The 144,179-nt window shown below is 38.3% G+C and overlaps 1 protein-coding gene across 1 annotated transcript; it reads left to right on the top strand.

The window, feature by feature from the left end:
* The first annotated feature begins 30,881 nt into the window (after positions 1–30,881).
* On the top strand, positions 30,882–128,433 carry TFEC (transcription factor EC). The gene is made up of 8 exons (XM_050906228.1): positions 30,882–31,082; positions 89,324–89,575; positions 91,866–91,961; positions 112,703–112,817; positions 113,685–113,741; positions 118,754–118,829; positions 126,980–127,127; positions 128,053–128,433. Exons 1-8 carry the CDS (start codon positions 30,882–30,884, stop codon positions 128,431–128,433), a joined length of 1,326 nt encoding a protein of 441 aa, XP_050762185.1.
* The last annotated feature ends 15,746 nt before the right edge of the window (positions 128,434–144,179 follow it).

The raw sequence follows: 144,179 nt of genomic DNA, 5'->3' as shown, positions 1-144,179 counted from the left end.
ATGTGCCGTGAAACCACTGGAGGTTGTGGCCCCCCAGTCAGTGTTTGCCATTGTTCCAGGGATGCATGTGAGCTGCAGAGTAAAAGGTCACTCAGAGTACTTGCTTTGGGTTTTTTTTCTCTCTGGGACAGGAACTGCTCATCTACACAGCACTAATGTTTTACCTGATGCCCTGAGAGTCAGAAACATGCTGCTAGAGTGTTTCCAGTTGGAGACCCACTGGCACCTTTTAGAAAGCCTTATTGCGTCCCTGAAAGCAAGAGACACACAGCCCTCCACTGCACTGCTCTGCTGTGGCAGCGCGTACAGATGAGTGAGTGTAAAACCGGAAAGCTTCACAGAGCTTACTGCATTTTCAAAAAAGCCAAAGTATTGCAAGATTAGTTCTAGCTCAGCTTACCTGCTTTAAGAGTCTAATATGCCAGCGTTGTTTCCAGCCTTCGATGCTTTGTTGCAGGGGCCATTTTGGGGAGGTGGGAAAGGCTTAAAATGATATTTGTGATCATTCCAGATTTTGCTCTCATCTTACTTTAAAGATCCATTAAAGCTCAAATTAAGCAAGACTCCCACTGTTAGCTCAGTCAACTGTGAATGGGTCTGTACAACTGTTACACATCCTTTGAAAGTAATAGAGTAACAGGAAAAAAACCTGCTAAGGCTTCCCTTTTGATATAGAAGGATTTTTACTGCAAGGATTTTCGTTTGTTTTAAGGCTTTGATTGCTTAAATATTTTCAGAGAAGAAAGCGTACATGATTCTTAATTGCTTCCTAAATTGGGAAGCTGCTATATCTTAACCAGAGAATTAAATTATTGTGTTCTTCTTGAGGATCTGTGTCTTGCTAATCTTCCAGATAAAATGAACTCTGGAGTGAAAGTCATTAATCATGATATCTTAATAACATACACTTCAAAAGAAGTATATACGCTTTCAGATTTCCAAGATACCATCAGTGACAGCAAAACGTAATGTGACATGCTGGGGACATCTAGTGGACAAAAAGTAAAATACTAAAAATACACAACAGGAATGCTGCCTGCTGCTACAGTAAAATCAAAATGAGGACTCGCACGACTGAACCAAGGCTCACTCTATTTAAAAGATAAATTAAATGTTTCTGGACAAAAGAAAACTGTTTTCTATTTCTAGAAGAGCCAACTATGCCTTTGGAGTTGCCTTTAAATAATACATTATAATTAATTTAATTTCATTTTGGATGTGGGAGTTTATTTCATGTTTTTTCTGTAGTTTTATTTATTTGGCAAGTAAATTGTTTACATTTATTTCAGATTCCTTGCCTGCAATAAAACAAAGATAATACTAAATAATAGTTGCCAACTATTTTATTAATTTTGAGATGTTTGGGTGGAAGATGTTAAAAGTGGTCCATACAGGTAGTGCAAATATTCCTTTCTTGACAGAATTAAAGCTGTCAATGAAGTTGATTTGTACCACTAATATTACCAGTGTTATTACATTTCATCTTTGACATTTTATATACGACCTTACAAGTCAACTTGGTTTTGGAGCTGTACTGTCATATTAGGGAGCAAAATGCTTACTTTGACTACCCTCACCACAGGTTCAGAATCCTGAGTCCTTGTCAGGAATAATTTCAAATCTCCAGGAAGTGACATATGGACTTGCATGGGCTCCAGTGAGACCGGTATACCTTGAGATAGGTCAATTGAAGGAGCCTGCATGTTTTAGAAACTACTTGGAAGTAGTATCAAAACAATTACTGACCTGCCATTATGATTACAGACAGGCCAAATAATATTTAATACACACAGTAACCATCTTCCCATCTATCTCACTTCACTTGCATACCCAATTCACTTACAAACAAACAAACCCACACAGGTATGTACATGCAGGCTTGTAATATGCCAAATCGCTGCTTATGGGAGCAGCCTAAGACTGATTTCAGGAGCCAAAGCCAAAGAGAACCACCTAGTCCCGAGCAAGGCTTCAGACTAGAAAGCATGGGAGGGCAGGTGTTACAGTATAGTCATAGAATTACAGAATCGTTTGGGTTGGAAGGGACCTTTAAAGATCATCTAGTTCCAACTCCCCTGCTGCGGGCAGGGACATAATGCTGGAGTATAGCTAAACGGAGCTATGCCAAGACCCTGTACGGAAGTAGGACACCAACGATACATGTTGATTTACATTTTTGTTGGTGAAAGGCAGTTACATTTTTGGGCCAACAGCAGCAGCATTTTAAGACAGGGACATCGAGTAGTGCCTCTGTAAAGAAGCAGAGAAGTATAGCTTGTGTAACAACCACCTTAAGGAAGAACTGGGTTACTTTGGATCTGAAACTTGAGAGAACGAGGAAACAGCAGTTCCTCAGAAGTATTGTTCAAGCTATTCTACTTAGTTTATACTATATTATTCTCAGCACATCAAGAGATCTTTGGATAAAGGAAATGGTGCCATGGCTTTTTATTTTAGCGTAGAGGTTTTGAGGTAGTTCTTCAGAATGGCAAAATCTACAATTACTGTTAAAGGGCAAAAGTCAAATAAATGTACATGAGCCCTGAGCCTTCCCCATTGGGAGTTATTATAAAAAGCAGTAATCAGGAAGGCAGGTAGGTTGAGGAAGAGTTATCTGTAAGCAGAGGTAAAATTTGCTGCCTTAATTCCCCAAAACGGTGGCCTTCCTCTCTCCAGATAAACGCCATGGTAATCCTCTCTCCCACAAAATGGGTTACATGAGCCAGGTTCTCACCAGTCCTGACTACTGTTTTCCAGAGACTTGTGAGAAAAATGTGTGATCAGGCACTATGACTATGGAGTTCTACTGTGAGATCAGTCAATGAAGAGACTCAATATATGATAAAAATTTTCAGGTATTGGAATCTATGGGACTGTGATAAACTGTTACTTTATCTGCTGTTTGTTTACAGGAATTGTCCTCAGAAATCTTCCCTTCTGCATCTTGCATTTTATAAGGGTCGAGGGGATAGTAAAAGCCTCTTCAGATGAAGAATCAGTAGTGAAAGTCTGGCAGTTATTTAAGTAAAATTTTAAGCTTAAGAGAAATGTAAGATTTGCCAAGATTATGCAGCATATAGCTAAGTCACACAGTATTGAAGTCCAACTCTTACTCCAGTAAGAACCAGTCCATTAGGGTCTCTAAGTAGCTAAATGAAGTGAACTATATTTTTGGGGTGTTTTTCAGATATTTCTCACTAAGACAGTTCACACTATAGTTCTGATGAAACTATGTTTGAACAGGAAATAATTTGGACCTAGTGGTATGTGCACAGTGGATTATGAAAAAAAAATCAGCCTCTGTTAGACCAAATGGCACCAGAGATTTTTTCCCTGCTGTAAGCAGAGTCCCTCTTGGATCAGTTGACCTCTTTAATAGAAGGACAGTCTGTCCTTCCATTAAATCAAAGGGAACAGAAATCAGTCCTGTAAGCAGGTGGTTGTCTCTGGGTGATGACCAAGGTCAGACTTTCTAACTCTTATGTGAGTTACTGGGGAAACTGCCCATGAAATTGGAGACATTGTGAAGGTAGAGGCTAAACAAGCTGTTCAGTCTATAGCACTCCTCTGCTAGTGTTACTGGGACTCAACAGTAATGGGTCTTCGTGAAAACAGAAAGGCTTAAATTCTCACTCTAGGACTGATGAGATTTTAGACAAGCTGCATGGTGCGTTCTTCCTTATGGAAGAATGTTACTTAAGTGTTATTGCCCTCTAAACTCAGTTTCAGAATCTGGTGAACCAGCTCATTGAGGAGAATGAAGGTATTTGCCCAACAATATATTAATAGCATCTTATTTCTATCTGAGCAAAAATAAAGTATGTTCCCTGGGATAAGGGTGGGTTGGATCACCTTCAAGATAAGGTACTGACTGCAAAAACTGAAAAATATAAAGTGGGATTATTAGGACTGGTTTATGAAAAAGTGCCACACAGTCATATGAAGCCACATGTAGCATAGGCGGGACCTGCTGAGGGTTGGTACCGACCTCAAGAGCATGCCTGGTCCCTTTTAAAACATTGGACTTGTATGGGAGATCTGTGCCCTGTTCAAATTTTGTTGGCCTAGGTAATAAAAAAGCTAACATTTTCTGAATTCATTAATGTGAAAAGTCTTTGCATGGCACTTAGAGTAGCACAACATAAAAATCCAGGTCTGGTAAGTACAGATTTTGACTAAACCTCCAGGAACTTCTCAGTCACAGATTTGTCAAAGTACTGTGCTGATGCAGAGTACTGCTAGGGCAGGAAGATAACCAGTTCTGTACTTGGGAAAATAAGAAAATCTTGCTTGCCAAGAAAATTACTTGTAACTGTTGAAAAAGAGGGCCCTGAAATTTTTGATTCTTTAAAAGATGGCACTAATCTTTTGCCCTCTGTTCTGTTTAAAACCCTCCTAGTATTTTAGCTGCTTCATTTGAAAAAGCTGGCCATGGTTACTGCAAATTTCTTCATGTTTTTCATGTCATAAAGTGGTTTTGGAGATGCTGAAAAGGTTTTGGAAGAATAAATGAAACAGCAGTCCAGTGAAATCTTGACATAATAGAGTCAAGGCAGGGTAATTAGTACAGGACAATACTGGGGAGATTGACCAGGTAGTGTGTTGGGGATTTTTCAACCCTGTCATTCTGTTCATCAAACCTGCTCCTAAAAACCTCCAAGGATGTTTTCCAAGTAGCCTATTCAAATACTTAACTATCTTCATCCTTAAAAGGTTCTTATTGGTAGCAAACCATAATCCTTTTAGTTTTCATCAAATCTGCAGAGGGCATAAAGAACAGTGGGTGTCATACTAGCTATAAAATCCTTTCATGTATTGAAAGAATATTCCCAAGCTTCCTCTAAATGTTTTCTTTTTTTTTTTGGATTAAAACAGAACATTTCTTTTAACATACCTTGCAGATCATATTTTCTAAATCTCTTAATTCTTATTACCTGATGGGCTGTCTCCCAAAGGAGAAGTAATCTCTGTGTTACGTTGCAGTGCCCAAAAATGAACACTGCACTCTAGGTGACATCTCTCCTATGCTGAACAACTCTCATGTCTTGTAGATGATGCTCCTCAAAATACGTCCTAGAATGTCCTTTTGCAATAGTATCACATTCTTGACTTAAATTAAATGTCTGATTAGTTGAAAGCCCAGAGCCTTTTTTTCAGTATTGTTGACTAGTCAGCTATTCCCCTGTTGTATTTATGCATTTGAATGTTCCTTACTAAGCACTTTACTTAGACTTTATTGAATTTCATCATGTTGATTTCAAGCCATGCTTTTCATTTATTAACATTACTTAAAATTTAAATCCTATTCTGCTGAGCATTTGCAACCTGTTCCAGTTTGAACTTCTCTGCAAATGTTACAAATATGCTCTCTAGTCAGTCATCCAAGGCGTAGAGAAATGTACCGAATGCAGCCTATAATGGATGTCTGCACCCTGTCGCTTGATATCTTCTGACATACAGGCAGATAGTTTTTGATAGCTACCTTGTGAGTGCTTTCTTTTTCCTGGGTAGTTACACACCTATTTCATGATGTTTATCTATATATACTCTGTATTTGTGTGTTTTGCTAGCAAGAATGGTATTTAAAACAGTGTCAGTAGCCTTACTAAGTGCAGTGTATATCAAATATCTGATCAAATCTCACCCTTTGTGAGTGCTGCAGCAAAGATGATACTAACTTTTCAGCCTTTACTATCTGCTGTTTTCTTTCCATCCTTGTTAAGCAACAGGCATTCTTTTCCTTGCCGTCTCCCCATTTCTAAAATATTTTTCTTGTTGCATCTTATGTTTCTTGTTAGATGAAACTCATATTCACTTTGATCTATGATGCATCTTATTCTTTTATAGTCTCTTTTACATCTATACCTGTCGGTCCTTGTTCCTACTTTTGTATTTATATTTATATTTTTCTGCTTTCCTTTTTCTTTTACCAGCCCTTAAAGAGCTTTTGATGGAGCCATGTTGGTCTCTTACTATGCTCCGTATGTTTCCTTTGCATCATGACAGTTTGCCATTGTATCTTTAATATAGTCTCTTTCAGTAACTGCGAACTCTCTTGCAGTCTTTTTTTCCTTAGAATATCTTCCCAAGAGACCCTACCTTCCAGTTCCCTCAGTTTGATGAAGACTGCTTTTTTGAACTCCATTGTCCTTATTCTGCTGCTCTCATTCCTCCCTTTCTTTAGATTTGTGAACTCTATAGTTTTGTAATCACTTTAACCGAAATTACCTTCTACCTCCAGCTTCTCAACCAGATCCTCCCTATTAGTCAGAATCAATTCTAAAACAGCTGCAAGCTTCTCAGTACCTTCTTCCATCTTCCTAAAAGAAAGTTGTCCTCAACACGTCCTGAAAGCTTACTGGACTTTCTTCACCCTGACATTATTTTCCAGCACATACCTGTGTATAATTCAAGTCTCCCATTACTACAAGTAAGAGGGCACCCTTTGGATGCTTCTATTAGTTGCAAAAAAACTCACCCAAAAAAGCACCAAACCCCACTCTTCTATGTCCTTCTGATGAGGTTATTTCTAACAGGTCCTTATTATGACATTGCCTTTATTTTTTTCCTTTTTACCTTTTTCTTGAGATGCTCAATGCACCTCTCACCTCTTGCAGCAGTTGAGCAAGGATCTACATTTTTGATGTACAGTGTGGTATCTTCTTCTTTTTCCCCAGAGCATCTCTTTCATAAACAAAGTGTACTCCTTTATCCCAGCAGTTAGAGGAAATAGCATGGAAACATGACCATTACACAGCAGTCATAGACAGCTGCTTAGTCTAACTGGGACTGTTTCTGTCTCACATTCAATTGCTACCTTAGTTCTAGGCAATCAGAAGACTTCAGAAACTTCCTTGGTTTTGTCATACCCTTATCTGTGATTTTCATCTAAATAATAAAAGGTTTTAACAAGTTTGAGGCTTAGTAAAGTTGGAAAATTAGTTTATTGAGCAAAATACCTTTAACGATTTACACCATACAAAATCGTGGTGAAAATTCCTACCTTAAATCTAGAGCTAACTGGTATTAACTGGCCAGAAGATCATATAATAGAGGTTGTAATATAAACACCAGATTTTAGGAGAGGGAGACAGGGTAATTTTCCAGCAGAGCAGGGTTGATTTTTTTTTTTTTCCCGCTTTCAAAATTCCAGCCTGTTCCTGCTGCAGTAGGCTCTCTTTAGCTGTGAGTAAATTTATTTGCAAGGCTACAGAAATCTTTATAAAATTGATGTACCTCTCTAACCTAGTAGTGGATACTTGGATTACCTGGGCTATGAACAAGTCACACCAGTCCACTGATATCACCCTTCCCAACACTGAAAGAGTTTTTTATGTTTTCATGATGGAAAATACAGCCTCTCTCTGTCTGGTAAATAGTTTTAATTCAAACAGCAAGTGATGCCACCTACAGGGCTGCCCTAGGATTATTCCATGATTATGGAAACTCATTCAGAACATTTATCATTGTCCCAGAAGTTGTTCCTGGTGTCTTTGATTCACCTGCACTGAAGAAACACAGAATCACTGAATGGTTGAACATGAAGGACCTCTAGGGATCACCTAGTCCACCTTCCCTGCTCTGAACAGGGTCAGCTACAGCACTTTGCCCATGGCCACATCCAGTTGGCTTTTGACTGTCTCCAAGGATGGTGACTCCACAACCTCCCCAGGCAACCCGCTCCAGTATTTGAACAGTAAAAAAGTTTCTTCTTATGTTTAATTGGAATTTCCTGTATTTCAGTTTGTGCCCACTGTCTCTTTGGCCTGTCCCTGGGCACCACTGAGAAGAGGCTGGCTCTATCTTTACTGCCCGCCATCAGGCATTTAGTCTTCTCCAGGCTGACCAGTCCCAGCCCTCTCAGCCTCATCACATAGCTCATATGCTCCAATCCCTTCATCATCTTCATGGTCTTCTGCTGTACTCCCTCCAGTATGCCTGTGTCTCTCTAGCACTGAGGAGCCCAGGACTGGACTCAGCACTCCAACAGTGGCCTTCCCAGTGCTGAAGAGATCATACCCTTGAGTTGCAGGCAACGCGATTCTGTTCCTGATGCAGCCCAGGAGAGGCTGTTAGCCTTCCTTGCTGTAAGGGCTCATTGCTGCCTCATTGTCTACCAGGGCCTTCTCTGCAAAGCTCGTTCCCTGCCAGTCGTGCCCCAGCCTGTACTAGCGGATGCGGTTTTTCTCCCCAGGGCTATTTAGCTTTACTTGAACTTCTTGAGATTCTTGTCGGCCCATTTCTCCAGGGTGCCATGGTCCCTCTGAAAGGCAGCACAACCATCTAGTGTATCAACCACTACTCTCAGTTTTGTATCTTCTTCAGTCTTGCTAAGGGTGCAGCCTGTCCCATTGTCTAGGTCGTTAACAAAGAAGTTAAACTATATTGGACCCAGTATTGACCCCTGGGGGACACTGCTAATGATTGGCCTCCAGCTGGACTTCGTGCCACTTTGAGTCCAGCATTTCAGACAGTCTTTAGTCCACCTCACTGTGCGCTTGTCTAGTCTGAACTTCATCCTTTTGTCTATGAGTAAGCTATGGCAGACGCTTTTGAAAGCCTTACTGAAGTTGAGATAGGCATCCACTGTTCTCCCCTTGTTCACCAAGGTAGTCATATCACTGTAGAAGGCTATCAGGTTGGTCAGACATGATTTCCTCTTTGTAAATCTGTGATGACTACTCCCAGTCACCTTCCTGTGCTTAACTTCTTTGTAAATGGCTTCCAGAAGGATTTGCTCCATCAGCTTCACAGGGATTGAGGTGAGGCTGACTGGTCTGTTTTCCCTGTATCCTCCTTCTCACCCTTCTTGAAGGTAGTAGCGACATTTTCTTTCTTCCAGGAAAGATAATCAAGAGTGGCCTCACAATGACATGCTATTAAGTCACATGCACTTATTTATGTCCAGTTTTTTAAATGTTCCCTCATCTGATCGTTTTCCAACAAGAGGAAGTCTTGTTGCTCCAGAAAAAAGCCATAACAAGAGTTGCCAGAGTGCGATGGGGTGACCAGTCTAATGGTATACAGCCCATTTTCAGTTGGAAATGTGTTCACAAAACAGTCTTTTTTTGGCTAGAGTTCACTTTAATGGAGGCTATATTATTTATTTCAGCCTCAATTTTAAAAATCAAACAGAAATACCGCACCATAAAATCCAATCCAATGATCTTTCTCTTCCTTATGAAAAACATAAGCCCAGTCAAAGTCAAATGCATAAATCATATCCTCTAACAAAGCTTGTTTAGTCATATGAAGATAGGAGGAGTCATATTATAATATGAAATTGTCTCCTGAGGAATATGGTAGAAGAACACCAACTTCCTTCTGAACAAGACTAAATAAAACATTGTTCTTTGTGTAGAAATATGGAACAAGACATATTAACAAAAGAGTACTCAATGACCATTCACTGATCCATATATGTACACAGGATATTTTAAAATAAGTAGGGATGTTGTGAATATAATTCTGCCTACTTATTTGGAATACTGAAAAAATATAATTGGTATTTATGTGTCTGTTCCTCTTAGAATGCAAGTTAGAAAGTTTTCTTATAAATTTAAGATTATTTGGATTTGAAAAATTTACACCAAGGGTAATGCAAGAGTTGTCTGACAACTTTTTTTTTTTTTACTGTGCCCATTTGAGAAACTCTCTGCAGCCCAAGAAATCAGAATGAAACTTAAAAAAAAATCTTCTAGATTGGAACATCATATCCTAGATCCAGGAGTTTCCTTGCTTTGTAGAATAAATGGCAGCAACCAGGAATGGTTAACTGTCTGTGGCTTCATTTTCTCCGGATAACAGAGTGGTTCATACTTCTGGAAAATATTCAGTACAATATTAAACAAATGAGTGAGATATTTCCTCAGCCTCAGTTCTCCTACCTGGTTCTGCAGGTAAATAGCCGTCACTGGGAGCAGGTAAATAGCCATCACTGGGAGCTATGGATACAGGGAATGCTGCTTCTGTGTCATTGCAGTCCTTTCCATCATTCCCAGAGCCCATGACTACCCTGAATAGTTTGGACCCCAGAGTTCTGGAAACAGAGATAGCCAGGGTGGGAGAGCAAGAATGGAGATTCATAGCAGACTTCCCTCAAGAAGGGCGGATATCTTTTCAGATGCCCATACATAGTGCTCTGGTGGCAGCATACTGGCAGGCCCCGGGGACAGGAGGTCTGCTCAGGCGTGGGGTGGCTCCTGCCGGACATGTGCCCACAGAAGGCACAGGAGCGCAGGAAGGCATTCTGCTGGGCAAGGAATTTCCCATCTTGTGGCTATCCCTGGGCTCATGAGTCAGAACACTGAGCTTTTCTCCCCTTAAAAGACAAGATTTAGTACTTTCTTTCCAAGAGGTCCCTGTCTGCCCTCTCTCCTTACTAGAAAAGCCTGAGAGAGGGTAAAAGAAGTGCTGACTTCATTACTTGGACCAAAATCAATGGGAGCAGAACCAGGCTCTCCATGGGTTTAGATAGGTTTGGATTTACAAAATGTATACTTTGTACACAAAGTATACATTGCTGATTAAAATGTATTGATTGAAAATGAAATACAAGTAATAATGCCAGCATTTTTTATTCAGTAGCTGTCTGAAAAAAACCACACTCGGTTGTAATGCAAATATGCCAACCCATACAGCCTTTCTTTCCAGGTATATGCCTTATGTATTAAAATAATGCCCTTACAGTACCTTCTAACAATTTGCATATACTGAATCCACTATGTAGAGCAAAAAATATGACTTGCATAATGAATCGCACACACACGAAAAAGAAGGTATGCAAAATAAACACATCAACTAGCTGAATACTAATTACCTATAAGCAAAATCTGGAGACACTCAATATGCAGAACCAATCAGTTATTGCAGTGAACACCTATAACTAATTTCCTCCAGGAAGAAAATTTTCCATTAGCTTTAGTGAATTTATACCCATTATAGAAAGGTTGTAGCTAAATAAATATTATTTTAGTTTAATTGGATTAAAAATTAGAAATGCAAATTCTGGTGCACCATGTTTCTAAGTCCTTGTCTCCCTTTTTATGGTAATACCCTTCTAATGGTTTAAGCCTATGAAGAAAAAACACTGAAGATTTTAACTAGCAGCTCTGCAGGGGGGCAGAAAGGAGCAAAGAAGATTTAGTGGTGAAAAGAGCAAATAAATAGGTGCTCCAAGATTAAAAAGAGGGTAGAAGTGCATGCTGAGCTGTTGAAAGACCTCTCTGTGTTTAAAGAAAAATATTGTTTGGTTCTTTCACCAGTGCATGATCAAAATAAGAGGTACAAATTAGTTCATGGCTGCTGAAGCTACAAAACATCATGCAGAGAGCTGTCTTTGGGAACGTTTTAATGAGCAGAAGAGGTCATCAGACTGTGACATTGCTTTTCAGAATTCTTCAAGAACAACACAGACTTCCTGTTCCAAATGTGGTAAAGAATAAAACAACCTTAGTAGTAATCGTACAACTTTTGAACCGTGTTCCTTGGAAATACTGTACCGTGCTCATTTTGTAGCTTTAGTTAGCTATCTCAAAGGAACTCTTCCATATTTTCCATGTGCCCTTATTTCAAAAGTACAGTGAAATGGTAGAGCTTCAACAAGGATTATATTTATAAAATAAAGTTTTATTCAGTCTTCTAAAGAGATTTTAATGTTTTCATTGCTCTAGGTGAAATGGTACACTGTGGCTCTGTTCATTAACATTTAGCATCAGTGCAAAAATCAAGGATTACCACATACAGTTTGAAAGGACATCCAAAATGACTTTGAAATTAAATTCACTACAATCTTAGTTTTGCAGCATTTCAAACGTGATTTTAAAATGTATAAGTTAAGTTAATGGCATTCCAGGTCAAATATCCCCAGCCCAATAACAAGTCCCACATAGAATGTCATTATTTAAATTTGTGGCATATTGTATATGCTGACTAGGATCGAAGAAGTCCGCTGTAAATTTAATAAATAAGATGTATACTACAGTGCAGTTATTGGAAAAAAGCTTCCTTAGGATATTTAAAAAGACTATTAGCAGAGAGAAGATACTTGTAAATCAAATAATTATTCTAAGTTATGGGCGTCATTAGAAGAAATCTCACAACTGGAATGGCTTCAGGATTGCCAATAATTATAAAAATGCCAGTAACTAGCATTTGACAGTGGTTTTTACTCCTGATAAACAATTGCTCCTGTGAAAGAAATAGGTATCAAAATCATGATTTCTAAACCTCTTTTTCAAAGGTTTCTAACAGTAAGAAAGAATACAAATGTATGTCAAATAACGTTCATGAACCAGGTGCTATAGTTAATAATTTGGCTAAAAATTGACTTACTTATCTGTTCATTAAAATACAAAAAGCTGTATTACAAACCAGCCCTTTTTCATTTTAGAATAGTTGTAATAAAATTTCATTTGGAAAAGCATCAACAACAATGATACAAAGCTGGTGTAGATGGACTATTGCTCACGCCATAAAAATTCTGTTGTAATTCTTTCATTGCATATTCTTTTAAATTATAGTCACTATGTTAAGAGAAGAAAGGATAACATAAACCATACTGTATGCCACCTGTCTCTTCCTTTTCCACCAAATAAAGGGAGAAAATACATTTGGTAACTGTCTTCTGTAATCAGAAAGGAAATCTCTGTCATAATGGTTTCACTCAGCTTTTTTCAGGTGTAAAGAACACTGGCAACTGTCCGCCATCTGAAGTATGTAATTCTAACCTGAATATTGAAAGTCTACAAAAGAAACATATATGTATTTGTTAACAAAGGCATGCTCTCATTGACAAATACATTTCAGTAATAAATATTTATTTTTATGACATTAATCTTACAACTTTAAATATTAATGATTACCAGGTCATTGCACCCTGCAACATTCTTCCATGAATCAGTTTACTTAAGCATTTACACTGATTTTATATTCTGTGGTATAATTTTCTTCTCTTTCACCTTTTTAGAGGTACTAAATAGGCATTTGGAAATATTTCAGTTGTCTGTTTCACCTCTAAAAAAATCCCAGTGCAAATTTTTCCCACAAAGGCTAACAAGTTTGTTGGTTTTCAGTTTAAACCTTTAATCCTGTTTGAATGGATTGATGTCTTTTTCCTTGATTTACCAGATTCTTCTGTCAGTGATTAGGGCCTGGGAGTTTGGGCTAATCTGAGATTTCTCCTCTTCTTGTATTGTCATTCTAGTGCCCATTATTCTTCTCTTTTTTTTCCTTTCCAAGAATACCACTGTATTCTATTCAATAACCATTGCTTGCTGAAAGAAGATATCTTAGATAGCCAATTAGCTGTTATGCATAGAGTTTTTAGCCAGCATGGTAGCAGTATTTGTTACAGGACTGTAAGCAAAGCATTGAAAAGTAAATGTTAAAAAAGAGAGAGGAAGGAAAAGGAGATTCTGAAATTCTGAATTTTGCTTTCAATTATCCCAAACTACATCTACAGGCAGTAATGACAAGTGTAAGTTTTGCGAATCAACATGATAGGAGAAAAGAATCTTTGATTCAGTGGATAAGCTGTGATGTAGAAATCCTGGAGCAGTTTTACTAGTAAGTATGCTTTTATAATTAGAGTATCAATGATTCTCTGTCTAATGCAAAAGTGTTGTAGGGTCCTTTGATAGCAAATGTGGGCAGCTCTTGGAAACTTTTATATAGCTGTTATAAAACAAGACACTACAGAATATTCCTGAATTCAATGCCATTAAATCCAATGAATGACTTCACTGACTGCAACAGATTTCTACTGATGTAAACAAAATCAAAAACTGCTCTTTGATACATAAAGATATAAGTTTTGAAAAAAACCCCACAATTACAGACAGCCATAAAATAACTGAGTATAATCTAGGAAAAAAATGTATATATGTGTTGGCTGTAATCAGAGTTTAAACTACCAGTCTTCTGTGAAAATCTTTTCCGGGTAAAGAAAACAAACAAATTCCATAACAGCACCCAAAAACATTATTTTAATTTTTTCATCAACATGAAGTGATGTTCTTCATTAAATGGCAAACATATATCCTCAAAATAGAATGATAAATAAACTATCTGTCAGATTGTATAAACATCATGGTATATGCATATAACTAACAGTATGTATTATTATTAGTTGAGTATTTATTTGTATTACTATTAGTGATTTGCTATCTATTAATAAGTTTATGGTTTTCATGCATATATTTTACCTTTTTAATCAAAACATATGTCTTCAGTGTCTTCAAAAATATTTGATATTCTTTCATTTGACAAGTGACTTAAGATGTGCTTAGATAAGCATTTTGTTTAAAAGTTTTAGAAGTATTTTGTATAACTCTTCTGAAGTTTTACCAAATATCAATTGTACAGAAAAATCATTGACAGTTGTATCAAAACTATTTTTGCAGCTTCGTTTCATCCAGTTTTGGTTTTCAGTGTGAATTTCTTTTTTTTTTTAGTAAAAAAAAGTCTGCAATATTTTTGAAACAGACTTATGTGCCATTTTGGGCAAAGTATTACAGCAGATCTTGAAAAAGGAAGGTCAATCCCTGTAATACAGAAAAAGTTTCTTGGGAACTTTCTATTCTAGAACACGACGTTTTAAACACAGCATTTTCTATGAAGATGCCACTCTAAATGTCTACTGGTACTAAAGGAAATGTCTGTTGGTATCAAAGTAACTGCACCCATGTTTTAATATTGCTGGATTAAATCCAGTATACCCCATGTCTTGGATTGTTCCTTAAAATTTTAACTCAGTGAAAACAGACCATTCCAGTGAACTACACCTGAGTGGTGCTTTGCAAGCAGATGTATACATCTATGTATATTACTGTGCATTGCATAAAATAGCATACTGCGTTATCATGCCATGCATGCTTTATGATCTTGTCAGGACTTACGAAAGGTATTGTATGAACATGAGACATACAGAAGGACAGTCTAGGTGCTGCATGCTGCTATGGAAGTGATTTAGCAAATGGTTAGTTCATTATGTTAAGAAAGTACCGGTGTTACCATAGAGAGCTGTGAGATACTATGCATTGCTGAGTTATTGTTTGGATGAAACATAAACCTAAGATGGGGTTTCATTGCAATTGCCACAGGTTACATGGTAGTTTTAGCAGGAGTAGGAATGCTGAGCCCTGTACCCTAACCAAACTCCAGATGAATTGGTTAGATTCTACTATTGCAAGAAAATACATCCATGGGGTTTCTCACTTCGTAACCTATTGCACAGTGCTGCTTTTCTCTGTAAAAAGCTGTTACGTGTCACAGGTTGCAACCCTCTTAGAAGGCAGTGCTTTTTACGCAAATGGGAGAGACAATTTCTAAAATGTGTTTCCACAAAGAACCAGTTAGTGATGGGTATCTTGAGACAAGCGAACAGGGAGGATCCTAAATCATAGCATTCTGTAAAAGGTAGCAGCTGTAATTAATACAGAATAAATCTTAAGACCTCAGTAACTGGTGTTTCTTCTACTCGTGTTTATTTTTATATATATATTTAAACCTTGATTTTTTTTATAGTACAAAAGTGTATGTGTAATCAGTTACTTAATTAGGTCCAAGGTTTCTAGAGTGCCAAGACAGGAGCACTGATCTCCACTTCCATCAGCAGAGAGCAGTTGGGTGGCATTTCGTCTTCTCTCAAGAGTAATTCTTCTTGTCCTCGGGACCCTCTGCACATTCCTTCCATGCAGCCCTGCGGGTTCATGCTCAACGACTGAAAGGTGAAAGAGAAGAGGATAAAATCTTTCAGAAATCTAACAGAAGCAACCTAATAGACAGTCAAAGTGCAGTGAGGCAAGGGCAGTACAGTGCTTGAAGGGGCCCTGATACACGAAGGTAAATGGCCTTCTAGTCTGTCGTAACATCCAGTAATTTAGGAGGCCAAACTTCCATTTTGTGGCAGTCATGGGAAAATAAACTGTATCCCAGAAGAAGAACAAGAAGGAAAATCTCCGAGTAAAAAGTATCGGCCTGTTATCCCTGTCAGTCCAGCACGGAGGAATATTACTCGGGGAGAATAATAAGAGAGAAGAGCTAGACCCAGAGGGAAGGCAAATAGCGAGACATATAACGAATGTACAAGATCCTCATAACTGATGTTATTAGCCTGATGCTGCCAATTTCATACTCAAACTGGTAGCTTAAACGTTGTAACTATGCATCAGTGATGGCATTTATTAAACGCTCATCACTAAGATATAAAATTCTGGTCTTAGGACTCATTTAAACGGTTATAACTGTGGCTAGGCAGAGGCTTTGATCCTCTTCTCTAGCACTTTGAGTCTCACTCCATGGCTGATTGCTGGTGAGTTGAGAGAGAAGTTCTACCTGGTGCCATGCACATACCATATCAACATCACCCAGTATGAGAAGTTAGGTGGCATTTACTTATATTTCTTTCCAATCTACTGCAGGACACTTGTCCTACCTATATTAAATAAAAGTTTCAGACATTTTTCTGTTTCTCTTTTTCTCAGACTTGCAGACAGGTATCCTAGTTTTAAAATTGGGATGTGTGCCCTGCATGTAAACCCTCGTTCACTTTCTAAGCTTTGAATATGAGTAATGAGAAACTGTGTATAGTATCCACAATCCCTAAGTCTTTTCAGCTGCCTGGGGAGATGCTTTTCTATTCCTACGCCATGACTCTTTAGAGTTGAGAAGGCAAAAAAGAAGCATGTGTAACAAGAGGAGGGTAAAACCATCAGTTTTTTGTTCCTCTAAAGCAGTTTACTGTATTCACAAAATGATATTTATAATCTTGTCCAGGTTAAAGTTTGACAGTTTTTGCAGATGTTATAACTTTCTAGCAAGGAAGCTGCAAAATTGCATATATCATTTTTACAACATCATAGATCGGAGTAGAATTATGAGAGGTCAAGTGTCCTGAGAAGTGAGCTCGGAATGCAGGAAGTATATATCAGCATTTACTCCATAACATAACTCAGCACTGAGTCTATCCATCCACCTTCCTTGTCATACCAGCACCTACCACGAGGGAAAAGAGATCTCAAGCAAGCAAGCAAGACACCACAAATAAATATATTTGTCAGGATAGGGCACCCTTAGAGAGTGATATTGCACTCAATGCCTGAAGTTGTTATGTTAGAATAGAGATTATCCTGAAACTTACAGGAGGAAATACTTGGGCTGTGTTAAGTTTTTTTAAAATATCTGTCTATTCTGGTGAACCTGACAGCAGCATCTATTGTTTAGATTGTTTAAAATTGTTAGCCATGTGATTGTTTCTTAACTATTAACTGTTTGTGTTGAAATGTTCTCATTCCTGGACATGGCCCCAGGCAAATTTCTGTGTGCATGTTTCTGTAGAAAAAGCACCATCATTTCTGAGAGCAAGGTTACAGAGAAAATACATTAGGCCAATGTTAAAACCTCTTATAGCTCTCTATTTGAAAAGCAGTTGTGCTACCATGAGGTGGAGATGGTACTTTACATTTGCCCAGCAGGCTATTGAGGATCAGAAAGCTCTCATATGTGTAAAAAACCCCATAATAATAAAAAATAAAAATCCCAGATTATTAGATTCAATAGTTGTAGGTTGCATATAATCTCTTGGGGTTTGTTGAACTATAGCAACAAAACTCTTGTATCTCTTTGAGCATTGCTCCAGCATATAGTTGCAGAGACTAAGGAACAACTTTTGCACAGATGATCTTTTGCCTGCTGGATGTCACAAAAAGAAGATCAAAGAAAGAGATGCTTCAGCTTCATTTCCAGGACTCCCCTTGGTACAGAGACAGGGAGATGGAGAAGAACATAGAAGCAGGAAAGTCAGCTATTGAAAAGTTGAGAAATGTCAGGAACTTAAAACTGGCCAGCAGGTATTCACACTGTGTAGTTTAGGCTGTCTGCTGGAGGAATTTTTGTGCGCTTCATCTTATTTAATATGTAGTAACTGTGCTTCTGGTAGCAGGTCTGCTGCACACTTTGTTACAGATTTCTCAGCGAAAATGTAAGAATGACAGGATTCTGCCTTGCTCTCAATTTCTGTGGTTGGCTGCTGCCAGGCTAGCCCATGGTCTAGAGCATGTTGATGTGTTATTTTTTTCCTATATAAAAGTCACTCCTAATGTATTAGAGTGCAAGGCCTCTTTGGGACATCATGGCATAACTATTCATGTCATTGGCAGCTTTTACCAACTGTATATGCCCGTTTATTAAATGTGTTACTTCCTCTTCCCCTCCTCCCTCAATATTTGGCCTTAAAAAGTTTAATACTTGGTGTAAAAATACAACCAGATGTATTCTTCAGAGAAGCAGCCCCTAACAAGTAGTGTGATTGTACATACAACTAAGGTATTTTTGTTAGTATTATGCTCTTTTCTGTTTTTCTTAATGCCTCACTCCCTCAAGTTATGTGAATACAATAGTCTCTCACACATTCTCTCTTCCAAAAAAAGCTTTTGGCTCTTCCAAGACTGGAAAAAATCTGAAGAGTTAAGAAGTTTAAACCCAAACTCTGTTTTTTTCAAAATTTATTTCATGAAATAGCATGGTTTTTTGTACAGTTATTGAACTCAATGGATTCATAACACTGTTTTAGATATACTTTGGATAAGGAGAGACTGTCAAACTTATCTAATCTGAATTTGTACTCTGTACTGGATACAGTGTATTTTCATTAGAGGATCCATGAAACTTGAATTTGTTCTTCATTCATCTGAAAGACCCTTATTCTAACACAGATAATGGAGAACATAGCATTGCATTGCCTAGGAGGTCCTAAGGCCTGTACTGAAGGGACACCCAAGGGACTGCAGGAGGCCCAGTTCAGATCAGGAAGCAGCCTGTCCCTGTCCCTGTGGTGCTGAGGCATCCACACCAACATAAGGGCGACTGCTTCTGGGTGGAAGTGGGAACTCTGGAGGGTACCACATGTTGCGCCTTTTGATTTTAATGAGATGCTTCTGTGCTAGTGTGTCCCTGTGCTTGCAGTGTGGTGGTGTCCATTGTCTGGCCATGGGAGGGCTGGGAAGGTCATACATGGTCGGCTTGGGCAGCGAAGCAGCCCCTGGAGGGGTCCAGAATCAGAGTTTCTGGCAATACACCTAGTTTTGATCAGCATGCATGCAGACTGTCAGCAAAGGTGGACTATCTTGTGAGGTAAGCTCTGGGAACAAAGATGGAGAGGGCTGTGTGGAGCCTTCCTCACCATCTCTAGGCCATATATAGCCCCAGGCATTTAATGTGAACTAATCCTGCTGCTTCGCTGAATCAGGGACTTCATGATGTGGTGCCACAAATCAAGAAAGAGAGGTTACTTCTTCCATCTGTTTGGGTTGGACAGGACACTTTTGTCTTGACAGTATCAAGTATATCAATCAAAGGACTGTGTGTTTATTACTTTATTGTTGGTGGTGGAGAGCATTAATTTCTTTTATGGAGTTATACAGTTCTTTAAGCATGTATCCTTATAGGCTGTATTATTAATGTGAATGCTTTTATATTTTCAAATATAACTAGCTGTATTGATTGGTGAGTTATATAAATGGAAGAAAATAATAAACTAAATTGAAGAGCTACATTATTCATCTCTGGACTCTAGATTGCTGGTGAAATTTGCTTCCTTCAAATAGCCCTAAGGACTCCCTTCCCAAAGGCTGAACCATGCCCAGCACCATGGGATCATCTTGTCCCCAGCAGCCCTCACACAGAAGAGTTGCCATTGTACTGGTAATTACCAGATCTTTTGGTTTTGGCTCTGTGGGCTGGAACCTAAATCTCAGCATACAAACAGATTCCTCCCAAGCTAAAAAGAAACTTTTCAAATCAAACTATACATTCAATGTCAATATCTAGACTGATCATTTACAACAGCTATAATATTTTTAAAGAGAAACCTATACATAATATTCAGAGTCCCTAAAGTTTTCATTAACAAAGTTGACAGTACTAATCAGCATTTTAATATACTAATTAGCCATGTGCTGTCCTCATTTCCACTTTGAGTGCTGTAAGGCAGTGTTTCTCAGTTATGACCTGTGGTTTGTTGCTAGTCTGTAAGATATCAAGGAGTGATTCATTAAATTATTGCAAAAACACCATATATGCAGATGTACAATTAAAGAAAATAGAGAAAATAAGTTTAAAAAAAAAAGAGAACATTGCCATTTTAGCATGTTTTTCAGGCTAAGAGATTAGATGGTCTTTGATTTAAAAAAACCAGAAAATACTCTTTTTTTTTTTGGTAGTCCAGAGAACGGATGAATATCAAGGACTCAGGGACAAATACTCTAAGGAACTAAAACTTCTGGGAGGTTCTGAACACCCTCCACACTGGCAAGCACTGTGACAGCTAAGGGCATCCAGAGCTGGTGATTCGAGGTTCTCTATTAATCATATTATAGTCTCTGATGTCTGTTATTGTGTTAAAATATTCCTTTGAATAAATTATTGGGATTTTATGTCCTGTAATCTTGAATCTACCATTGATGCTGAAGGCAGGAAGAGGCACTGATGTGGAATTTTCAAACCCCCTTGCTGATTGAGGAGCACATGCCCTACCGAAAGGCAGCGGGACTTCTCTTATGGAAACACTCTCCTTAGAATTACACCACAAGATTTTGTTAGCTAATAAATGTAGTTTAGATTGTAAACCAGTGGTGGCTCCGATGCATTTTAGCTTGAGCGGAAAATGTGCATGTATTTACATGAATGTGCATGTACACATTCAAAAACCACAAGAAAAGTTGAAGAGAACTATATCATAGAATACAAGGGGGTATAGGCTATTCCTTATTAAGATAATGCTGATAAGGTGACAATATCTAGTTGTTATACATTGGAAAATAGAAAAAATAGCTGTTACCTTGCAAAAGACTTTGTGACTTTATCCTATGTACTCCTTTCCATGTTCAGCCCAAGCTGCCACATCTTTGTCTCTGCAAGATCGGGGTTAGCCAGTAAAATCCCCCAGAGGCTACTCTGCAGGTTTGCAAATACACAAGAACTTTGCAATGCCTTTAAGCATTATTTAAAAAAAAATAAAAATTATGAAAACCTACTGTGTATTGTAACATGTTATAACTTGTTACGAGCTGCTTTCATTGTTTCATGTTACCTCTTCCTTGCATGCTATTTCCTTTGGGTTATGCTGCTACTGCATGTCATTAATAGTGACATGCAGTAGCTATGACAAGAGGACAAAGAAAGATTTCAGTGAGGTTATTAAGTTCTGGTAGGGATGGACCCCATTATCGTCAATATAAAAGCCACCCTTACTGAATCCCCCAAAATAAAATAATTTTGGAAGCATTTAAAGATGTCCTCTTGAGCTGAAATGCCTATTAGTCTTCTGATGTGTTTGCTGTTTGTTGCTAACCATTAATGCCAGAAGTCAAGAAACACATTTATTTTTAACCTCTCTGTGCTTCAGTGACTCCTGTGCAACAATTTTTCTGGCCTTTGAAAGCTATATGTCAAAGCCAATTCTATCCTCTTTTTATGGCACGGAGAACGTGGGAGCTGCATGGCTTGATAAGGATCTTCAGGTATGAAAAAAAAATTCTTTCTGGAAGAGAAGCCAAATGATTTTCTTGTCCTACTGGTCACATTAAAGCTTAGTGAAATTTATGGCAACTGGGTGCCTGAAGGATTTTCAGTGGCTGTTAGGATATATGAATACCTTTTTTAAGGCTAGTACTGTTCTGGTGCAGCGGGGCCTTATACAGTTGGCTGATTGTTAAAGGTATTGATGAAGTACACTGCACAGGAAACAACCCCATCTCCCCATAGATGCTCTTCTCTGTTTCCTCGTAAGAATGTAATAATTGACCATAGTGGATCACATCAAACATCTTTCTGGCTCAGTACCCAGTCTTCAGCAGTCAGTAGTAGTATAAGCCTAGATAAGAGTCAAAGGACATCTCCAGAAAGCAATCATACTCCTCCAGGAAACAATCCCAGCTTCAAGCAACCTGTGGCTCAGGTAATTCCAGAGATATGGTATCTTTGTAATTTATAGCCCTTGATGTTGTCCCATTAGTTAACCCAGTGACTTTTCAAACCTATGTAACTTTTTCTTCTTTACATAATCCTCTGGCAAAAAGTACCACAGTTTAGACATAAGTGAAAATGTTTTCCTTTTGTTTGTTCTGAGCGTGTCCTGTGGTCATTTCATCGTGGACATGACGGTCCTACTTCTTAACTAATGAAAAGTATGAAGTGTTTTCTCTTTGCCTTCTTCACTCCAAGCATGTTTTACACATACCTGTATCCTATCTTGCCTGAGGTGTCTTTTCTCCAGGATGGAGAATTTTGTCTGTTTACTTGATCCTCATGAAGAAGTCATGGTATATCTTCAACCACCTTTGCTGTTCTTTTTAGCACCTTTCGATTTCTGCAGTGTTATTTTTACACAGATAGACAAGAAGGACAAAATATTTGAGGTATGAATACACTGAATTTAATCCATGACATTACATTTTTTTCTGGGTAGTTTGTTTCTAATATTGTGTCTGCTAGTTTGACTGCCACTGACCATTGGATTTGCCATCTTAGAAAACTTTTTAGCTTCAAATCCCTTTCCTAAGTGGTAACAACTAGCTCCATAAGAGCCTCTGCCAATAGTGTGTAAAGTTAGAAATGTGTTCTCCGAAGTACATCACATAATTTTTGCTGACATTGAATTTCATCTGCCATTTTTTAACTGTTCAGTCAATGTCATAAGACCCTTCAGTTATACTACCTTCAATAACCAGCAAATTTTGTTACTTTCCTCTCTACAGTTTTTAGAGACTTTTTCTGAACATTTGGAGCATCCAGTGATACCTCTGGGATTTTGCTGATGACAAAAAGGGATCTAGATAGATTGGAGCATTGGACAATGATTAATGGGATGAAATTTAAGTCCAATGCCAGATTCTGCACCTAGGACAGAGTAATGCTGGGCACAAGGATAAATTGGGAGAGGAGTGGCTGGCAAGCAGCCCTGCAGAAAGGGATCTGGGGGTGCTGGTTGACAGCAGGCTCAATATGAGTCAGCAGTGTGCCCTGGCAGCCAAGAGGGCAAACCACATCCTTGGGTACGTCAAACACAGCATAACCAGCCAGTCAAAAGAGATGATTATCCTGCTGTATTCAGCATTGGTGCGGCCTCGCCTTGAATACTGTGTGCAGTTCTGGGCCCCACAATTTAAGAAGGATGTGAAGGTCCTTGAATGCGTCCAGGGGAGGGCAACAAAGCTGGTGAAATGGCTGGAAGGAATGTCCTATGAGGAGCAGCTAAGGACTTCGGGCTTGTCTAGTTTGGAGAAAAGGAGGCTGAGGGGCGACCTCATTGCTCTCTGTAGCTTCCTGAGGAGGGGAAGTGGAGAGGGAGGTGCTGATCTCTTCTCCCTGGTATCCAGTGATAGGACGTGTGGGAATGGTTTAAAGCTGCGCCAGGGGAGGTTTAGACTGGACGTTAGGAAGCATTTCTTTACCAAGAGGGTGGTCAAAGACTGGAAGAGTTTTCCTAGAGAGGTGGTTGATGCCCCAAATCTATCAATGTTTAAGAGGCGTTTGAACAATGCCCTTAATAACATGCTTTAGCTTTTGGTCAGCCCTGAAGTGGTCAGGCCATTGGACTAGATGATTGCTGTACGTCCATTCCAACTGAAATATTCTATTCTATTCTATTCTAGTCTAGTCTAGTCTAGTCTAGTCTAGTCTAATTTCAATGAGAAAACTGACCATTTATCCCTACTTTTTATTTCCTGTTTTTCAGCCTGATATCAGTCCTGGTGAGGAGCTCTCTTATTCTGCGCTGTAGTCCTCTTTGGCCACCTTTGGTGAGGGAACTTTCTAAAAGCCTTTTGAAAGTCCCAGTGAACTGTGCAATCTGCCTCCAGTTTTTCGACATGCTCAGTGACTGTCTCAAAGAAATTTAAAGAGATTGTAAGGCAGGGTTTTTTTCAGCAAAAACCTCATCAGCTCTATCTCCTTACATTGTTACAGGTATTGTATGTGTCTAACAGTCTCTCCCTTTTATAACTCTAACAGTCTGTCTGGCATGAACATCGGATCCGCACATGCAGTCAGTTCAAGAAAGAACTAACACTAATCTTTCCCTCAGATGAAACTGGCAGCAAATCCTGGCTTTCTCCTCAGCTTCAGAAGGAGGGAAGATAGGGTGGCTACAAGCACAGCCACCTCCACTTCTGTAGGTTATCGGCTGGAGGCTTACTGATGCTGCCCTTTCTCTGTGTCTTTTTACACTTGTGCTTTAGGCCAACCACTTCTACACAAGGTCAGCAAGACACACAGCCTTAATGGTGGTGTAGGCAGTAATATTTAGTTGTCCTATGCACTTGCTGTTAGGCTGACACCCAATGCATTTAAACACACTTCTGATACGGAGTGGAGGTAGGAAACCCTCAGTGAAATCTAGGGCTGATGGTCAGACTCTATGGTCACAACAGTCCTAGGCATTACAGACCTTTACAACCAGTAGTTGCTGTCCTATCTCACCATCTCCTGCCTTCATAACAAGAAACTCTAATTGTCATCAGGATATTGAATTTTCCAGAACATCTTCAAATGAAATAGCTGTCTTTGGTTCTAGGTTATTTCTCAAACTTTACTTTCTAACACAGTCAATTGTTAAAGAAAGACTGGAAACAGCATAGATGGGCAGCAACGAAGCTTTTGGTAGGAGTTTTTCTTCAAAAACTTGACTCTATGTGAATGGTAATCAAGAAAAAAAAAAGTTTGTACATGAAGTCCTGCAACTGCCTTACCTTTGAGACCTGCATTTTCAAAAAGTTGATGGCAGGGGACTATACATTTTCTTTTGCTGCTACTCCAGTCTGATCCCTCTGCAGTAGTGACCTCTACACTTATTTTGCCTTTCAATGTCTTAAAATTTAGTTTTCTGTGCAGTCATTCACACTGAACCCTGAAAAGAAGATACATATATATTTATAACAATAAAAGAGAAAGAATTTCTTGACTGTTATGGGCTTCTGATATTTTATTAGTCAAGTCTACATTCACCCTCGCCCTTACGGGTCTCCCTGTGGTAGCTCTGAGCTCTGCTGATCTCGTAGACAAATAATGGAAACATATGACTTAGAGCCTTTTAGAATCAAAGAAGACTGAGAGGCAAAAGACCTGCTAGGTCATTTTGTCCATCCCCTGCCAATACAGGATCATAACCTACTGTACAATAACTTCACTAATGTTTTGCCAAGTCTCAATTTAAACGAATCAAATGATGGGGATTATACCACTTTCTTTGGGACAATGTATCCCTGCTGCTTCATATTCTCTATGAAGAACTGTTATGATATTCTACTTAATATTCTTAATATCACCATAATTACAGGGATAACTTATTTTCTTCTTGTAAGAATTGTTTCTTTCTTGGTGTTCGTATTTTTCATATATATCATGTTAAAAGCGCTGTATTTGTCATGTAATTCTTTCCAGCTTTCTTCATAACTCAGCTCCTAAGTCCCTTATCAATGATTGCTGTTTACCTTCATTTAATTTCCTTCCACTTTATTCATCTTTCTTGTATAGGCTGCTTTAAAAGATATGTATTGCTCATTAGATTATTCTAGATGTGATTCTCAGGTGTTAATGTTCTACGGCAAGACTTTTGCCTGAGTAATAACGTGATGTGTCTGGGTATGTAATTCCAAATCTCCTGGATGTCCGTCCTCCTTTATACCTTAATGCAGCTCTCTGACCAGTTCTCATTCTTGTCTTTTATTGCACCAATATACCTTTTACACGCTACTGAAATTCTATTTTAGTGAATCATCCTTCCAATTCTCAAGTAAGCCCACTTGTTCATTATCTTCATCATTTAATACTCTAACTCATCCTACTTATTTCCCTATGCCCTTTTGTAAAATGTAAAACTTTTTTTTTGCAGAATTTCTGTATCTTATGTTTTACTCAAACTGGAAATAAAAAAAAGCCAGACTGAGTTACAAAAACTGTATTGAATTTTTAAAAAACAATTTAATCTTTTCTGGAGCCTCAAACACTAAACTGCTGTCAACATAAATATACATTTATTGCTCGGCATTGCTACAGATCAGACTTAAGGTTCTTCGGATAAACTCACTGGGTATTTCCAAATCAATATATATTTACCTTTCATTTAAACATAACCTTCATGCAAAATTCTTGAGTTTTTTTTACTCTTAAATAACTCATATGTGCTTTTAATTTTAACACAGCTTTCAAATTTTTTTGTTTCCATTGGAATTCTTTGACTTGTTGAACTGACTAGAAAATTTTTAAAGCCTCAAACTATCAACAAAAATAAAAATATGAAAAAGATATTACATGATTTCTTTTTGGTGCTACTTCTTGATCAATTCTGAAGAAAGCAGCATGGGAAGAGGCAAATTATATTTTAAATGACTGCAGAAATTAAGTAGGATTAACTTTGTTTCGCTATTTGTAAGCTATTGTGCAAATCATATAAGTTAAGTTGGATTTCAATTTCAAAATATTAATTTAACTTACTATTTACTTTTTTAATTGCAAAATTGCTGAGATAAATGAAACTTTTATAAATGGAAATATACTTGAAGTTTCTGTATGTCTTTTACACATAACATTTGTATATGTGACTGTCCTCCTCCTCCCCCACTAGTATAACTAAGGGATCCTGAGTACGCATTCCTTAATGAACACAGATTCCTTCACTGTCAAAAGTTGCTCCAGGCAAAAAGTTGGCAAGTGAAAAGTTAACAAAAAGGTCAATGAAATGTGAAGAAATCTGGTCCTCAATGTGTACAAAAATAATATTTGTGGGTTTAGATGTCTTTTATCTTTCTATTGATCAAAAATAGATTTTTTTTTTGATTGAACATTTTCAGCCTTCCATTGACTGAAATAGATGACCGCCTTAGGGCATTTTTGAAGGGGAAAACTAAAAGAAAAATGACTAAATTCCTTTGTTCAGAACTGCTGCTCTGCATATCCAGTAAATTTTTTAATACAAAGACATACTAGTCAATGGGGAGTTTTACTTGCAAAAGGTCTGCAAGATTAGGTTCTTAGTATGCAAGTGTGACTACCAAATAGGCACGATAGGACTGCAGTGACCAGGAAGGGGCAGTTACAGCCATCGTCTCAGTTTTCATATTTCAGAACTTTGCAGGTATTCACATTGGAGTAGTTTGGCCAAAACAGGAGAGAGGGCCAGTGAGGGAAGGAAGAGAAACCAGTCACACTGCAGAACAGCTAGGGAGCAACACTAGCTAGTCCCATGGTTGAGGCAGCCTGGTGCTCAGACGCAAGAACAAGGTGACCTTCTGGGAACATGGGAAGACTTCGGTTTTTGCTGAGCTTTAGTATGGAGCTGACTGCACATACCTGCAAAGCAGCTAATTAATCCAGGCACAATGGATCAAAGGCTGTGTACAAAAGGACTAACCATTTACTCTTTGTGGCTAAGGAGCAACATTAGCAGTTAGGAGATATAGCACATTTCTGTTCTTACTTTATTTTTGAATCAGCACAGATGAGTTAGCTAAACCATTCCTCAGCTTTCCCTCTTGCTTGTATCTACTAAAAGAGGCTGCTGTGAGAAGCAGTGCTGTAGTTTTTGTGATGTATTTACATCAGAGCCTCAGTTGAAGACACTCTGAAAGAATAAAGCCAGATCCTTGTCCTGACATTTATTCTGGACACTCAAGCAGTGCTCTATGCAGAATTGCAGGGGTCAACATTACTGGAATAAGTTTTAGAAGTGATGTTTATTTTGTAAGCAAAAAGAAGAGAGGACGTTGGAGTGTTAAAACTTACATTTTTATTCAATTACAGTTATCCTCTCTTTAGTGTATATTAGCCAGTAAGACATACATTGAAAAAGCCTTGATCAAAAGGAAAAATCTACTAAGCCTTCTTTTTCTCCGCTGCTGCTGCTGGCACTACCAAAAATGTTCTACATAATGTTTTAAAATTTTTGTTATGTTCTTGGATATGTATTGACATCTTAGCTCATAACAGCTACTTAATGGCTATTATAGTTTAAAACATTCATAAATGCATTTTTAAAAAGACCCTAAGCAGGCATTTACATAACAGGGGAAGGAATTCTAAGTGTCAGAAACATAAAACACATTTTAAAAGGTCCTGTTGATATACATTGAAACATTCACTAAATTAATAAATTCCATTTTGTGAGAATAGAATAGAATAGAATAGAATAGAATAGAATAGTTCAGTTGGGAGGGACCTACAACGATCATCTAGTCCAACTGCCTGACCACTTCAGGGCTGAAGGCGGTTGGGTTATTTTGTGGCGTTGAATCTGGAGACGAGCATGAATGGCATCATGCAGGGTTTCTACAGGTAGATCAACAGCAAAATGCAGACTAAGGAAAAAACAAAATCATGCTTCATCAACCTGATAGGCTTCGACAGTGAGATGACGAGCTCAGTAGACAACGGGAGAGCAGTGGACATTGTTTAACATGACTTTAATACGGCCTTCGAAGCTATCTCCTGTAGCATCATCATAGACAAACCGATGAATTACTGACTAGACAGTAGATGGTGAAGTATATTGAAAATTGGCTGAACTGCTGAGCTCAAAGTGTTGTGCTCAACATCACAAAGACTATCTGGAGACCAGTAACTAGTGGTGTCCCTCAGGGGTCAACACTGGGTCCAATATTGCTTAAAATCTACATTCATAACCTAGATGATGGGGCAGAGTGCAAGTTTGCAGACAACAGAGAATCAGGAGGACTGGTTGCTATACCAGATGATTGTGCTGCTTTTCAGAGGGACAATCTGGAGAAATGAGGTGACATGAATCTCAAGAAATTCAACAAATGGAAATGCCAAGTCCTGCACCCAGGGAGGAATAACTGCATGCACTAGTGCAGGCGGGGACTGACCATCTGGGAAGCAGCTTTGCAGAGAAGGTCCTGGGGGTCCTGGTGGACCATGACCCAGCAACGCACCCTTTCAACAAGGAAGCCCAACACCCTCTCCTTGGGTGCATCAGGAACAGCACTGCATCACCTGCAAGTTAAGGGTGTGATCCTTCCCCTCTCCTCAGCACTGGGGAGGCTACAGCTGGAGTGCTGGGTCCAGTTCTGGGCTACCTGGTATGAGAGGGACATGCATGTACTGGAGTGAGTCCAGCAAAAGGCCACAAAGATGCTGAAGGGCTTGGAGCATGTGAGTTACATGGTGAGGGTGAGAGAGCTAGCATTGTTCAGCCTGGAGAAGAGAAGGCTCAGGAGGATTTTCTTCATGTGTATGAATACCTGATGGGGGGGAAGTAAAAAAGGTGGAGCCAAGCTGTTCTGCGTGGTGCCCAAGGACAGGCCAAGAGGCAATAGGCACAAACTGAAATGGGGGAAATTTCAATTCCCCCATAAGAAAAAACTTCTTTTATTGTGAGGGTGATCAAACACTGGAATAGGTTGCTTGGGGAGGTTGTGGAGTCTCCGTCCTTGGAGATATTTAGAACCCAACATGGCCCTGAGCAATGTGCTACGGCTGACCCTGCTTTGAGCAGGGCAGTTGGACTAGACGATCTCCAGAGGTCCTTTCCAGCCTCACCCAGGATGGGATTCTGTGGTTCAGACAGTTCATCGTAATATACTCTGTTGTGGTCATTAGAGATTTTGGAAAACTTCTTTACACCTCTTTTGTTTTTTTCCCCGAGAAAATCATGTCATCAATAAACAAAAGGTGGCTCACACCATGGTGTACCACTTCCCTTGTTTTGCTTTCTGTTTATCTGATAGTGCTTTCTGCCAGGGCCTGGGCCAAGGAACAGAAGATCTAATGTCTCATTCTGTTCATACTACAAAAAATGTTCATACTGGAGTGAATTAGTGAAGGTGTTCAAGCCTCACTGTGTTTCCTGGGGGCAAAGGCAGTATACACCAGTATAAACGTGCTTTTATTTTAAAGGATTGGAGGCTGATCCTACAAACCCTTTCTAGCGTGAGTAATTCTGATATAAAGTTTTCTTCCCCAGAGCTATTCACTTTTGAAAGGGTTACTTTTCGCAGGAACCAATCCTTGTGTTGTATGTGGCAGTTTAGAAACTGGACTGCGAAAATATTTCTTCTTCTGAACATAGAATGATAATGTGGATGGTTGTTAGCAACACAATTCCTCCAGCAAACGGGAATGGTTACTGCATACAGAATCAGTTTTACCTTCATTACTTTTCAAGAGGTTGCTTAAATATATATCATATCTGCTATAGAGCAAGTAGGAAACAGAATGTGGAAAAATGAAGGCTTCTCATATCAATTGTGGTCCTTTTTTTTTTAACTGGCAGTTGTTCCTATTTTCAAGTGTTTGTTTCTACTTTAATGAGGATACCAACTTTCATCCGGTGAGATGTGTGGGTCACTTTGTTAGCGCACTTGCACACACCAAGGCAATACACCAGCTGGAAATTTTGACTTTTAGCTGAATTATTTTTCCCCAGCAAATGGCTTTCCTTTTGACATATTTTAATGTACTTGCACACTGAGAGGAAGAGTGGGTGAACAGAAAACAGACTGTTTTATTAACCCAGCAGTCACCTTTGAGATTCATACATGTCCACTTTTTTCTTGCCTTTGTACCTAATCCCAAGAGACTGGTACCTGGCTTCCCTTGGAATAACAAAGTCAGTCACAAACCTCCAAACATGATTGTTAACTGAATGCCAACTGTTTCTTCTCATCTTTTTTTTTTCTTTTTCCCCCAGTAGTATGTTAGGGATTGTGTCCTTATGGGTGCCCTATAACCATAATATATTTAAGGATTTTTTTTTTTTCAATAGTAGAGGTATGTTGGGCAAGAAATTAAATTGCTCTTTCTATTTTGTGTGTGTGTTTTATAGTGATTTTTTCAGCTCTGCTAATAGTGGAAAGGGAAGAAATAAAGCAATGCTGCAGGCACTGACTGGACTACAGTTTCAGCTCAGAGGAAGGCTACAGGATCAAGAGTGGACAGACAAGCACCCTCGAGAAGAAGCCCATGCACATTATTCACAGTGTCATATGCCAGTTTCACAGTATCCTGGGTTCAATGGATTTTTTCCAGTGGGAACACCCTTTTCATCAGACAAAGCTCCAGCAATCTCAGAGGTACCTATATTACCAACAGATATTTACAAAGCAGATTTCTGAATGCTGTGTTATCTGCAGAAAGCTATTCTTAATTGTAACATAATTAGCTCATTTTGAAGTGCACCTGAATGAAATCCAGGAGGAAGGTGAGGGGTGAAGCTGTTGGAATTAACATGTTCTAAAAAATACGCAGAGCTCAAGCAAGCAAATGCCGGGGTATTAACTAGCTAGGTCTTGTCCCCATGCTGCCTCAAAACATGCTCCTTGAATCATTAATCTTAGGATCAACTCTCTAATGATCTAGGGCTGACAACTTACACTCCATCTTCCCTTTGGATAGTGGAATGTCTCTGGAGTTTTCTTTCCACGTCATGCCGTATTTCCAGGCAGCAGACAGGCTGAGATCCAGCCGGGGGGGGGAAGTGGGAACAGGGCCCAGTAGCTCCATGTTTGCTTCCTTGCCCCATGGCGGAGCAGGCAACTTCTCATGACATGGGGAGAGAGGATGCTGCCTCCTGGTAAATCTGTGTCTGGCAGATGTGTTTTTGGCATCAGCCATTTGGGAATACATTTATTTCATGCACTGCTGTTGACAGCCGGGGACGGTCCTGGACTGTGGGCTGGTCTCCCAGCTCCAAGGACGAGCGATGGGGAAGAGGTCTGGTACAGTAGCCGTGGTGTCAGGGGCAATATCACACAGGCTGCCGACTCCTCGGCCTTAGCAGGGCATGTGCAGGGGTGCAGAACTGCCGCACGTCAGCCACGTCATCTCTTGCGAGCTGTGCCTTACAGAAAGGATACTTAAAAACCATCACTGAACAGATCAGATGATGCCACCATATTTCTCTCTATTTGAATGGGAAGTAACTGTGGTATTTCAGATACCACATGGTGGCAGCTGTTGATAAAGGCTGATATTAGTTTGTTTTTCATTTTTAAAACTGAGGAATGATTAATTGCAGTGAGCGGAGCAGCCAGGTAGCCATTTCAGAGATGTTACATCAGGAATGTTCTGAGAGCTTGGTATCTGATGTACTGACCCTTTCTTTCTCATTTAGCAGTGGGAAGGAAAATAAAAAGATAAGTAGAGATTCAGCTACTATCCAAACTCTGAATCCAACAATGAATATTTTAAACCTTTCTTTGACTGCTAATAAACTTTCCCTCCCCTTCTTGCCACTCCCTTTCTCTTCTGGGCTCCCTCCGCTCTCCTGTTCCTCCAGTATTCCTCATCGTAGCCTGGGGAAAAGAAGTTTAAGAAAAATAATAAAGTTTTTATTTATTCCTTAGAGCTTTTCTGCCCCTGTGGGCATTTGTCTGCCTGTCTGGCTAATGTGCTGTAATGAATCTGCTCTCTGCCATACACACACGTATCATCCTATCAATCAGTGAGAGGAAATGCTGAGTATGGTGAGCGCTAACAAGCACTCAGAGGGGTCAGTACACCAGTGCACTACAGTGGCATGCTACTTTCCCTACAGGCTGCTTTAATTGGGGGAACATAAATAAGGCGGCGTGTGGCTGGCACCATGTCTTCTTGCCAGTCTCTCCACTTTGGCAAACTGACCCTCTCTGCTTCAACTTTCAGGGCAGCACTAACCCTCCTCTGGCTCCTGCTGGAAGGCAAGTCCCTCTTGACCCCTTTGGAGTCTCTGGGTTAACTGGGGCAGGTGGAGCTGCTGGAGGAGCTCGCTTGCAGAGACTAGCAGGTGATCAAAGGGTGCTGAAGAGCCTGTGGGGATAGCACTTCTTTGCAGGCTGGAAATCACAAAGAAAAGAGAAGTGGGTAAAGGTGGAGAAAAAGTAAGGAGGAGGCTGAGGAAAAGCAAAGCAAGGGGGGGAAAGGAGAGGGAAATGGTGAAAGAAATAGGAGATAGGGACACTGGAAGGACTGAGGAAAAATGGCGAGAAACCAAGTAAAAGGAGAGAAAAAAAATAAAGAAGTAATGACAAAAAAGATGTGGAAAGTCATCTATTACTAGAGAGGAATACTAGAAGTAGAAAAAAAAATAGAGAAAACTAAAAATATTCCTGTGCAGAAGTCAGGGTGGACAGGAAGCAACATCTCCAAAAGGTCTCAAAGAAGGTCAGGTCACCAGAGGAATTTTTCAAAGGCAGGTGTCAGGTTTTAGACAAGAAATCATGCCCAATCCATAATTAAGTAGCAGTGTTTTAAGTTATATTCCTATAGACAGGTTGACTTCTAGACATGATTTCTTTTCACCCATTTGTGGGCTGCCAGCATGCCATTAAGGATTCACTGTCTTTGCTCTGTAGCAAGACTTATGATTGAGTAAATTTTCTACCGGAGGCTTCACAGCAAAGCCAGTCTGTCCTTTATTGGCTGTCTGGAGGGTGAAAAGGGATTTGTTGGGAAGAATAGAGGAATTATAAATCTCTGAGGAGTTATAAAGTCCAAGGTGGGAACTTGGGGCTAACAGCATGAAAGGACAGACCATTATACCTTTCTGAAAGTCCCACATTTTCTTTGCATACAAAGAAATTCTGGTGTTGATAGGTGTAGCACATTTGCATGGTAGTCAAATGATAAAAAATCTTAAAGCAGTTTTTCATTGTCCAGAGCGAGCACTAGTGAGGAATCCATCTTGAGTGAAGATTTACCATAAAATACCATTGAGAACACTGTCTTTGAGATCAAGGATTTGGAAAGGTAGCAAGGAAGGGTTAATCTGGTATTTTAGAAAAACAGTAGCAAAGGCCTAAGAAAGAGACTTCGAAGTCTGAGGCCTCAAGCTGAGGCCTCTTTTTGTGACACAAAATCTGGATCCAGATTAATTTCCGTGTTGGTCAAGGAGAGTCACCTATACTCTCCAGGAAGGCAGGTTAACCTATAGAAATACCAGAGGCAGTAATGAGCTACCAGATTTTCTCCTGCAGTATTTGTAAGCCCTATAAACTAAGAAACTTTAGCTTTAGCAAACATCTGGATTGGACATTTTGAAAGAAAATCCAGAGGAAAGTAGGATGCCATTTGTGACTCAAAAAGTGTGACTTCTGCTCTTGAATGAATGCCTGATGAGGTGAAGGGCAACGTGTAGTGAGAAATGCCATCCTCCAGTCAGTGGGCAAAGGCCAGGTTCCTGCTCTCCATGTTTACACCCTGCTGCCCTTTTCTCAGGAGTGTTCCAGTATCTTAGTCAAAGTTCAGCTTAGATAATGACTAGGAACACCCTTTGAAGGAAAATTTATTTTCTTTAGGAATAGCTTTTATCAAATATTGGTTTTGGTGGAAATTTTAGTGTCTTTTACTCTCCAAGCAATCAATCAAAGCAAACTAATTATTTAGCATTTCAGGTTACCACTTATCTTCTTCCCTCTCTCATTCTTTAATGGATATATTTGAGTGGAGGTTAAATTATTTAATTAATATATCTATTCCTTCTCCAGCCTCTCCCTTCTCCATGGCATGTCTGTTTGTTGTCAGTGATAGACCATGTGTTCACAAGTTCAGGATTGTGCATGTCATTTGTAAAGATCATTGGCAACTTTTAAGTAAAAAGAACAATATGATATTATAGTAATTGTCATTGCTAAAAACAGAAATAATCATTAAAATACAAACATTCAAAACAAGATATAATCCCTGGTGAGAAGGTGTCATGACTGGAAGAACTCTATTGTTATGGCAGTATTTTAAAAGAGTTAACAGGTTATTCATCACAAATAGCAAAAGAATGGCTGATATGGGACTTGCTTAACGAAGAATGAAAGAGAGATAATGTGGCTTATGGAAAAATGATTTTGTCAAACTAACTTTGTATCTGTTTTGAGCCAATTTCAAGTTTGGTTGATAGAGGTAAGATTGTTAATATAATATACTCAGACTTCTTCAAGGTGTTTGATTAGTACCCGTGGCAAATTAACTTTCCATGCAATAATTGGATTAATAAACTAAATAACTGACAGATGTGAAAATGGATTTGGAAATGGGGGATCATTGCTGATTTCGATGTAGTCCTTTGGATTAGCACAAGAATGAGTTCTTGGCCCAGTGCTACGTAAATATATTATCAACTACTGAAAACAGTTTACATGTGTAAGTGACTTCTTTGCTGAAGGAGTGGAAAAGAGTGCAGAAAAATGCCACTGGTATAGAATAGCATGGGCTTTTCAAACTGTCAAACTGTGTGCACAACTAAATAATGTGTACTTTAATAAGAAGTACAAAAACTGCACCTCCAGAAAATGAAAAGCTCTACCAGGCCATAACAAGATGGGGGACTTTATCCTGGGAACCTGTAACTTTGTCAAACACTTGGGAGTCAGACACCTTGATCAACTGGAAACGAGCTGCCAGAGGAGCATTGCAGCAAAATAATTAATCAAATTTGTATATCTAAAAATATATATAAATAAATAAATAATCCTTGAATAGGACCAGGGATACTGGCTTACCTGTGTATTTGGGGCTGGTCTGACCATTACTGGATGCTGTGTCAATTCAGATCTCGCCAGATCCAGCAGGAAACTGATAAGAAGGTAAGGACTAGATGAAGAGTCCAGCAAATTATTGAAGTGTAAAAAAAATCTAAATTATCGTGAAAGATTTGGGGAGCACCATCTGTTTATCTAGTGTAAAATGAAGTTTAAAGGTGACCTGCAGAAAATCCACCAACAGCTGTAGAAATACCAAAACATTGAGAACAGGCTCTCCAACATACACAGCAAAGGTATGCAGGGGACAGTGGTTGGAAGCTGAAGCTGGAGTTCCTGGATAAGAATCTTTTCACCAGATTTCAGGCACCTACAAGGTAGGTATTTGATAAATACTTTCCCATAGCTCCCAGTGAGGCCAGAGTGATGCTTGCCTGCATATACTGGCAAAAACTCTGCAGAAGGGTCTCTTTGTTAACCAGTTTAAAATCCACACCCTACTACGATCTTCTGTATGAGTGGCTAGGGAGAATTACAGTGACCTGGGACACCAAGGAAGCTTGGAGGTGAGCTTCTCACAAACATGTCTGTAAATGGCTACATTTCTTTTGGAAATAGTTGTTTTAAAGCTGCTGGAGCTTAATTTTAATACTTACTCTTTTAGAACCTTTCTGCAGGCAAATTTTATATTTAAAAACAGAACAGGTCCAGTCCAGACATCGCTAGGAGGGAAGTCATGGCTTTTTTAAAGTATTCTGAAAGTCACAAATATCTGTTATACTTAAAAGTCCTGTGCTGCCTGCCTTATATTTCCCATGTAGGGAGTCTCATTTACCCAGTGTTTGCTACACTGACATCTTTCCAGTTCCTTTTCTGATGTCCTCTGTTGGTTGCAGTGACTCCCACATTTCATACAACAATGCAAACACTTCCTAAAGTTGATTTGTTTTTTTGGTGGATAGGCACAAAATTTGATAGTTTTTTGACAGATTAGGAGGCAGTATAAAAGGGAGAACAGAATGGCAGTGTCTCACTACTCCCACAAAAATATATCATTTGAAAGCATGAAGATGCACTATATATCCAAGAAGATCCTTTTTGGATCCAAGTACATATCTCATCTGCCTCTGTAGGCTCTGTAATACCATCTTAGGTCTTTGCTCCAGGCCACAACTCCTGTGTAAATGACGTATTAGCAGCATACAGGATCATAAGATTACTTAAGCTAAATAGATCAGCCGTCCATATAGCTCAATAATCTGTTTCAGAATGCCTTCCTTGGGATCTCCCCATCTCTGAAACAAGTGTCTAAATCTGAACTAGATACCTTAGTGACTTTTTGTAGGCAATGGGGCAAGCAGGCCCTTTTAAGATCCAATTTATTTGGCTTATCTTAGGCATTTGCTTTCAAGTAAGATGGATTGCACCCTCAAAGTGCCTTTTTTCTCCCAGTTGACTGAAAAAGTCTCTAGATAATTAGCTTGGATGTAGGCATCTTCATTTTCTGATACACACAAAGTCAAATGAATTCCACCTCTATGTCTTTTGCTTCAGAGAAAGGATAGAAGTCTCAAAACTTCTTGATTCCCCTTCAAAATTAGCTTATGAGCTGATGCTTGAGGGTTAAAATTTAATTTTATGTCAAATTACCACAAGTAAAGAAACTGAGTTTATTACGCTTTTTAAGTCTTCCTGAACTGTTTGCTGAAACAGTTTCTAGCAGCACAGCTGTCTGTGTGTTCGCTGAATTCACATAGATTGTTTCATGGCAGTCATTTGAGATACATTACTTTCTAGTTCTATAATGTTATTATTTTTTAATGTAATACATTTATTGATATTAATAAAATCCTTATATTTGGTATTGATATGTATATCATGAGAAAGAGTATATAGAGAAGAGGAAAGGTGGAAATGAGGTGAAGGGCTTCAGAAATAAGAGGGAAAAGGGAAATGGGAAGGAGAGTAAAAAACGTTTTGGAAGATCTGGAAAGAGGAGGAGCAGAATGGAGACCAAAAGATACGGGTAAGTGGGAAATAAATAGAGAGATCTGTGTAGGATCCTCAGGCTCACTCATTATTTTGTAGACTTTTATAATACCTCTTCTTTTCTTCTCCTTTTCAAACTTCACAGACTTCATCTTTTTAACCTTATAGTGTGTAAAGTCCACAGTCTCCATTCTTCCTCCCATATACCTCATCATTTTTTTGTCATTTTTTAAACCTTTTTATTTTTGCTATGTCTATTCTTGCACACACCTCTTCACATCTGAGCACAGCTGTTGACCTACTTCTGTGTGATAATTCCCGTAGCATGGAAATCACTGATGTCGCTGCTACTGAGCCAGTAAGTTCAGCAGGTCCATCACCTTTATCAGTTGAAGAAAGCATTAATGCTGGATCGAAATTTGATTTTTGACTCAAAATTAGAATCACAGGTAACAGTTGTCTAAGGACTTGAAGCTGTCTACTGTTAGGATGGTTCAGTGTAAAGAGTATTTTGATTCTTTGTATGAAGGAGGCCAAGAAGTGTGGAAGACAGGTCGAAGAAGAAAAATAGTCATGCTTTAATCACAGGATCTCCTGATTTCTTCCCATATATTCTCAGCTCAGAATCCTGAGCAGCAGTGAGCTGTCTGTCCACACTTGCACATTTCAGTATGTCCAGGACATGTCCAGGCAGGCATCCTCTCAGCAACTCTTAGAAGAGTTCTTGGCATAGTTTTGGCCTATGCTAACTAGTGCTCTCCTTCAGTGAGGTTTGGAAGTTACAAGGTCCTGGGAGAGTTCATGATTGATTGGCATTTTGCAAATAGTTGTGTTCTTGTAGTTGGTAAGGGATTTACTGGCAAAAATATGGGCTCTTCAATGACTTCTGGGCTCAGTGCCCACCGCCATTCCCAAGCATATCAATTTTATGAATAAAATTATAGCTTGAGGTGGTCCTGTAAAAATTCTCTTTTGACAGCCATGTGCTGTTCAGTGTATATTTCAAAATGGGTGGTGCAAATAGGGGCAGAACCCATTTGCAAGAAGGGATAAGCAATTTTTAATTTTTTTTTTTCCATGGGGAATATTAACAGGTCCCAACTATAATTAAAAAGGTTTTGTAATTATAAAGTAGAGAACAATAATGCAAACACTGCTGGCCCTACCTTGAGGATGTGCAGGCTTTTCCAGTGTTAATGAAAGGAGGCTCAGTTTCTTGTCACCTGAAACACAGAAAATGAATCAGCTCCACAGACTCGCAAAGCAGATCAGCATTTTTTGAAATGCTGGCCTAGGTTTAAGAGCATAACAGGACTCCCAGCTTCCTGTTGACTTCAGTGGAAAGGTGAGAACCATGATGGGAGTTAGGAGTCTGATACAAGTCTATACTTGACTTGACAGTCATACTATTGCTGAACTGACAAATGGCAGCCAAGCAAGAAGTAGTCAAGCTGAAGGGTCACTAGGGAAAAAAGAGCTTTGAAACAGCAGTGCTAGTCTCTATGACAAGGACTATAGTAATTGAATTTTGAAGAGGCCTGACTGTTGAGATATTAAGTATTATACACTGCATTAGTAGTTACATAACAGATGATATTAATGATTCTTATGCAAGTGTTTGTTAAACCTGTAATTCAGATTTAATGAATAACCAATGGCCTTTGTTATAAGAAGGAAACGCACTCTTCATTTGTGAGATTAATCTTATTTAAAGCAAAAATTCTCCTCTGAATAGCTGGTGGTATTCAGCCTAAATTAGCATCTGCTGAAGTGAGCAGTTGAGCTTCGTCTGACATTTATTAGGACAAATACATAAAGGCTGTGCTGTGGCAATACCATTTAATTGTCAGGGCAATTAGTTGCCACTTTGGATATCAGAATTGTCACTGAGTTAAAAAAAAAAAAAATTAAGGGAAGAAGCTGTTGGTTGTTATGAAGACCCAGCAGAAATGGTTTCCTTTTTAACTGGAAATGGTGTCTGAATTTTATATTGCTCATAAAAGTGAGAATCTGATGGCATAGACCGGACCCAGGCATAACAGGAAAAAAGTAATCATTTTAACAGTGGTTGGTCTACTTCTTGTGGCTTCAAACCAGCTCTGACTTTTATAAAAAATATGTAAATCACTGGATGCTAGGGGCAAAATCCCTGTAGTGTTTATGGTTCTCTTACCTCCCTAGAAAAATCAGGATTATTTGTTGTCTTTTCAACTGTATTAATATATTAAAAATAAAAAACCCTTGTGTCTTCATGCATTATTCTGTAAGCTTTAGTTCATTTGCTCTGCAGTTTGTGTAGATCTCCTTAAGCAAATCAGATGTGCAAGTTGTCCAACAGTTTGACTCTTATCTCTTACTATAAGAGCTTTCTTATTTTGAAAAATATTCATATGGTTATATTCTTCCAATATACAAGTAAACTGGCCATTGCATGAGAGACTCCTCTTCAACTGCCCTCATTTATTGCTTTTTTTGTTCCCAAATATTTTCTAAAGATCTTTGCAATCAATGTTGCTTATCTGCCATGTAAAGTTAACACAGCAGAGCCAGAAAAAGATCCGGCATAGTCCGGAGACCATTTAGCTCAAGGCTCTGATCACAAGTGGAGTGTCTGGAAGCCTATACTCTGGCAGCTTGTACAATGGCTGGCCTTTGGATTAATATAGGAATGCAGAACTACAAGTCCCTTAATCTTCATAAAGAATGACAACCATCTCTAAATGGCTGGGGTCTCTGTGTTTTGTGTTCATCCTGTCCTACTCCCCTCCTCACCAAAGTGGGATTTATCGGTTCCAGATCTGTCCAGATCAACTTCTACAGCCTGTCTTTTTCATGTGTTGGTCACTTCTGTAGCTGGACAGATCGGAGAAGGTGATTAGGTGATTCTCTGCTTTATAAAGGGGGAATTTTAAATCAAACTCTAGAAAGAAGATAGTGAGATTTTTATTTTGGATATGCTGGAGATCTCTGGGCTATGTTGTGATCCAGCTGTGTACAGGGAGAATTTTGCTATCTATCTATCATCTCAGCTGTGATTTACTAGCTCTGCAACAGAGGTAATGCATCTCATACATTCATTCAAAGCTACTTCCAACCATCCCCAAAAGTTCAGTATGTTTTTACCATGAGGCAGATGATCGTGTCTAATTAAGTGGCCTGTCTACTTTCCGAGCAGTGCCAGATAGGGTTAGGTTCATTTAAAGCTATATTATAATTGAATTATTAGCTTCTGTACATTATTTTCTGAGCAAAGAACTAGGACCTGTGGAGGACAGCACTTCAAAACTTGGGAAAGTAATACTTTTTCAAAGGCAGGACCTTGAAAATGTTTGCTACAAAAACCAGACTTAATCCTTGCAATTTATAGATCAATTGATTTCAGGTTAACTTCTTTTGTTGGAGTGAGAGGCAAAGAGATTGAAATGAATGGAAAGTCCAGATAGCCTCTACAGGTAGTCGAAATCAAACTGAAATATGATTGAAATAGTGTCAAGATGTCATGATTTGTCTGTGATTACCTGCAGTCCAGCAAAACAACAGAGTCTGAAGCCAATCTGATTCAAGAGATTGCACACTTTTTCCTTATTTTGAAGGGTTGGAGCTGAATAGACCATTTTCTTGGTACTCTGGAGTGCTGCAATTGGTAGCTCATAAGTGTTGAGGTATGTCTCTGTATCTCCATCATGGTGTTTCTGCTCCTTTTGTTGCCAACCCTGTTTCTTCTAAACCCTTGTTGATCTCCAGCATGTTGTGATCTTGACTACACCGTCTTTCCTCATACTGATTGCTGTTATACCTACTCCCATAAAAACTGTTTATTAGTGAACTTAAATACAAAGCAGTCTTTAACAACCCTCCTGGGTAATCAGCTTTACCCATGAAAGTACTACTCTTTCTTTTCTTTTGTGGAGTTGTTATCATCTGTCATAATATTAGGGTCAGATTTTGGAAATACGCAACCACGGATGCTCATTTCCAAATCTCTGTAGCATCTTCTTGTACTATTTTGAAAAAGGACATTTAGTCATTCTCTGGCATTTCCTGAAGTGCATTTTTCCAGAAATGAAGCACATGGTTACTGTCAACAGAAACTTGTGCCCAGTCTTGGGCTTGATTCTCCACTAGTTGGAAGGAAATAAAAAAAACTAAGTGTGTCACTTCCATCTGTCCTGACTCACAGCTGGTTCTGGATCTCTTTAGCTACACTTCAAATGTCCTGCTATATGAGCTTTTGATGAGTAAAACATGATGTAAATCTTTCATATTTGCCTCTGAGAAAAGGATACAAACAGCCTTTTATAACTGAGGTCAAGCAATTTTTGATTTGACAGCGAATTTTAGGACATTCCAATTTTATCTCAGAAGTCAAATGTACTCCCTAAAACAGAAAGCATCTTCAGTTTGGGGCGTTGTATCATACGCTGCAGAGGCAGATACTCAAAATACAGTGAAAATGAAGTGATTCATTGCCCATCAAATGCAAATACAAAATAAACCACAAACAGCTCAGCATGGGTAAAGTAACACAAGAATTCTCTTCCAAAAATTCAGTTGCCTGCTGTTCAAATCTGTAGTATAGAAATCTAGCTTTGGTCCCCATGACACTTTTCACCTATAAACGGGCATATTTATCCTTTCTCAGGAGACAGCTATTTGAATGCAATAATTTGCATCTATGGGATTGCTTAAATTTCGCAAAGCTGAGAACCATACAAATTTGGTAATGGAGAAAAGTGTAACAGACAGAAATGGCTTTGGTGCTCTTCAAAGGGGAATACCTATTGTGAATGGCAGCAACTTTTTCTAGTGTCCATAAACCTAAAGGAAGAAAAAGTACTGTTATTCTACAGCCATGATCGTTTTCAAAGCAATGCAACTTGCAGAGGTTGTCAAGAAAGCAAAAAACCCACAATAACCCCCACACGTCTAGCATTCCACATTCCACTTATTTCACCCAGGGCTGCATATTTGTTTTGAGATTAATTTGGTACATGTAGTGTACATTTGCCAAGGTTTTTCTTCCTATTTAAATCTTCAGTTCCAAAGCTATGTTTTAATCCTATTACTGCTAATTGAGTGAAGTCTGCAGTCTTTCTGAGTTAGGTGAAGTTCAAGTTGTAATTGGTATCAAAGAAAGGCACAATGCAAGAACTGAATATTAATATTTAACTCTTGCCATTTTATTATTTCCACTTGAAAATCACAGCAGTGGTTAAAAGACCTTTTTATGAGTTCATGAGGGTAGTAAATTGGAGACTATGGGATGAGATTTTTCATTCATGCAGCAAGATTAACAAAAATTGCTTTGTAAGAAGTGTAAATGAAATATTGTACTGGTGCCCAGTAGTACTGGTTATAGCTACAGGTCTCTCAGTATTCCCATTATGATATTTTGCCTGTAGGTTAAGTAGCTGCACTGTAAAATTTTGCTCAAGGCTAATATAGCATATAAGATTCTAACCCAGGAGCTATTTTGTTTCAAATCTTCCATTTAGCCTTTTGCAGATAACTGGAAAGTGTGACAGTTTTGGATGCTGTTTTGATTTTGAGTACTTTTTAAATGACTGTGATTTTAAAGCAAAACCTCTCATAAGATATGCACACAATGGTGGATTAATTGCTTATGACTGAAAATAAGGACAAAGACCACCCAGGACAAAGACCACCACTTTGATTTCAGATCCCTAAACAAGTACATTTGTTTGCCTAAAATAAGTTGTTCAAAACCACAAATGGTTAATTGGTTCAAAGGTCAAAGAAATTAAAAGAAAAATGGCCATTGACTTAGTGGCTTTGGAAGTAATTTTTACCCCCTGATTAAAGAATATTTGGAAAACCAGTTAACAAAGGATTTCTCTAAGTTAGTTTTATTTTCTCTATTATTCTAATTTTTTTCATTGGGATTTACAGGCTCTTGCTTTAATCATACCTATAGTGCATATTCACCATTATACCCTTGGGGCTGCTATAATCAATGATTTGAGATCAAACTGGATAGAGACCGCAACACAAGAATCATTCTAGCAGCATAGTAGTAGCATCTATATTTCTCAGAACTGTATGTTGTTGAAATATCACGAATATGAGGAAAAAAAAAAAAAAGGTGCCTGAGAGGAAGAAAAATGATAAGAAGTAATGCTGGAAGTCAGAGTAAACAAGCAAAGAGATCAAAACATAGAAAGGAAGCAAAGAAGAGATGAAAAATTAGGCAGAGAGAAAAACATCGAAAACAGCAGAGCAAAAAGGACACAGCTGGAAATACTGTATCTCCACCATTCACTTTACATTAAATGTGATAAAATGTGATAACCATTGCTTATTTTTCCTATTGAAATTGTTGTCCATCACATGAACATTGCAGATAGTCTAAACAAGTCATTTGGCCAGAATGTATAACCAGCAATGGTAGCAAAGCTGGTTCCAGAGTGAGATATTTGATTCTAAACACTTGCTCTGTGTGCTGTGATTTCAGACCAATGTACAGATAATCAAAGCTTTGTCTATTTATACACCAATCTTTCCATTAATATTTTATGTTAATTTACTGCAGAGTTTGTTGCATTGAAAGACGTTGCAAGGTTGGACCAAAACTGGAGTCCATGCAGGTCTAGTAACTTTGTGCAGTGCATTAATATGACTGTAGTCATAGATAATTCCTTATGCAGAACAGATCTGAATTGCTTTCTAAAGCAAATGGGAAGGTTTGGGTTTTGGTTTTTTTTTTTTGACAAAAGATTATGAAACTAAAACAGGATTGGAACCACATGATAAATATAAGCTTGTAACTTTCATTAGTGCTGTTATGAATCATGGACATATTTCTCAAGAAGAACAGACTCTACATTTCCTTCATATCTAAACCATAAATAATTGAACTATGTCCTGCCTTTTTAATATCAAAAGAGACAGATTACAGTTACAGGCCAAAGGGTGTGAATAATTAAAAATAGGTTGCATTAGGTCTTGAGATAAGCTATGGTATCTAACACATAGAGAATGAAAAACAATTGAATGTTGCTACAACAACCTCCAACAGACTTAGTGAGAATTTTGCCTTGAAAAATTCAGTGGGACTGAATACAAACAAGCAATGTCATCCACTTTGTGCTACCAAAAATGTGGATTTTGTGGCTTAAGTGATATCATTAATAGTTAAAAGACATTTCATACAGAGTGCTTGAAGTATTATCCGGTTCATTCAAACTCCAAACTTAGTCCTGTCTCTAGATTTTTCCTTTAGTTAGTAAAAACACCAACAACATTAGAATACAAACATTCAGTTCATACCTTTTGGGGGTTGGGGCTCATTGCCTCCAGCATCCTTTTCTATCTATTTATGTTAAGCAATTTTCTGGCCCCCACTGACATTTTGACAAAATCATATAAATTTTAAAGTTTCACCCCCTGTGGTCTCACTGTAAGGAAGGTGTCACATTTTACAGGTGAAAATTTAAGATGCAGAGACACAAATTCAGCTCCTCATAGTATAAGGCTTAGCTTACACAAATACCTCAATGGATTCAGCTTTTTAGTCATGTAAATAATAGGTGTCTAATTAAAGTCAGTTGCCCAAGTCTCCCTCTGTGATGAATGGTAAGAAATAGGCACCTCCAGAGGAATAAAAAAAAAAATTCCTGCCTTTATACAAAGTCTCTCAGAGGTATCCGAAAATGATTCACTTTCTGGAGGTCCTTTCTCTTGCTATTGTCCAAAAGACAGACTTTTTCTTAACTTAGACTAGAAAACTATCTCTTAGAGATGAATGTCACTTGTGATGAATGCTCAAAATTATCGAGGGACCCATGTTCAAGTAGGAAATTGCACCAGACTCTTTGAAGTCTTTGTGTAGCAGGTAACCACTGAGCCATTCTTGCAACCCAGATGATCTTCCTCCAGAGACTCAGTCCACTTCTCTTTTACATCCAAGTGAAGCACAAAGACTTTTCTCCCCTTCAAGTTAGTAATATGTACTTCATTCTTTCACAGCAGGATCAGCACCTATTACAACAAATACTGCTCCACAAATGACTATGGGATGCTAAAGCTCATATTTTAGGATAGTGATATGGACAGCTTTATGATCTGCCTGACAGTATGCTCGTCTTACAGCCTTCTGCTCCTCTGGTGCTGACCACTAGTAGAAGTAGCACAAGACGAACTGGTAAATGTGATGTCTTCTAATATCTAACACAAAGTATTTCATGTTAGATGTTGTGTGTTAATTATGTGGAGTATTCACAATGTAAAATTCTTCTACAGTAGTTCTGCGATAAAACAAATGTAGCTTCCCTGCAGGCTGGCTAAGGATTGCCATCTGCAAACTGAAAGACCTGGGACCAATTCCAAAGCCCACTGAAAACAATTTGATTTTATTGAGCTTTACTTTCAGTCTACAAAAGCAGCATTTTTAGGGTTACAAGAAGAATCATTCTGTGTTCAAAAAGAAAAATAACTCTGAAAACGTTTTGAAAGTATTCCAGCCAGTGATACTTCCAAGAGACTTGGTCTGATCAGACGCTCTGCTGATTTGTATTTAAATCATTATTAGAAAAACATGCTATGGAAGGTATTATTTTGGATCATAGGTAACAAAACTTAAGGGGAATCCAGCTCTTTAAAGCCCCATGCCTGTGTGAATAGAATTGAACACACATAAAAGGAAAAAAACCCAAACAAATCCACAAATCTTTTCTGTATTCTTATTTGAAATCTTTATACCAAGTCAGGCCTCCATGTGTACAGGGCTATTTTAAGCACACTTTCTACCAAAAGAAGTGCTGATGACATTTCAGAAGTGATTCCCTCACTCCTGTGCTACAGTTAATGGGCCACTTTTGTGATAACAGCAGTATTGCTTCTAAAAATGTAATGATCCTCTGCAGATAGAAACCTCTTTCTCTGCATTATGCCCATCGATTCAAAAAACAATACTAAAACACTTCTCTGTGGAACATGGATTTGGAAGAAATGAGGCTTAACTGGAGTTTATTCTCAAAAATGACAAAAGAATAAAAAGAGAATCTGCTAGAAGAGGTAGGCTCTTGCCAATCATTTTTTCTCCTTACTATTTGGTATTACCTAATATACAAATATATATATCACCCCATCCATGCACACATATATCTGCTTAACATGTCTTCTATATGTGTGTGTGGAAGTGTATATAAAAGTCAAAAGCTGTGAGGAGTGGCCCGTTGTCACTCCATTGTATAAGACACCGTAAATATGCATATGAGCAGTCAGTTAGGGCCCCCAAATGTCTGCTACCTAGGACTCTAATCTCTCGCTATTCCTAATGGATCAACAACAGTTTCATTACAGAAATAAGGATTCCCTCACACATAGCACCTGGTAGTCAAGCAATAACATATAATTGCTGTTAAGGTGGTTGCGATACAGTATTTACTACCTTCACACTTTTATTTAAAAAAAGAAAGCTAGTGGCTAGAATTGACCCACTGGTTATTGTTGCAGAGGACAGACATTCAAAATTAAACTAGACAAGATGTGCCTAAATCAGATGCTTAGATGAGGCACATTAAGCTGAGATTCTCAAAAATGCCTACGTGACTTAGAAATGCAGTCTCCATGACTTCAGTTAATTAATGAGTGCCAAATTATGCAGCAAACAGGTGAATATATAATTTTCTTCATTCAACAGTAATACCTAAATCTCTCAGATGTGTCAACAACATTCATGTAGTTAACCTGAACTACACTACGAATTATTTTTTTCTACATTTATTTCCTTCACAGCTGGAAGGTGAAAGTGGATTTTCTTTATGGCTCTACGATGTTCCTCTAAATATAAGCATATTATTAGTCTTTTATGCAGTTTCCTTGCTGCCATTGTTGGCCGTATACAGCCATTTGGTTCACTGGCTTTCTTTGCAGCTCTTAAGTTCATCATGCATGTTAGTTCTTTCAGAAAGTATTTCTGAAATACTCACTGAAAAGGGAATTTTCCCAGGTGAATTATTAAATGGTGTTCTTCAAGACTTCAACAAATCTAATATACATCTTTAATGCAATGTGTTTCAGTAAGCAAGTCACTATAATTTCAATTATTGGATAACAGTCAGCAACTAGATCTTATGAGACACTTACAGTATGTTTGAACAAATCCTAATGCTTCAGAAACTTAATAGAAAGTTTTGAGCTTCTGTATACCAGCTTGAAAATCCAGTTTAGTGTAGATTGATTAATATCTGATTTTCAAGGGGTTTTTGTTCTTCTCCCCCTCCAGTATTTTTAATATCAGTGGTTTACTGTGTCAGATTTTTTCTCCTATACATGCCCTTGCCTAAAACTTTTTCTACCTTTTCTGACTGCTATTTGCTACATATTAAAAACACTGAAGTTACATTCTCAATCATATCCTTACCTTTCAGTTAATGTCAATGTTAGAGAGTTGTTCCACAAGAATTCTTCACATTATGAGATAATGCAATGGTTTTTCAAAATAATAATATTTGCTTAAAAAGTATTGTCACTTCTGTATTGTCTTATCTTCATATCATTGTAGGTATGTGGTCCTGTAGCTTGTAGCTTTTCTGGGATTCAAAGGATACCACAGTGACTTCGTAACATCTCTGAAATCATTTGAGAGTTTTGTATTTTGGGTAGAAACCCCTAAAATTTCTATAGAATCGGATTCAATAAATAGATTTGATGTTTTGTTTTTGTAAGGAAGTATACTATAGAACTCCGGTTTTTCTTCTGTTATCTCCCATGGGCATAAAGTCTGTGGTGCTTCTTCAGGTTGTGTTGTATTAAATAAATAAGAGACTTTTGAATATGCCTCATAAGGAAGCAGTGTTCCAGGAGGCTCAGTTTCAAAGTGGCATCTATCAATTTCCCAAGGCAGCAATATTTGATCATTGTTAGCACAGCTTCCTAAAGATATGTGGCATTTTTTGATGGCAGTTGCCATCTGTTTGCTCGTCATCAACCTTTCTTTCCTTCCATCTCAATAGTTATTGAACCTGCAGGCCAACTTCAACAGAAGCACCTTGAGGTGTCATGGAAATCCACAGGCGGGTAGGGAAAAAAGCATAAATTGTACCACAGGGAAGGAAAGCTCTTAATGGATCTGTAGGGTCATGAGCAAGGGCAGCTGGTGTGCGTGGGCTCTTGGGCTTACGTGGGGCTCTGGCTCAGGAGCCCGTGTGCTGCAAGCTCCCTTCCCAGGCAGCAGATGTGATTAGCCCTTGGAAGGTGCAGTGCAGTGATCATGAGAAACAATCCAAAATAGGGTAACGGGGAGTCCTGGGAAAGAAAGCCTTAAAGGAAATATAACAGAAATCCATAGGAAACAGCACTGTATCAGTTTCACTATTCATGGACCAGCTTGTTAATACGCAACATTCAAATTGTATTGTGTGTATGTAACATTGTCATGAAAAGAGGGACAACTGCTACTTTTTATTTATCATATTTCTTCAGCTCACACTCATTTTGAGGCTGATCGTCTGTGTCTATTTTTGTATTGCAGGTTGTTAAGGTAGTGTAACAAATCAATGCTTTTGACTGATGTGCTGAATTTCGAATCGGGTTTTGTATTTAGTTGCTATGCTTACAATGTTCCACATGTGAAAACAGACATCCTTTTCCTCTGAAAACTTTAAGTGCCTCATTTACTTCATCAGAGTCCTGTGCAGTGCAGAAAGCTCATGGAAAATGTATAAAAATAATAATAATAATAACACCTGTAATTATTATTCAGGCAAAGTTCCTAACAAATGGCAATAATTTAAAAGCAGAATGGTAGGCTTTTGCCACTGTTTAAATAAGATATACTGCATATTAGCTAAGAGAGATGATCTAAAAATAAGATACAATTGCCAGGGAAAAAGCTCAATCTCTGAATTGCGTTACTGAAAGAAGAAAGATGCATTAATGTGACTAGTTTCACAATAATATAATATTCTTGCTGTATTTAGCAGACAGCTAACTTTGGACTGCAACATTTTAAATAAATTTAATGAGAAGGTTGATATAATCCTTAATGTATCTTATTTGTTGTATTACTGAGAAGATATTTAATTTGCTTCCACTTTGGAAAAACAGGCAATTTTAGCCTAATGATGCTCAGTTCATACAAGGTTCAGATACTCAGGCTTAAGTCCACCAGGGCAACATAATTTACATACAGGTAAGAATCCAGTTGAGAATAACTTGGACTTTTTCGCCGAGCAATTTTCTTGCTGTTTGTGCTTTTCTTCAAGTTCAAATCAATTGCTCTTGTAGGGAATCAACCCCTATTTCTGTTCTCTGCTGTATTCCATATCTAGTGCAAGTTCAGCTTATGTCATGGCTCTTGGAGGTCCTTTATTAAAGTGTTCCGATTTAGGAGTTAAATATTAATCTGTAAGCTGTAATAAGCCTACTCACATATGAATTTCTGTTCTTCCTGATTACTCAGGGAGGAAATAATTTATGTTTCATACTGCTTTATTTATAGAGAAAGGAGTCTAGAAGGCTTCCAAACTTAGCTACCACACATGAGGTGGGACTTCTGAAAGACCTCTGCCCTGGGCTGCTTCTGTGGAAGTTGTAAGGAACTGCTATTGACCTCAGCAACAGAGCACTTTCAGAAGCCTCAGCCGTGACTGAAAGAGCTCGTAGTCAGAACTTATTGGATAATTCTGGTTTCTTCAACCAGATCAGTGCCCCAGTGTGCAAAGCATTATACAGACATAGTGAACCACTTCCTTAAGGACCTTACAGCTAAAAAGGACTTTATTGACAGAAAGCACATCTTAGACTTCTAAAGTCTCAATGTCAAATCCAGCAATACAGAAAAAAGTGGAGAGGATAGCAGTAATCATACAATGCAGATACTTAAGTTGTATGTTTGTTTAAGTGCTGTTGGCAATGTCTTACTTTTCTACATTAAAAAAGTAGTTGGAGCTATATCCAAAATAAAGAACTGTTCTGTGAAATAAAGAGCTATTCTTAGCTCTGGGGCTCACTTCAAGGAGTGGGGCTAGGGATTCTGGAAAGTCCTGAAGTATTTCTGTAACAATGAAATCTTCCTTAAAAACTAGGGCTCTGTGCAAAGTATTTTTTATTTGATCCTTCAGTATAGAAAAGCAATATTTAGAATTTTAGAAAACTGATGGATAGAAATTATCTGGTGCACAGAGTCTGCAAATTCTCCACTGTCTTGCCCCAGAGTGGGTTATTTCATCCCTGCTTTAAATGTTGTGACGTGGTTCAGGAGAGTGGGGCATCAGCCTGTGTGGTCGGATGCCCCAGCAGCTGAGGGTTGTGTGATATTGCCTTAGTTTAGCAGCAATGTAAGTAGTCATGCCAGCTGTGTTTTTCAAGTGAGAGAGGAGAAACTAGTGGGAGAAAGCAGTCACATGCTGAGCTATGGATAGTCTTCTGTGAGTAGCTCTCTGAGGTCAGATCCTGGAGGACCAGAGCTCCTCCTAACCGCCTCTACCCAGCGAAGATGTTCCTCAGCACAGCTGTTGATAACACAATGTATGGTGTCTCCCCCTCTTATGTGATACATTCAGCATTGCCAAGGGATTCAGAAATCGGAGGCTAGATTTTCCGAAACCATTTTTAGCAGTTTATGGATTTGGCATAAATCTCTATCTCTTTTAAGGAATAATTCTTTGGGAATATTTTAGCCTTTTGAATTTTTAACTTTATAGTATCACAAGCCCAACTCTGCACCATTGACTCAAGGTACTCTTCTGCTTTAGAGTTAGAAAACATTCTCCTATTTCTATAAAATATCTTCATTTTTAGATATTAAAAAATTAGTGTTCTTTGAAGAGAAATGACTTGATATCTGGTTTACCTGAATTACATATTAATGAGACAGAAACCTTATGTTTGGTCTATCTAATGAGGAAAAAGTCAAGTCATGGACTGTGAAAGATCTATATTTTATGCATGGACACAACTATGTAAAAATAAATTACTTCACAGAGCTCTTTTTTTTTTAGTTTTGATGCTAACGTAGCTTATGGAACCAAGTTTGAAACTGAATGCTTAATAAGTATGAATTCATGGATGATGAGTTTTGCATTAGTCCAGTCAACAGGTCAGTCTAAGAAGTGAGGTCAGAGATAGTATTTTGTTTAGACTAACAGAAATATTTTGCACTTCATTCACCTGAAGATGGAGCTTGAGTGGTTCTGAATATATATGCAAAATATAACTCGTTTCACAGAACTGTGATTAATAACTTTGTGTTTGGACTTTGTATAGGGAAAGAAGCAGCATCTTAAGCTTATTTAGATTCTTGTGGCAGAAAAATGAAATCTATAAACAAACTTTCTTTCTTTAATCTTCCTCAACTACCCTATGCTCCTGGGTGTTTTACAGATTCTTATATAAGACTCCTGTAATTATTGAACGGTTCTTTTGACCTGGTTGCTTGAAGGATATTGGATTTCTGTTATCTGCAAATGGAGATTAGCAGTCAGATCACCTGAAGTGCTAAAACACTGCTAATTTTTTTAAACAGATTTATTACAAAATCTTTTTTTTCCCCTACCTTGGACTTCAGTATTCACATTTAACTCATTGTAATATCTGTTCAGTGTAATTCGAGGATGACATTTCCTGGGTAAAACTTTACTAAGCACTCTGATGTCTGCAGTACAATCTTATAAACTAACTGGTACCTCTGAAAAACAATAATTACATAGTTGGATAATTAGGTACCTAATATTATGATTTAAAATAATTAGAGCATGTTCTCTGTGGCTGCTGTTTTCTGTTTATTTCAGTGACCACTTTCTTAAAGGACCTCTTGTCTCTGCATACTGAATCTCAGAGTACTCTCTGAGGACCCAGTTTTACTTCTTTTCTTTAGTTTCCAGCTTTTCAGGTAAAGCCGTCAATTTCACAGTTCCCAGCCACATGGCAGTGACTATGAGGACCTGAAATTACTGACATTGCCTGCAGCGGAACTACTTAAAAAGTAGGGTATACCTAATCGTGAATAGGCTTGGTCCTAATTGTGCCCCTTCTGATTTGTGCCCCCAAACTATTGTCCCAAATTCCTAATTTTCTAGGGTTGTAGGAGCAGGAATGTGGGTATCTGTGGCAGCAGAATAACAAACATGGAATTAGTGGCCAAACCCAGGAAACAGACATCTTCTCTCCCATTTTGGGTGAAAATGATGAGAGTCCTAAGTGAGCTTTTTCTGGAATTGGAAGCCCACTAACAGTTACTGAGTTTGCGAACAGGAGCCTAGGCTTTGACCTCACAGAACAGAAAGTTTTTATTTCCCTTTTTTGTATTCTCATGATTACAGTTTATTCCTTTTTTGTTATGAAATTTTGGACGTGGAAGTATTCCTAGCACTAATATCAACAAAGAAATGTGATATTTTCCTTTTGTTAACTACAAGACTATTCCTAGAAATTGTCTCTTAAGACATACAGAGATATCTACCTCTCAATTCAACAAAGATCCTTTCTGACAAAAATGAAGAGTGGGGAGGGGCAGTGAGAGGAAAAAAGAAATATTGTAAAATAATTGTCATTTCTACATATGCAATAAAAGTACTAGACACTATGCTTGTAAATAAAGAGACAAGTGTGTGGGGAGGAAAACAGGGTTGCTAAGGCCAGTGACCTCCACAAAGAATGAAGAAGACAATTGGAAAACATTATCTATCCAGTTCACAAATCTTCTTCAGCCTCTGTTGTACAAGCCTGAGTGAAAACATTTTAGGCAAAGCTTTAAAAGAACCTGGAGGACTGTACAAAAATGCCAAGAATTGGATTAATTGGCATAATACAAGGTGGCTGGGCACAGTTGGGGAAAGTGTCAGTGTAGGGAGAATCCCCACCAAGTAAGACTGTCTGTGCAATTAGCTATCTGAACTCTAACCCTTCCAGAATAATTAATGAATAACAGAGGGGATCAAGACAAAGACACAAAGTGATTTGGTGGGTGCTAGCAAGTAATACATCAAAGAATGCTGGTAATTGGCCCTGTGGCTTTCATTCTTTGCCCTATTTCTTTCAATTCATTGACTCAAAATAATGGGTTCAGGTTCATTATCAACAGGTTTTAGCTGCAAGAGCACAACACTTCAACAAAGCTATGATTGTAGCAGTGCTGGTGGCTAAGTAAAAAGTTGTAGACTGTAGCACACTCCCTTGAAAGGGAAAGTAGCAGCATAGTCATAGGCTTTGTCTTACATGAAACGGTTCGTATTCACGAATTTGCTCTGAGTTTTCTAAGACTTGGTGTTCACTGAGGTTACAATGCTGGAATACAGTTGGTATGGGCAGGTATGTATAACTCCACTTCAAACCCTATTATAGCAGCAGCATCTATATTCTCTTCCTTCAGCTGTAAGAATTGAAATAGAATTCTTGACATCATGTGTCACATGTACATGACATTATTTGCATACTAATGGAGACAGTTTAGAGGCTTTTTTCCCCCCGTTTTGGCAGCATTGCAGTGAAAGGAAAATTAATTATTTTTAACCCATAAAAATATCTTCCTGATCCGCAAAATTTTACTTGGGGGTTTAAGGGTTTTTTTGGCCAAAATCAGAAATGGAATCTCCACTGTTCTGTTTTGTTTCTAGTGTAAATGCTGTTGTAAGATGTTGATTTAGCCGATGAGGAGGTATTTAATTAATTAGAATAGCTTTTCATAAAGAATAGAAGAAGCAGCAGAATATTAAAGCAGTCATCTTCAATGAGTGAATAATGTGTATTATTGCTCTGCTGTTTCATTTTGCCATGATTGTTTCTCCCTATTTACAGGCTATGGCATATGTTGTTTGTTATTTTATTACCATCACATTAAATACAATTGCATTTACAGTCAAAACCGGTATGGCACTATGGTTAAAAACTGCCCTTTTGGTTTAGTATTTGAGAAATTTGACAAGTAGTTTAGATTTTAGAAGCATGCTTATGAGCACAAATGGATGTAAAATTATTTTTCTTTTAAATTAAGAGACATTATTTTGAATTCGGATTCATAGCAAATACGCAAAATGCCGTAAATGTTTTAAACACCAAATTGTGCTCCGTATTCTTATGGACAACAATCTAAAAACTTACCATTACCTCTGACAAGTCTGTTAGGAGGTAGCTGCTGGTGCAACTATTGGCTGCCTAAGTGTTACAGGTCAGATTCTGATCTCCATTATATCACTGTCTTTTTGAAATAACTTGAATAAAATTTATGCAGAATTTCATTTCAAGAGGACCGTATTTTGTAATTGTGAAATCATAAAGTAGAATCTTGAATAATAATAAAGTTAGATAAAAAGTTTCTGATACAACTTGTGGTATTTCATTTTGATCTTAGTCATGTTTCTGAGAATAACAATTATGTATGAAATATTCAAATAAAGGTATGATTTATGAGTGTATAAATACAGCTATAAATATGATGCATGACCAGCAGCCTCCCCCCTTTAAATGCACTCATACCATTTGAAATAATGTTGTCACCGATCTGTGTGTAGTAGTTCTTTGTTGTTATCTTCTATCATGCAGATTCATCCATTAGAATACATGCCTTAACCATAACTTTGTCTGTGCCATGGGCAGAAGTATTCCGGTTTTGGAAAAGCTTTATTAGCACATATTCTAAATTGAACAGTTGTTTTTGATAGATTCTAAATAACACTTCTTAGAATTTTTTTAAAATTTAAAATATTTGTGGTAGGACACTGCCTAGCACTGGGAACAGTGCTACAAGCCTAGTGTGACAAAGCTGTTAGTCAGAATGTTTGCTTTCACCTCTCCCTGATTCCAACTGGTTTTGGTAGATGTTTCTTGTGTAAATCTCAGCATGACTTAGACGATATATGAAACACTTTGAGACAATTTCAGGTTTGTTATTCTTTTAAGTTCGAATTCTAGTTCTTATGGAGGCTTTTCATATCACTGAGGAAGTCTTTTCCATCTCTTTACATTCGGACATGGATGCCATAAATACATCATCTTCACAGTAATTAATGGTAAAGATGGCAAACAAACAGTAAACTGTGATTTATTTTAGTCTTGCCACTCTTATATGTTGTTAAATAAATATTTAAAAACTATCTGTATTGTGAAAAGCCATACTCACAGTGTCTTCTGTCACACATACAATTCAAGATCCTGAGTTGACAAAATACTGGTTGATCTTGTCCCAGAGGTTCTCACACTTTTTCAGAAAGTTGCTCCTCTTTTTGTATAATTTTACCTTCAAGTGAGTAACAAGACTTTGGGGGAGAAGGAAAATCGTTATTAAAAATACACACAGACTTGATCAAAATAACTTTGATGGCTAGAATGATGAGAACAGTCATTCTCTTCCTTTGACAGCTATTTTTTGGTCTGAGATTTGAGGGCACCAATATTGATTTAGAAAACACTGTGGCTCCATTTTAAATGAAATGTAAAATTTTTCCATTTTCTTACCTATCAACCTCCATAAAAGAGCAGCTGCTCTTGCAGGGAAAAGCGCTATTCTCACTCTGGGTATCACAATGCATTTATGATGTGGGGCTTATCTGAACAGCTCCCCTTTATGTAACTAGGAAAGAAAGCCTATCTTTATTTAGAGTAGGAGTTCTGACTGTAGCAACTGGATACAAGTCTGGATCCCAGGCTGGGTTGTGGGATCTGGACCCCCTTGAGGGCATCCTTTCCAGCAGGTACCCTCTGCTTTTCTCCTCTCTTCTGGAAGTGACAGTGGTTGAAGGCTATTCCCTGCTCTCCCTCTCCTGCAAGCAGCTGCACCCCTGGCCCTGACATCCACTCCTCCTCTCCAGAGAAATGGCAGCAAGCTGAATGTGCCTGGGCAGTTGCTTGGACCCTTGTTATCCCACAGAAAGTTTCCCAGAAACACACAGGGAGTTCAAACTTTCTACCCCTGATTATCAAAATTACTCTTATACACTGAAAATGGATTAGGTTTGACAGCAGAACTAACCATATATGGGAAAGGCAGAGGAAGAGGAGCTGAGGGACAGTCCTGTCTCTCAAACGTGCTCAGTTCCTGTCTTTTAGTGAGAACAGGAACAACTCCAGGCTTTTAAGGACGTTTAGCAGACAAGAATTAGAATACACCCCATTGCATTGCTTTCTAATAGAAAGTGCATGAAGGCTGAAAAGGAGAGGGGAGTCTTGGTTGCTGAAGGTCAGTTCCTGTTTCAAAAGCTGACCTCCTTTGAAAAGAGGTCCCTCTACCTAGTGTTCCCATAGGAAGGGACCCAGGGGCTGGATCCACACTGGCCTGTGGTCAGGGAAGTGCTGAGCTTCCGTTCAAATCACTGTTCTCTGAAAAAAAGGCATTTCAGCATACCTTTAGGTGTCTTTGAATAAAAACTGGATGCTTTCTAAAGTAAGGTCTTCATTTGGCTGATATTATGTGCTTGAATATCTCAAAGGCTGTAAACTTAGCAAAATCCAGACTCTTCTTAGACATGATTTTTTTATCTTCATTTGGTGTGGTTTCATTTGGCCTGTTACCTACTGCACAGTGCCTTACCAGGACCGTTAGTAAGGGCTAAATGGGTCTGGGAGAGAAAATAATATTTTTTTCAAATTTTTAGGTGGCAGAAAGGGAAAAGCATAGGATGGCAGTAATTAGACTCAGGGAGTGCAATCTGTGTTTCTGAGTTTTATTCCTAAACTCTGTCATATACCAACTTTATTACCCTGTCTCTCAAAGATGACAATATTTACCAGGACAAAGCCTTTTGAGATTCTAGGGTGAAAGGTTTATGTAGCAGGGAAATATTACAATAATGACATTTTAACTTAATTATTTCTCTAACAGTGAAAAAAAAGGAAATATTCATAGCTTGGAGAGGGGAGGGAGCTGACTTCTGTTATCAATAATGTTTGTACTTTCTCGCAAAGGGCATTCCTTAAACAAAAGAATAAGGAATCCCCTCTGGATCTCAGGGAAAAGGGTGGCAGGATGCTGAAGGGCACAGAGATGCTGAACAAAGAGTCCTGATCAGCCATTTTTCATGGAAATCAGTGAGGTGGAAGCCAGAAGCAACAGGGAACACACGGGGAGAATGTATTAGATATTGTATCTGTTAACGTGTCATTGGCCAACCAAGAAGAGAGTGACTAGTCCATCTCTCTCCCCTAAGGCCAGGCCTTCCGTTTCTGTCCCCTTTGCTACCCTGATCTCCTCCATGATGGTTTTTGTATCACTTGCCAGAAGTTTCTCTGGCTGGAGGTCCAAACAGGTTTTCTCATGAAAAAAAGTTCACTTTTGTGAATGTTGTCTTGTTTGTGGAGCTTTGAATCCATCTCAGCTTCTCAAGTGCCCTGTGGGGTGCTAGGTTGTCCCTGTCTAGAGCAGAGCTCAGGTGAAGGCAAGTGCAGGTCCCATGATTGTTTTTTAAGTTTTGCAGTGCTGTGAGAATAGCAATGGCATCTTCAGCAGCTTTAAGAGAACACAGCTCTGTTTCAGTGTCTGAGGTGGCCAGTGTCCCAGTGTTTTATCTCTGTCTGATGGTTTTGGCCCTGTATAACTTTTTGCCATATTGGACTTCTTTCTTGCTTGGTGAGATTAGAGGCACTATTAACTTCTTTCAGTATTGTTACTAAAAATTGTGAGCTGCTGTTTGAACCTCAGCCCCCTTCCTTTTAATTTTGTGCAATGCACCAAAAACTTGATTGTGAGTGTGAGACTTTTCAAGTATTTTAGCATCTTTCAAGTAAAGAATAATTAAAACAGGAAAATACTGTGCTAGTTGTAGCTCATCTGTCATTGCTCATGCAACCCAATTCTTGCCTCTCATGAGTCCTTTACTCTAATGTTACACAGAGAATAATAGAGTGTGAGAGAAAATGGGTGTTTCCCGAACAGGACTCTGGGATGTAACTCCCACCTTTGAAAGTATTTGAAAGTGAAGATTCAAATATGCCCATAGCACTTACAGCAGTTATAAAACTGGGCTTACAAGAGACAAAATTGCATCCCTCAAGGCTTTAGCATATAGGCACTACTTTAAGAAAAAAAAAAAAGGCTTAGGGGACTTAGCGTGATTTCAAGTTATTCATAATTTAGAGGAAATCATTGCATTACAAGAGTCTATCCTGATTAGAGAACTTTTAAATCTCAATCCAAGATAAACATGTCTTCAACACCACATACACCTGAGTTGTCCTTTTAAACACCCAAAATCTTGATCCATATTCAGGGTTTTTTTTCTTGAGTCTCCCTGCTGTGATGAAAGAGTCATCTCATCTCATGTTAATTTTGTCCCGGTACACGGAATATTATTACGCTATATCTTTTGGGGCAGGTTTTCTTGTATATTTCTGAGAATTTTCAAGCTGTTAAAGTAATAGCTAAAATGTCCACCTCACTTCCAAAAAACATGTTTTGTTTGTGAGAAGAAGGTGGTGTTACGCAAACTCTGCCCTCAGCAATTTTCTTTAACAGCCATCGAAAGTCAAATATAGAACCAAATTTCTAGTAGTTCCTTAAGAGGCGAACCTTGTCCCCACCCTTCATGGGAAGGGAAGGAGGATCTGTGAAACCCCCGGGTGCTTACTTCCCTCAGCATTACTGACCTCCAGCCAGCCAGTCACGTCTGCCACCTGCGGTATGGGTAAGGAGCCAGGGTGAGTACAGGGAGAGGCAAGTGCCTGCCTCCAGGGATCATTCTGCTTCTCGGTAGTGGGGACAACCAGCTGCCAGGGTCTAACCTGGGTTCAGGGACCACAGGAGAGGGTGCAGGGCCTCGCAGCGGTGGTGGAAGCCCTGGGGAGAGCCCAAGCACCCATCCCACCCTGGCGGGTGGCACCCCGCTTCCCAGCGGGGGTGTGCGAGAGCAGCAACTGCGCAACAGGGCTTAATTGTGTAGTCATTAATAATCGATTTTAATGCTCGTATTTGAACTGCCATTGAACTTGCAGTGTATTTTTGTGGCAGGAACTGGTTGGTTAAAAAGACATTTTCAATGCCATCTGGATTTGGACCACATTACAATTAAACTGTTGTACTTCTATAGCCATAGCATTGCACTATAGCTAACCGGGTTTAAGTTAGACCATTAACTTAATAAACTGCTTTCTGAGGAGACAAGAAGATTTCATTTCCATGTTTTATAAAATTAAATGTGTTGTACTATATAAAACAGTACATGCTCTTTACTGCTTATTTACACAAAGTTTCTGTTGAGTTCAGTGAAAGTTTTGCTGACAAATTCAGAGCAAGACTGTATTCAAATAATATTTACGTCACACTATACTGTTCCGTTACGCAGTTTGCCCCTTCCCCCGATCCATTTTATATTTAATTATGAAGTAATTTTTAGAACTATGGGGACTTCAACAATCATGTATGTACAGATGTTAAGTCCATGTATATAGATGTATAGACAGTTATATTCATTCATAATTAAACTCTGCGCCATAAAAATTTGATTCTAAACATAGACAATTTGTCCCCAAGTGAAAGGAAAATAAAAAAAACTGATCTGAGGAAAAAAACAATAACGCCCCTCTGTCCCCCAAACCTACAATTACTATTTGGTATCTAAAGAGTTTAATCATACTTGGTCTTTTTGCCTCCATGGTCATGGACAAATCTCTCAAATTTGGATGTCCAAAATGTAGATGAATTTTCAAAGCCTGAAAGTGATTTAAGAGCATGGTCTACAGTAAGATCAGTGGGGACTGGCATTCTTGAGTCACTTTTGTGGTTCTCACAAGAATATCCTGAATGTATAATTTCACATCAAAGTCAATATGCTCCCTGCAATGCTGAGGGGAACAATTGACTTTTGGAGAGCTATACACAAAGGTACGCTGGTACTACCGTGGCAACTGACAGGACTGAGTACTAATTTAGATGCCTAATTTTAAGTCAAGGTAAATTTAAAAAATCCATACTTACTTATCCCAAGTCATATTATAAAGCTGCTCCTAGTTAGCTCATCTTATCTGGGTCATTCTGAAAGCTGACATCTGGGCTAAGCCAGTTGTCATTGTGGAGAAGCGAGATCTAACACAGAGCAATCAACTCACCTGTTTTAGACATAATCAGGACACAACTCCCTAATTTAATCCAAAACTTGTATTCTGGAACCGACATGCATTTGTATGGAAGAAACATAGCAAAAAAAGAAAAGGTAACAAGGTTAGATTTGAAGCCATTCTTTTCTCTTCATATTGACTTACTGCATGCTCCCCAGCCTCAAGAATGCCCAAAACCTTTGCTGAGTGGGAGAAGACAAACGTGACCACCACTCTTGGGGAACAACACTTGCTTACTAGAGACGCGCTTACATACTCTGCTCCAGGGTAACTGGTCGTGTTGGGTGAATGCAGGTGTGAGGGTGTACACAATTGTAAATGCAAACGTATTTAAGAAAACAAAGGTGCAAATTAGAAGTTTCTAAACCAGGTCAGTAAAAGGCAAGGTTCCCCTTGAGCTGTGCTTTGCCCTGGTGTGTTGTGTTTTAATCCATCACTCTAAGTTGCCTCACCTCTATAGAATCGTACTGCCAGTGCACAAGGCCAAATTTTCCCCAGCAGTTGTTTTCTCTGCACCAAAAGAGAAAGGGAACATCTCTGTGAGGATCTCTTTGCACAAAGTCATGGGAGGGCTGTGTGACCAGAGTGCTGCAAAGCCACCTTGAAGCAGTAAGTGGTGAGCAAGTGGGCAGAGGCCCAGGATTTGTTTCACAGTCATTCTGTTACTTTTAGAGGCTTTTTGGGACTGTACCAGTATGTTGCGCGTCTAGATGATAGGTAATCTGGGCTGGGCAATGTTGCGGTCACATCTGCCTGTAACTGGCCTTGGTCCAATGGGACAGATTCTGCTGAGTTGTGAAAGCAGGGGAAGCAGCACAAGGCTGCAGGCTGTTGTCAGCGCAAGGCTAGGAACTGAACAAACTCTTTCCTGCAAGCGATAATTATACCACAGTTCAGTAAAGGAGCGCTTGCAAAACCAGGCACAGCCAAGCGCAAAATAACCTTGCTGATCAAGCAGCCATACCCATTGGGATCTATTAACTTTTCATCTTGGCAGAGACTATATAGATGTGTTCAAAACCTGTTGGTTTGATGTTTTTTTCAGGAAAAAATTAAGTGTAAGCTAAGGGGAAGCTGCTTCTCAAGTCTCAGGCTACACATTGTAGGAAATACTTGTTGTTTTCCTTGGTTTCACATGATGTTTCAAAGCCTCCCTTCTTCAGAGTGTGTTCAATCCAGCTGACCACCTTTGCATAAGTGGAACCCCCCTCTTCACCTCCCTGCATGGCTGGATGTGCTGCAAGGGCTTTAGGGGATGAAGCGAGATACTGCAACACAAAATCATTTTCCCCTTTTTGGATGTTTAATGAATTGTGACTTTGAGATGAAGAGTAAATCTACTCAACTAAAGCAAATCCAACTAAATTCAGATAAAACTTTACTTAGGGTTGTATTAAGTGTCTAAATGGCCGCACAGGCTGTATTAGAGAGACTTCATCTGCTCTCATATCTGTGTTCAGAAGTTGGATGTCTTAGCCTGAGTTACTAATGCCAGGTTGCCTTCATAACAAACAAAGTAGAGGAGAGAACTCAGGAGACAGTCCTCGGTTAGCTGTCTACAGCTGGTCAAACAAATCACCTCCTGGAGATTTCTCTCCAGTAAAAGGATCATCTCAGGTAAAGATGTCTAACTTCGAAGTGTCTAAACTTGGGCAAGATTAATCCCATCAGGTAGAAATGTATGGCAAGAAATAGGGCTTGCCTTGAAGAATTTATCATTTATCTAGGGAAGGCAGGCAGAAGGGCAGGAGAAGGATGGCCAGAGTGACCCAGCCCCTCAGTCAATGCATGGGAATACACCCTTACTGTCCTGAGACAAAGTTCTTCACCATATATCTTGGATGCATTTTAATCTAGTGTATATTATTAATTTTGCCATGCTCCTCCGAACTTCCTTGTTAAGTCAGAGTCTTAAGCAATAGCTAAAAGCCTGAGGGTGGGGAAGGGGAGAAGGAAGGATGAGAGGAGACTTCTCACACTTCACAGCCTAATCTGAAAAAGGAAGTGCTGAAAGTTTTGCAAGATAATCAGACCCTCAAAAAAAAGTTCAGCCTGTTTTGCAGCCAGTTTCAGAGCCAGTTTAATGGATGCAGTGAGCCAAACGCAGTTCCACAGCAAACCAGTTCAACAACGGACTTTACTGCAGCTGCTCTCACTTGTACTGATTTGAAAATGGCCAAATAAACAAGGGAAACTTTATTTTTTCTGATTATTATATAAACTGATGATGACAGTGCTGTAAGTGGAAATTCACAATCTATAGCACATGGGTTATGGGTTGGAAATGTGGAAATACCTTTCAGATCACTTTGCACTTTTTTTCTTAATTTCCATTAGCTAAATGTTATCAATATGCCTGATAAGCATGAAATATTCTTCTAGTTTTTTTTTTTTTGCAGACATCATAGGCAGTATGTGAATGTAAATACAAGGAGTCAGTGGACTATATTGACAGTCTTCAACATTAGGTGTGTTGAGCACTGGAAAGAAAAGGAGGGAAAGCAGAAACACAATGAAAAGTTTCAAAACCAGGCAATTCACCACCCAACAGAAACATGGATGATATGGCAGACTCAAAAGTTGAGAATTAGGAGTGATTAGTAGAATGAAATAAAAAGAAAGATGTCAATAAAATTTAAAAACATCAGCATGCCAGTTGTTTACTTAAACAAAATTTAACCTGTGAAAGAAGTAAATTTTGCCTCCCTGCTAATGAAAAAATTCAATGTTCTTTTTCATCTTAACTTTCCTCAATCTTCAGTCTCTGGGCTTGACATCTATTTTAAAAAAAAGTCTAAAAATAGGACAGTGAAATGTAATGACTTTGAGCAATAATGGCATGACTCAGACTAGTTTTTCTTAGAGTCCACTGTCAACTCAAACTAAGGGTGGCCTCTGTTCAGTTTTAATTGCTAATATGTTAGGCTATCTTTCTTGCAGAACTTTGGTCAAGACAGCTCAAATTTTTGTTGTATAAATTATGATGCCATATAAACTTTAATTAAAGGGATCCAGATACTCAGCTACTATATCTCAGGATTTAATGAAATGAGTTATAGCAAGTCATGATCTCAGCCAATGTGACCAGCATAGAAAGATAAGGATGGTCATTTACCTTACTCATGTGAGATAACTCCAAAACCATATAATTGACAGCATCTGCAGCTCATTGGCATTGATATATTTAATGACGATAAAACAAAGCCTTTCCACTGCAGTGTGGGACATTTTCAAGTTCTGTTTCCATAATGTTGCAGGACCTTTGGGGTAACATAATTCCTGCTGCTGGTATCTGGGTTCCTGAGACCTCACTCAAAGAGGGGTGTCTTAAGATGGGTGGTGATAGGTGTGAAGCTGGTACTGCAGTAAGAGGAGCCATTTCCCATTCTATTTAGGGAACCACAGGCAACTGGGATTGACTCTGCCACATGTGTGACAAATGCCTCTGGGGTGTTTTCTGCTCCCTCTCAGAGTGGATGATGTTGGGATTGCTGCTCAGAGCACCCATGAGCTGTTCAGCAGCTGGAAAGAAAGTTACTCTTTCTTAAAAGAATCCCTGAGAGCAGACAGAACCTAAATACTGGCTGTCTCCCCTGAAGAGTGAATTGTTCTGGAAGTGTCTGTGGCTCCCACAGGTAAAGGGAGCATATGTGTTACCTTAGTGCCTACAGATGTTTGATCAGGTCTGCAGCTTCTTGTGCTTTATAGTGAAGTCCTTGAAAAAAGATGTCCGACCAATTATAAACACCAACAGGAATTTTAGTTTATCTTTACAGTTACTAACATGATAGCAAGTTGAAATACTCCTACTTTTTAATCAAACTGAATTAATCAAATTTATCTTTTTCTTTGATGTGCACGACTCCTGTTCATTCTGCAAAATGCTCAAAGGGTTAAATTAAAGATGAAATAGAACACAATAACATGCAGGAGAGCCACCCCCTACTTCAAATCATATTTAAATGATAAAAAGCCTTTCTACAGGGTTAGATCCAAACTGTAGATTTCCTGTTACATTTAATAATGTAATCTCATACATAATGATAAAACTTAATTCTTGTAAATTCAATTTTTGGAATTACCATAATTATTTATGTCAGAAAATAATTGAAACAATTTATTTTCTGTTTGTTTGAATATTGTTTAAAGTTGACTTTTTTATGTACAAACATTTTTCTATCAATTTTTTTCACAGGACTTTAATTTTAAAGATTTTCTTTCATGTTAATTCTATTGACTTCATTATTTTTCTCCACATTGCTATTTCTGAATTCATACCATTGCAATTAGATTTTATTTTAAATTTTAGCTGAGGAGCAATTATATTACATTTGTATGTTAGAGAGCTGTGCCAAGAGCGTGTGACAATGACAATCATGATTTCATATTTGGAAAATGTCAACTTTATTAAGTGAAATTAACTAAGATAGCTTCAAAGACATACATATTCAGCAGCTACTGAAAGTCTGGAAGTACCATTGCTTTTTTGCTCCTTTTTGTCAAAGAGGTGCAAGGAAAACTGTCAAGGAAATTAAAAAAAATCATATAAACATTGTTTTTATTTAAGATTTTTGAATGTAACTTTATATGCCTGTGGAATTCATCACTACAGATGTGCAGACTTTGTGCAAGTGAGGAATAGTCATAACTGAATGTTATGGAACATTAAAGTAAAACATCTTCAGAGAGCTCCTATTCAGAACATCCTACTTCACCATCACTAACTTTCAGCTGGAAATTGCCAGTCACTAACTTTCAGTTCAGTGAATCCCATCGTTATTTGGATTGTCTGTACAGCTGTTTTTATGATCATGTACTTTCCCTTCCTTTTCCTGAATATCTGAAAATGGACACCGTTTGAAACAAGTAGATAAGTTGGACTACTTTTTCTCATTGTTATGTTAGCTTAAGCTGCCTAAACCAAGCCTGATTTGTCCAAAACCCATAGGAATTCAAGGTTAAGTGACCAAACCAAACTCTGATTAGAGATGTATATATATATTTAATTCATGAGACAGGATTAAAACACAGATCCACAATGGTGCTTAGGGTATATTTAGGAATAGGTTTTTAATGGCTTCCACAAAAATTAAGTATTTTAAAAGGGGCGATCCAACCAGGGCATGGAATAGAGCTCTCTTGTTCTGATGATGAGAACTGACAAACACAGTGCTCTTCAAATTACACTAATGCCTCTAGAAAATATAATTACAATCGGTGGAAGTGATATTTCAACTACTCCTATGAAGACCAGAATAATATAATGTGATAAGAACTAATAAATTGCCAAATAATTGCAATCCTCATAAAAACTAACAGTGAGATTGAAAGTATGCACAAGACCTCAATGAAGCCGGGTAGTCACTGTGTGTAGTATCCAAAAGAATTTTCATCAGTCTGCATCAAACAGTCATGTTTCTCTTTGCGTGGTAAAGATCAACACCCAACTCCTCTTTCTACTGACTCTCACATATCCTGAAAGTACTTGTGTCTGTACATGAAGTTGCTGTCTGCATCCGGAACAAAAGAGATTCAGAGACTGATCCTAACTTTGTTCTCCTATAATGGCCTTTGTTCTCTGACTTGAATGTCAATGTTAAGTTTTGTTGGTTTTTTTAAAGTGTGCATATTTTCAGGTTTAACAGGATTAAACCAAAACAAAATCTAATGAATACTATCATGCAATTCATGTTACAGGCCACCTGAATCTATGAGAGTTAGTATGCTAATTAGTTTAATTTTTACTAAGAAATTCAAAGCACACTTACTCCCCAGGTGCACGAACAGATGTCTAGGATAGCAGAAGCATGTATTTAATGCTAGCTTCATGTGCCATGTCTGCACATGGTCTTTAATGCCTGAGCTAAGATTGTCTTATGTCCAGACTTCTCCCTCTAAGTTCACATTTAGAAACCTAGATAGAAGTGTTCCTGAGAGTGGCCACAGTCTATGGTATTTTGTAGCCCATACAGCTTTCCATGGTAGTGATTTTCCATACTTGTAAGCAGCAGTTCATTTGCACTGAATGTCCTAAAGAAAAAGTGAAACATAACTCTCAAAGGACATGAGTTTGAATATTTTGCTCCATCACATGTGTGAAGTGCAATGATCCGCAACTTCAGAAGTGGATGACAAGCTGGACATGAGCCAGCAATGTGTGCTCATAGCCCAGAAAGCCAACCATATCCTGGGCTGTATCAAAAGAAGCATTACCAGCAGGGCAAGGGAGGTGATTCTCCACCTCTACTCCGCTCTTGTGAGACCCCAGCTGGAGTACTGCGTTCAGCTCTGGGGTCCCCAGCACAGCAAAGACATGGACCTGTTGGAGCAGGTCCAGAGGAGGGCCACAAAAATGATCAGAGGGCTGGAACACCTCTCCTATGAAGACAGGCTGAGAGAGTTGGGGTTGTTTAGCCTAGAGAAGAGAAGGCTCTGGGGAGACCTTATTGCGGCCTTTCAATACTTAAAGGGGGCTTATAAGAAAGATGGGGACACACTTTTTAGTAGAGCCTGTAGTGATAGGACAAGGGGTAATGGTTTTAAACTAAAAGAGGGTAGATTCAGATTAGATATACAGAAGAATTTTTTTATGATGAGGGCGGTGAAACACTGGAACAGGTTGCCTTGAGAGGTGGTAGATGCCCCATCCCTGGAAACATTCAAGGTCAGGTTAGACAGGGCTCTGAGCAACCTCATCTAGTTGAAGGTGTCCCTGCTTATTGCAGGGGGGTTGGACTAGAGGACCTTTAAAGGTCCCTTCCAACCCAAACTATTCTATGATTCTATGATTCTATGAAGTGATGTCAGGATTGCTATTTCCATGTGTCAGACAGCGTCCTGCCCCGTGCATAACACATGCTGAAGACTAACACTGTGCTTGCATCCTGTGAAACTCTGCAATGGAGAAGAAAATCTCATTCCCATTGTGGTCTGTTCAGTCTGTTCATTAGGACTGTCGAAGTAGCCCCTGAAGTTTTTGTGTCTTGTTTTCACTGAGTAGGAATTTAAACAGTGCTTGACCCACCTCAAAGTTTTGACTGCATGAGGAGTTAGTGGCTCTATGTACTTACTTCAGGTATTTGGGTGTGGTTTATTTCGATATGTCTTATGCTCATTGAAGCTGTGTTTTGCAGTTTTCTTAGTCATGATCATGGACTGATTATTAGGGCTGACTCCTCCTGCCCCGCTCTGAGAGCGCTTTTGTTGTCTACAGAGTCCTACTGATGGAAAAGCAGTGAGAGTGAGCAGGGAACCAAGCTCATAATTTGAAGCACACAAAGAAGGCAGACTTTTGTCTCAATTTGAGGGGAAAGCTAATTTAGAAATATCAGTAATCATAATAGACCTCACTTTTTCATTTCAGGATATAAAAAATACATGTTGAAGCCAATAAGATTAATTAATATAATAAGATGAGAAACTCATGTGCATGGAGAGTTTTGAGATAAACTGCAAGTCTTCTTTTCTGCTTTAAAAGCTCTCTGTGTGTTTGCCCATCTATAGGAAGGCATGCATGAGAAACAGAGAGAAATACATACATATGTATTTGTGTATTATATATATACTGTCTATAAATTACCATTTAAGGTTATCATTTCAGTTACTCATTCTTTACTGAACAGAAAGATGGGAAGGAGATTTTCTCTTTTACAGTTGAGTAAAGGCCAGCTGTGTTGACCTGCCCTACAGCTTGGTCATGTCCCGTTGGGGGATCTTTCACCAGCGCCATGGTAGAACTGGATCTGAAAAGAGGGCCTGTACAGGAAGAATATTTGTGGAAAAGGTCAGAATAAGAGACAAACCCACCAATAATAATAGACACTTTGATTTATAGAGAATTGTTTATTAGATTTTTTTTGTATTAATAGAATATTACATAATTACGTCATTGCAATTTATTTCAGTTCACTCAGTCACAAGGAGGAATTCTGATAAGTGTGTAACATCCAATTAGAAAAAAAAAATTAAATTCATCTTCTGAATGCTCTAAATGTCTGCCTGTCTGCCTTTGCTCTGTGGTCAGGGACAGAGCTCTCATTTGGAAGGGAGGGTGGAGGGGGAAAGGAGTAGCAGATGTCTTCAAGTTAGGCACTGCCTGCTTAGCTGTATGATATCTACACCCGTTTATGTATCTGAATTCAGAATTCCCTCATCTAAAAATGAAAACCACCATTTGCAGAGCAAGTGAGACTGCCAGAGACAACCTTTTTCATAAACAGCAGCTCTGCTTTCTCTAGAAGAATAGGAGCCACACTTAAGTAGGATTCACTGTGCCTTTGTATGTTTACCATACCTTAGATACATTTAGAAACTGTATCCCTGTTGATATACTTGTTGTGGGAATGTAAAACCTCACATAACATTTTGGATCTAAAGTAGCCCATAAATGGACAACATTATTGGTTTTGGTCTCGATCTTATTGAGTGCTATTGTTTCAGGGTTCCTACACTAAAAGATGCAGGTCTGCAAACGTGCTGTAGTTTTGAAAAATTGTCTGCATATATTAACTAGTCCTTAGCCACGTAGTCCTACTGGGCAAATGCTGCATAAGGTTGTGTGGATTGTAGAGGTAAGCCCTGGTAATTGAATAACTGGTGTTCCAGGTGGAGCCTGAGGTGGGATGCAAGTGTTTGCAGTGTCTGCTTCCCTTCTTCCGACATCTGTCTCACTTTCATGAGCAACATGATTCACACACAATTATTTTTTCCGTTAGAAAAGTTGAACAGCTGGTGCTAGCCTACATAATGGCTGGCTATTATAATGCCTTCTTTTTTTATTAACAAAAGCACTCTGAATATTCATAAAAAGTTGACATTATTTCATTAGCTGTTGCAGGTATATGAGTAAGCCTACTGAAAAGAGTATCATGCTCTCTGCTGGATATCTCCATGAATGTTTCTAAAACATGACTTCCCACAAGCACGGAGGACCATATAGCAAGGCAATTAATAGGCACTGAATGTGTATTCCCAGTCTCTCGTTTCTGCTCTCTTTCTTGTTAGTTCACAGCTGTATTTATTATTACTTCTTTCATAAATCTGTGAGATCCTAATCAAGCGCTCCAATAGATGGACAGAAATGGGTATTTGTCAAATTTCTCAGCCCTTTTCACTTCCTCAGTTTTAACAAAGAGGTTTTTATATATTGGATTTTTACCAGTATTACAGAAACAAGACTTTCAGAGTTTATTTCAAAATCAGAGTTGCACTCCGGGAGCTGAAAAATTTCCAGTCATGTTCAAAAAGCGGGAAATCTGCCACATTGTAAAGCTGGTGGTTATAACTATTGGCTAATTGTGCCTCCTGAGCAACCTGCGACGTGAGGCAGAGCCTGAAATTTTGTTCTGAGTTTGCGAAATGCATAGCGTGAGGGGTTTCTGTTATATCACAGGCTCTTAGGAACGACATGGCTACTGAGTGTCTATGCAGTGCAGCTGCAGGGATCAAGTGGGTTGCAGGTGCTGGGCTGCCAAGATGCCAGGAGGTAGATATAAGTGGTGATGATGGGCTGGAACCCCATTTCATTCCTTGCTTGCGCTCTACCACTGCTTCTCTGTGCTGCTATAATGCAATTAATAAATGATAATAAGGTTTAATGGACAGCTTTGACCTGCTGACATTTTGAAGTAGTATAAATGGGTGGAGAGTTTGTGATGAGAGTTAGGAGGTGAAAAAATCATCTTGTATTGGGCTCACAGAAGAGCTATTAGAAAGAAAGATCCATAAATCTCTGCTGTAGTGAGCATTAATCAGTCTGCGGACCTGATGCATATAAGCAAATGTCCTGGTTTTCCCATGAGCTTCAGAGTTATGCTTTCAAGAATAACTACTTTCTGAATTTTGGCCTCCTGCCCCAAGAGAGTCTTCTGCTCTCTGACCATACAGGCATTGTTGCCAGTCTCAAATACACCCTAACTCTGTCACATCCTATACTGGAAATGAGAGTGCCCATATTCAAAAGCAAATAAAAATAACACAGTAAAGATGAATCATCAGATTTTTTTCTAAATTCTGTGCTTTGCAGTAAAACTCCAACAGTTAAGGTTTGTGATTCTGTCCATTATTTCCAAGTCCCTATGCTAATTTTTATCCATTGCTTTTCCCCTCCACATGGATTAGCAGCTGCCTGTGAACTTACAGCCTGCAGATCCACAGAACATGTTGTAAGAGCTGCAAATCGATAGAAAGCAGCTGCTTAGCATCCCTACATCACCCTACACAGAGCAACACACTCACAGCACATCACTGGGGGGTGAAGCAGACATGCAGAGGGAGTATAGTGATGCTGAACATTTGTTATCTCTTCCTTGTCCTTCTTGACCGGGGTTCAATGGTTCCAGAAAATGTAACTGCTGTAATAATGATACAGCAGGAATAATTTGCAAGAACTAGACCCAGAACCTTCTTTTTTACATGTACTCTTCTCATGAACTAAATAGCCTGATCTCTTACTATGGAAATTAATTGTTCCCATGCCTCTCTCTATGTTGTCGTGCTGCTATGAGGGGCAGGCTTACTTCTAAATTCTCAGTATGACACTGTGGCTGAGACTAGGCTTTTAAAATATATATATATATACACACACACACACGTATAACAGAACTAGGTTCTAATCTCATCTCTATCTGAACTAGCTTTATATGAACTCCCAGTTATTTTAGTTGTAAAACTGGTGAATGGTTATTATCCCCCAATGTATGAAGCCTTTTTGCATCTTAATGGCAGTGAGCATTAGTGAAATATTAGGAGCAGTCGGTGGACTTGCTGGAACCACAAGTAACAGTGTCTGGGTCTGGGGTTAGCTGGGACTTGTAGCAGACTACTACTGCAGGGACTGGGAGAGGAGCCATGTCTTCCTGGGGTAGATTAATAATCTGTATTTTTTCCTACAGCAGGCTGCAAAAGCCATAAATTTGAACAGAACAGGCAGCTGTGTTCCACACAGGGGTTGGGGTCGAGGTGAAACTGTATGTAATTCATTCAGTTCTGGAGTTTTTCACATGATGGTGGTTCTGCTACTTGTATAAACAAAGCTTTTTAAATGCAAGTTTTAGGGTTAAATAGGAAAAAACGAATAACATTTTCCTAATAAGTGAAGCCAACTTAGAGATTCTTGAAATACTTTTGGGAAGCAGAGTTGACAGAAAGATATTTTGTGGACACGCTCCACCATTTCATAACAGACATGTTCTGGGCTACTAGAACTATCTACACTTCTTATTCATTAGGCCAGATCCCAGTACTCTGTTCTTCAACTCTCATATAGGTACAAAAGTGTACAGGAATAAAAAGCCCAAAATATGTATTTATTTTTTTTGTGTTGAAGACACTGACTTTAAAAAATATAAAAGTGTAATTTGTCATCAGGTGTAAGTGGGCTTGGCTGCCTTTGACTCCACTGCAGCTGCATTGATTGACACAACCTAAAGACCCAAGTCTTAATTTTTTTGTATTTCTCTCATAGTTTTGAAAGCAAAATCACTGTTCGAGTCTTTCTTTTAAAACAAAGAATGCATGCAGAAATGTGTCCTCTATGTTCATCAGACATACTGTTGAATTTGATAATCCTATCATTTGTAAGCTACATATATTGTTGCTTTAATGCATTCCCTCACTACTTTGATAAAAGCCTTAAGATGTTGCCACTAGTCCTTTGATGTTTCCTTCTGATGTCACAGTACCTCTTTTTTTTTCTTCTCTTCGAAAAAATCTGTTTTGCATAAACTTGAGCAGGCAAGACATTTCTAGTTAAGGACAGAAACATCAAGTTCTATCAATAAAAGGACAAAGTGTGAAGGTATATCCAGACTTTTATATACTCTTTTCAAGCCCTTATAGATGAAAAAATACTCTGCATGAGTGTTTACATTGTGAACATATTAGAGCAAACATATTTCACTAGTTTAAAACAAACAAACAAACCCTAGGCTGCAGTGAGTTTTCTTGTGATGTAACAATTCATTTTCTAATAAGCTGTTATAGGAACTCCGGGAGAATAAATCTTATACTGGTAAGAAAATACTTGCATGTCTAGTCTTGTCCATGAACTACCAGTCTACTAACAGGGATTAATTGGTTATCATACATGAGAAAAGACCGAATTTTTATATTTAGCTTCAAAGCTGTATGACTTATCTTGAAAAATAAAATTACGTGGTCTGTTTTTTTACTGGGAATAAGTAAGGGATTATTATTATTGTTGTTATTATTTCTAGTAGTAGTAGTAGAAGAAATGTTTCAACTAAAGGTCCCAGTGAAGAGGTGATGCCATTGTCCCAATGGGACTGAAATAATCCTTGCCCCAAAGATTTTCCAAAAAGAAAAAGATATAATAAAAGTGATAAATAAATATTATTATTCACATTTATCAAGGAAAATAGATTAAATGTTTTGCTCAAGGCTGTATAGGGAAAATGCAGCAAAGGCAGGAACTGATTGCACAGAACTCCTGAGTGCCAATCCACCGTAATTTAAATTACTGGCAAGTGTTGTGGAAAGTGATTTTCCTATGAATGGCATGACTCTTTTGCTGCATTCAGGAAGAACCCAGTGTAGTGGAGCCACAACATGGTCTAGTGATTAAAGAATGTTAACTTAAGCCAAGAAATGCCAGCTTGTCGTCTTGCATCTTCCAAGACATACATGTCCTTTGGCTAGTCAAAATGTTATGATCAATTCTCAGTAATGTCAATAGCCATAAAATATGACTTCTTTGTCATACAACCGAAGCGTGGTACACTTCTTAAGGATTTTTTTCATAGCTTACTACTGCAGGATGTCCTTGACAATTACTGCTTAAAGCTTCAGTCCTACAAGCAATTGTCCATGTGAATGTTTCCCTGAAATCAGTGAAAGCCCTTCGTAGGATAAAATGGGAAAAGTGTAGGCAGTTGCAGGATCAGGGCCTAGAAAGGTATTAGCAAGGATAAAGACATTCTTGTACCAATAAGCAGTAATTAAACAAAAACAAATAATCCCCCCACTTTCACCCCCCCACCTCAATGAGATGGAAGTAAGTAGAGACAAAGTAAGCTCCTACTCAGCTAAAGGGAAATTTGGGAATTGGAAATAAGTAGATTAAATAAAAACTATTTAACTGTGGAATCAAAAACTATGTAACCACAAAAAGTTCTAGAGGAACAGAAAAATGGAAGGAACCAAGTGATTCTTGAGAATTAATATTTGTTAAACACATTTATTTCTTCACCCTACCTCAAATCAACTACTGCTTTTGTGTCCACCTTCTATCTTCACTGTGTTGTTAAAGCTACTGAGTTCGGACTCAGGAGGACGGAGACATGGCCTTCAACTTCCACTGATCACTAGTAGAGAAGGTCACAACTCTGAAAGGTCCCTTTTTTTTTCTAATCTGCAATAATCTATATACTCTGTTTTAATACTGATGATTGATTACTGTACAGCTGTAAAACAGAATCTGGAATTTATGTCATTGATCAGAGTGTGAATGATCTCTATATACGAAGGCATATATGTAGACTTCTATTTCCTACTGCTGTGCAGGCCACTTCTTGCTGTAATCCTCTGTTTTCACCTTCTTACCAGCCTTTCTCTTTTGCTTACCCTCCACACATTTTCTTCAGAGACAGTGTTCAGATCTGAAGCCTACAGTAAAAAGACTTAGAATTTTACTGTACAGCAGTCACTGGTACCATGAATAATTTTAACTTGTCTTGCTTCTGTGCAAAGACTTTTTTCTGCATCTGTCACATCAAGGGAATCCCAGAGTGTCTTATATCAGACCTCCCAGATGGTGGGCTTTACAGGCAGGTTTAGGAAAATAATATCCATGTTCTTCTCTCTTGTAACACACACTTCTTATTATTGAAGTCTAAATCCTAGGACTACTGGACACCCCGTACACTGATCTTGAGATCTGTATACTGGGATTGAGAGAAGAAATGTTTACTATGGAGTTTTCTGTGGCTTTTACTGAATCCTCAGCCAAAAAAAAATCCCCTGGTCCCCCACTTCTCAGTATTTGAAGCATGGTTAGTAACCAAATTAGCTGTCACTCAAGGCTGCTCTTCCATGAGACACCTTTCCCCTCCCATCCATGGCAGTTTTTGCACAGTGGACACACGCCTTGCACACTTTGACATAATATCTATTTCAAATAAGTTTCTGTGTACATTCTCTAAACAGTGAAACTGTACTGCTGTTACTGCCTTCTTGTCTATGAGGGAGGATAGACTGCTTTAATGAAGCAGTTAAAGCTTTAAATTATTTGCCTGCCTATTCACTCTCTGGTCCAAAATTTGCCATCTTGAAGAAAACCCTAGCAACAAAACAACCAGATCTACTTTGAATCCATACGATGATCAAAAACCCTGCTGGGAATATCACTGTTTCTTGTTTTGTTGGTAGTCTTTTGTATGAATCCCAGTCCATGCTGGCAAAGGACTTTCTGGCTGATGTACTCCTGTGGTCTCTTCAGCTTCAGGTGTAACATCAGGACCCTTTGTTCTGTGCAAATGCAGAAAGTGAGCTAATCAGGATTTTCTACATCCAAGCTTGTTTTTGTGTTGAGCACATTCTATTTCTTTGTTTTGTTTAATAGTTAAGCATTTCTTCTACATAACCACCCAGGACATTTTCTTGTGCCGAACTGGGAACTCCAATCCTTTATGTTTATTATGGCAGCACTGCTTCATGCTGCTTACTGCCAGGGCTGGTTTTAGACTTGGCACCTAAGTAAACTATCCACTAGAAAACTGGAATAGGGTCTAAATTTCTTCTTCTTCTTACGTTCCAGCATTCTCTGGTTGTTATTGTTTTGTCTACTTCCCAGCTTGTGTAATTGCCTTATCTTGGTTTTCCTTTTCCTCTTTTAAGGTTGTTTAGTTTTCGTTATGATGACAGACTCATCTTTCTTTTCTTTCACAGTTTTATTCTACCTATTTTCTTGGTGAATGGCTTTATTTTTGCTTTCAAGTATTCTGGCTAGGAATAGAGGGATACCCAAAATACCTTCTAAGTAGAAACTGAACTTAATGTTCTTTGCATTGCTTAGCCTTCTGACAGCTTTTTATCAAGCCTTATTTTTTTCTACTTAAATTATCAGCCTAATCTAGCCAGTTGGTCTAACTTTTCTAATTTTTCTTAGTCATAGTGTTTTTCTCTTTCATAATCATATTAAACCCAGTTCTCGTTTTGTGCCTATTCATCATGAGTCAGCATTTCCTGCTCTTCCCACTACTCTGAACATTGCCTCAAAGCTTTCCAGCAAATAGGAGGATAATGCCATCTGCAAATCTCAGGTGACTTGAGTATTCTCCGTTGATATTGCTATGCTTAGTTTCTCATTCAAGGTTTATAGAGACCTTTGTGTAGGAGAAAAGGGGGTTGGTGATATAATTGAAAAGGACCTTTTCACTTACCTTGTCAAATGCAAATTTCAACTCAACTGCACTACAAATGTTTTTGAAGAGAGTAAAACTACAATAAGGTAAAGTGTACCTGTGGAAGTGAAAACGAAACTTTAGTAGTCGACATGAAAATCTTGCTTCAGGAATTGAAAATGTGGGTTAAATTTAGCTGGGCTGGAGACTCATGGATTAATGTGACAAGCTAAATTCTTCTGCTGGAGATCCAGCTGTGGGGAGGAACAGCAGGAATTCTGCACTTCAAGTAGTGGGATTTCATAATCTTTAGGGAAGGATACTCTTGCCCATTATAGAGACATGCTGACTGTAACAGTGAGCTATGCACTCGTGCAGCTGTGGTCAAAGAAGGAGCAACAAGGCAAACGAACAGCTCAGAGACCAGCACAGCTACAGTCTGAGGCCACGTTTATCTATGCTGTCCTTTCTGTCAGTTTTCTGTAAGAAAACCTTTCCTGCTCTGGCAAGCATTTATTCATCTGTTAATTCAGTGGGATGGTCCTGAGGGCCACCAACGTAAGGATAAAATCTGGACTTGACTGAGAAAAATAAGAGTGTTACCAAAATGTAACTGTCTTTCTTACATATATGCTCTGCATACAGCTAAGGAAAAGGTGATAAGCCCAAGTAAATCTCAGTAAATTGTGTTGTTAAACTGCTTTGAAACAGTGCTGAATAAACTGGGACTGTGAACTGGGTTGAGAATAACCCTGGTGTTCGATGTTGAAGATAATTAGCTCATTCTAGATTATAATAATAAAAGACTGTAATAGGAAGAGTTCTGCCTCTGTGTTTAGGCTTTGTGGCCTTTTGAATGGCAACAGTGATGACAGACTGACAAAACGATTGAAGGGAACTGCTAACATGGCCATACTACTATGCTATTGATTTCTTTCAGCATCTATTCTTCAGTTAATAATGCATTTAAGACACTGATAGGAAGTTTCTTCCCTTAGAAGTGCTGTATCATTTCTTCTTCTTTAACTGAAATTCCAGCAAGAGTTAAGGAAATACCCTTATGAACCACTTCTCCTTTCTTTCCCTCAAACCAACTGGATATACACAGTGACATACATTATTCATGGCCAGATTTGTACTAGTCTTTTCTTGTTTGTCCTGCTGTGTTCGGGTACCTGGGCTCTGGGGCAATGCTGTTTTGTAGAGGTGATAAAACTGATAGAAATCCAGCCACTGCTGGTAGGTAACTATGCTGGCAAACCAATGTTTCTGCGCTTAACTGTGTGATGAAAATCAGGCTAATCGGTTCTTGCTTTATTTTGCATACGTGACGGAATCACGGGTTTATCTGCCATCTTCTTAAGGCAGACCAAAGAGACTACCGTTTGCCTTCTTTCCATAACATGGCCTACTGATTATGCTGATAAATGCTAATTAACTCACTTGATAATTAAATAAATCTGTTAATACTAATAAACTCACTTACTAAATCTTAGTGTTACCATTCACAGCACATCATTTTGTTGCAGTACAAATACTGTGACATGTTTTCCTGCTGAAAGTTCTGTGGCAACGTGCTGAAGACTCTTTAAAATACTGTTGTTGTTATTATTATTAAATATTCTTACTTTCAACTAAAAAAATTAATTTTGGGGGCAGAAAGATTTCACACAGATACATAGCTATGACAATCATCTTTCTAGGCAATTCTAACTTATTTTTAACTTGTACATTCCTTTCCACATTAGGACCATTGCATTTGAAAGACTTGTTCTGTACAATACAGCTTATAATTAATGCTCTTAATAATGACTTACCAGTAGTAATCTTTAATTCCATATTCACACAGAACTCTCATTTAAACTAAGTGGGAGTTTCTCTTGATTAATCCCAGTAAAATCAATCACCTTTTGTTAATTAACATGTTTTTATTTAGTGGATAGTGGCTGAAAACTGTTGAGTAGTTTGAGATTACCCTAATATCACTCCTCCAGCTCCTACTCTGTAATGTCTGCTAAGTGCATAAATGTTTTTTGTACCTGAATTGAAATGGAAAGGCTGTAAAGTACAACTCTAAGACTGAAGGACATGTACTTGTTTCTGCTAGGCTGCCTTTTGTTTCTATTATTGTGTTTTTACAGCAGTTCTTCTTCTAAAGGTTTTTAAATTCTGATTTCAGAATTTAAGTAATTATAAAAGGAAATGAATTTTGATCTGTTGTACATTAGAAATTGTATTAATATCTTGTCTTTTTTTTTTTTTTGGTTAATTGAGTTACTGCTGAATGGAACATGTTGTGAACTAAGATTAGTTTAAATACACATTAAAAGGCAAGACTGCTTGCTCAGTCCAGTACGGAAAGTACCAATTATGCTATTTTTGTGAGATTTCCAGTCAACTGCAGAGTACAGCAAAACATACGTGTTTGGAGCCTTGCACTCTGTAAGTGTTCTCTGAATGAATTCTTGGCTCCCTTTCTCCTCTTTAGCAGATATTCATTAGTGTTAGGCTGAAAAGTATCTTTTCAGACTCAAACATGCAAAACTATAGTTCAGAAAAGACTTGTCAAAATAAATTATACAATTTTAAGTAAAAATTTATATTCATTATAATTTCTGGTAATATTAGGTGTTTTTTCACTAACAGCTAGGCTCTTTATTTAACTTTTATTTGTAAGAATAGTGACAAACATAAATCCTATGAAATTATTAAAATATTTCAAGGACCACATAATTACTGCACTGTAAATCCACTGTTACTACTCTCAGAACATAAGTGGAAGTATATTGCCAAAAGAATATACTGATTTGTAGCTGGTGTTCAAGTACTGAAGGTACTGTTTGCTAATCCTATGCACAGCAAGCCAACAGCATCCTGAAGCATGAACGTGGTCAGACTCATTGCCACTTACAGCCATAAAACATATTTGAACACAAAATGGACGAAGTGGATCTAAAAAAATGCTCTTAACAACTGATATGAAATATTTTTTGTTACTTTTTTCTGATACAGCTATCCTTGATGTGCCATTCCTGTTTTTGACGGAAAAGTCACCTACTGCTGTCAGCTAACCCAGTCTGCTCCCCTTGTATGAAAGCACACTTTGTGGCCAGATCCTAAGCTGGCTCAAAATGATGTTGCTGCCTTGATTTCACAAAAATCGTGTTGTGAAACTGAACCTAAGATGCCTACTTTGAAAGCTTCCCCCCTTGCCCTCTTTATCATTCCGAGACTGAGGAAAGCAATAGAAAGCACTTTTCTTAGGCTGAAGCTGGTTTTGTCTGTGTCTTTACAGAAGCTATAACCCTTCACAGACTTAAAATAACTTGTCCAACAGATTAGCCTCCCTGATGTGACTACCTCACCAAACCACCTTATGCCACCGGCTTTGTTTCCTCCGTTCTTGCAGTGCATGGGCTGGGGGGTGCACACCTCGGTACAGTTTGTTTTCAAAATGAGGGAGGACTGAAACACACAAAAAGGGATTAGTAATAAGCGGTGCTGTCATCTGGTGGTGAAATTGTTACCACTTTTAACAAACTGATCATGCTTTTCAACCAATACAGTTCACTTTTTTGAGGAAGTTGATGTAGTCCCTTTGGCATACAGTCATGAATCGTTCATATTAGAAATAGGCAAACCCAGTGGTTTTATCCAAAATCACTAGACCTTTTGAACTTACTCTTTTTTTGAAGAAGAACAGCATGCCAGAGGTAAGCTTACTGTGTTCAGGTCTTGTCTTTTTCTTCTTTAGCTTGTGCTGCCAAAACACGACAAAGTTATTGGAAAGCACGTTATAAATGTTATTATTTGTGTGCAAACACTACTTGTCCAATGGAATGAAGAAGTAAGGACAAAAAGACATACTCCTCCCTCAGAAATATCAGTATACTCAAATGCCAAAATACTATTTTCTCTTCTTATAATTTTACCATCAGTACTTTTTTCCACATTGTATTTGATGTCCATATCCTTACATACCAGGAAAATACACTTTTTAGATCTAGCTTCTAGGATTGTTTTGCTGTCCGTAACTGAACAGATGGGATATTACTACCATCATTGCGTCTCAAATGATACAATGTCTACTCACCTGGGGAGCCAGAAAAAATGCGTAGCAAACAATGGGAAACTTGTTACTCCATGCTCCCTCTTCATACTTTTTAAGGCTGACTTTTCTCTGAGTTCTCTTAACCTTTAAAGTGAGATACAAGTGAGAAAATGACAGTTGTCACATGAAAACAATTAGAAATCAAAGAACAAACCAGAGTCTTTTGAAACTATTCAGGAATTTACTAAAGTAGCCGTCACACCAGTGATCTTTCTTCTTTTGGTTCATTCATTTTGAAGTTTAGCCACCTGACTTTCTCATCTACACGTAAAGGTAGTACACATACCTACTGGTTGTCTCCAATGTTAGACCTATATTCCAAACTTTACTTATGGATAACAAAATAGGTGATATGGATCTTCATAATACAGTAATCTTTTGTCTTTTCTGAGTGTTTTCATCTGAAGTTAAATAGTTAAAAATGCTGACATTAAAATATAAACTTTTATGTCTGCAAGCATTTTCATTATTCCTGATCCTTGTGTCAGCCTGTGTTATATGAATCCTATATTTTGGAGTAGATTTCTTTTTGACATATGACATTTGTCAGAAAATCTTGAATTTCTGAATAAAATACATCATTCTACGGATGTCCCATGCTGCTATAACTGTAATTTTTATGGATCTGTGCTAGTTGTTGCAGTTGACAAATACAGAAGAACATTTAATGCTGCTATTTTGTTTCTTCTAAAAGGACCGAACAAACTGCACTGATGGAAGTTCATTAGCAGATGATTTTTAACTAAAAACCAGATGATTGTACTTTCCATATTCAAAACTGATTTTCCTTGAATACATTTTTGACACCCTCTTCTCTATTTAATAGCATCTTACTAGCTGACCTAATTTGAATAACTTCTGGAGATAGAGACAAGTAGTTAAGTAAAGGTATCAAGACCTAGCTCTTTAAACATAGCTAGCCGTACAAAAGGTTTCTGTCCATTCTTCAAATGCAAGAGTCACATTCACTGTCCTTTAATAACACCAACAATAAAGAGGAACTGGAACAGTAAAGATTTATTATATTCACAGATCTCATGAATCAATGAGAGCATGGACAGGGTCACTGTGCAGAGTCAAAGTAAAGATATTAGCTGGGGTTTCATAATTTGGTTGTGGTTCGTTGTTATGCTTGTGTGGCCTATTAACTGTAGTGGTTGGTTTTATTCACAGTTTAGATTTTTGGCTTAAATTCTAACTTAAATCAATGGGATAGTTTTGCAAAAATACTTCCTGTAGTTTGCTTTGCTTAACTTTATAGGCTGTTTTTGCAGTGCAATGTTAAAAACTTGAGTCTTTTCTGCTAGTGAAGACCACAAAGTCATCGAGACTCGTTGTTATTTTAAAACATGACAAGCTGGCCTTAAGACCTTAGGGATCTTTTCTTCAGAAGTCAAGCTGGTGATGGATAAGGAGCCATCAGAGCTGTGTGTATCTTAACTGCAGGAGTTCAATTAAGAAGCCAAGAGTGTCTCAGGTATACCGGCGCAAATGGAAGTGCTTGCTTTGATAATGTCTCTGTAGCTGCTCAGTGCAGGTAGTTGGCTTCCCCCAACTCATTTCTGATTGCACAAGGAGGTTAGCACAGAGGAATACCTGAAAGGACTGAGCTCCATCAATGCTCAGTGAGTGCTAGAGAATACCACAATGGGGAAACGCTATCAAAATCCCTGTGTCTGCACGGGGATTTGACAGGAAATGGCTAGCTGTAAGATCTAGCCTCTAATAGCCACAGTCCTGAGAACTCTGCTGCCTTTCTTTCCCTGAGAGAAATGCTGTTCCGCTGTCTATGCTGTGCAGAGAAAGTTTCCTTACCCAACACTGGTTTCTGCAAAGTCTATTCTGCAGTTCTTTTGCTCCCACATTCCTCTTGCTTTTCATAATGGTTGGCAGTGTGATGGAGAATTTCCGATTGCTCCCATCCTACGCCACATTTATAATTATCATCAGCTATTTTTAGACATGGAGATACCAAATACAGAAGCAGTAGTCATTGTTGAAGACATGGCCCTTGTCAAAGAACTTTAGAATGTTTCTTCTTCAGTCTCTTCACCCTTGAAAGAACATTCACAAGTTCCTGATGAATATGATGTCAAAGGTTAAATAAGATGAAAAATAGTGCATTAGAGTCACATGAGAATTTTTTCTTAACTTGAAAGCTACCGTAAGGCATCAACTAAACACAGCTGTGAGCTGCCAGACTGGATGTCTTTTGCTGTGTATTCTTTCTTCATGCATATTAATGGAGAAGGTCTCATCTAGTCAGATCAAAGTTCCAATAAGAAAAATATTCACATTTAAAAATTAATTACTGTGTTTAGCTTAAGTAATTAATTGACATAATCACACACGCTTTTATAAACTAAACATTAAAGTGAACAGCTACATTATTTGGTGATAGTTTTTAAGATAGAACAGAAATGTATAATTGCTAAGTTAAATCAAAATTTCATTTTACTATGAAATAATTTCACAAATACGCTTTCCTCAAAAAGTTTAATAGAAAGAGCAAGACAAACAAACAACTGATGTTCATTTGTAACAGAAGTTAAAAAGGATTATTTCGTCACTAAAAAAGCTTTTTTTCCTAACCCTTAAAATCCATTTGAAAATCCTCAGAAATAGAGCTAAAATAGTCTGTGTTGTGACTGTGTTTCTTATCTTAAAATGGAATTAGACTTTTTGGGTACTTACAGAGCATTTTAATAATTAAAAAGTTCATAATTAGATGCTTATTTTCTGGTACAGTGGCTGAAAAGAACATGAAGCCCCATAACTCAAACAGTTTCAGAGAGGTGTTGTGTTCAGGACTAATGATAAATGATGTGATCCCATCAGGGTGAGAAATTTTACTTCAAAAGCTATTAAAAACACTGGAACAAATTAACATCCAGCATAAATGGCAAACTGTAATGAAGTCTACTGAGTTCTGTCCAGTATACTATGACCATATTTAAGCATACTATTTTGTAGCAGAGATTTAAACATTTATTAAATTCAAAGTGAATATTCGTCAAAGAAAAAGTTGCTAGTATAATAGCTAGTTCTCAGATCCAAAAATCCATAAAATTTAAACACAGAAAGGGCTATTAGACTACTCATTCTAATTTCTCGAAAATCACAGGCTTTGTATTCCATTCAGTTATTATCCTAGTACTCAGCTTTGAGTCCAAGAATGTGTTTGATAAAAGTATATCTTGGATTTGGCTAATGCATCTCTTCCAGAAAGTCATTGACTCATAGTTTGAAGAAAACAGCAGTTAGAGCATTTTCTATTGAGTATTTCACTGTTTATTCACACAATTTCAGATATGAGGTTGCCTAACAGCTTGTGGCCAGTGGCTCTTGCCATGTTTTCTGTGCTAGCTGGAAGATCCTGTCACATTCAGTATCTCCCACAAATTTCACAAATTTCAATTTGACAGCAAGAACATAGCTGAGTTTCATTGTTCTTATTGAAACACCCTTTTCTTGATCTTCAGTTACTTCCATAGTTCTTTTCTGCATCCTTTCAATTTTTTCAACAGTGTTTTAAAAATATTTAAGGTAGAAATATTTTTAGGATTCCATTATTGATCTCTCCTGAGCCATAAATAAAAGCAGAGAAAAGCAGGCTTCTATTCACTACTTCCTTTATGCCATTTTCCCTTTCTTGCTATAACATCACCTGGACACTCCTGCTGAGTTGCTGGTTTATTATGACCCCAAATTCTTTACAGACTCATTGCTTCCAGTGTTTTCTCCATTCAGTTTTCTCCACTGTTGCATCCTGTCTTTCTTCCTCCAGCATATGCAGATGTGTATTTGACTGACTGGGAGCACATTTTCTTTCAATGGGATTACTACTCTACAAAATATTTATTCTTCTTAGTTGGTTTTATTTTTCATTAGTCCCAAATCACTGATGGAAATGTTGAGTAGTACAAGACTGAAGAGCCCCTCTTGCTGATGCCAAGCCTTTGCTGATTACTTTCTTATGCATGTTCGTTAGCCAATTCTTAATCCAGTTAAAACACGCTTTATTGATATTGTGTAGTGCTATATTTTTAATTAGAATATTGAATGATACTAAGTCAAAAGGCACACAAAAGTTGAAGTATGTTATATCTACATCGTTACCTTTGGCAACCTAACTTGAAATTTCATCAAAGAGCAGAAGTAGATTTGTTTGACAAGGCTTATTTTGCACAGAGCTATGTTGACTAGCATTAATTATATTCCTATCTTTTAATAATTTATTAATTGAATCTCTTTTCAGTTTTCCTATTATTTCTCCCAGGACTGATGTTGGGCTAAGCAGCCTGGGAGTACAGATATCACCTGCTTGCCCTTAGTGGAATACCAATACAAGACGTAGCACTGCTACTTACTGGAATATCATTGACATTGTTCATGCCTCCTTTAGGTCCCCTAAATATGGCCTCTTTCTTACTTTTGGCATGCTAAGTATTCTTTTACTAATAGAAAAAAAATCCCATCAGCAAATGTGGAAGTAAAATAGTTTATGTAAATAAACTACTGAAGGCCTAGTTAAGCCATTGTGCAATATGTTAGAAACGAAAGTAAAATTAGTGTGAATGTGGGAAAAGATGTTACACAACCCTACCGCAGTTTTACAACATGACGATGTGTGCTGAAATTAGAAAGAGCAATTGAAGAAGTTTGAATATGCATCTGTAATTCTGAAAGGCTGTTAGGTTCTTGTTCTCAGAACTGGCTTGTCAGTGAGATATAAAACAGAAATAGGTACAGTCAGTTACATGTGCATTGGGATCTTTTCTGGATTACAAAATCCATCTCAAAGTGTTCATTTCTATTCTAGCTTTGTTCTGGTGGAATTATAGTATTTGAGTTTGGGCTGGATGCTTTTGAATCCATGCATGCTTGATGTTTCTGGTTCTGAATAGGCTTGAATTTCACCATGATTAGGAAAGCCAGATAACAGAGAAAAGCAGTGCCTAGGAGGGAGCGGATAATCTATTTACTGTTGAACTTTATGCTGTCCTTCACTCCTTGAATAATCTGAAATAATTAGCATTTAAAGTACATGGCCAAGCCGCTGCAAGAGAATGCCTGGGAGGAGAACCAGCACTTCACCTGGGCAAATTTGTCACCTTATTACACCTTGCACACGCAATAGCCAAAAGAGCCTATATAACTTCAGGAGCACTTGGCAGGAAGGGTCAGGTCACTGACTATACCGAGAGCTAGAGCAGATGTGCCAGTAGGACAACACTAAGTCCTGGGCTGTGTCTGCAGCTTGTTTGAGTCAGGATCTGGATCATCAGGTGGCCACTGAGTGCCTGTTTCTGCTAGGGATTCCCAGAAATCAGGCATGTCAACAAGGAAGGTCATCCATTTCACAAAAAAATAGGAAGGTAGAGAGACATTTAATAGAAAACGGTCTGCTGAGAGCTAGAAGATATGCTTTATCAAATCACACTGCTTAATTTGTGTCAGAGACAAGAACCCAGGTTCCATGGAGATGCCAGCTTCTTGGATGCTCTACCCTGAAAACCATCTCAGGGTCTTCCTTTAAAGCTGTCCTGCTTTAAACAAATGATTAAATATTCATTGACCCAGAGAGAGAAGAAAAAGAAGGTAAACCTATATTCAGACTGCTGTGGCAGTAAAGGGTGTGTCAGCATCAACGTTGCAGGTCCCTGGTCCAAAGAAGCTTTAATGATTTTATATATGGGAGGACTCCTAGAATGGAGACAATCAGAGACCCTTATGTTAAAATTTCACAGTCTCTGACAAAATGTTCTCACATGTTATGGGAACTCCTCAAAAGATGAGGAATTAGAAAATTAGTCTCCCAACACTGCTGGAGGATACTGTACTGGGATTATTGGGCAAAATAAGGATGCTTCTAATCTGAAAAAAATTTTTTTTTCAATTTTTTGTGGAAGGACCTTATCTGGTGGATCTAAGACATGCACGTGATCAAGGTCTCTAAGCAGCTAAGTGCATGTTGATCTGGGCTGTTTTACTTGTGGGATTACTTATGTGTGGGAGTGATCTTTCAGTTCTTTTGCTTTTTGCATTTATTTCACTGAACCCCTAACCTGACACCATTTTTTCCCCCGACTTAATAATGATTATCCAGAGTTTCAATATTTGGACTACCAATTCAAATTTCCCTCGCTATTTCTAGATTTCTTTTGCTCAGGGCCTTGTCCAGTCAAGTTTTGAAAATCTCCAAGGATGGAGATTCCACAGCCTCTCTGGGCAACCTGTGCCAGTGCTTAGCCACTCTTTTTACACCATTGAAAAGAAGCTCAAAATCAAGTCAATGTTTAATATTTGTAATTATGATAATAGTTATTTAAAAGAGTTTATTTCATCTGAAATTTTCAGAAAACCTAAACTGAAACTTAGCCTAATACTACTGATACAATAAAATAGAAGTCATCCAGCATCCCAGTGGAGAATAAACCAATCATGCTTGGCATTTGACACTGGACTATCTGATTTCAAAAAATTATTAAGTTTTGAGTTTCTGCTTCTATTTCATACATGTTGCATGGGCAGTTTTAACAGTAATTTCTAATTTTTGAGAGCTTGACTTGCAATCAGTATTCCTTTAGCATAGCATGACTTTTTTTCCCCATTTATTATACACTAGGAGCATGATTATAGGATTCCAGCTCTGCTTCCTCTTTACATAGTGGTTTGACTTTCAAAAGTGCTTTACTTCTTATTATTAGCATTGACTTCTAAGACTTGTTTAGATATACAAAGATGATCAGGGATTGCAACTTTAGGTACTTTTTGAAAATCAGGGCATAGATCCATTTTCAACCTCAATGGTTCTGCTTTGTAATAACTGCAACTGGCACAGTAAAGGGGATGGAGAGGTTTGCAAAACCATAGCAACAGGTCCTATCTGCGAAGCTTTAAATTCTTTTCCTGTTGTGGAAGTTCAGGACAGTACTGACAGGATATAAGCCCTGAAAGAATATCATACAAAATAAGCACTCTTGATGGATAAACTTGATTTTTTACTTAGTCAGCAGTTAGCTGATTGTCTTTCACAGATCCTCCCCTTGCCCAATGGGATGGCCCTGTGGTGGTTCACTAGGAAATCAGGCTGCACAGAGGTTTTGGTCTGCCACTAGCAATCTGAAGTCTAGAGAAAGCAAAAAGCAAGCCATTGACTTTTCAGTAATCTTCTTGTGGCAGAACCAACTTCCTCATTAAAATTCCTTATTAAAAACAAATTTTAAAACAAGGTAGTACAGACTTTGGACACTGCAAATTTCTTATCTTTCCCATTTAATTTGAAGATATGTGATATTCTGTATTTCATGATTCAGGTAGGCTTGTAGAATTTCTAAGAAGACATCCATTTATTACTCATTACGGAGTGATCATCAGCTTCATGTAAGAGAAAAAAGTAGTCGGGGTGAAATGCAGTAGATGCATTTGTAACCTATGCATTGATCCCACTCCCATTTATTCCATGTGAAGAAGCTGTGCTTTCAAAGTTGTTGATTACAGTACTCTGCACTGCTAGAAAGAGATCTTCATCAGTTTAGGCAATGCAAGGGTCTGGGTAGTGGTCACTTTGCGTGGATTCATTCAATGACCTTAGAGTCCAGCATAAGCACGAAGTGTCTGTGGGTGGTTCTGCAACAGCAGCAGAAAACAAAGGTGCACAGCAAATCCCTGCTCTGGCCATACAACGGGACATATTTTCTTTCCCTCAGCACATTGCGTTTCGCCCAAGATCGATACTCTGGTTAAACTGGCATGCAGTAGATTTCGTGTTTGGATTCTAATTTAAGAAACTGCTTGAGTGTCTAACTTTCAATATGAGCTTACGTCTTACTGAAGCTGAAGGAGTAAATAGATGCATAAGTATCTAAATGATTTGGGACAGTTTTACATGTATCCTTATACATGATAAATCACAGCTTAAATTAACAGTACATTATACACTTTCTAAAACTAGCACAAAGGTCTCAGTTAAGACAAGTAATATCATGATTTAAGTAAATCCCAGATACACATGTAGTTTTTAATACCTTACATGGGATGCCTACCTTCCTAACATAAAACATGGGAAAATCTAAACAGTGTATTTAAGATTTTATATCAATATTTTAATGGAATATTATTTAATAACTTTAAGGCTTACATCAAAATAATTAATATTATATTCATTACTGCATGGCTTAATCTTTTTTATATGACTAGAAAATTAGTTTAAAGAAACATAATTAAAATAATTCTAGACATGCCACCATAACATGATTAAAAATAAAATAGGTACTGCAATATTGTACAAAAATATAGCTCATTTAAATGCAAACCCCTTTTATGGGCTATTTATCTCTGCTTATGTATGTTAGGGGAATTAAAAAGAAGTTTGTTTAAATGACTGAATTTTTTTTTTTTTGGAGAAAAAAGGGCTGCAAAGCAAGTCTTGCTATTATTTAACAAATATTAATCATGCTTACACAGAGGCCACTTGAGAAAAATTTATTACAAGAAATTTGTGACCAGTCATGCCATAGGAAGAGGAGAAAGCCACAGGGCTGAAATGACAGTAAGGTTTGTGTATGGAGCGCTCCTCTGGTAGTTATATTGCAGGAATGTGACATTGATCTGAAATGGGAGCTGTTTGAAGTAGCAGCTGTCAATCTCTGTAATCAAAGGATGACCCAAAGTCTTAGTCAATTAGCCATTTTGGCATGACCACTCAGTTTATAAAGTCCTACCAACTCAAAAAGTGATCTGTCCTCAAGAGGCACTTCAAGAAGACTGCGCTGTTTGAGGACACTGAACAGTCATCCAGGACTATAGCTTGGACTCTTTATTTTGTTGTACAGGGTTTTTTTGCAAAAGTACGGCAATGCCTCATTTAACTGACTGTACTCATTATAAGGTGAGCCAAATGTGCATTTAGATATGAGTGAATGTCTGCTGCTGTTGATATTACTTAAGTTGGTTGGATTATGTTTTTCTTTACACATGTATTTATTCTTTTAAGTACAAAAGAGTAAATACACTGTAGTATTAATTTTAGAGTACATATATGCTTGTAGATTTGATTGTAACGATCAGTGATTTCAACAGAGATCATTATTAAATGAGAAGAGAAAAATGTGTAGCATACTTCTGGTCTCTTCTCAGGATCATGTTTATTTTTTCTAATTCTATTTTTCTTTGATAATTATTCAGAAGGTTTATTCAGCTGTGTTAGGGGGAAATAGTACACAAATAAGAAATGTGTAAGGGTGCAAAACTGAAAAAAAAGATTCAAAGTTAATAATAATTCTATTCAAGTGTTATTAAAGCTGAATCTATTGTTTCAAAGTTTTTTAAGTGAACATATGGACAAATACTGGTAACAGTAACTTGAAACTTTAGCACTTATTTCCATTCCTTCCCAGGTACAAACACACTTGGAAAATCAGTCTAGATACCACATACAGCAAAGCCAGAGGCACCAGGTGAAGCAGTACCTGACCCTCGATACCAAGCTGTCCAGCCAGACGCTCTCCCTGTCCCACTCCCACACAATCCAGCCTGCGGGAGTGACCTCCATTTTAAGAAACGGACACATGCCTCCCGTCAGTGATATTGGCACACCAGAAAGCCCCGTTACCAAGCTGCTGGCCCTTGGAGGCGAACACGAAAATGCGGTAGGAGAGGGCTGGTGAAAGGAGTGGGGAAATGGGCTTTGCATACTTCTACAAAAAAGTTACATGACCCACCTTGTATTGGTAGGGGGCAAGAGATGACTTTCTTTACTTTCATGAGGCCTTCAGTTGCAGTACTTGCTCCTTGAATCCTTTTAGATTATGTGGGTTATTCCCTTGAATGCCTGTGAATAGCTTATTGCATGATCAGGCTTCTAAATTACTGCCAGTTAAAATGTACTGTTGCATCTTTTTATCTATGTGTCATATATTGCTGTACGTTTTTTGAATACGTACTTTGCAATGCAAAACTTTTTTTTTTTCAGATGAGAGTTATTTCTGTCTAAGAGTATTATCCTAGCTGCATAACAAAGTTAAATACTGATTACCTGAAAGATGTAAGTGAAAGAATTGCTCATTCATTTTTCAGTTAGCTGATATATTTATACATGGGTTATCTTGGGTAAATTGGCATAGATATGCTAACTTTAGTGCCACCATCGATTTTAATAGAGGTACAGCTATTATAAAATGTCAGATTCTCAGCCAGTGTGAGATGTAGATCATTACGGCCTTTAATACTTCAATAGATTTCAAAAGAGACTGCTTATTAGGTAAAAGGGGAATTCCTACAGAAATGAGAAATGAAGATGCTGTATCATATCTTGGGCTTTAACAGAACAGAAGAATCTTACAAATACACTGTGACCCATTTGAGCATTTGGATGTTATGCAGCTAAGCATGAGGGAACTGAAAAAAATAAACCCGACACTTCCTGGAGAGCTTATCTGGGGCCCCTCCATTCCTTCTGCATTGACAACTGACATTTTATGTCAGGTTTATGGATTACTGGAGCCACTAATCTGCAAAGATTATTTTAGATGGCCTTTGTGGAGGCCTTTGTGGTCACCTCTGTGCTGACAAGTGCAGTGTGCTGGAACCTTTCTCAGGCACTTTGGGTATCTGACCAGGAATAACTGGTGCCCATCCTTGTACCACTCTCTGTCCCGGAGAGCAAGATGGCTGCTTGTAAACCACTCGCCTGAACTGTGCCTGGTGATGACTGGGAGAGTGATAGTTGGCACTGGCCAAAATCCTCACAGGCCTCTTTCCAGTGATTTGAATAATCCCATCCCAGTGCTTCAGGGAGATGACTTGCACGGTGTAATTTTCTAGTGCAGATGTGCCCTGTGGTTCAGTGTAAGCTATAGTTATATTAGTAAATAACATAGAGCCAACACACAGGTTGGTGCAGTGAACGGTAGTCATTCATATTGTCTAATTGCTGGCATTTCTTGGCATCCTTTTGGCCCTGACAGCACTTTCCTAGATAAGTCTGGGCACAACTCCTGGGACAGCACGTCTGGTTTTTAGAGAGGGAGAGGAGTGAACCTATGAGCTGTGCTGGGCCATGTGGCCTAAAAGTCTGTGTTAAAAGGTCCCTGGCCTGTGTGACACTTTCTTTCTTTGCATAGGACCCTCTACATTTCCTTCAGCTACAGCTCTTCAGACAGCTCCCAAGAGCTGCTTGAAAAGCCTCAGAGCATGAGTCAACTGCTCCTGCAGATGGTAGAGTTAACAGTGACAGCTTCATCACGGGATCTTTCCCAAAGTTATTTTGTGAACGGAGCCAGACCAAAATTATCATTGAAAACTCATGCTGTACCTTGTCCAAATCTATATATGTCTATATGTCTGCAAAGTATTCACTGTTTCATCCCAAGTAATTAATTAGCTATTCCATCTGCTTCAGTAGTTTTTGATTCAGGTTAGAACAAGGGTGGGACCAGAAGGCCGTCTGGAGAAGTATCCAGTGTACTGCCAAACACAACACAAACCTCTGCCTGCTGAATCTTAAGAGCAGTGTGTAACACCAAATCTTGAGTGACTCACGCTCTTGCAGAACCACAGGTTCCTTTCAGCCTTCCTGCACCAATGCAACAATACACTGTGGATATGACACATTTGATGAAGGTGACAGATCACAGTTACAACTTAGCAATGCACTCCTGTCATCTGATCTTGGTGTTGCAATAAGGGGTTAAAAAAGGGGAATGGGCTGGTGTTTGGGAGGAAAGAAGTAACTTGCTAAACTACAAAAACTGTTTTCACAAGAAGTAAAAAATACGAATATTGCGTAAAAGTGCTTGAATTATTTAAATTTTAAGATATAAACTTCTAAAATTCAGTTTTATTGATGTAATAAATACTCAAGATTAATTCCTCTGTATTTTCAGAATAACATTGTTTCCATTATTATTTGTAACGATTGGTCTTAAAATATTTTATCAGATGGAAGAGGTGATTGAAGACATAATCAATATGGAATCAAGTTTTAATGATGAAGGGATAGGTTGTTCTGAGACTCCTCTACTAATGCAAAGAACTGTAAGTATTTTGTGGAATTTTGTCTTGGTGTTTATAATAGAGAATTTCATTGAGTGATTCAAGCACACGTCACACTTCAGAGGCTAAAGCTGTGGACTATTCTCCTTTCTCTTCAGTTGCTTGTCTTTTTGTCAAGAAATATTACAGGAAAGGGTTCCAATGTGGTAGGACACAGCTGTTTTAAGTGGTCTGAATAGCATTTGGGCTTCTAGCCCAGCACCAGATCTGGTGCATAACACATTGGAGGTACTAATTCCCATGCAGGACTATGGATAAGAGGAGTTTCTAGACCCTAGAAGGCCTTTTAAAGTCTTGCTTAAAGATCCTTCTACCTCATCTAAAAAAGTCAAAGCTTCCCCATGTAATAGTTTCTACAGTACAGTAGTTTCTCCAGTGTCTTATGCTGAAGCAAGGGTGGGCTCTATTTCTTGACTTTCATGAAGGCAAGTTGCACTTAGTTGAATAATTTCAAGGACAAATATGAGAAATGTAACTTTTCAGATGAAATGCTTTATAGGAATAAATGTAACAAATTGTTATAATTTTGTAATGTCTTTCTGTAAAGAAATGACGGAAGATTAACAAAGGCTACTTACATTTCCATATATGTTATACATTTGAAGAGGAAGGATGGATCTTTTCTGGACACAACACCACATAGAGCATTATTATTTGTGAAAAAACCAGCTATCAATAACTGTAATGCAACACACTTTATAGAAGGGATGTTCTCTGTCCTCTCAACCCTAATTTATCTTGGCCACAATTTTCCACAGGTTTTTTCCTCAGGGCCTTAAAATGGGTACTGATAAAGGGAAACTTCACTCTGGTGAAGGCAGAACGATTTTCACAGGCTTTGACAGTCTACAAAGTTCATTTCAGAATACAGTCAGGTGCTTGCTCTTAATCACCCACTGGAGGAACATCTTTTTCTGACTACAGATCATCACTGGCTACAAAAATACCTTAGGAGATAAGATCTTCACACCTCTGTGTTGCCCACTACACAGACCAGTATTAATGGCAATTAATAGTTCCATGAATACCTGGCATTTGCATGCCAGCTACAGAACTAATACAGTCAGACTGATTTATACATAACTCAGTACAGAACATAGCAAAGAAATGCTCCCTGGGGAGTGAATTAATATTTTGGCTCAAATTAACATGAGGCAGGGGAGGATCCTTTCAGGTGTGGTACCACAGGATGATGATGAGAGGCATCAATACTGGGTTTTGGATTGGACTCATACTCCCTCAACACCTTTTAAAACTGGATGATGTTAATCTATGCTAATTCCAGCCTCATTAGCCTTTATCTTCAGCCATGAAGGACATATTTCTCTAAAATGTATTGAATACCCTACTCTTGACGAGCAACGAAATATGCAATGACTTTTAGGCCTAGCTGGTATCTTACCTGTAAAGATTTGAGACTCCTGCAATGTCTATGGACCAGGTAATGGTATTTAGATTTTTGTTTGTGCTGAGGAAATCACCAGGGTGCTAGGTAAGCCAGGGAATAGTGTGTGTTTCCAAATCTCTCTGTGCAATACTATGGCAAAATAGTCTGCCTTTAACAAGGCTTGCAAACTGTGTCAGAGTGGAAGCAATCAAGCAGTGTCTCTGCCTTTTCTGTCTTCTCTTTTGGCAATGTGTACGTCAAAAATATATGAAATAAATGGGCATATGGAGGTGATTTCAGGCATTTAGCTCATGACTCACGCTTTTATGGCATCTTTCAGGCAACATCCTAAATCTGCCCACAAAATTTTGGTCATAAGCTGTGCAATAGAGAAAGATAGAGAGGCAGGTAGAAAATAAGTTTTTTAGATACAGTTTTTCATTATCGCTTTAAACGTAATGACATTTTCTTTATCTGAGTTAAAAATGTGTATATTACAACAGTGTTGGACTAGGAGACATGGTCAGGAATGAGAGAACATCTAATTCCCCTGAGAAGAGGAACTGGGTTTGTGCTGTACTTAAACAAAGACTCATATTACCTCTTACGTACTTCTGAACAAGGTGCATGGCTATGGTGGCTGCCATCAACATAGAGCAAGTGAGATCACAAGTGAGACTGAGTTGCCCATTTACCTGGCGGATTTGGTGATTCCTCTTTACACTCCTTTCGTGGAATGCTTAAGTATTTTTAGAATTTCATCTTAGATTTTTCCCTCCTTGGCATTGTCTTGAATTTGCCCAAACTGTGTAGAGTAGTCTTACTAAAATTCTGAAAAAATCTGACTCTCTTGGTTTTCAGAATGTGGTATAAGGCTAGGGTGTTTTTTCAGCAAAATCTTTTCTTGAACAAGCCAAATACATGAAGCCATTTTCTTTTCTCGTTTTTCTCAATACATAGTGGCTGAGATTAGGGACTTTGTAGTGCTACCTGTTGTGTGTTGCAGTGAATTAATGTTTGCTTTAGTTAGATGCACCCATGTACCATTTTAATGGCACATTAAATAAGGACATTGAATTCTGTGGGACCACTCATGTGAATAATTGCTCAGAGGCTCATTGTCTGACCCTGAATTAATGATTACAGTCATGTATTAGTAGAATCAGAGAAGTGAAAACAAGAACATTCCTCCATCTCTCATTAAAATAATTACAGCTTCTGAAGAGTGGATTGTCTGGCTTTTATTGTGTTTGGACCCAAATTCATAATTTCATAAAACACTCTGGTTTTGGGTGGCAACTTAAGAATTGCTCAAAGTAGGGAATTCTCTGGCTGTGTTTCTATTGCTCTTAACAGTACCCTACTGGTAGAAACCTACTTTTTATCATAATTTTGTAGAAGTTCAGTTAAAATATAAGACTAAGTCCTCCCTATATGTAAGAGGTCTTGATTCTTCTGAAAGTATTTGTAAACCCAGTTATAGCTTTGTCCAGAAAACACAGCTGAAATCAAATCATAACTATTCTTATGAACTATCCTTTGATGACAACTGTTTGTTCACCATGGAGAAGGTAAGATTTAATAAAAAAACCCTTGAAGATGACACCAATTAAAAGTATTTTTTCCTTGTCATAATAGTTTAGTTTTATGAAAATGTTTACTAACAGACAGCAACATATTTATCTATATTGTAAGAAATTCATTTCTTCTCTAAGTATCATATTAGGAGCAACAGGTTTCTTTCTGACCTTATAGGAATCATTACAAAAATGAAACAAAATATATGAGTGAGTTTTAGAAGGAAACTAATGTTATGTATATCAGATATGGTGACAGACTTTTGAAAAGTAAATATTTTTCATTTTTATCAGACTTCAATTCTTTTTCAAAATCCTCACAGTCTATTCTACATTCTGTAGTGAATTTAAAGTTTATGAACTTCCAAATGGTCAGAACACAGGAAATGTAGATGTGCAGGTCTGTTAATGTAAAGCGTATATGACACCATCATTAAAAGTTTAGAGCAAGTTCTAAAAAGCTGTAGTCTACATTCCTTTTAATATCTGAAAAAGGGAAATTTAAGAAACATGCTGTATTAAGGCAGATGTGGAGAGCATTAGTCACAGCGGAGAGAGACAGAGTTAAAAAATAGGATCTCTGTGCTTTTCAGGGTGTGATTTGACAGTGCGTGACCTAGTGAACATCTACTTGTTACTAAATGTTCTTTTGTTTTGCTAATATATTTATACAGCCCTAGGACTCACCACAAAACCCAGTAATTTAGCAAGCACAACAGTGATCTCTATGAAAACATTTGGCATTTTACCAGTATTTTCATTCAGAAATAACTGCTATAGCCCAGATAATCACTGTACAGCTACTGGGATAATGTCCTCTACTTGACATGCAGTCCACTAAAACTTACATCAAAAGTACTAGGAGATTGACTGGCTTGGAATGACAATAAAATGAGAGGATATTACTGTTCTGCAAGTGGACAGGCTTCTCTTGCACTGTGCTGGGTGGGACCGGCCAGAAAATAATTTAATTTTGTGAACATTTCCAAGGATTCTAAGTAGTCTTTTGTTCTGGTGCACAAGAAAACAAGAGCTTTCAGAATTATTCTTGAAGAAGCCTGGGGATAGAGGCTCTGTAGCAATTAGATGGCTTGTGGTGAGAGCTAAGGAGTAGTGCAGAGTAGTGCTTGGGGCAGAGCACTACCATAAAACTGGACTTCAAAAAATCACCAGCAGTGGGCCAACTGGTGATATGTTGAATGAGTTGGACTCACTGTTGCTGGAGTAGTAGATACTGAATGACTAAACAAGATGGAACAGCTTCTTTTGGATTGCTTGGGAGAAAATGGAAAGCTTCTCCATGGAAAATATTTTTGTTGAGTTTTTACCAATACTAAATAGAGCCAAGAAAAAATGTTTCTATGTTGATTTATTCATAATATTTAAGAAATGTTTTCTTTCTTTATCCCCTTGAATGAGCTTGCCAGCAGGAATGTTTCCTGAAAACAATGGCTTCTAACCAATAGAAAGCACAGATTTCATTGTTATATATGGATAAATGCACCATAAGTGTGATCTGAAGAATTATTCTCACTCAGGGAATAGAAGAGCCTTGGTAGTCCTAGACAAAGCTGGAACAAATATCTGTTAAAACAAGTTATTAAAAAAAAAATAAATCTCCAAAATAGTTTCCAAAATGGTTCTTTCCTTTAAAGGAAAGAAATACTTAAAGATTTGAAACAGCCTTAATTCCTCCAACAGCTCCAGCTCTAACTGCATACTGAAATAGTTACAGTGTCATTGGTGCTTTGAAGTTCACATCACCTCAGAGATTTAGAGCTGTCACAAGCAATGAATCTGTTGTTGGGAACTTCGCCTATCTGTGAAGCTAACCAAAGTTCCTCAGTCCACCTTTAAATCGGACTTGATATATGTGGTATTTACATGCCAGGAAAAGAAGAATTAAATCACTAACAGAGAGGGGAAGAAAAAGCACCTGGGCATGCTGAAAGGCAGGGCTTTTGCTAGCCGTTAGATGGCACGGCTGAGCCGGGGGGCCAGCTGGGCTTGGGGAACGGTGGCAGAGTGGGGAGCGCAGTGCTGTGTGAAGGCATTGTCTTGCAATAGGTCACCTCTTGAGGGATCCTGCAAGGCTTCGCTGCTTCACTTGCATGACTTCATTTCATAGATTCATAGTGTGCTATTTCACTAAGATTGGGAGCTACGGTCTGCTTCCAGTCTGCTTCGAGTCAAGTCAGTTGGGATTGCCCCACTTCTGTCACTCTTGCAGGAAAACAGCTTATGGAGAAAATCCTCAGTTGCCCTGTGGCTCACTTGTATTTGTTGAGCTCCTTTGGCATTTGAAAAAATCTTGTGTTGTACAGACATGGAGTAGAGGTTAGATCAGGACAGGACAGGATAGATGTTTTCCTTCTCTAATTTTTATGATTCTGTTAACTACAGCCAGTATAAAGTTCTGATTAAATCTGTTAACTCTGTATTTGATTTTATGGAGACACTATTTATGATAAAAGCACAGTGCACTGTCTGTGAAATCTCACTGCTATTACAAGGTCTTTGAGGTCACAGTTTCTCATCATGGCATTAATAATTTCTATTTGTATTAATTATTTGTCAAATACTGATGGTTACCATCTGGATGGATTACAAAAACTGCTGTCTGTCCCATTCCCAGAAATCATACAGAAAAAAGAAATTCAAGTAAGTATCCTCCGAAGTATTTTATTCAATAATTGCTGTGATTATTCAATCATGAAGTAAAACCAGGTTTCCATTAGAGGTGCATATAGTATTGCTGATCTAGGCAGCCCCCTGCTGCATAATCATGAGTATTTTTTATTTAGTGAATACCGATGTCATTTGGCAACCTCTATAACTTTATAAAATCTGCTAAAGTTTAAAACCATTTTAGAGAAAGGGCCAGACTAAACATTAACAACCTCATTTGCTTAGGTTGGGTAACTTGAAAAGGCTGCATAACATCAATGAAAATGCTTTGTCAATCACATTCTACACTAGATTAGTCTTAAAGTCCAAGGAAGAATCAAAGTTCACCTAAGTATATAAACTTCTGTCTAGCACTCCCTGGTATCTTTTCCAAGTTTAACGAAAAAGAAAAATGAAGGAGAAGGAACAGTTGGTAGCTATTGAGGAAATAATAGACTCCTCAAAAATAAAACTGGTGAGCAAATATTTTCTTTGTCTTTCTTCAATAATATAAAGGTGCTAGATAGGAAATTGTGTCTTTCAGTTGCAGAGAACTAACAATGAAATGCACAAGCTGAGAACTCCTCAGGCCTCTGTTCTGCAGCTGGAGGTGTCTTTTGCTATCACTGCCACTGCTGTTTTAAATGTCATACAGATGCCAGATGAAGGTTTGTTTTCAGTATTTCAGACAATGTAGTAGTTTGAGGCTGAAATGCGCAGTGTACAGTTCTCTTGCCTGCTCTAAGTACTCCAAATAGATTGGGTATGAGTGTTTGCAATTTACCTCATGCTGTAGAAAAGGTCTTCATAGCATAGAGCATACAATACTTCGGGTCAGGAGAAGAACTGTGGTCCACTTTTACATAGTTACAGCACTCAAAAGCTGTGCAAAATGCCCAAATAGCTCAGCTCTGTCTCTAACACTCTAATAGCACAATGTCTAATAACCCTTCTCTATTTTGGGGGTAGAGCTTTCTGGCTGAAGGGAGCTAGAAAACTCAAGCTTCATGCAGCTGGAGTAAATTTTTTCATAACTATGTGTCGTGGTTTAACCCCAGCCAGCAACTCAGCACCACGCAGCCGCTTCCCCCTCCCCCCTCCCCGTGGGGTGGGGAGGAGGAAAAAAAGAAAAAAAAGTAAAACTCATGGGTTGAGATAAGAACAGTTTAATAACTAAAGTAAAAATAAAAATACACTACTAAGAATGATAATAGTTGTAATGAAAAAGAATATAACAAAAAAAAGAAATAACACCCCAGAAAAGACAAGTGATGCAAAAACTGGGTGTCACATGTGGATGCACCACCATCTTATTTGGTGCATGACGTTCCATGGTATGGAATACCCCTTTGGCTAGTTCGGGTCAGCTGCCCTGGCTATGCTCCCTCCCAGCTTCTTGCACACCTGCTTGCTGGCAGAGCATGGGAAACTGAAAAGTCCTTGGCTTAAGCTAAGCGCTACTTAGCAACAACTAAAACATCAGCGTGTTATCAACATCATTCTCACACTAAATCCAAAACACAGCACTGTACCAGCTACTAGGAAGAGAGTTAACTCTGTCACAGCCGAAACCAAGACACTATAAAATGAAGGAAAAGTTCCTTTTTTGCCTCTTTGGTTTTCTCTTTCGGAAAGGTAAATAGACATAAATGGAAGTATTATTCTAAAATATACAGTTGTTTGTATGTAAGTACCTCTTACAAACATGGTCTTCATCTCAGAGCTTAACACACATTGAACAGAGGTAAGAGAAAAGGATAGACAAAATAAGTTTCTAATTCTCCTAATATGCACTCCTCACTAATTCTAAGCTCCTGTGCAGCTGGATCCGCAAGCAAATTCCTGCTGTTTGGGGCCACCAGGAAGATTCTGTCTTATCCCAAAGCCCCGATGCACAGCCTCTGCTGCATGTCTCATGTTGTTGTCTGTATACAGCAAGACCTGAAGTCCTTAGTAGATGACAGATAATAGAGAAGGCTACATTAAGCTCCTTGAGGTCTGTAATGTATAGGTTATGATCGCTTCTGGAGCTAAACTTTATGAATTTCTGTCAATGGCATTTACATAGGTTGAATAAAAGACTTGTGAGGTCAGAGACAAAAACAGTGGCCGTTTACTTTGTTCTCCAGGCATAGTCAAGCTTCTTACTGCAAGATAAAGCTAACTTGTGGAAAACACAAAGATTTCTTGAAAGCCATTTTGAGAAATGAACTCCTGAAGGATACAACTGCTTTTTTTAGCACCTCCTTCTCCAACAGTCAAGGCCTTCTATGACCTTTACTATATGGGTACTGTAGTTTATGAAGTAGTTAACTATGCATTCATATTTACACTAGACATAAACACTTGTGAATATATCTGAAATCAACCACTACAGAAAGAAATTCCAAGTAAAATGAAACTCTGCATGGTACATGTGAATCCATCTGAACACGCTAGATCACAGAAATCAGTAAATACCTTACTGTAATGTATTCAGATACTTAGGTGATATGTGAAATGTAAGAGGACATAATATAAAGCGTATAATATATATATAAAATAAATAATATAAATACTGGTAATAGAGATGTTAGCATCTATATTTAAGAGAAAATGCCCCATGTTCTAATCCTGCAAAAAAATCTGGTTTTCACCTGTCCCTCAGCCTCAATTTTTCACTTTTCTTGTGTTTTTCTGCTGATGTTTGTTCATTGTTTTTAGAGGAAGAATTTGAATGATTTGGTATATGCATTTACATATGGTAGCCAGAGAAATAGAAGTTGGATGGAACCAGGAATTAGTGTATTAGCTGATGTCACTAGTGAAATAACTTTAGTAAAACAGCTAACAGAGCTGTCATTTAATTGGTTTTTTGGGGTTTCAGACCCTGGAGGTTAGTGGGGCAGTACTCTTGTGAAGTTTGATTTCCAGCTGCAAGTTGGATGATGACAGTATCACAACACTGCTTCACTTTTGGTCCATGTCTTTTATGTTAGTTTTGCAACCAGAAAAGCCAAGAGCAGCTAAAAACATATACTTAAGAGATGATAACTGAAAGAACAGACTTTCCTGCAGTCTTTACAACTCTCCTGCAAAAGGCTGATTCTCCAGAAAATTCTTTTGCTTGGTCATATTTGATCAGACATTTATCTAGACAATGGACTTCTATGTATATGATCAGGGAGGAATGTACTGTAACTGGGAATATGAACAGAGTTCATTTTTCTCTGATGAATAATGAACCAGCTTGATGATCATTATTTGAAGATAAAAAATGAACCAGTTTTCATGCATAATATATAATATGTAATATAATATATCTGAACATTAAGTCCCTGGTTGAGGAGTGTGTAATTATGAACCATGTTAAAGATAAATATAGAAGGAGATACAATTTGTTCAAAGGAAAACAAGTCTGAAAAGGGAAGCATTTGCTTTTTTGCTGTTCTCTTTAGATAATAAAAAGAGGAAATGGAATATTTGGGTATTAGTTATTACTAAAGACCATCTATTTTCAAATATAAGTATTTTGTATTGCAATTACAAAAGGACCTATAACATTTAGCTGTGAATGGGATCTTCTTGTCCTAGACTCTAAAACCAGTATACTACAACTTTTTTGACAGTTGACAGTGTAAACACATCCTTACAAAAAAAAAGGATATCACAGCTTGTGTTGTTCAACCTTCTTCAAGCAACACAGCAATTGCAAAAAACAAGCCAGAGGTTGAACCCCAGTCTTCTGAGTACAGGACTTGTATTGACCCACAAGATTACACATCCTGTCTGCAATACCTTTAAATTAGATGAAAAGTCACAATTTACTAAAACACGCATTGAAGATACAAGAATTACCCCAGTTTTCCCCTTGTCAAAAATTGGAAACACGCAGTATATGAGATATTACTATTTAGAAAATGGATTTGCAATGACTGGGTTATTATACACTTATTGATCAACCCACTATTTGGCCAAATTCAGTGCACATATTGAAGTTAATCTGCGAACTTCAAAGATTGAAAAGAAGTTTTGTTTACCTGTCATGAATAAATAGGAATGGAATGACGAGGAATTAAGTATGTGTTTTTTATGTTTTGTACCCTAGTAACACAAATACTGAACAAACTCTTACTTGATATGTAAAATGAACTGTGGACACAGTTCCAAATTTACATTTGGGATGCATATATCAGATAATAGTATAAAAACTTCGTGAAATCCCTGCATTGATTTTTTAATTAAAATGAATAAGCAAGAACCACATTGAAACGAATGGGTGCTAACATATTTTTTGTGGCTAAGAAGGACAAATAGCCTCATTTTACAAAACTGTCCTTTGAAGTGATGCTATCAATTTGGTTCATGAGAACATGATTTAAGTGGGATATATTTAGGGGTGGGAAAGGATGAAGTATTGTACTAATATTTCACATGTGAACACTTCATTCTAGATGCAGTCTGAGAAAGTACTAATTTTTACCAAGCACCAAAAGAAATTTTCTCTTGCAGATATAGTACTCAACCTTTCAGGTTAGGCAGCTACATAGTTTCTTCTTGTGACAGATAAAGCAGCATGTGTTATGCTTCCCTGTTATTTGAGTTTGCCAAGTCTGTAGGTGCAGTACAGGCAATCTGACCATGTGTAATAGGGCCAATGATCCTCAGAACTGTCTGTACTGCACAACAACTGCTCTGGATGTATGCAATACTTCTGTTACTGCAGGAAATATAGGCATGTAGACACACTTGGTGAGTAGCAAGTCTGCAGTTATTAACCCTGAAAAAGAGGGTAGCAAAGGAAGTTTCTGTTAGCAGGACTATTCCTGCAGCTGGCTTCCCACTTGCCCTCTTTTTCATGGGCTCTTCTGACCTGGGCAGAATGAAGACCTCTGGTAGAGGCAGTCTGGTCCTCACCTCTATTTTCTGGGAGCATCTTGACCCTTCTGATCATACACTTGGGCTTGTGAATGTGACTGTGAGGAAATAAGACCCTGCGAGAAACGGTAGCTGGAAATAAGCCTCCACTAACAGGACAGTCCATCCTGCTGCCTGTTCCCAGGTCCCTCAAGGGAAAGCAGGCTAGCTGCTGAACTGTTTTGACCTGTCAGGACAGTCCACATGCCTTTGGTGAAAAGCCCTTGCTATGCTAGGGTTTAGCCGTTTTAGGCAACTAGAACATGTAAGGTGTCTGCTCTTTAAAATTGTACATGTCCTCCATCACTTCCATGACTAGTGACATCCTTTTGGATGTATGGAGAGCTGTTTGCTACTGGAATTAGTCTTTCTAGCTAGTCCTGCATGTCCAGGGTTTGTTGATTGTAGCCTTCTTTTATGAATGCATATTAGTAAAATGCAATACAGATTATATATAAAGTAACTGAACAGGAGTCTTTTCAGGTTAAGGGGCAAGCTAAAGAGATGATAAAGATTTTGTTAAAAGAGAAGATGTTAATGAAGTGCTCCAAGAATCAATCCTCAGCCTCAGTTTATTTAATATTTTCATTAGTGACCTTGGTACAAAAAATACGTTTATGATGACGAAATTTACTGAGGTAGCAAAAATAGAAAGTATTGCCCATACAAAGGAGGATGAGGATATTGTAGAGGAAGAATTATATGACTGTGATGACAGAATAGTATAAATGGAAGGAATGTAATAGTACTGAGTGCAAGGTCATTCATTTAAATACTAATAACAGGAATGTCTGCAGTAAGCTGAGAGCTCATTAACTGGAGATGACAGAGAAAGATCTGGTTACATTAGTTGCTCAGAGGATGACTATAAGCCATCAAAATGATGGGACTGCAAAAAGGAGATAAATATGATCTTAGGATCCATCACGAGAGAGATTTCCAAGAGACACAAGGAAATATCCACTGTGGCATTCACTGGGTACAAAACTTTTAGAGTGCTGTAGACAGCGAAGGTGTCCACCCTTCAGAAAAACTAATTCAAAGCAGGAAAGGTAGAGAGAGGCCTGTTCATAGAGACCGGTAGAGAGAGGCCATGTCATAGCATGGGAAGTCTGGCTAAAGAAGCATGGCCTGTTCAATTTAGCAAATCAAAGGCTTAAGGGAGCTATGGTCACATAAAATAATCCCATGGGGATGTTAAACAATGAACTATATAAGTTAAAGGAACACAAAACCAAAATAAAATTTGTCTAGGAATGGAAATAAAAAGAAAGCTTTTTAACAATAATTTGCGATCATTCAACTTTTGGAACATACTCCAAACAAAAATATTGGAGATGTGAAACCTAATTGGTTTTAGACAGAGTATTATTGGTTTATGAAATGGATTATGTGATGATATGTTAAATGAACCCAATATCCAGGAAATGCTTTCTAGTCCAGACTGGGCATTACCACATTCAGCAGAATTTTTAAATTAAGAAAAATCTAGCTGACTTCAGAAGAGGGTTAGGCTGTTATTTTCTAGCTGTGTAACATTGACTGTCATAGAGCCATGATCCTTACAGACTTGAATGTTACTGTAAGACAAACACATCATGCAAAAATTAGCCAAAATGGAAAAATACTAAATAGTATGTGATCACATAAGTAAACCCTATTGTGACATAGAGCTGTCTAGGGACTACAGGTGAACAGGCACAGACAACCCATATCCATATATTTTATTATCATATTAAGAATCCTTCTCTTTCATTCCTGGAAGATATGGAAATGCTATTTGGTTTAAGTCTGCCTTGAAATTACATATTTACCAATAGCTGCCATGCTATGGGATTTGGAATACCACATTATTTCCCTTAATGAGGCGATGTTTTTCCCGGCTTAGTAATGTTTTTCTTTAAAAAAAGCATAACTTGTTATTAGGGACTGCAAATTGTGATCAGAGCTGTCCATTGCTAGACATCCATGCGGGTAACAAACCCTTAATATCTGCCACACAATCCTGCCTGCACAGCAGTTCAGACCCAAGTATTGAATATAACAAGCTCCTCTGGATGAGGCCTTTACAGTACTTGTCTTGGACACTGCCAGCAAGCACAAGGTCACAGGCTCTTGTGAGGTGCTGCTGAGCTCAAGCCAGGCACTCGCTCAGGTACTCCAGCTGAAGTTTGCTTTTATAATTGGTCTAAGCTTCAAAGTTGAGCATCTTTCAGGACTGAGCCCCATAAATGGAAATTCTCATGTTCCAGTCTTTGCACACAGGCATTGAAGATCCCATGACACTTTATACAAAAGGAAGAACGTTAACCCCAGTGTCCTTGCCAAATGCTAACTTCGTTAATTACAGTCTGCTTTCTTTAATTCTCCTTGCAGTTTTAATTAGATATGGTATTATTCTCTTCCTGTACCACACTGTCACTGGTTATTCCCACTTAACCATTTGCTGTGTTAAAGGTTGTTAATCTTTTGTCCAAGGCTGGCTGTATTTTAGAAGCAGGAAAAATGGCTAATTATATACGGCTATTTTTAATATGTGTGTGCTCATCCCTTACAAGCCACTTGCATCTAAATTCTCAAGACCCACATACTTAAATATATGTATCATGAATGGAAAGGTTGGAAATTATGTGACTTACTAGGACTTCTCAGAACAACACAGGTGTGAACAAATATAGTTCATGAAACCTGCAGGATAAATAGATTATTTCCTGGGACTTATGAATGTGTATACACAAATGTCTGTGTTTCCACATCTCTAATCTGAAAGCAAGAACATGCTTTTGACACAGTGTAATCAGCTGGAGTTTTAAAGTGCTTTGGGATTCGTCAGGTTTGACAGCGCTATATAATTGTAAGATCATCATTGTACACATATCATATAATTATGCCATTGCAAATGATTTGTACTTTTAGTAAGATTGGATTGGATTTTTGTAAGATTATGTCAATGTATATATTCATCTTGTAATGTAGAACTGGAAGCTGTTTGAAGCCTCAGTACTGCAAAAACTTTCCCCACTTACACGACATTGTAAGAAATAAATTTCATTATGGTGCATGGAGTTTTAGTGCATATCCAAACAACTAGTCGTATTTTGACACACAATTTCTATAATATATTGTGCTATATATTTTAATTTTGTAATTTAAAAATCAGTTGTTTCCCAGATGTCTACTTTTCTAAAAGAGCTTCCTGCTTTGACAGATAAAAAAAGTATGTTTCCTTATGTTGTATCAAAATTGGTCAATTTCTATTTTAAGATTGTTCTCAGTGTTGAGTAACATTAGCAAGGAAATTCCTTGGGCTTTTCCATGCTTGATATTGATGCAGGGCAAATTCAGGTAGAGAGTTTCAACAAAATATTTTGATATGTTTTTGACTGTGTGTTTTTAAAACTCTCCCATAATCAGAAATGTGAATATTTGTCAAGAAAGATCCAGTCTGGTTTGCTTTGTTGTTCTTATGTGATTTTTAAAATAAGAGTTTATTTGGAAATTTTCACATTAGGACCACAGTGAGGTTTCGTGAGAAGGTACAGGTGGAAAGCTTGCAACAGTCACCCCAGGCTTTCTTTAGAGTCAAAAGGAAGAAATAGAGTTGATTCGGTTCACTCTAAGTGTCCAAGACAGGTCAGATTAATCACCCTCTATTTCTCCTCCTGATCCTGAATCCTGACATTGAGAGTTATTCCTCACACACTAATTCATCGCAGATTTTTCCATGTGTCACCATTTCTGTAGGAACGAAGCAACTGTCAAAGGTAGTCTAATTTACTGGTGCTTTATACCCACTTTGCCCTACTGTAAGTGTGAAAATGCTGTGCTGGCTAACAGAGAATGAAGACAGTGTGTCAAAGGGAGATCACCAGTGGCTCTGTCCACAAAGAAGGCACTTATCCATCATAGTGGCCATTACAATATACTTGAGATTTCTACTAAATGCACAGGAAGAAAGAGGCACAACTGCTTTTGTACTAAGCAGAATCACCCAGACAAATGCTGAAGAGAGACAGCAAGCCTAAGTCTGGAAGGGATGTAGGTATGAAGAAAAGAACCTTTTTTTGTGTGTCCTTTTTATGGCCAGATGAGTGAGTTGTTTATTCTGTTATCCAATCCTTCAGCGCACTGACTGAGACAATGACAGACTTAAGGAGGGTCAAACCTACCACTCTCTATTCCCCAGGAGTACCCTACATATGGATTATTAAAAATGGTCATATTTGTCACACCTGTGAATGTTTCAATCAGAAAGACAGATTCTGCAGCTCAGAAATTAGTGCTTTCAAGATAGTTGAATGAGTGATAATTTTGTAAGCTCTCTGACGGTGCCGTTGAATAGGGTTATTCTCTGATGTCCAAGTTCTGGAGAATAATTTAGGACAGTTAACATTAGATCAAAGCTTCCCTTTCATGGCACGGCAGAACAATGGTTTTGACACTCTTAGTGATTAGAATCACAGAATCATAGAGTCATTTAGGTTGGAAAAGACCTTTAAGATCATCAGGTCCAACTGTAAACCTAGCACTGCCAAGTCTAGCACTAAACCATGTCCCGAAGCACCACATCTACACATCTTTTAAACACCTCCAGGGATGGTGACTCCACCACTTCCCTGGGCAGCCTGTTCCAATACTTGACAACTCTTTTGGTGAAGAAGTTTTTCCTAATATCCAATCTAAACCTCCCCTGGCGCAACTTGAGGCCGTTTCCTCTCGTCCTGTCACTTGTTACTCGGGAAAAGAGACCGACACCCACCTTGCTACAACCTCCTTTCAGGTAGTTGTAGAGAGCGAGAAGGTCTCCCCTGAGCCTCCCTTTCTCCAGGCTAAACAACCCCAGTTCCCTCAGTCGCTCCTCGTAAGACTTGTGCTCTAGACCCTTCACCAGTTTCGTTGCCCTTCTTTGGACACACTCTAGCACCTCAATGTCTTTCTTGTAGTGAGGGGCCCAAACCTGAACACAGTATTCGAGGTACGGCCTCACCAGTGCTGAGTACAGGGGGACGATCACATCCCTAGTCCTGCTGGCCACACTATTTCTGATACAAGCCAGGATCCTACTGGCCTTCTTGGCCACCTGGGCACACTGCCAGCTCATATACAGCCAGCTGTTGACCAACACTCCCAGGTCCTTTTACGCCAGACAGCTTTCCAGCCACTCTTCCCCGAACCTGTAGCATTGCATGGCGTTGTTGTGACCCAAGTGCAGGACCTGACACTTAGCCTTGTTGAACCTCATACAATTGGCCTCAGCCCATCGACCCAGCCTGTCCAGATCCTTCTGTAGAGCCTTCCTACCCTCCAGTAGATCAACACCCCCACCCAGCTTGGTGTCGTCTACAAACTTACTGAGGGTGCACTCGATCCCCTTGTCCAGATCATTGATAAAGATCTTAAACAAAACTGGCCCCAATACCGAGCCCTGGGGAACACCACTTGTGACCAGCTGCCAACTGGATTTAACTCCATTCACCACAACTCTTTGGGCTCAGCCATCCAGCCAGTTTTTTACCCAGCGAAGAGTACAAATATCCAAGCCATAAGCAGCCAGTTTCTCCAGGAGAATGCTGTGGGAAACAGTGTCAAAGGATTTACTAAAGTCTAGGTAGACAACATCCACAGCCTTTCCCTCATCCACTAAACAGGTCACCTTGTCATAGAAGGAGATCAGGTTAGTCAAGCAGGACCTGCCTTTCATAAACCCATGCTGACTGGGCCTGACCACCTGGTTGTCCTGTACATGCTGTGTGATGGCACTCAAGATGATCTGCCCCATAACCTTCCCTGGCACCAAGGTCAGACTGACAGGCCTGTAGTTCCCCGGATCCTCCTTCTGGCCCTTCTTGTAGATGGGTATCATATTTGCTAACTTCCAGTCAACTGGGACCTCCCCGGTTAGCCAGGACTGCTGATAAATGTTTGAAAGTGGCTTGGTGAGCACTTCCGCCAGTTCTCTCAGTACCCTTGGGTGGATCCCATCCAGCCCCATAGACTTGTGTGTGTCCAAGTGGTGTAGCAGGTTGCTAACTATTTCCCCTTGGATTACGGGGGCTTCATTCTGCTCCCCATCCCTGTCTTCCAGCTCAGGGGGTTGAGTACCCCGAGAACAACTGGTCTTACTATTAAAGAGTGAGGCAAAGGCGGCATTAAGTACCTCAGCCTTTTCCTCATCCTTTGTCACTAAGTTTCCCCTGCATCCAATAAAGGATGGAGATTCTCCTTAGCCCTCCTTTTGTTGCTAATGTATTTATAGAAACATTTTTTATTGTCTTTTGTGGCAGTAGCCAGATTAAGTTCTAGCTGGACTTTGGTCCTTCTAATTTTCTCCCTGCATAACCTCATGACATCCTTGTAGTTCCCCTGAGTGGCCTGCCCCTTCTTCCAAAGATCATAAACTCTCCTTTTTTTCCTGAGTTCCAGCCAAAGCTCTCTGTTCAGCCAGGCCACTCTTCTTCCCCGCCGGCTCGTCTTTTGGCACATGGGGATGGCCTGCTCCTGTACCTTTAAGATTTCCTTCTTGAAGAATGACCAGCCTTCCTGGACTCCTTTGGCCTTCAGGACTGCCTCCCAAGGGACTCTGTCAACCAGTCTCCTAAACAAGCCAAAGTCTGCCCTCGAGAAGTCCAAGGTAGCAGTTCTGCTGACCCCCCTCTTTACTTCTCCAAGAATCAAAAACTATCATTTTGTGATCGCTATGCCCAAGACAGCCTCCAACCATCACATCACCCACAAGTCCTTCTCTGTTCACAACAGGTCCAGCAGGGCACCTTCCCTAGCTGGCTCCCTTACCAGCTGTGTCAGGAAGTTATCTTCCACACACTCCAGGAACCTCCTGGACTGTTTCCTCTTTGCTGTGTTGTATTTCCAGCAGACATCTGGTAAGTTGAAGTCCGCCACGAGAACAAGGGCTAGCGATTGTGAGACTTCTCCCAGCTGCTTATAGAATGTTTTGTCTGCCTCTTCATCCTGGTTGGGTGGTCTATAACAGACTCCCACTATGATATCTGCCTTGTTGGCCTTCACCCTGATTCTTACCCATAAACACTCAATCCTATCGTCACCATGATCAAGCTCTAGACAATCAAAACACTCCCTAACATACAGGGCTACCCCACTGCCTCTCCGTCCTTGCCTTTCCCTTCTGGATTAACACATATGTGAATCATTCTAATTAGTGAGGTTATAGGATTGTAGCCATCAGTAGATAAATGACTTGCATTTGGGTTTCATTTTCATCATCTCCACATGGAGTTATGACTCTGCTTTCCTAATGACTGATAAAAATTACCAAATGATGAGGGGAAAAATGCTGGAGACCATCTGTGTGAAACAAAGATGATATGGGACATTTGGGAAAATATTTCATGCCTTTCACTGCTCAATGGAAGCATTAGTGCAGCCAGACATAGACCGTGGACAGATACTCGCTTACAGCTCTGGCTGTGTGGGATGACACTGCTCCAGTGGTTCTGCTGATGGAAGGAGGCATATGAACTCTTATCACTCCAGACAATGGCAGCTGAGTTAGATAGAAGTACCTTCATGAACTGTGTAATCGAATTCAGCTGAAATGTCTACCTGTGGTTTTAAGTTGAGTTTACTCACCCTCTTTTGAACCCTCACACACTTCTGAACTTTCAGGTGTGTTGGTATTATTTTGTCACTATCAGCTAAGCTGGCTGTTCACGACCTTTTCTCTTGCATTTGGGCCTTGTTGTTTGAATTCACACCTTTGTAAATAGACTAGAAATTTAACTATATTTCGAGGATAAAAATTAATTACTGCTTGAAAATTAGAAGTAATTGTTGATGTACCTCATGTGTTTGTGTCAAACTGTGGTTTACAATTCTGATTTTTTCATTAATGGTATTGATAATCTTATAAATTAAAAAGATTGCCACCAGTTTCATGCAAGTTATTGAACTCATGCACACAGCTGTGTGAAATATGTAAAATATGATAGATATGCATTTCTCATTTGTTAGATTTTCTATTAGATTATATCATTTTCAGTCGTTACTATTTCCTAGCATTTCACAAAATGAGTAGCCTAAACCATATAACAGCCTTATCCAAAGTCCACTGGAATAACTATAGGAGTCACATTGACTCTCAATTTTTTCTATCATTCTGTTTTCATATCATTTCAATAAGCCAAATTCATTTACATGAATGTAGGAAGTAATTAAATATGTGTCTAGAGCTAATATGAGTTCACTCTTTAATATAGTTGTACTATCCCTGGAACAAAGAAAATGCAAGGGTAAAGCTGCAGTGAATTCTGTAATACTTGTCAGTTTACCACTCTGGAATGAAACAAAGGTGCTTAACGTGTGAATGAGTTTAGCGTTCAAATCCTGCATATTAAACATAGCTTGTTCTTGAGTAATACTCAACCGAATTCCAAACATTCTTTTAAAAAGTATTTTCACTGAGAGATCAAATACGTAAGCAGATTTTCAAACTGACTTGGTGTTGTGATTTCTAATGGTATTTAAGAATTTTTGGTTCTCCTAAGCAATAAACTGCGACTTTAAAAATGAATGTGTTATTTATGCGTATGCAAAAAGAATTCTGATTGCTTTATTTCATTGTAGGTTATACAACTGGGAGAATTTAACACAAACTAGGTTCTCAGATAATTCAGTTTTTAGTTAATTTAGTAAAATCATTATTTAAAAATAAAATTTCTTTAAAATTTCATATTTAATATAAAAATATAGCAAGCATTGCCATGGAACAATTTCACACTGAGCAAGTCATTGGGAAAGTGTCTCCATTCAAAATAACTTGTGGTGAAGCTTACAGTCTCTACAGGAAGAGAAATGATCAGAGTCTAAAAAAAGCTGGTTCCCAGCAGACCTCTGGATGGTCTCTCAGTGGCCTGCCTGAAAAATTCCAGGGTGTTTCAGGATCCATGGGTGCAGGGCAGATCTGTAAAAACATGTTTTCTTGTCTATGAAAAACAATTTTCTTAAGTAACTCCTAATTTCCTTTCATGATTTTCTGTCTGAATCTGAAGTCAGTAGTTTTACCCACAATTTTCCTCACTTTTTTCACCCACTTTTTCCACCTTTTTTTTTTTCCCCCCCTTTCTTTTTGCCCAGGTGGACCCAAACTCAATTCTAAGTCCTTGTGTGTTGGCCGCAAAAGAAAAAAAAAATGTCAGCACAAACTTTATATGCATGATAAAATGAAAAAAATATGTTACTTTTATTGCCTTAGAAGGCAATAGGAATGCAAATCTTTTTTGTGAATCTGGACTTGGACTCTTTTTATACAGCTGTTTTCATATGAACATACAGAAACATATAAGATAATGATCAATGCTGAAAGGTTGGTTATACGGTCATAGAAACTGAGCAAAGCCTGAACTGTTCCTTACTAAACTTTTACATATTTTACAGTTATTTCAGATGTCTAAAATTATTCAAGTAAAAGTAATATTTGGGTAATTATCTGGAATCCATAGAAACATACTTTAACCTTACTTCTCTTTAAGTGCATCCTATGGGTTTATTTAAATAATGTTATACTACATTTTGGAAGGTAATAATCATGGTACACATGATCATGTGTGTTATGCATGTTAAAACCATTAGGTTATCTGGTCTATCCTGACAACAGCAGTTTCTTTCCTTAAAGCATGTTCTTTGATGTTCTGTCCACTCTAATTTTAACTATTGCATCTAACTGGGTCACTGAATCTTTATACTGCTAAACCGGGCGCAGTATGAAGTACCAATTTGGAGTTTAGTGGTGTGGTTAAAAAATCACTGGGGAGTAGGTCAAAACCAGCAAGGTTATTTTTACTTTCAACCTAATTCATGTTTGAAGTGCAGTTCTGGTAATCCTGTTATTGGAAAATACGGTGTAGAAGTAATTGAAAAACAGACACTGGGGGCCATATCCTGCCATCACTGTGCATCTGAAATCCACACAAACGGCACTTAGAAAGCTGCTTGTGGAACAGTGGCAGACTGTGACCTTTCACTTTCAATTTTACTTAATACTACGTAACAGTAAACTTTCCCTTTAGACACATATACACAGCTCCTTCTAAGGAACACCAGACTCGTATTCAAAGAAGTTTGCTCTTTGTATTTATGTTTTTTTTTAAATCTTTTAAGTCTTTAACTTATTTTAATATTATTTTTTTTCTTATTCTTCTTTCCTCCCCCTACCCCTCAAGCTATCTAGCAGCATTTTGGATATATATAACAGTGACCAGGGAATGGCACCAGCTAATATGGGTCTCACAAATGCTTCTTGCCCAGCTAATCTACCTGTAAAAAGGGAACTCACAGGTAAAAAAACTCTGAGATTTTAGTATTTTACAATTGCAGAAGTGACGGTGTTTCTCTTAAAAGTTGAATAAATCTTACCCATGAAATAGATGTCCATAATTAAATTCCTGAGAATTTTGCAGTTTGTAGTTTCATTTAAGGAAAAGAACAAAGACCAAGGAGAAATGTTTTCTTCCTCTTCTCCCCTTTAGCAATTCAGAAACCATGTTTGCCCCCTGTTTTTTATGAACATCATGCGCCTAATAAGCCTAATTATTTTAGGAAACATAGTGGATTCTTCCACATGTTGGCTCCTGATCAATGATATAAATAAATTATCATCCATTAAATTCGTTCCAGGGTAGAACAAATGGTTCTTTTAAAACCTTACAATAAGGCTATTCAAGGTAAATCTATATTAGTGGATTAACAACTTTAAAAGTTACATTCAATTAATCCAAAGAATGCTAACAACCATGTACAGTTTATTAGTGTCACTCAGAGGAAACAGTGAGTTTGTTCACTATCTCACAAATCTGATTAAGTCTTGCATTATGGGATATACAAATCCATATTCACATTAGTGCATTGTAAGTTTTATCCTGATGTAAAATACAGCAAATTGGAGAAAAATACCCCTCCATGGCATTTCTATATTCTTAAATAAAAAATGTGCAATAAAAAATCTTAAGCAACCTGCCAGACTTGCTCAAAATTTAGTACTGGTAGAATATAGATTTGCTTATGATCTTGTTTAATAATAAAAAGAGTAATGAAGTAAAAAGACTAGAAGGCTGCTTTTTGTAACAAGAGGCCATTTTGAAAAGGTGAAAGAAGTACTGGAATTGCAACTTAAGGACTGTTTTAATAAATGTTACTTTCTGTCAGAAGCAGATACACGAGCAATGGCAAAGGAGAGACAAAAAAAGGATAACCACAATCTCAGTAAGTATATGTTCATCTTCCATTTCGTTAAATGGAATGTATGGGGAATGCAAAAATAATATACATTAGCTACCATGTCTGTGCTCTTCTTCTAGATCAGCATCTTACCAGGGTAATCAAATTGAACTCAGTCTGCAAACACAGCCAACCACAGAGCTTTCTTCCCTGAAATTAATTTCTGTCTTTGATTTTGTCTTTCAAAATACTTTGCATATTGTAATGAATTTCTTTCCACATCATCTCCTGCTACTATGTTTTTATTCTACAGTTGTACATGTATCCTGCACACTTTACTTGATGTTGTCTCTAAGAACTACAGTGTAAAACAGACAAGAAAGGAGGCAGATGACGAAAAAAACAACAGTGAAAATATAGTCTTCACACCTTACTTACTGAAGCACCCAAGTGAGGTGCTGTATCTCTCTATGGGTGATGGGAAGGAAAAAAAATTTACAGAGGATATCAGACAACATCTAAACGCTAGTTAAGCACTTAAAGTTGTGGAAATCGTATGTTACAAAAGGAGATCAGGGCAGGACTGGGTGAGACTCACCGTGCTCTGACTCTACTCTGATACACAAGCCCCCTAACCTTTGAAGGCTGGGATATACTTGTGTTTCCTTTATGATGAGCAGTGCAGCCATGTGCAGATGTTAGGCATTTCAGGTCTAAAGGAATAGCCTTCTGCAATTTAGGCTTAGAACACAGTGAAATTAATAGTTCAGTGTCTAAATATTAAACTTTTAAAAATAAACAACATTTTGTTTTATCCAGAATAGAAAAAAAGTCGGCTTTATTGCTGAAAGAAGATTGCCTATAAAATTAGGCAATTTTTTCCTCTAAAGAGTAATTTGAAACAAAAAATCTGAGGGATTCTTTTTGGAAAGTGTTGAATAAAGCAATTACATTTTCCAGTTCTCCTTTCCACTTTTCCCAGCACAAATAGTCTGGGAATTGGACTCGGTGAGCGTTATGAGTCCCTTCCAACTTGAGATATTCTATGATTCTATGAATTTAAACCTAAATTGGTAATTAGTTGATAGCCACTATTTAAATCTTTGTTCTCTTATTTATATCTTGGTTCTCTGGCTATTCTGGAAATCTTAGAGGGATTCATGGCTTTACTTGCATGAAGTTACGTACCTGGAAGTATACATCCACTTGTACAATGTGCTAGCAACCACTGTGGACAACTTTCTGTTACTTAGACCTTCCAGAAGGCATCCTTATTTCTGTCTGTACGTTTTTGTGGATTACAGACAGACCATGTAGATTTTTAGGCCTGTTGCTAGCACATCTTCTCTGAAGTGCCACTGCAGCTGCTGCTTGTCTTGTTTGGGCAGGAATGGGGAGTTTTTGCTGGACTAGGAAAGGCTGTGGGTAGGAGTTGTCTGGAACTGCAAGGGGAAAGACAGGCACACGCATACATTAGGGATGCCAGTTCTTACCATTGCCTCCATTGTTTATTTTGGCTCTAAGATCATCCTTCCTGAACACAGAAGACATGTCTGAGAACTGTCCCTCATCACTGGCAACTAAGCTGAAGGCTGTATGCCAGGATGATAGCATGCAGACATGAAACATCTCTTCTGGTTTGGCTCCAAGTGTACACTTCAGAGCTCAAAGTCTCTCTGGAGATAGCTCTACTATCTGATGGCTTTGACGTATTAATGCATTACATATAAAGGCTTTAGTGTGATTTACTCTTTTATGAGTACCAGTTTTTTTAGAGATGGTCTGAAAAATCAGGTTTTGAAACTTGATCAGAATTATACAAACATTCATGTTTCAGGTTGAATTAAGGTCTACATTTTACAGAAATGTTCTTGTACCTTCTCACACCAATGAGGAACTAGAAAAAAGTTCCTTTTGAAAGGTTAGATGCTCAAAGAAACCATGAAAAGGGATTTAGATTTAAGAAATGGAACCCCTTCTTCATGTAACAGCAAGCGTTTAAACCATTACTAAATGTATTTTGTTGTTTGGTTTTTTTTTCCCCCAGACAAAGAATTAAGGGTGTAATGTTTGTTCGTTATACGGTCATCCTGACCATGTAGTTTGAAAAATCATTTTCTGGTTTGACTTTGGTATAGTTTGATATTTGAAATATTACTGATAACTCAGGATACCACTGGAACTGTAACAGATATAAATCAGGAAAGTTCTATTGAAACATGTTTCCAAGCTTCAAAATTTCCCCCCCTAATTCACTAGCATAACCATTGGAAGTCTAATTTCAGGAAAAGCTACAAAAATAGAAAGAAAAAGAATTCTGTAATTGTCCACTTGTAAAGAAAATTTTTGCTTTGCCTTGTTTTATAGTCAATGTTTAATTGACTACTTTTTGACGAGTACCTGGCAGAGCTTTTCCACAATGTAAATATTAATTAAACAACAGCTATTATGCCATGTGACTGTATAGTTAATGTATATTCTTTAACTCTGTTTGCTCTGTGTCATGGTTTAACCCCAGTCAGCAGCCAAGCACCACACAGCCGCTCCCTCACTCCCCGTCCCCCCCTGCCGCTCCCGGTGGGATGGGGAGGAGAATCAGGAAAGAAGGCAGAACTCGTGGGTTGAGATAAGAACAATTTAATAACTAAAGTAAAATATAATACTAACAATAATAATAAAGAAATATAATAATAATAATAGTAATGAAAAGGAATATAACAAAAAAAAGGGGGGGGGGGAAGGAAAAAAAACCCAGTGATGCACAACGCAATTGCTCACCACCCACTGACCGATGCCAGAGCCGCGATCCGCCCCTCCCAGCCAACTGCCCCCTGTTGATATACTGGGCATGACGTTCCATGGTATGGAATACCCCTTTGGCTAGTTCAGGTCAGCTGCCCTGGCTCTGCTCCCTCCCAGCTTCTTGCACACCTGCTTGCTGGCAGAGCATGGGAAACTGAAAAGTCCTTGGCTTAAAATAAGCGCTACTTAGCAACAGCTAAAACACCAGTGTGTTATCAACATCATTCTCACACTAAATCCAAAACACAGCACTGTACCAGCTACTAAGAAGAGAGTTAACTCTGTCCCAGCCGAAACTAGGACACCCTGTCATTTTGCCAACATAACTGAAATGTATCTTTTAAATTGTTCAATTGCTATGTGCTTTTGTACATTATATTCTCCTATGAGATCCAGCACATTCATGCCAATGGGATTCAAGGGGTCACTTAACAGTACGCTCAGGAGGATTATAACCCTGTCTCCTGAATATGTGAATCATGACTACAAAACCTGAGAAGCTTTAACCTGTTGAGTGCAATTCCTGTTTCCAGAGAGAGTAGACAAGATAATACGTCTCACCAAGGCAAAGCACTTCATCAGGGTAAATAATAACACCTAGGGAGCTCCCTGAGCTGGAATCAGCTAGGGAGGAAATAACTGACTGCTGCACAAACCTAAAAGAGCCTCACACAGACAGGAAGAAAAAACGCCTTTATGTATTGGAAGAAGTAAAGAACTAAAAGTGATCTATGTGGCGGGGCTGGGACTGAAAGTGATATGCTTGTATGACTGTAAGAAGGTTGAAGTCAGCCTAGGAAGACCGACCAGGCCACCCTTGGCTGCACACTTCTGATTTAGCTCTACTGGGCTTTTTGTGCTTACATTCAAAATTAGGACATCAAACTTCAAGTGTACATCTCCATACATGGACGAGGGGACCATGTATCCATTCTGCCCATGTTCTAGGCTGGCCAGGTCTGATCTGACAGAGTACAGTGGCATTAGCATATTGAGCTCAAGGTAATGTCTTCCAAGAAGCAAGGCATAAGACAAACAGCTCAATGCAATGCTAGTGAAGGACCAAAGCTGAATCCTGTCCATTCACTGAGGTCTGGATTGAGTTAAAGTACAAAGTGGAGGGAGTGGACAAAAGTGCGAGTTCGCACCAGTACAACATCACTGCTGGTCTCTGACAGCTAGCAGTACCACAATGGGACTACGTTCTCACTGAATATACTTTCTATGTCACAATTATATACAAGAAATCCCCCAAAGTGATGAGATGTCCTTTGGACCTGTCCACTAGAAAATGTGAAATTTCTGCAAGTAAAGGTAGCTGGAGACAAACTGGTGAGGAAGCAGAGGAGAATTCTCTCTAAATTAGTGAAATGGGAGGCAGAAAGGTGGCAGACCCTTTGTGCAGAGAAGGCTCACACACTCCAGTTTGGATACCAGTACAATGCCGATAAAGTGGATTGAGAGCACAGAGAGGTGGAACTAATTTTAAGAGGCTTATCTTCTCTTTTTTCCTTTCTAACCAAACTACAAGTAAACCAAGATACCATACATAGTTTGTCTTAGGAGAAGCATAAATTTAAAAATAGAAAATATTTTTTTATTGTTTAAATTATGTTTTTCTTCATTTCCTGTGTGTTTTAGAAGTTATTGTAAACATCCTTGTACTGTCTGTCACTGAAGGATACAGATGTGCTGTGGATGAAGTGTTTCTGGGACACAATCTTTCTCTGTTTCAGTGAAGGGATATGGTTGCAGTTATGTTCTCTCTGTGGTTTGCAATGCTGATAACTGTAGATAAGGGACAGTGAAGCTGTTAACTGTGATCTGTGGCAGAAGTTCTGCCAAAATATGAAATGCTGGATGAGTTGTCTTGTGCCCTTGTTGAAGCATCAACAAAACTCCACTAAGCTGAAAACTCCTGTGTGTGGGAGCAGGGTGGAGAAAGGATACATAAACATCAGAAAAAAAGAAGCGTTAGCTCACATTTAGACAATATATGACTATTTCATTCTCTAGGAGCCTAGTTGTAAATGGGGGAGAAACCTACAGGTAGGGTAAGGTACAGAGACGGTACTAATTATGAAGTTTGTCCTGACAGTAAGTCAGAGACAGGTAAGAGATCATGTTGGGACTTCTATTTGAGGAAGAAATTTTCTGTACATTGACTGACTTGTTTTTAACTAATTAAAATGCTTTATGTTGAATTTCTCCAAGAATATTTCACCATAAAAATAGTAACTGTTTCTTTTTAACAGTTGAGAGAAGAAGAAGGTATAATATTAATTACCGAATCAAGGAGCTTGGCACACTCATTCCCAAGTCTAATGATCCGTGAGTTCAACAGTCTTTCCTATAATAATGTTTATAGTTTAAATACAGGGAAAAAAAAAGACAGTTGCACATACTGGCTATAGGATTGAGTAATGGGATACAAAATCTTCCATGCTGGGTCACTGGCTCCGATCAAGCTGTTAAAGTAACAAACCTTTGACAGATTTTTGGTGCCTGTTGGGAAAACTTATGTTAAAGGATAATAAAATGAAAGCAATTCCAGGGTGTTTAAGAGAGACTGCCACATCAGGGAAAAAAAACAAAAAACCAAACAAAACCAGAAAGAAGAAAAAAAGAAGGTAAGCCAAACAACAGAAAGTCCAGCTCTCTGTCCGTGGGAGCAATTGTGTGGTGTCTCTGGAGAAGGAAGGAGTGATGTTTTCAGCCCTTGCCATGGGCCCTCTAGTGGGATAAAACAAAATGCATGTTGTCACTGTCTGCCCTTTGCCTAAGAAAAAAAAAAAAATATCAGCTTAAGGGTCTGTAGACTGAGCATTTTTCAAGTCCTCCACTCCGTGCAGGGAAAACAACAGTCCTAAAATGCAAGGATAAAAATAATAATTGCTATAATTGCTATAATAATATTGTTTTATACTAATGCATATACTTACAGTAACATAATATACATATTACTTAAACTGTACCTGCATTCCCTTAAAGCTTATATTTGTCATCAATTTGAAAAAAGCTGCCTCAGTAGGAAAGCCTATTGCAGGATTAACAATAACAATTCAGTGTGATATTTAACGCTGAACTTTAGCCTTAGATTTCTTGTGTCACTCAGGGAAGCCTTAAGACCATGCACTTGCATGATTATGACTCACATAAAATTGATTATACAGATTTTGTCTTTATCATTTGCATGTCAATACAGACCTGCATGATACTTCAAATGAAAACATCTATTGATATTTCAGCCTTTTTTTTTCCTTAGGACTAAGAAACTTTTGATTATATTAAGGATTTCTATAACAATATAAAGCTGTGTGAGACTTACATAAGTACAAGGTTGACATAACAAACCACTTGGAGTGAAACCACCAGAGAGAACATTAACATACCACATCCATTTTAGAGAATTCACGAACTCGGCTCCTTCTACAGCATCCACCCAAGATTAGATAAATGGGCATGTTCTTGTTATTAATATAGAACTAGGTATTACAGCTGAGTTAAAAGAAGAAGTGCTTTAAGTACCTAAATAAAGTTTTGGCCACATATAATCCATTGCAAACAGAGACCGGGAGAAGAGTTTTAATTTTGCTGGTGCATCTTTCAGTATTCAAGACAATTTGGGCAAATGATTGAAAGATTTCTCAGAAAAACAGTGGATGGCACTGTTGGTTTGCAGCTATAAAGCAATAATGGAAGCAAGTTATACTGCAATTAGAAATGGGCATGAGGAACAAATTCCAGTTGTGATTTTTGATTGCCTACAGAGGTGTTTCAGTTACATGTTTTGGTGTGGATTCAGGTTTAGTTTATGAACTTACTCAAAACATTAATACCTAGAGCAATCACTTACGCTCTTCTTAAAATGAATGATCTGTACCTGTAATTTTGCTCCAGTAAGTGGATGATGGATTTTACCCACAGATTTTGGTGATGTTGTCTGATGAAAAAGTTTCAGGTATAGATCCTGAAGACACTGCCTTTTCTTGTTTTAGTCTGCAAACTCATGACTGAGTTCAACAGTGTGGCAGCCCCAAAGTGGCTTCTGTTTACAAAAGCACAAGGTGAAATTAAGTGTCTCACGTTCTGAGGACTGCTGTCTTCAAAAGGCTGGTAATCAGTAATCCTTTTGAAAATAGGCCTATTTAAAAGCTTTCAAGTTGGTGTTAAGAAAAAAGAGGCATCAAAAGGTGCTGGACGCTTTTGAAAAACTAGGTTATAACATAACTTTGCTATAGCTTGGTGCCAGGTTAAATTGATCCAAAGAAGTGTAAACATTTTTTTTTTTAATATTTGTAGGTGGAAGTACATTAATTTGACTATGTTCTTTTGTTGGTTGAGCCGATCAAAATTATTTCTTTCTGGTGTGGTCCTGTGTTGCCAAATGGTAACTCAGTGTCCTTACCCTCTCTTTCAGTTCTTGCTTTTTCCTTCGTAACACCTGACTGTGCCCCCAATCTGCCCCCTTCTCCTTTGAAAGAAAGAGATGTATCATCTCTTACAATACTTTATCTGTAACATTTTATCACACATAGCATTTTCACCTCATATTGATTTTAGAAGATTCTTCTTATAGTGGGAATTTAGCTGTAAAAGGAGAAACCTTACCAATGCTTGGACTAATGACAGTGAAGCAAATCAGCCTTTGCATTGAAGAGCAAATACTACTATAACGAAGCCATTGTGGTTAGCATGCCTGTCCCAGATGGCTTGCTTCAAGAAGATTACATTCAGACTCAGGAACAGAAAAGGACATTTTTGATGCTATTTGGAAACCTTTTATGATTTATATTTCTTAGAAGTGGCGTGTGGGGTTTTTATTTCACTTTTGTTTTGTTAGTTATACAGCGAACTTGTTTGGCTCCTGCAGAGCTTCCGCAGGGACTTTCTTTTGACTGACTTAAACCCCTATTCTTTCCACTTTTTTTTTTTTTTTAAATTTAATGATGAAAGGTGTGGATTACATTGCTTAAATGAATGGGTGTTTTAAGTTCACTTCATCAGCATTAGAAAATGGAGATAAGTATAAGTTGCAAAGAACTTTGACTCTTTTGTTTAATTTTCAATGCTTAGATATCCAAGTGGTAGATGATTCCGAAACGTAAAACAGTTATACAGAATAATTAAAAAATAGAATTAAAAAAAGGCTCCAAATACCCAGTCACATTTTGCTGAAAAACTCATAACCTGCTCCTTTAAATATACTTACCTTTCCATTCATGGTTCCTTTGTGTTCAGCCTTTCAGAATCGACTTTTTAGGTGTGATTGAGTCTGGAAATGCCTACGCAAGAACTGTTTTATGGTAGCCAGACCAGAATTGTCAGAAATACTAAGAAGAAAAAATCTTTCCTTTCAGAATTCTAGTCATTTTACAGAACTGGGACGTTAAGAGAATCACTGAAGATTTGGGCAGAAGTAGTGGGTTACTCTCACTCTCTCCTCTTTGCTCTCTGCATCTGCCTGTGCTTGACCTTCTCTCTGTTGTCTGTGGACAGATCTGCTAGCTGCCAGCGTGACCACGTTTCTTGTAAAGGAAAAGCTTGCATACGCTCATGCTATTATAAAGTGGAAACTTGCTGCCTCTTTCAGGAGAATACACTTTGTAATCGTGCAGGTCATCAAAACAAGTACAAAGTCCTTCAAAGTATTTCTTTGAGCAAGCATAGTTTACAGCTAATTTCTCAGAAATAGGGAAAGAAATGGTCTGCAAACACAGTTTGAACTTCACAAATGTATTTGTTATTAGTAACTGCTCTGTGGCTGGCAAACTCTGTGACTATTACCCTCTCCCAAACTCTGTTTTCGTTAATTAGTTTTAATCTTAGATGATTGGATGCTCTTGTCCTTCCTACAGGAGTTCAACTTGTGTAAACTAGTGAAGGTCCTTTGACTTCAACAAAGTTACCTTAATGGAAATGAGCTGAAGATCAGTCTCATGGCTATGTTTCTTTTCTCCTAAATGAGAAACTCTCCTGGGTGAGAGTTAGATGTTTTGGTCTGGACACTTGAGATTGGCAGAGAGATTCAGCTGGTAAAGTTAGGAGGAGCTAGGGTTCAGAGACTAATAAAACACAATGTGTTTTTTACTTATTTGCTACTTTTCCATGCAAATCATGTTAAAAGTGTGGTAGACCTGTGTTAATGAAACTATATAACATATGTGTAGCTTGCTAAAAATTTCAAATTATTGTACCATATGCACACACAGAGACAAAGACACGATCCTCCTTTGCAGAGGTCATTGCTGATGACCAGACTGCAAAACTTCTTACTGCTCTCAACTGACTTGTTTCACATGTACAGTTTCCCATGTGTTTCAGTATTTACAAGATGGAGCCTTACACACATACAGTAAAAATGAAGAATTAAAAAAAAAGAAAGGAATTAATAGACAGTGAAAGAGTAAAATGAAAAAAAGAATTCCTGCCATCTCTAAAAACTAGTTGATCTATATCTAACTTCATAGGTTCAAAACAGTTAAGTATGCAACTGTTTTGTCTGTTTTTATAAAGTAGTTTCCAATAAAAGGACTAAAAACTGCCAGTGGCTGCTCAGTTTTTAAAGGTTCTCGAATGGGTTTGTAGGCCTTGTAATTTCAAATTTTATGTCTATTATATATTGAGCAAGCACAATATATAAATCTCTAAAAAGCAAAAAACACAATTTCCTAGTGCCACTTTTATCATTTTTCAGATAACTTTATTTGCACCCAATTTAGAATTCAGTATTTTCTGAGAAATAACAGAAAACCATTAACTGATCAGAGAATTTCTGAATTCTTCTTATGCACTTGCTGTGCTTGGATTTAATCCATCTTCAAATGCTGATGTATTTTCTTCTTCCCATCATAGATGAATCTGCTTGCCTGCCTGCTAAGCAGAGCTAGATGCGTTGCAGACTATTGCTATGCAGGCACCTCCCCTGTGCTATTCCCCGCCGTTTGCCTTCCTCCTCACTAGTTATATTGCTACTCTTCCAACCCTGCACACCTGCATAGAGCCTCTGCTTCTCCATGTGACTGTGACTGCTGTCCTGTGCTCTGCTGTGTGGTGCTCTGGGTTAGAATGGATGGAGAGTGTCCGCAATGCAGAACCAGCACAGACATCTTCAGTATTTTCTGTTGATCCTGGTATAAATAGAGAGACACAGAGTGAAAGACATGTTGACTTCTAAGGTCACCAGCTGATCCTTTGCTGTGTTGCCTTCAGACATTGGAAGCTTTAACTTCAATATTCCTCATTTAATAAGATACTGACCAGTATATGTATATATGAGTAGAGATGTAGAAGATACGTGGGATATGCGCATACGCACAGACACAGACACAGACACACACACACACATAAAATAACAGTCTCTTAAATGATAATAGTAACCACAGCATTTTCATCCTAGAGCTCCATGATAGTTTTGCCTCTCAAATTTGTCAATATTACCACAAGAGATATCTATCCGTATGTATCTCATGCAGAAACTGACCAGATCCATCTCTCTGGCAGTTTGAATCCAGGAATTAGCCCTCCAGTGAAGATTTATTTCAACCTATGAGAAAAAATATCATTACCATATACATAAAAATTCAAACCAGCAAGGCAACATGAACTAAAAGTAAGCAGTATCACAAAGGTTTTCGATTATGTGTAACATGAATGAATTTCATTACAAAAAGATTCCAAATACAGTCATGAATATATGGCTTATTCATGAGTCAATCAGAAAGATTAACCGAAAATATTTTTGTCTGAATTTGATTTTGAAATCATAACATTTTATTACTGACACAAAGTTGTTTGTGAAATCCCTATGAAATATTTGCCAAATATGTGATATATGCATATTTTTCTCCTGCTGTTACATGTCTTAATTATTTCCCTTTTGCCAGCTATGGATTAATTTCTAATTTCATAGTGCTACATTTTTATGTTCAGACCATCAGTCCAAAACTAGCTTAGTTTTGTCTTAACTACATGCTAGGAGGAGCTGACCCCCCTTGCCTAGGCAGATCGTGTTCCTCCAGAGTTTATGCTATAGGTATTCTTATTACTGTAGCACTTTTCGAAGTTGTCATGAAAATGTCCTAAATCGGTCGTTTTCACTTGAAAGTAAACAAAAACCTACTGTAATTCTGAGCTATATATAGCACATATAGCTCATATCTGAGATGGCAGTGGAGATTCCCAGTTTGAAATGTTGGCCTCCTAACTTTAGCTCCTCCTATTTATTCAGAAATGCTCTGGTGTAGACAGACAGGCACCTCGCCGCCTTTCAAACTCCACTGCAATTCAGGCATAAATAGGGACCTCTCAGTATTTTACCTGAATTTCCAAAGAGGCCTGAAGAAAACAAGATTGTAATGTGGTGATGGCAGTCAAAGATTTGTCCAGAAAATAAGCATCATGTGTACTAAAAACTTCCTTAACCTTTACAGTTTGAACATAGGTATCCCACATGCGAGGTAAAAGTCCTCTCCTAGGAGGGAGTCCATGGGATGCTGGCACGAAAATGTTCTGTCCTCCCACCTGGGCAAGAAGTATAGGGAGAGGAAGGAGGAGGCAGAGGGACTGCCAAGAGATGATTTAGCTGTCATGAGGGAGACAGGTTCTGCTCTCGGCTGCCAGTCCCACCCAAAAAAACCCTTAGGTTTTTTGACCAGAGAATGTCTAAATGAGAATACATACCCACTTCAGCGAGCAGCCTCTGATGTTTTGGCTTGGTAGACAGCAGGGTCTGAGACAATAATTGTTTTCTCTCTGACCTCCTCACCTTCTAATCCCGAAAGCTGTGCATTCCTGGCCCACATCACTGAGACAGGGGGAGGTCCCAGTGTGCTGGAGCCCCGCAGTTTGTGTGCTGCCCAGAGAGGACAGAGACGTGAATTCAAGCCCTCTCTGATCAAAAAGCTGGTTCTCCCAAATCTCTAGCAAAGTTCTAAATTCTAGGATATGGTTAAACACTGTGATGCTTTATCACAAATAATTTTGCGTATTCTTCTGAGCATCTTTAAAGCTATCAGCTCCATAAGGTTTTATCCCTAGTACAGTCCATCAGGAAAGGCCAGGTGGTCTGGGTCCCTAAATCCTGTACCTGCCTGGCTTTTGCCCTGTACATTCAGTAGAAAGACAACTGCCTTGGTGGAAGTCTTTAAGAGTGCTTAGCCTTGGGGTAAGGGTGCAAGGTTCCTTAGGCACTTACTCTGAGAGGCTGAATGTACAGCATAGACACTTCTGCAATAGAACCACTCCAGATCACAGTTTTACTCACTGTAGGTGAGTGTGTGAATAGGAGCAAGTCTCATTAACTAAAGCAACCAAGGAATAAAGGAAAGTGATGATCGACTAGAGTATAATTTATATTTCTTTTTGACTCTATAAAGGCCAGCGTATATGTATTTGGAATAGGTACTAAAAAAAATACACTAAGGTGGTTACTTGTCACTCCCAACCTCAGATTCTTACTGGTTTAAATAGCTTTTTCCTTCTCAGGGTTGTTTTATAGCACCAGAACCTCTGCCAATCTTGTGCTCAGTCTAAGCCATCTTGCAGTGAAGTGGATAGTTTGGATAAACCCTTTTGTTTGTATATTTAATGCAGCGGGCCCATCCTGTATCATATAATACTGAACTTTATTAGAAATTTAACATTTTCAACAAATTTTATTCTTGTTCCAAGGCTTCCAAGACCTTACATAAAGGAATACATGGTAACTTGATAAATGGGTACATGAAAGTCCTTGAACAGATGCATTTGAACAAGTGTATTGTTGTTAGTAAGACTGCTTGAAAGCTGGAAGTTAAACTATGATCGCCTGAATGATGGACAGGTTTAATTTTATTTTTTTGCAAGGCTTTTATTTTGAGTTGGGATCTGCATGTAGCTGTGGATTTTAACTTGGTTTATATTGTTTCAAGATTTTTGAACGGGTTTTTTGTCATTCCATAGCCAGTATGGTTACAAAAGTGTGATTTGTCTGGTCTGTCATCAATGAGGAGCGGCATTCAGCACAGACCATTTTTTTCTCAACAAGCATAAAAGCAACCTCATTAGTAAGCCAGGTAAAAGGAGTAGTATATTCAAAATGATCTTTAAAAATTTAGGCTTAAGTCCTCAGTAATGTATATTTCCTAGTTCATTAATGCAGAAATACCGCACATAGATTTTAATCTTAGAGTTAATAATAAAAGCAATTTTCACTAAAAATATAAAAACTGTAATGGTAGAATCATGATATTGCATTTAGCTCTCCCACAAAAAGTCACTTTATTACTTTCTTTTGACACTTATTTTCATTCTGGGATTAATTTTACTATATAAGGGCTTCTTAACTATTCTATTAAAATTTCCATTCAGAAGCAATAATATCTAAGAGTGAATAATAGTCATGTAAATCATTATTTCATATTAATGTAAAAGATTTTGTAAGTTCTTATGAATTCTGCTGACATGCACAATTGTGAAAAGGTTATCTCTACATTCTGCAGTGATATGCGCTGGAACAAAGGAACTATTTTAAAAGCATCAGTGGAGTACATCAAGTGGCTACAAAAAGAACAACAGAGAGCCAGAGAATTAGAACACAGGCAGAAGAAATTAGAGCATGCTAACAGAAGACTTCTACTCCGAATTCAGGTTTGTATAAGAGCGTCGCCATGAACTACAAAGCTTTCTCAGTACTTATCCCTCATCAGATTTTATTAATCTATATCATTTTTCCCCAAATGGCATTTATTAAAAATGAATTGGCTTTCCCTATTTATTGCTGTGTATATTGGGGAGGGGGTATTTTTTAGATTTCTAGGAAGTTCTTTTGATAATTAGACCTTACATAAAGGAATACATGGAAAGTTAATAAAGTATTTGTACAAACATTTTCCTTATGTACATATTAGAGCCAGAGAAAGACAAAAAAGGAAGCAAAAAGTATATCCCGGCAGCCAAAAATCAATACTGGAAACAAAATTTCCTTCAGTATTTTCATTTTCCCTTTGTAACCATTTCACACGTTACAATTCCTTGGGTATAGTGTGCCATGTTATATCTGCTAGTGACATGAAGCAGCAGAATATAGCCCTGCATGGCTTAAAATGCAAGATTTGAATAAATACACATATGAAGATGAGATAGATAGATAGACAGACAGACAGACATAAAATCAACCATCTTATATATGGTGATTTACACATGTATTTGTATATTATAAGCATCATCAAGTAAAGTATCTTCTGTTTCTCTGGATAGCAGTGGATAATGAACTAGAAAGCTGCAACATTTTTCTGTCACCTTTATTGGGTTCAGTATGCAATGGTTTTAGAGAGGTTGTCCTACCTCTTATGTTCCCATAGGACGGTTGCTTAACTACAGGAGGGGAAATAAAAAGAAAAACACTCAAGTGGCAAATTTTCATAGGTTAAGAAAATTTTAAAGCTTAGTCTCATAACTGGACAAAAGGTATAATTAATTTGCATGTACGATCAGTATACTTATTGCAATAGTTCTGAAGACACTGTTTTGTCTTTTAAAGTCATTATCTAATTGTTTTTGTTTGAAATGTTAGGAACTAGAGATCCAGGCACGTGCACACGGCCTTCCTATCATGTCTTCACTCAGTGCTGTCGATTTAGCTGCAGAGGTCATCAAGCAACAGTCTTATCCAGAGGAGAACTCTGTAGACTACTCTCAACAAATGCCTCTGGCACATGGACCAAATTCTGATGTTTGTGATGGATCCACAGCCTTTTCTGATCCACTTTCACACTTCACAGATTTGTCCTTCAGCGCAGCTTTAAAAGAAGAACAACGGCTAGAGGAAATTTTACTGGATGACACAGTGTCACCATTTGGAACAGACCCACTCTTGTCCTCTGCATCCCCAGCCGCATCGAAAGAGAGCAGCAGGAGAAGCAGCTTTAGCACAGATGATGGAGATGATTTATAAAAGCAGAAAGGGCCTCATACTTCTCTAAACCACTTGCTAAAAGACTGAGTTGAACGTAAGCATGGTGTTTGTGCTTATTTTAAATATGAATAAGGAGAGTCACTGTGAAGATGTGTTACTACATGGCAAGGGTTTAAATTAGCCCTTACTTCATGGGAAAATGAGACGGACATGAACTCGTATCACTTTTTGCCCCAGATTCACATCCTCTGTTCACAGCCGACATTTGCACAAATCTTTCTTTACTGGGAACATTTTTATTATCATTCCATGACTTTTTACAGCACAATGAAAATGGTTACCACAAAAGGAATACCCATGTTACAAAAGTGTATTCAAACTCTCTCTTCAGTCTGTGTTCACTTTTCTCTGCTGTAAACATGAGTTTTTGTCATTTGTTAATTTCTTTTTTTTACATAACTAAAAATTCTACAAAATGTGAAGCAACAGGGAACTATTTAAACTGGGAACTGTAGAGATGTTACAGGTTTTAAAATCTGAAAAAATAGACAGTAATGCTTTCGCACAAGTGAAGTGAGCAAGAAATTTAAACTGTGTAGGCTTCTCTTTAAAAGGAGAAAATCCATTAAGCTTTTCATGGAATTCCATTTTTTAAAAAATTCACTTGTAGAAAAAGAACAGACTTTTAAGATATATATTCTAATGATACGGAAGAAAAATGGAAACTAACATAATGACAGAGACTCAAGTGAACTCAGACAGCAGAAGATAGGACATTTCAGCAGGAAGACTGTGTGGATGTAGACGACTCAACAAAGATACTCCATGTTACAACTAGCACAATTTAAAACAAGCGCTACTGGTAACAGTGTTGTGTCAGCTGCTTATTCCAAGAATATTCGAACTGTGTCCTTTTCTGTGTGGAAGAGATCAGAATTCAGAGACACGACAGTGTGCTTCTGGACAATGCTTTCAGTGTCCTTTGGCAGCACAGTAAGGTTTTTCCAAAGGGACTCTACTTTATCCATACGCATGCCTTTGATCCATTTGGAAACGGAGGGAAATGACAAGATTCCCATTGCATACGCTTGAAACAAAGAAAATTTAAGTTCAAATTTGGCTTTGGATTCACTACAGAAATGCTGAAGAGGAAGACTTTTCAAACTGAAGGGGATATTCAGAAGTGTTGATGTGATGCACTGCTTCTCATAGCTAGCTTGCTAGAAGGGGGCGTTCAGAAAACGTGTTTTGATGACTCAGTAAAGGCATGGCAGTTAGGGGGCAGGTGGAAGGCATATCATTTCTATACATAGTGAAATTCTGGGGAGTGATGTATGTTCCTGGAGCACATTAAGCGCAATCATTCTAACTGTAATATTAATACATGGGAAAATAAGCTGGCACAGGTTCTTCATAGGTCTTCCTCAACCAAAGCCAAAAGATCACATTAAGGAGTTCTCTAGTGATTCAAAATATGTTTCAAAAGTGTGTATTAATTTTGCTGTCACTGAGCCTGCCTTACACCCCAGAAGTGTCACGGGATTGGAAATAATAAGAAGAGATTAAAGTGGATGGTTGTTTGCATGAATGTTTTAAATGTATTTAAACATATTATCCAAGAAGACAGCAATTGTTTCTTCCTATTGCCTCTTCTGTTATTGGTACCTGGGTCTTCCTCACAGTCCTTGTGAGGTGTGTGTTCCTCCAGGGCTGTAGCCCATTCCTGACCAACCCAGATAGTGTCATGATAGTTCCTTAATTGGAAAGTTAGCAGTGGGATAATAAATTACATCCAGATGGCTATGAAAGATGATGGAGTATCCAATTTCACAAGAATATTTATGTTTTTAGGAAACGCAAGGATTTCTGTGAGCCTGTGCAAACTAATTGGATGTAAGCTGAACAGAGCAGAACTGATCTTCTTGTTGAGTATGTGTGGGTTCCCAGACAGCCCAGCACACACCTGACCCTCAGAAGAGGCTATGATATGCTTTCACTGCATGGTTAAAAATAACAACAACAAACAGGGTTCTGGTCATTTTCTCTTTTTTGTAGCACGGAGGAAAGAAATGGAAAGACAAATGAGTATTAACCAAAGGTAATTGAACATAGGACTGATCAGCATTTTAATTGGAGTCCTTCTATAAATTTGGCTTATTAAAAGAGGAACCACTTTGTCATAGTTTTGCCAAAGACTAGCTAATATTGACATTTGAATACAAAATATGATGAATTAAAAGTAACACTTATGCCCACATTATGTCTACTGTACAATGTGTATTGTCCATTTCAGCTGATGAAAGGAAGGGATACTTGGTTGGTATCAAATGCCATTTGTCCTTGTACTGCAGTTTCTACTACATTAGTTTTAAATACACCAGTGTGGATTGCTCATAATGGAGAAAAAGAAATTAAATATGAATGTATTACATGATTTTCCCATTGAACTTTTACATGGGAGTTAGACCATACTTCTGAACTATATTGACTTTAAATAACGTCCTGAATTTCATCACTTTTATAAGCACTGTTCTAAAAAAACATTATAGTGCATCCATTAAATTTTTTAAAGTTGATTTTCATTCTTCTGACAATTGCTTCAGTCTGAAGCACCAGATTTTTTTTTCTCTTCCTGCATGAGAAACTTAACAGAAGATAGTGAATGCTGCTTTTGCAATATACTGTATTGCATCTGTCATTAAACATATTCAAGATGTCTTCATTCACACAAAATCCCCAACCCCCTTGCCCAAAACACTAAATGTATCCATACCTGTAGGTGTATATTATGGCAATGTTGTTTCACCACCATTATGTTTTTTCTAGTAGGAAGTCATCATAATTAGTATTTTAGCTAATAACTGTAACCTGTATTACAGCATCACCCTTGAAATTAAATGGTGGTACAGGGTGCAAGAAACAGTAATCATCTAGGACATTCTGGGGATGAATAGGTGGTACTGAAGGTATTTAGGAGATGTGTGTGCTGGTAACCATATCCTAGACTTTCTGGAGTAAGCACTCCCTCTCCCACCCCAGGTTTGGTGAGGCTGCTGTGAGCTGAGAGGACTGTTAGAGCAGAGCAGAGCACGGTCCTACTGGCTTGCACAGAGGAAAGGGATTTCATGACTACAGGGACAAATCCTGACAACCTTCCTCAGGCAGAATTTCTTTGCTGTCCATGTGAGTTTTATTGGACTAAAACGTGGTGCAAGCAAAATAAATACACTTTTTAGCTATTTCCTACAGAGATCTGTTTAATGAAATCTCATGAAAGAGATGCATAATATGTCTGGCTCTGGGCCTCGAAAAGAATTGAAAGACTTACAGAGTTAGACCTCAAGCAGGGCAAGGGGTGAGGGGAACTGGCTGTTTTTGTCAAGATGTATTAAATAAGGAGTTCTTGCTTGTTTTCAGTAGCAGCTTTTCAAAGCTGGTGGACATATTCCTACAGAATACACAAAACAGCGGACTGATAATTACACAAAAGGAAAGGGAGTTGAAATATTAACATCCTGTTTAATTCATGAAATGGATATAGATATTATACTAAGAACAGAAACCTAAATTATTTCGTTGCGCATAGTGTGGATAGTGTGAAAAGCTACAGCAATTGCAAACAGTTTTAACAAACAGGAACACAGTTGCTTTATATAGTAAAATAACTAAATATAATTCAGTCATTTAATCTTAATAAGAACATTGTTATTATAATACCTTTTGACTTTAATAGGGCTGTATATATGAATGGAGGATGTAAAATTATTGTAATTTAAAATTATGTTAAGTCTCTTAGATAAGTAAAGGCATTTACATTACTATTATGAGACTGTAGAATATTTTTATAATAATTGCTATTTTTCATTGTTAACCATATAGTATCTTGTTTTCTAAGTCAATGTATGCAGACAGAATGTACTTTATTACGCACTGTACATGCAATCTTTTTAAAATTACATTTTATACATGCTGGTATTTTATGTTTATTATATGAATACAATTAAAGGACTGAAATTAAAACATCTTTTTATATGTCCCTTGTGAAACTTCACTATCCAGTCCCTCAAAGAATGCCATCACAAGACAATATAATAACATTCACTAAGAACATCTGAGATACCTACCAGACAAAACACTTCACAACTGCTAAACATTTAGTCCATTATGATACATCATGATCCAGTAGCCTCCCATTAATAAAAATAATTGATACATTCTTTAATATGGTCTCCTGCCATCTGCTTATTCCTGCTGCTAAGGCTTTGATTTATGGAAAGTGTTTTCAGAATGTTGCAAAATTGCTAGCAGGCATGATGATATCAGTTAAATCACTAAGAAGCTCTACAAAAACCTTTTAATGTACTAGATGTTCCCCAGACAATATAGGATAAACAGAATATTGTATTTTAAGATGTAAAACATTTTTTTAAAGCTGATAATTAGGTAGCATTTGGCACTAAAAGATACTCTTACTTAAAGAATTAAGTAAGGATTCAGTTTGCATTTTGAATTCCTAATATCAAAAGTGCTGCTTTCTTTAGAAGATATTCGGTGCTTTCTGTGCATGAAATGATGCAAAAGTTGTTGAGCAGTAATATATATTTCAGCTATAGTTTTGTAATCGTTCATTGTTTCATGTAAAATAGTGCTCATTGTTTGTGTACATCAGATAAGCATTCTATTTGTAATAAAGATGTTCTCCAGGCTCTTTATTTCATCAAATCATTAAGACACCCCTATCAGTATTAAAACAGAATATTATTATAAATATTATTTAAAGTTCAGTGATTAGCCATGGAAACAAGCTTTGCTTTTTTACATATTTATTATGTACTTAGGATTTGATCATAAAAGGTACTCAGCTCCTTTGTGAGGGACTGAGAGCCCTCAGTTCACTTTGAAGAAAGGCAATGCTCAGCCTGTTGCAGACTCAGACACTTAACGATTAAATAAACAGCATCAGAAAATAAAGTCAAAAGTTATTTCAGAGATTAGAAAAGCACTGTGTGATACACTGCTTGATTAAAAGTAGTGATATTTGCAATTAACAGACAAACAGATTTAATGTCAGCATCATTTGTACTGACAACCAATGGGAGATTAGAGGAAAATGTATGAAGTTGTGATAATAATCAAACCAAAAGTCTAATTATAAAGGAGGCTGCAGCAGTGAAGTATGCTAAGGCTTATTGGTTAAGTCACTGGTACCCATCAAGTTAAATATATATCAGTTTCATTAATTGGCAACCACAAGACAAGTGTTCTATATTCAGGGTGGTGATGATTTTGATATAATCCACCACATTGTGGTTAAGTATATGATTCATGTAATAAGAAAAAGGTGCCTCCAGGCTATTGTTCCTAGCATGGATTAAAATTTACATATTGCTTCTCCTTATGTCAAAACATCTGGTGCCTGCAAATGCTAACATTTCGTTAAAAAGTTTCACAAGATAGGAAAAGTGGATTGGAAACATTGCATGTGAATCATTCAAGCATTATAATGGAATAAGAGGCTGAGTTATGAACAGGCAGATTGAACAATAGTATACTCAAAGAGATTCATATGCTTATGAGTTTGATAGACGACACTTTGTATAAGAAGGGGAAATGCCCCAAACCATAAGAAATAACCAGTATTTTTTTTCAAATGTCATTGAGATATATCATCTCAGTTACTTTCCAAACTGCATTTTTCCCCCATATAAGGTTCCTGTACCTAAGTATATGTACTAAAGTGCTAAGATCGTGGCTAATACATTTATTTCATTCATGCACTTTAGTATGTTGGCATTCCTGCCTGCCACATAGTTTCCTCAGAAAATTTCATGACTCTTATTTTTACTCTCCTATTTTACAGCAGTATATCAGGGTGTAGCAGGGTAAATCTCAAAAGATTTGGATGGCCAGTTATTCTAATTATCTTACTTCCTTGGAAAACCTAGCGGTCCTTTCATCAGCACCTGGACCCTAAACTTAAGATCTTTTTCCTTTCGATTTCTAGGTGGGACTTAAGATGTTAATTTTCACTTATTAAAAAAATAATTTTTTTGGTGCTAGGTTATCCAGAAAGCTACATCACAGATTGCTGCCATCAGCAGATACATTAATGTTGGAAACTTCCCTCTGCGTGAAAGGAGGCAATAAACAGTGTTTTCTGTGAAGTGCCTTCATTCAAGTGACACTATATGTATTAATTTTCTGGAATCAAAACATAAACAGTCCTAGACAGGTGTTGTTTTTGCAAAAGAGGAACCATTCAAAAAGTAATGGCTCCCCCAAAGTGCTTTTGCATTTTAAAAAACTTACTCCTTGGATTAGAAATTTACTTCCTCTTTTAGGCCTCTGGAGTTCAAGCACGTAACATTTATGTGCCCGAATTCACCCCCCGATGATACCCCAGGGATGTCCCAGGACCGTGTGTCTGTGCAACGCAGACGGCAGTGACGGCAATCGCTCTTTTCTGCAACCAGTCCCACCGCTGGCAGAGTCAAATGAACAAAGCCTCTGGTGGTGAGCCCTGTCCTCCCATCTCTCCAGGGAGGGACACCTCTCCCCAGTCTCACTTTCCACCTGGATTTCTTCCTCGGAGCTGGAACAGGTCACCTAATCATCCTGCCTCAAATCCAGAGAGGGATCACCTTGCAACCCTGCTAACACCTAACAGGTTCAAATTCCGTAAGTAAAAAACTAAGGTTACACAATCTGGTTGCCCATGACAGCAAGCAAGGATTTGGCAACGCACTTGAGCTCCTCTGCAGACCTCCCAGGCTTCCTCCCACTGAGCCTGAGGGGGTTTGAACAAGAGGGTAGTCAAAGCCCAGCACAAACCAAGAGCTCTCCCTACTACAAACCTTGTGAGAACGTTAATTTTGCGAAGGGTGGTTAACAGGAGTTTTGGGGGAGGGGTTTTAAGAATTTTACATAAACGTGCATTTGTACATTGTATTTACTTGTAATGGACTTGCCTTCAGTTACCAAATGATTCCAAATTATTTAAGTTTAATATACAGAATTTGGAAAAAATCTGTTAGCTAAGTATTTTACATACTCTCCCAGGAGTAGGCTGAGTTAAAGGAAATGTGTCTTTTTAAAACATAAGATGATAACATTAAAAATTCTTAATACAGTATCTTTTCATCAATTAATTGATCTATGGCATGGGCACCTTTCCTTATCATTAAGGGGAGGAACCTCACCAAGAAAAAATCCTGCATTGCTACAGAGCCATTTGGAAAGTAAAGTGAATACCCAAAATCATTGCAGAAATACCATTCCATCATTTCCACTGGAAAACAGTTTCTACTGCAGGACAGCTAATATACACAGCCAGCTTGTTATAAAAACAAACTGACACAAAGCAATTTAGTCTTACTACAAAGTAAAGTAAGCATGGTCAACCGTAAGCATGGATCAGAGGACTGACTTCTGCAATAAACACTCAAGGGGCATTGTCTCTACTTGGGAATTTACACTCTAAATTACCCTAAATTTCACTTGCTCTTTTGCAGTGGGTAGAGCATCCTTTGGGCAAGCAAAAGCAAAGCCTGAGACAACAGAGGTTAAGGGGCATGGAAAACAAAATAAGGTATATTCTTGATCCCAAAATATCACTAAATGGGATCTGGTGCACCCGAAGGAAGATCTCTGCTCAAGGGTAAATGTCAGCCTGAAAAGTAGGCAGGGGAGTACGGGGCTGGGCTCTGGCAGAGCCTGTCCCTTCCCGCAGGAAAAGAAAGGAGCTTATTTCAGAGTATTTGCAGCCTCCAGTGGGGTAAGGTATGAGTACCTCTCCTCACCCACCTCCCCCACATCATTCTCTCCCTTTTCAAACTGTGCCAAATTCTGGAGGATGAAACATAAATATTCTTCCCTCCCTTACTGCTCTTCCTCCTCCAGACGCTGGTGCAAGTGTGAGGAGCATCAGCTCCTCCTGCTTGTCAGAGACCAGCTGCAGCCTCAGCTGAACCTGGAAGATCAGTCAGTGTTTTAACAGGTTGGTAGCTGTGAAACAATGCCAATGCACCACTGGTGACAAGTAATTATGTGATTATTTAAAAGGCCAGAAATGGTTTTCTATATATCTTGATCCTCAATGTTACCAAACATGGGCATAAAATAAACTTATTTGCCCTTTAAGCCTTGCCATTTCAGAGGAACTAACTTAGTTTTGATCCTCAGTGTATTGAAATCCAGTAAGAAAGAGTTGTTTGGTTCCCTTAGGCCCCTGAAATCCCGAACCTGATGGTTGTTGGCTCCAGGCACTTTCAGCATTACCAGGAGGTGCACATGGCTTGCTCTTGATAATCTTGCTGGTGGGAGCAGACTTTACATCAAGGGCCCGTTGGCTTTACTGAGGACTTTCTTCTAAATAAGGGGTTTTATGCTTGAGCTTACAAAATTATCTTTTTGATAGACCAATAAAAATATGGTTACTACTGCAGCTACCAGCCTCACGTCCAGTTCTGCCAGTGTAGCAAGGCAGAGAACCAAGTACATTTCACACAAAAATATTTGCAAAAATTTGTCTATTTGGTCTTTCCCCTTCAAAGCCCATTTCCTGAAACAGATATCTGGAGTCTGAATACAGGACATGCATTACTTTGTTTTGGGGAACTAAACTCTTAAGTGAACTGAGAGCAAGTGATTTAGGACCATTCACAGACTGTTTCTGTGAGACTATAGCTTTCTTATTATTCTTTCTGTCTTTGCTTAACCATATTGTTAAAGTGCTTGTCCTAGATTCTGGTACCAGCCAGAGAATTTAAAAGCACAAACAGAGACAGGGATCTGGGTGACAGCTACTGCCCAAATCAGATTTATGTATGTACTCTGAAATATGGACATAGATTCTGTGTACCGAAACAATTAAGATCCTCAGTGTCCTCCTCAAATTCAATCTGCTGGTATGTGGAGCTAAGATGTTACTCAGAGAATGGCACAAGGAACTGATCTTGTAGAAAGCATTGCAGTGATATTGCACTTTCCCAGGCTGAGAGACCTGGGTTTCTTTCCTCCTTTATGAAGTAGCTTCATAAACATCACTTTTCTATTCCATTATTGGAGCACATCTGCTAGCAAGAGGCTGTGGAAGTCCTATTCCTGTTTAGCACGAAGTCCTATGGTATCTTCCTTGTCTATAAAATACAAGGATACTTAGGTCTGTATTATAAATAATAATACATGTATGTGGTGCATGATTCTAATGATGTAATTCAGTTTCAGGTTTTTACTGCCATTCATAAACTGCTTCAGCAGACTTCTTGTAATTTATGATATCAATAGAGCCCCTTAAATTACATCCTAGATTCTGCCATGTATCGCCCTATGAAAGAAAATGGCTTTGTATCCAATATCACTGTAAGAGGAGTGCTAAAGGGAGAATGAACCAAAAGTCAAGTGCCCTTTATTGAGAGCGAATATTGCCTTCACAGTGTGCAATATGTGAGAACTGAACACTTGAAAACAACTACTGTAATCCTCAACTTAATTGTTTGCTTTGAAACTATGTGGAGTTTCCTAGCACTGGTTTGAAATAAGCTTCTCAGGCTCACAAGAAAGCTGAGGCCATCTTTCACTGTGCTGTACTTTTTGGACCCACAGCTTCTGACTCTGAGAACGTCAGGGCCAAAATAGCTGCTGCAAAATTTTGGCATTGTCCAGTCTGACTCAGGAGCTTTTTTCTCTTGCCAGGGGCTGACTGCCATGCCAGGACCTGCGGGGGGAGAGCAGAGCTCCCTGGCTGAAAAGATCGGTCCTGAAGCCCATGTTGCCCAGGGTAGTGACGGCATTTGTACAGAAGCCAAATACTCTTGGCTGTAGCGTGAATCTGCACCAGCAGTTTTGAATATTTCCAGTCTTGACCCAGGTAGAAGTTGTATCTTCTGCCTTCGTTAGGCAAGGGGATAAATCCCAATGCACCCATTAGGAGGTGGATCACAGCACGACAGACTATTGCTTCCCAAGCTTTTTTTCCCTTTATTCGTCTTCCTCCTATAAAACCCTCTAAGGAGGTCAAGAACTGCAGGTAGTGAGGGGGTGGAAAGGGGACTCTTCAAAACTAAGCAGAGAGAACTGGCCAATTTAGCACTGAATTATTTTAATTCAGGTGCTTTCTTCCTCTGCAATGTGTAAACCTTCCTTGAGCAGAGGAGTCCTGGGGGCAGTGGCTGGAGGGGATCCATTACTGCCTTGGCGCCATCAAAGCCCTTCTGGGGACAGGGAGGCAGTGTGGAGGCACTGAACCTCGCTGGGGGACAGCTCGTGTAGTTTCCCACCACACAAACACTTTTATTCCTGCCTAAGGAACGATCTACTACCACTAAAAATCAACAGAAAATAAAGTTGTATAGAAGCTGTACTTGCAGAACCAGCCAAACTTCTGATTTCACAACAGCAAGCACATTCAATTGTTTGCTGTGTTTCAGCAACAAAAGCCATTTGTATTAGACATTAAAGATGGATTCAGAAGAAACACTATAACCAGTATACCAGCCAAAATATTTGGAATGTTAATAGGATTTTTAGTAGGTTATTTTTAATACTTGCAGGTACCTCTGATTTTTCAAAGTATTTAAATGGAGTTTGACATTGATTGTTACCTCTGACGAAAGGTGGCTTTAGTGCTGTTCTCTTGCAGAAGGTGCAAAAAGCAACCTTAGCTGGTTTTATAATATGTAGGGAAACTCTTGTAGTTTTCAAAGCAGTTCAGCTGATATTAGGGGAGCATAATCAGATTTATTTTGTCTAAACAACAGAGGACACCCGAAGAAAAGACTTGTTCTGAACATCCCACAAGTTTAAAAATACTTGGTCTTGGACTTAATTTCGAGTATTAAATATACTCATACCTGAAGAGCAGGAAATGCAGTGGAGACAAACAAGACACAGCATGTGAAAATTTCTCAGCTTTTTAGATAATCCCCTAATCTTATTGTAGCTGTACCTAACTATTTATATAGAATGACATACCAACTCATAGAAATGTTATCTAGACTACTTTTTATCATGTTTACTGTTTTATTTTATTCCTTTCTTTTCTTTTTTTTTTTTTTTGGTGCAGTTTAATTCCAGTGTCACTGTGTAATTTCCATCAACAAAGGAAATGAAACGTATGCAGTAGAAAATGGATCCTGTTTTAAAACGCTCAGACCTGTCAGGTGTCCATTAATCTATATATATTCCATGTAGGAAGTAGAAAGCAATATGAGTTTTCACATCCTTTGTATTTAATATTTACCTGTGGGCATGTATAAAAAAATTCTAATAAATCCACAGCTACTTACAATTTACAGAATGGGACTAATGCTGGTAGTTGATCCTAAACTGACACAAACCAGATATTCTCTTAATATTACTCCAAGGAATTTTAAACTGACTCTGTTAAAGCCAAGGTTATTTGCCTTGGGGATGCCTAATGGAAGGGTTATTATAACACTGTCCACAAATAGGTGTCTTGAGAGAGCCAGGGCCATAATACTTCATTGACAGCTAATAGATTGTGCTATTGCTGTATCATAGTGATCTTTGAGGCCAAAGGTCACACCTCTTCCTTAATATTTAAATAAAGATACTTGACTAGAGCAGAAAACAGCTTATTGCCAGTGATGGCTGCTGCTCAATTTACAAGAACCTTTACAAAGTCATGCTAATTCCCGGCCTCCTTAGAATGCACGATAACCTTTCATAAATCCATCTTTTCCAGATGTCCTTGGAAATGACAGTTATAAAACTACAAATGATTTGTAATGCAAAATGGGGCTGACAGACTTGGAGATTAGTTCTCAATGTACTAAAAAGACTAAAGACTATAGCTAACAAAAGACTTAAAATGCATCAATAAGTATCTGCCAAAACAGTTCATGAGTATCTTAAACATGTTCAGTAACGGCTGGAAAATAAGAAATACTCATGATTGTAATATGACAACCGGCCATTTTCCCTCTAAGGGTCTCAGAGCACAACTTTGTTTCTGTGGGTCAATCTGGAAGGCAGGTTTTGAATTCCTCATGCTTCAAATACAGCATTTTATTTGTCTGTATCATCCTCTTCATGAACAGGACTGTTTATGAACCAAACACAATTGTTAATGAGATCAAATTCTACTTAGACTTACGCTCATCACAGTTCAAAAGGATTATAAAGTGTATTTAAATTTAGAAAGTGCTACAGAAAATACATTTGATTAAAATAAGAAATACTCCTTCAACATTTAGGGAAAATATCCTCTTCAAGATTTTGAAAGTATATATGATCAAGGTTTCTAAGTTTCACTGAAAATATACACTATAATTTGTATTTACAAATAATTCAGAGAAAGTTATGAATTTTTAAATATACCTGTATAAGTGATCTTTGAATTCCTCAATATTTCCAAACGTCTATAGAAATCAAAAGAAATAACAGATGTTGACCGGGTTGCCTAGAAATACAGTCTTCTAGCTAAGACAAAAAATACTTTCTAACGCTAAAAAAAAATTAAGAGGAGCCCACCCCAAGGCATATCTGCACCTCACACTCTGAAAGCCCTGCAGGGACTGCCTGGCAGGTAAAGCATCAGGGTGACGGCAACAGCTCATAGAATTGGCAGGACCTGCTGTGGGAGAGCATCCTGCGTTATGGCTTGTATTCACCACCCCTCTCTTCTTTGATTTTCTCTCCTACTTTCAATGTACTTGCTCTCACTTTTGTTCTCAGATCCTTTGTCTAAAAGACTTTAACCCTGGGAAATGTTATTTTTGGAACTTGGAAGCATTCATTGAGTTAATGAAGTGTTTGATGAAATAAATAATAAATGTTATCCATCATGCTAAGGAAGTATGTTGTTATGAAACGGTCATTTTGTTCATCTTTTCATACTTTCAAAGCTACCTGGGAAAATGATAATATATATTAGAACCAATCACATAGCTTAATTGGTCACAAATGTGTTCCTAGCTTTTGTTCATTTGGGAGTTATTTCACAGTCCTGGTTTCTGCAGAGTTATTTGTAATTCCCAAGTTTTATATGGATTATCAAAACGTATTTCAGCCAATTGTCTGTTCACACACATTTTACCTCACCTGTACAGCATTTCTTTCATGGCAATGATTGTTTGCCAAGATATAATGATGTTGTTCCTGCTCCTAGATTGAATTAGTGAAAATTATTAATCAGTGACTCCCTGGTTTATGAACAAAAAGCTGTTCATATAGATATTAAGGAATGGCATTAATAAAGAAATCCATTTGGAAAAAATAGCTCTTCAGTCTTTGATCTAATATTTGTGAGCCATAATCTTATTTTCCTCCTAGATCTATTTTGTTTATTTTCCTAAAAAAGTCTATTTTTGTATTCTGGAGCTCAGACACCAGCTCTGTGATGTCATTTGTTGTGATAAGTCAAGAAAGTAAGGCAATAAAGCCATGGTGCTCACTGCACCCCTGTGCAGTAATAAGTTTGCCACATCTTTTTCTTTTATGGGATATGTTGACCCAAACTGAGAAGTCTTTATCAGCTGTCACTATTTCTTCATTCTCACTGAACGTCCTTTCTCCTCTCTCTGCGGGACCTTTCAACTTGCCTCCCCACATCATTTATTGCAAACCATAGCTAGCCACTGAAGCAAATTTCTCTCTACAACCCCAGATTCACTCATTGCAGGATGCCCTGCAGCTGTCGGTCTCTCTCTCCCCAGCTGCCTGGGGAACCTCTGGGCTTGGCACCCAGCACAGGGCTTCGCAACAAGGTGCACAGGGCCTCTAGCTCAAACTCACCGCGACAAGATGAGGGGGAATTAAGCATCTCAGGGTAGGGAACTGGGAACCAACTGACCGACACCAGAGGAACCCACTGGAAAAAGGGCAGAACTTCTATTTTTTTGTTTGTACCTGAGTGATGCACTTTATTTTGTTCTTCTTGCAGCCATTAATTTTTCCTTGGCATGAGGCATTAGGGGCATTTAGATGAAAATTCAGAACAAGGTTTAACCACCAAGCCTTCCTCAGCAAGAGTGGCTCAGGCAATCGCCCAAGGGTAAGAAAGAGACCTGGCTTTGAAATACTTGTTTTGTCTTGTTTAATGTCAGGCTTAGCACTTTTTCCATCCAGGTCACTGATGAGCACTTTAAATAAGGCATCAATCTTTTCCCAATTGACTTCAGGGTTTTGGACTTTTTTTTTGTTTATTTGTTTTTGTTTTTAATAGGACATGAAACTGTTTCAACCAGGAGATATTATTAAAAAACTCAACACTAGGTAGTAGCCTAGTGGGAAGAGCAGCCTGGCTTCTTTGACAACAAAAGATCCCAGATCAGGCTCCTCTCTCAGATCAACCACCATTAGGGTTTCAGACATCCCACAAGAAACCCCCGAGCACTGCTCTTTGAATTACTGTGTACGGTTTTCTTGTCCAAGTGCACCTAGTGCAGCTTAGATGTGCACTAAAGATATATGCTAAATTGGCATTGGTGGGTTAAGTGGAGGGGGGCATGGGTTTTGACAGGATCTGGTGCTCTGAGTCACTGAGGACCACCAGGACTTCGGTAGTTATGTGTACGTTCTTGAAAAGAAACTGTGTGTGTAGGCGTAATCGTGTTTGCAAAACAGCTACAACAATGTGAGATGCAACCACAACTCAGTCGCTGGTTGTCACCCTTCAGGTTTCATAGTGGGCGCCTCTGATGGTGGACTCCAGTGCAAGGAAACACAGGTTCGTTTGAGTGAAGCGCTGAAGAGGCTGTAGTGAAGGTGAACAGCAACAGCCTCAGAAACAGAGCAGCTACAGATATCTTGCAAACAAATGTCTCACTCCTATGGTGCAAGCATGTGAAGTACGTACAGACCTGGAAGACAGATGAGCAGAGGTTTGTGAATGCCACAAAAGGTTGCCCAGATGTTTAAAGAGAAATTTAGGTGCCCGGTAACACTAACATAAATTCAATGATTACTGAGATATTCTTTCACATTTACACTGGAATATTTGTGTCTGGTGGTTTGTAATAATGATAAAAGGAATAAAAATGTTTCCTAGGTGTTTTCCCTGACAATTCCAGTAATGATGATGTACATGGTTAACCTAATTCCCAACAAAAAGTATACTCCTAAACATATTCCTCTCCTGTGAGGGATATAGAAACAGAGCTTGTTTGCCTCTACAGACATTTAAGAAAAGTATACTCAAAAAGTAGGGAAAAGACTTCTCTGACTTTTTAAGTTTACAAAATCCTATCTGTTTATATTATCAGAAAATGAAAAATAAAAAGTGAGAAAAAATATCACAGTGAGAGGATCCTGTAGTTTGGGATCCCTTGACTCCAGAAAACAATCTCTGAACTTGCCAGATATATTTGGAGATTAAAAAGAAAGGGTGGGAGTATTGGATGGCTACATATGAAATGGTTTTACTCTGCCAACCTGTCCTAAACCAGTAATTCAATTTCAATAAGAAAATTGAAACCACGTGTCTCTCTTTATAGGAATGATTGGTAAATTACATTTGGTTAACCATTTTCTTCCTACTCATTCCTAATATGGTACACTTCTTCGAATTTTTTGCCTTTTTGCAGAACTAGCAATGCATCTTTTCATGTTTAAAAGATCAGCACATATTTTATGCACAAGATCGCAGTGCCAAATACATTTCTGCAGCAGACCACCTCCAGCAATAGTCTAAATAATATTTAGAGAGGAGTCCACCTACAGAGAAGTAGCCCAGACACCTATCTGATCAGAGATGATGAGGCAAAGATGATGAAGTTATTCACTAAAGTAGACCCCATAGTTCTTCTGCCATCAGCAATATATTC

This window comes from Gymnogyps californianus, chromosome 1 (genome assembly GCF_018139145.2).
Source record: "Gymnogyps californianus isolate 813 chromosome 1, ASM1813914v2, whole genome shotgun sequence".
NCBI lineage: Eukaryota > Metazoa > Chordata > Aves > Accipitriformes > Cathartidae > Gymnogyps > Gymnogyps californianus.
The sequence above is the reverse complement of the archived record's forward strand: the minus strand, read 5'-3'. Positions and strand labels throughout refer to the sequence as shown.

Excerpts from the sequence above, each read along its gene's own strand:
- TFEC (XM_050906228.1), top strand. The coding sequence starts at position 30,882 with ATGCTGCAGGCACTGACTGGACTACAGTTTCAGCTCAGAGGAAGGCTA. Across the intron at positions 89,576-91,865 it reads GAGGCGAACACGAAAATGCG|ATGGAAGAGGTGATTGAAGA; the intron begins GTAGGAGAGGGC and ends ATATTTTATCAG. Across the intron at positions 118,830-126,979 it reads ATTCCCAAGTCTAATGATCC|TGATATGCGCTGGAACAAAG; the intron begins GTGAGTTCAACA and ends TACATTCTGCAG.